The 122,283-nt window shown below is 39.8% G+C and overlaps 4 protein-coding genes, 1 non-coding gene and 3 pseudogenes across 5 annotated transcripts; 4 read left to right on the top strand and 4 right to left on the bottom strand.

The window, feature by feature from the left end:
* Positions 1-3,838: 3,838 nt before the first annotated feature.
* On the top strand, positions 3,839-3,945 carry LOC148294318 (small nucleolar RNA R71). Its single transcript, XR_015836152.1, has one exon. It is a non-coding gene; the product is annotated as a small nucleolar RNA R71 (small nucleolar RNA).
* Positions 3,946-21,784: 17,839 nt separating this feature from the next.
* On the top strand, positions 21,785-26,569 carry LOC110758513 (alcohol acyl transferase 1 allele GSa-like). Its single transcript, XM_021960392.2, has 2 exons — positions 21,785-22,378; positions 25,315-26,569. The coding sequence occupies exons 1-2, from the start codon at positions 21,935-21,937 to the stop codon at positions 26,221-26,223; spliced, it is 1,353 nt and encodes a 450-aa protein (XP_021816084.2). The 5' UTR covers positions 21,785-21,934; the 3' UTR covers positions 26,224-26,569.
* A 29,974-nt stretch (positions 26,570-56,543) lies between these two features.
* On the bottom strand, positions 56,544-57,725 carry LOC148294317 (uncharacterized). The gene is made up of 2 exons (XM_088253700.1): positions 57,600-57,725; positions 56,544-57,233 (listed from the first exon to the last, which is right to left on the bottom strand). Exons 1-2 carry the CDS (start codon positions 57,723-57,725, stop codon positions 56,544-56,546), a joined length of 816 nt encoding a protein of 271 aa, XP_088109826.1.
* A 2,187-nt stretch (positions 57,726-59,912) lies between these two features.
* On the top strand, positions 59,913-90,052 carry LOC148294316 (uncharacterized; annotated as a pseudogene).
* Positions 90,053-90,627: 575 nt separating this feature from the next.
* On the top strand, positions 90,628-93,052 carry LOC148294315 (uncharacterized; annotated as a pseudogene).
* Positions 93,053-94,525: 1,473 nt separating this feature from the next.
* LOC148294314 (uncharacterized) lies at positions 94,526-95,453 on the bottom strand (annotated as a pseudogene).
* A 1,860-nt stretch (positions 95,454-97,313) lies between these two features.
* LOC148294313 (ubiquitin C-terminal hydrolase 13-like) lies at positions 97,314-99,663 on the bottom strand. The gene is made up of 5 exons (XM_088253699.1): positions 99,521-99,663; positions 98,285-98,331; positions 97,869-98,160; positions 97,595-97,761; positions 97,314-97,477 (listed from the first exon to the last, which is right to left on the bottom strand). The coding sequence occupies exons 1-5, from the start codon at positions 99,661-99,663 to the stop codon at positions 97,314-97,316; spliced, it is 813 nt and encodes a 270-aa protein (XP_088109825.1).
* A 3,161-nt stretch (positions 99,664-102,824) lies between these two features.
* On the bottom strand, positions 102,825-106,926 carry LOC110746493 (alcohol acyl transferase 1 allele GSa-like). Its single transcript, XM_088253066.1, has 2 exons — positions 106,442-106,926; positions 102,825-103,930 (listed from the first exon to the last, which is right to left on the bottom strand). Exons 1-2 carry the CDS (start codon positions 106,883-106,885, stop codon positions 103,028-103,030), a joined length of 1,347 nt encoding a protein of 448 aa, XP_088109192.1. The 5' UTR covers positions 106,886-106,926; the 3' UTR covers positions 102,825-103,027.
* Between the last annotated feature and the right edge of the window lie 15,357 nt (positions 106,927-122,283).

The following is a 122,283-nucleotide window of genomic DNA, read 5'->3' as shown; positions in this document are numbered from 1 at the left end:
ACAAGATAGACAGAATTGTGAGGCATCTTTGAACAAGCTTGGCCAATAGAATCCACTTTGCAAAACTTTTAATGCTGTCTTCTTGGCTCCAAAGTGGCCACCACATGCGTTCGAGTGACAGAATGTGAGTATGGACTGAGATTCGGTCTCGGAAACACATCGCCTAATCACGGAGTCCGAACAATACTTCCACAAATATGGGTCATCCCACACATAGGACTTGGTGGTTTTCAGCAATTTGTCCTTTTGACCTCTTGACAAGTCCCTTGGTATATTTCCTGAAGCAAGAAAATTGATAATGTCAGCATACCATGGGTCAGAAATTTGTAATGCAAAAAGTTGCTCATCAGGAAAGGATTCACGAAGAGGAAGAGTGTCTTCTTCGGTATTGGAGTTAGTGATCAATCGGCTAAGGTGGTCAGCTACCACATTCTCCGATCCCTTCTTATCTCTGATTTCTATATCAAACTCTTGGAGCAACAAAACCCATCGTATCAATCTTGGTTTTGCTTCCTTCTTTGCCAAGAGATATTTCAAAGTTGCATGATCAGTAAAAACAATTACTTTAGAGCCTATCAAATACGAACGAAATTTCTCTAATGCAAAAATTACAGCTAAAAGCTCTTTCTCAGTAGTTGAATAGTTCAACTGAGCATCATTAAGGGTACGGCTTGCATAATATATGGCATGCAATCTCTTCTCAACTCTTTGTCCCAATACAGCTCCAACTGCAAAATCAGATGCATCACACATTAATTCAAAAGGTAAATTCCAATTTGGAGGCATAATGATAGGTGCAGTTGTGAGAAGAGTTTTGAGCCTTTGAAAAGCTGCCAAACATTCATCATTAAAATCAAAATTTGCATCTTTGGCAAGCAAGCTACACAATGGTCGAGAGATCTTAGAAAAATCTTTTATGAATCTTCTATAGAACCCGGCATGTCCTAAGAAGGATCGGATCTCTTTCACTGATGTGGGAGGTGGCAAACCGCTTATCACATCTACTTTGGCTCTGTCAACCTCAATGCCTTGACTGGAAATCACATGACCTAAAACAATTCCCTGTTGTACCATGAAATGACACTTTTCCCAATTGAGAATTAAGTTGCATTCCCGGCATCTTTGCAAAACTAAAGACAAGTTGTTAAGGCATGAGTCAAATGAATGACCAAACACACTAAAATCATCCATGAATACTTCAATAAATTTTTCTACCATATCGGAGAAAATACTCATCATGCATCGTTGGAAGGTGGCCGGGGCATTACACAATCCAAATGGCATACGCCGGTAGGCGAAGGTACCATAAGGACATGTGAATGTCGTCTTGTGTTGGTCTTCAGGAGCGATGGCAATTTGGTTGAATCCTGAATAGCCATCCAAGAAGCAGTAGTAACTGTGACCTGCAAGACGTTCAAGCATTTGGTCAATGAATGGTAATGGAAAATGATCTTTTCGGGTGGCGGTATTTAATTTTCTATAATCAATACAAACACGCCATCCCGTTTTGACACGAGAAGGAATAAGTTCATTTTCCTCATTTCTTACAACAGTTATTCCTGACTTTTTAGGAACCACTTGGACCGGGCTTACCCACTTGCTATCGGAAATAGGATAAATTATACCCACATCCAATAGCTTCAGAATTTCTTTTCGGACTACCTCTGTCATGATTGGGTTTAACCTGCGTTGAGCATCTTTTGTGGGTTTGGAATCAATTTCCAATAAAATTCTATGCATGCATCTTGTTGGGCTTATTCCCTTGATGTCCGCAATACTCCAACCAATTGCTCCCTTGTGTTCTCTTAACACTTGCATCAACTTCTGTTCATTTTCCACATTGAGATTGCTAGCAATAATCACGGGCAATGTCTCTGTTTCACCTAAATAAACATACTTCAAGTGGGATGGCAATGGTTTGAGCTCTAACTCGGGTGCCCTGTCAAGAGAAGGAACAAGCTTTTCAGTATTGACTGGCAAAGGTATAAAATTTGGAGTGTACTTACGTGGTATGGCTGAACATGCATCAAGGAATTTCACAGCCTCAAGTAACTCATCGTCAACAATTTCAGCAACTTGAGGATTTTGTATCAACACCTTTTCTAATGAATCTGTACCATGAGTACTATTAAATGTATTTTGCACAATATGACACAATGTATCAATACGAAAACATTCATGTTCATCATTGGGGAGTTTGAAGGCATCATATACTTTGAACTTTATTGTTTCCCCTTGAACTGTCATTGTCAATGTTCCTTGTCGAACATTGATCACAGTATCTGCAGTGGCCATGAAAGGACGGCCAAGAATCAATGGAAGATCCGCACCCGGAATAGGAGCTTCTTCCATTTCTAGCACCAAAAAGTCAGCTGGTAAGATGAGATCATTTACTTTTACAAGTACATCTTCCAAGATTCCTCTTGGATATCTCACTGATCGGTCCGCCAATTGAATGCTGACAGAAGTTGGTTTAAGATCACCTAAGTTAAGGGCTTCAAAAACAAAATAAGGCATCAGATTAATTGAAGCACCTAAATCAAGTAAAGCTTTTTCAAACAATTTGGGAGGGAGCTTCCTTTGCAAAACAGCAGAAGCTTCTTCCGTTAGTGCAACCGTTTCATGATCTTGGAATCTCCTCTTGTTGGTACAAAGGTCCTTCAAAAACTTTGCATAACTCGGAATTTGCTTGATTGCATCCAAGAGGGGAATATTGACTTGCACTTTTCTGAAGGTTTCCAATATTTCCTTGGCTTGTTGAATTTTTTTGGAACTCATAAGCCTGTGAGGAAAAGGAGCACATAAGATTTCTTCATCAGTAGGTTCACGACTTACCTTCTCCTTTCTTGCCCTTCTTGCAAGTTCATGCTTTGGGATCCATTCGGATGAAGAAGCTGCTTGTTTATCTTTCTCTTTGTTGCTTTCATCCTTTTCTTTAGGCTCAGCCACTTGTTCAACCTGCATGTCATCAACATTGTGAATCAAATTTTTAGAACCATCAATTTCACCTATTACCTTACCAGTTCTCAAGGTAACTGCTTGAACATGCTCCCGCCCAGTTGGATTAATCATTGGTTGGCTAGGCATCATACCAGGTTCCCTTTGACTCAAAGCTGTAGCAATTTGTCCCACTTGATTTTCTAGATTGGCAATGGCCTTATCCGTTTTCTGCATGTGGGTGTCATTCCTCTGCATGTAGCTTTTTGTCTCAGTGATGAAACTATCTGTGTTTCTAGCCATGGAAGCAACAAGTTCTTCCAAAGATTTTCCTGTGGATTGTGGGTGAGATGGTGGTTGTGGTGGATTGTAATAGTGCATTTGACCATGAGGTGGGCAAGTATGTTGTTGGCCTTGAGGTGGTTGAGTTGGCCCTTGTTGAACATTCGAATTGTCACTCCACCTGAAATTTGGATGATTTCTCCACCCCGGATTGTATGTTTGTGAGAAAGGATCATTCTTAGGCCACTGATTTCTCTGAAATGAGCCCACTGCATTTGCTTCCTCATGTGCCAAGGGACAATCCTCAGTGTCATGACCAATTGTGGAGCAAAATGCACAAACCTTGGATGATCCCGGTGCCAATTTCTTCACCATGTTGGTTAGGTTTGCAATCTGAGCTTCCATACTAGAAAGGGTACTTACATCATAGGATTCCCCTTTTCTGACTGGTCTTTGCCTTGAATTATATTGGCGAGCATTTGCAGCAACAAGATCAAATATTGCTCGCACTTCTGTTAGAGTCTTGGTCATTATAGTTCCTCCTGCAGCTGCATTCACATTATTTTGGTCCGCTTCAAAAAGTCCTTCATAGAAGTGTTGCATTAGAAGCCAAGCTTGTATGTTATGATGTGGACAAGTGATTAGAAGTTTCTTGAAACGGTCCCAATAATCCTGGAAGCTTTCTCCCGGCCTTTGCAGAATTCCTGTAATCTGACTTCGGAGTTCATTTGTCCTTTGTGCTGGGAAAAAATGTTGCAAGAACTTTGTAGCAAGATCCGTCCATGTTGTGATGGAATTTGGAGGTAGATAGTGAAGCCATTCATTTGCTGTATCCTTCAAACTAAATGAGAAAAGTCTCATTCTTATCTCGTCACTATTCATGCCTTCGATCTTTATTGTGGAACACACTTCCTCGAAGTCTAGGATATGTGCATTAGGATTTTCTCCAAGATTTCCCAAGAACTTAGGCAATATGTGTATCATGCCCGATCTCAACTCAAAGTTTTCCAAAGTGCTTGCGGGATATACTATGCAAGATGGTTGTCCAGTTGTTGGCGGTGAAGAGTATTCTTGCATAGTAAGTTCCGCATTTGCAGCTGCTGCCGCCATTGGGGAAGGTGGAGGTGACTCGACTTTTGGTGAGCTTGGTGATGAAAACGGTGAGAATGACAAAGGCAATGGAGTAGACACAGCTAGTTGGATGTTCCTTTCTCTCAAAGCTTGAGCTTGGATATCTTCTATTGTGCAATCTAATGAAATATCCAAATTCAAAAGGGACATAAGCAGAGTGTTCCTGCAATAAGAAGAAACAAAAAAAAAAAAAAAACTCAAATAAAATGAAACGAGAAACAAAGAAAAATGAAAATAAAATTAAGTACTCTAAATATACTCAAACAAAACATATAAGCAACCGTGCCAGTTCCCCGGCAACGGCGCCAAAAATTGTTGCATTCCTAAAAGGACACAAATTAATGTGCAAACAACCAATTAAAAATACCCGCAAGTGCACGAATCTATCGAAGTATAGATTATGTAAGTACGGGGTCGATCCCACGAAGAACTTGTCGGTTTCCTATAAGTTCTAATTCGAGTACAAAGAGAACACTTAATTAACACACCACAAATGCACAAATGAAAGAGGGAAACTACAAATGAGTAAAGAAGTGTAAAAGAAATGAAACAACACAAGAAAACTAAAGAAAAACACAAACAGCACTTTTTATCACCCTTTTATCACCTATGAACAGTGCTAAAGCGACCGGTCGTGAGGCAAAAGCAACCGGTCATTTTTGGGCAGAGTCGAAACTCAAATTTTGACGTGAAAAGCGACCGGTCGTCAAGTAAAAGCGACCGGTTGTTTTTGGGCAGATTCGTTTTCTCTGTTTTTCAGTTTCGACCTCTGTCCAGTGTTTTGCCTATAACTTTCCAACCGTTTATCCAAATTTTACGTTCTTTATACGGTTGGATTCAGCACAGAAAATGCAAGAACACAACGCTGACTAAAAGTCCAAAACAATTACAGAAAGAAATAAAATTCAGTAACAAAGACACGTAACGTGTCAAACACGCAACTCACACACACATTGGGGAGGGGGGGGGGGGTTTTGATTTGTTTGAAGTGACCTATTTCTATTGCATGAAAGTAAATGGACTTTAAAATTGAATAAGAAAGGCAGAGATGAATTATCAAAGAGTGGAATCAAGATGTAACAAACACTAGGGTTTCGGAATCCACCCTAAACAATTCTACCAATGTTCATGGATACTCAAGTGATGAACTCTAAACGTGTTGTTGAAGATGTTCGCAATCAAGACCAGTACGAGTGGCTCAAGACGCATTGATTCTCTCTAATGTACGTAAAGTGCAGTACGAGTGCTACAATACTTGTGCCTTCCCTATAATCGAATCTAGGTGTGCTTAGTACTTTGATTCAATTACAAGAAAAACCCATTAAGTTCAAAGAGAATATGAACATCACAAGAACCCTAATAGCATGGTGTTTACATTAGGTATTCAAGAAACCAATTCACATGGATGATTCTTACTTTATCCATTTATTGCTTAGGATAACATGAAGATACACATAATCCCAACAATCTCAAGAAGCATGCTTTCAAAGGTGATCAATCAAAGAAGAACATACATCAAGGATAGATTAATTTGGTGAATTGGAATTCATCAACAATATCTAGAAATTCATACACTCAAGCATCAAAACAATAAGGTAATCATGTTTAGGGCTTCAACCTAAGCCCTAGCTATGGAGTTTAGTTCCTCATAATCATTTCAAACACAAATTCGAAATATAACTAGAAAGAGTTTACAGATTTGGAAATGATGAAAGCTTGAAGTCTTCAATGGTGGAAGTCTTCCCTCATTCTTCCTGCGGCTGCACCTCCTTCTCCTTCCTTAGCTTTTAGCTCCCCAATCTGCTCCTCAATTGTGGAATGATGTAATGAATCCCATACCCCCGTTGAAAAACCTCTCCAATATCATATTGCACTTCCCTTTTGCCTCCCTCTCTCCTCCTTTCCAGCTTTGCTTTTAGTATTATATTTCCAAAATCTTCACCCATCATCCTTTGTCTCCTTTGTCATGATGAAGCCTTGACTTCACAAAGATGCCAAATGCTTCAGAATATATCTCTTTTACAAAGGTAATTCCTTGTTACCAAGAGTTATGGTAACAAGAAATTAAGATGACAGAAAGGAGGTGAAAGCTGGCCAAAATCGGATTTCCAGAGCTGTGGTGACATGCTGGATTGGTTGGATAGGCAATACTTGTCCAATGGAGCTCAAATTTGGATATGTTGTAGTTAACATCCATTGAAACAAGTCTCATGAAGATCATGACCTCATCCGAGCACCAGAGCATGTTGATCCCAGGCCAAGAAGTTGACCTACGAAAATGAACAAAAACAAAGTTTATAACCAATAATGCACTTTTAGCTCATTTTCATTCCAACCAAGGTAAAATCTAACAAAACACAAAAAGGAAGTAAAAAGCTATAAAATGTCAAGAACTAACTCAAAATAGTGGGTGAATAACATGAAAAATCATGTGTAAAAATGAACCGAACACTCCTCCTTCCAACCTTTCTGCTATGACTGCACAAACTTCCTATGTGCCTGATCAGGTCTGGATTGCTGATAGTGGGGCTTCACATCACATGGTGTCTGATATTTCCTCATTAAATCAGGTTGCTCCTTGTGAATCTACAGAGCAAGTGATTGTTGGTAATGGAGAAGGTTTGAAAATTAAACATATTGGCACTACTGCCATTGCCTGTGCTTCTACTTCTCTTAAAATGCCATCTGTATTTCATGTTCCACAGTTATCTGCTAACCTCTTGTCTGTGCATCAGCTGTGCAAAGATAATAATTGTGTTATCAGCTTTGATGCTTCTGGTTTTGTGATACAGGATCGAGTCACCAAGACAATCCTTCTAAAAGGTCGGAGTAACAACGGATTGTATCCTATTCCCTGTGATGTACCCTCTCATTGTCTATCCAAGAAAGTGGCTTTGATTGGTCAACATGTTAAGACTTCCATTTGGCATCACAGACTTGGCCATCCAACAAATGAAGTGGTGCAATCAATGCTTAAAGCTTCTGGTTTGCAGTGTGGGAGTGATTCCTCCAATTCAAATCCCTTATGTTCAGCTTGTCTTCAAGGGAAGATGCATCGGCTTCCATTTCCCATTAGACATAGTAGGTCTGAAATTCCTTTTCATACAATTCATAGTGATGTATGGGGACCTTCCCATTACAAATCTGTTGAGGGTTACAGATATTTTGTTTCCTTCCTTGATGAATGTACTGGATATTTGTGGGTTTATCCACTTTTTAATAAATCAGAAGTTTTCTCGAAGTTCCTACAGTTTCATGCTTTGATACAAAATCAATTTAGTGCTGCCATTAAGTGTTTTCAGAGTGACGGAGGTGGTGAGTTTATTAGCAAGGGTTTTACAGATTTCTTGGCTTCCAAAGGAATTGTGCGTCGTTTGTCTTGCCCATATACTCCTCAGTAGAATGGACTAGTAGAGCGGAAGAATAGGCATATTATTGAAACAACCATTACATTGTTAACTGCAGCAGCCTTACCAGTGGCTCCTATCATTGTTTCTTTGCCTTCAACGCCTATTCAAGTTCCTCCATCATCTCTCGCCTCTGATACACAAGTATCTACTTCTCAGTCTCAGGCCATCTCATCTACTCATGGGTCTTTATCTCACATCCAACATCAAGCTTCATTGAATGACACTCCAGCAGCTTCTGTAAGTTCTATAGCTATGTTGAATGACCAACAGTTACAGGTTATGTTTCCTTTTGAGGTCTCAGATGCTTCTTCCTCGTCTGCCAGTACTCAGGACTCATTAGTTTCGTTAGTGCCTATCAATAATCATCCAATGATTACTCGGGCTAAAGATGGTATAGTTCAGACCAAACAGTTTCCTGATTATCAAGGTTATTTTACTTGTCTTTATGCTATTCCTGAATTAGATGAGCCTTCTAGTTTTAAGGTGGCTTCTTTTTCTTCTGGCTGGAGACAAGCAATGAAAGAGGAGATTGATTCTCTTCATATGCAAGGCACATGGCTCTTAGTTCCTAATCCAAGTGATAAAAATATTATTGGAAGTAAGTGGGTCTACAAAATAAAGAGAAATCCAGATGGTACAGTAGGGAGGTATAAGGCCAGACTTGTTGCTCAGGGGTTTAGCCAAGAGCCTGGTTTTGATTTTGGGGAAACCTTTAGTCCAGTTGTTAGACATACAACTGTGAGGTTAGTGTTAAGCATAGCTGCTATGAACCAGTGGAAACTACGACAACTTGATGTCAAGAACGCCTTTCTACATGGCGATCTTGAAGAAGAGGTTTTTATGAAACAACCTCCTGGATTTGAAGATTCTTCTCATCCGAAGTTTGTTTGCAAACTGAAAAAATCTTTGTACGATCTTAAACAAGCTCCAAGGGCTTGGAATGCCAAATTCACAGGTTACCTACCTGCTCTTGGTTTTAAATCTTCACATTCTGATCCAAGTCTGTTTGTGCAGCATACTGGGAATGACATTATCATTTTACTACTGTATGTTGATGACATCATTATAACAGTTTCTAGTGATCAGTTGATTCAAAAAGTGGTTACAGACTTAAGTGAGGTGTTTGAAATGAAAGATATGGGGCAACTCACCTTTTTCTTGGGTCTGTAGATTTCCTATAGTTCCTCTGGTGACATATTCGTGAGTCAAACTAAGTATGCCAAAGATCTACTACATAAAGCCGGCATGAGTTCATGTAGGGCCTGTACAACACCTTGTAAGCCACACACTCAAATGTTACAGACTGGATGGTGAGCCCTTGGCAGATCCTACTATGTTTCGCAATTTAGTAGGTGCTCTACAGTATCTAACATTTACAAGACCTGATCTAGCCTATGCTGTGAATCATGTGTGTCAATATATGAATAATCCTACTGAGGTTCACTATTTTTTGGTGAAGCGCATTCTCAGATATGTACAAGGTACATTGGAGTATGGAATCAGCTTTACAAAAGGTCCTTGGCAGCTTAATGCATGCAGTGATGCAGACTGGGCAGGGGATATCAACACTAGAAGGTCTACAACCGGATGTGTAGTATTCTTGGGTAGTAATCCCATCTCCTGGCAGTCCAAGAAGCAAGGTTCTGTATCTAGGAGTTCAACAGAGGCAGAATACAGGGCCCTAGCAAACACAGCTGCTGACTTGGCATGGATTTGACAAGTTCTCTTGGATTTGAAGATGTTTCTGCCTGATGCTCCTATTATGTACTGTGACAACTTATCAGCTCTGGCTTTAAGTTCAAACCCAGTATACCATTCTCATATTAAGCATTTGGATATTGACTTTCACTTTGTGAGAGAGAAGGTACAAAGAAAGGATCTTATTGTGCAGTATATACCTACTGAAGAACATATAGCAGATGTATTTACAAAGGGGTTACACAGTCCCATTTTCTTACAACACTGTCTTCATCTGAGACTGAGGAGCTCAGCTAGGTAGGGAAAATGTTAACCATGAGTCTGTTAGTTCATCATGTGCAGCTCACGTGCTCTCTGTTAAATCTGTTAGTGAGAGTAGCTGTATTTGTTAAGTCTGTTAGAGTGATATTAGGAGAAAAGCATTGTATTAAAGTGTGTGTTTACCATTCGATGATATCATAATCTGAAATACATAATTACCAGGATATATTCTCTGTTACATTCCCTCTTCCTTATTCTCTTGAAATCCCTAAATCTCATCCCCTTCTTCTTGGTTAAGACACCTTTCCACTTGCTCCTCATTTGAGCTCATAACAGCCTGCGTTTGGAAATGCCGGACGCTTTCACTGAGACTGAATCCAAAAGACACTGTTCGCATTTCTTGCGTGGTCAACGCTCACGGGAAGCACTTCAATGATCTTTGCCTTCCCTCGGGATTCTACGGCAATGCATTTGCTATCCCAACTGTCGTTTCAACGGTGGAACTTCTGTGTGCAAGTCCACTGGGATATGGTGTGGAGTTGGTGAGGAAGTCCAAAGCTCAGATGGATAAAGAGTACATGCAATCACTGGCTGATTTTTTTGTGATTAGAGGACCATTGTGAATTAGGATCAATTCACTCCCCTTATAGACCTTGTTGTTGATGGACTTTAGACAAGACTCAATGATGGATGAGTCTTACACACACACACAGAAAATAACCAAGCACAAATGACACAAGTGTTTATAGAGGCTCAGCAAATTTTGCCTACATCCTCTTGGTGATCCCCTTGAGAAATTTCACTAATGAATATAGGTTACAACTTTGGTTTACAACTGAAAACCCCCTTAGAACACTACCCTCACAATCTGTTTCTCTCTCACCCTTGCTCAACACCTTGATACAATTGAGAACTCTCTCTTCTACTTGACTCACTAGTTCCAGCTACTTTGCATCTATCTCATTATGCTGTCTTGCTTCCTCCTCTCTCAAATACACAACCCCTTGGACTTGAGAAAAGCCTCGTCACATCTTCCCACGTTCTGCCCTTGTTTTACTGAAATAGATCACACCTTGGGCATGCAAAGGGCTAGATAATGACAGCTACAAGTTCAGCTACCCTATAAAGGACCATAGGGTAGGAACACCTTGAAACAAGCCAACATCTTTCCTTGATTTGCTCTCCTTGCTTCCCAGCAACTTGCCATCTTTCATTTAAGTCAGAAGTGACTTAAAATATCCTTGCAAGTGGGTAGAAAACGATAGCACACTAAAGAAACTGTTGAGAAACAGTGCAGATTCGAAACAGCACGTGTTGGGCGACCGGTCGCTAGCTTCTTGCGACCGGTCGCATTTTGGCAGAGTGGAAAATGACCGGTCGCATGAAGCTTGCGACCGGTCGCCAGAAGTTCTTGCTCCAGACTTCAAACCTGCCTGAAAACGACTGGTCGCATGCTTCTTGCAACCAGTCGCTTTTGGGCCGAGTCTCCTGAGACCGGTCGCTTGAAACGGGCGACCGGTCGTTTCCTATTCTGTCTCTGAAGCTTGTATCCTTTATGCGAGCCAATTTTCACAACAATCTCCACCTTGGCAAGCCTAAAACTCATTGTGGACATCATTGCCTTCCAGGACATCTGTAATGTCTTAAGAATCGTCCCGATAACTCTCAAGAACTCCACCTCAATCTTTAGCATGGAACAAGATTGAGCAAGCTCAAACAATGCTTGAACTTTGTTGTTGTGACTGGCTTTGTTAGACAATCTGAAGCGTTCTCATTTGTATGAACCTTCCTTATCTTGATGTCTCCATCGTTCACCCAATCCCTTATCCGGTGGTATCTGGTATCAATGTGTTTGGATCTTCCATGGAACACTTGATTCTTCACTAAATATATAGCACTTTGACTATCACTTTGTATCACCACCAAGTCTTGAGCTATCCCGAATTCCTTTGCCAATCTCTTCAGCCACACCGCTTCCTTTGAAGCTTCCGTTAGCGTCATATACTCCGCTTCTGTAGTAAATAAGGCACTAACTGATTGTAACACCACTCTCCAACTAATCGGTCCTCCACCACAAATGAAGACATATCCTGTGGTGGATCTCCTCTTGTCTAAATCTCCTGTATAATCGGAATCCACATAACCCGACACACATGCCTTTCCTTGTTGTCTTTCAAACAATATCCCAATCCTCTTGGTGCCCTTCAAGTACCTGAGAATCCACTTCGCTGCTGTCCAATGTTGTTTGCTCGGATTCGCCATGTACCTTGACACCACACTTACGGCCTGGGCTAAGTCCGGGCGTGTGCACACCATTGCATACATGAGACACCCTACCAAGCTTGCATATGGAACTTTGCTCATTTCTTCCTTCTCATCATCCATAGAAGGACAATCTTGAGCACTTAATTTAAAATGCTTCGCCAAAGGAGTAGACACCGGCTTGCAATCCATCATATTGAACTTTTCAAGTACTTTGGAAATGTACTTACTTTGTGACAGCCATAGCTTGCCTTCATTTCTGTCTCTCCTTATCTCCATACCTAGGATCTTTTGTGCAGAGCCAAGATCCTTCATGTCAAACTCCTTTCCAAGCAATGTCTTCAATTCCTGAATTTTTGACATGTCTTTACATGCAATTAGCATGTCATCAACATAAAGGAGCAAAAGGATGATATTACCATCCTTGAATGCATGAGTGTATACACAACAATCAGATTCACATTTTCTATACCCAATCTTCATCATGAAATAATCGAAGCACTTGTTCCACTGTCTTGGAGATTGCTTCAGCCCATACAAAGACTTCTTCAACCTACAAACCAAATTTTCCTTGCTTGCTTCAACGAACCCTTGAGGTTGGCTCATGTAGATGTCTTCCTCCAAGTCCCCATGGAGAAAAGCAGTCTTCACATCCATTTGCTCCACCTCCATGTTCTCTTGAGCTACTAAGGAGAGTAGTAACTGTATAGAAGTATGTTTCACCACCGGAGAGAAAATTTCATCATAATCAACTCCCTCCTTTTGCAAGTATCCTTTGGCCACCAATCGAGCTTTGAATATGGTGGCTCCTTTCCCGTGCATGTCTTCTTTCTTCCTAAACACCCATTTGCAGCCAATAACCTTTCGACCTTTGGGTTTAGGAACTAACTCCCAAACTGAGTTTTGGTGTAGAGATTCCATCTCTTGCATCATAGCTTCCATCCAACTTTCCCGTTCCTTGTTCTCAATAGCCTCTTGGAACGTGGTTGGTTCTTCTTCACTAGCATTCAAAGCATAGTGAACTGCATCCTTATCCCATCCAAACCTTTGGGGTGGTTTGATGGTTCTCTTGGGCCTAGACCGAGCTATAGATGATGGCTCCACCTGTTCTTGAGCCTCTTGTTCTTCTTGAGTTTGTTGTTGTTGCTCAGCATCTTCCTCCTCAAGGTCGGACTCCACCTCCTCCTGAACGTCTTCAGTTGGCTGTTCTTGTGAAGTTTCCCTAAACACCTTCTTGAGTGGAACTTCAATGGTTATTTCTCTCCCAACAACATCCTCCTTTGCCTCTGAATTCTTGACTTTGTTCATAGGCATGGTCTTCTCATCAAACACAACATCCCTGCTGAGTATCTTCTTTTGGTTCACTGGATCCCATAGCTTGTAGCCCTTCACACCGCTCTCAAATCCGATGAAAATGCATTCAAGAGACTTTGGCTTCAACTTGGACCTTTCATCACTAGGAATAAGTGCATATGCACTGCATCCAAACACCTTAAGATTTGAATAATCAATTGACTTATTAGACCATACCTCCTCCGCCCAAAATGACTCGGGCAATCCCGCATGAATCCTCATACATCTCTCACGCTCCATGAGAGTTCTATTCATCCTTTCCGCAGCTCCATTTTGTTGGGGCGTCTTTTTCACGGTAAAATGCCTCTTAATGCCTTCATTTTTACAAAACTCAAGGAACTTGCTGTCTTTATATTCACCACCATTGTCACTCCTTAGGATCTTGATCTTTCTTCCGGTTAGGTTCTCTACTTCTGCCTTCCACCCCTTGAACTTGGTGAAGACTTCGGATTTCTCCTTCATGAAATAGACCCACACCTTCCTTGAAAAATCATCCAAGAAAGTCACGAAATAGCGAGCTCCACCCTTTGATTTAACCACCGGTGATGGCCCCCATACATCCGTGTGAATATAGTCTAGCACACCCGTGCTTTCTTCCTCTTTGTTTTGCTGCTTGAAAGCCACCTTTGATTGCTTTCCCATGGTACAATATTTGCAGAACTCAAGCTTGCAACTTTGAACACCCTTCAACAACTTTCTGTTGTGTAGTTCTTGCATGCCCCTCTCACTCATGTGCCCTAACCTCAAATGCCAAAGCTGAGTTTCATCCTCCGAGTCCTTGCTTGTGGATACAGCTGCTCCACCTGTAATTGTTGTACCACATAATCTATATAGGCAATTAGGTTGAACTTCTCCCTTCATAACCACAAGTGAACCTTTTGAGATTATGAGTTTCCCTCCATTGGCTTTAAATGAATAACCATTCTTATCAAGAGTTCCAAGGGAAATGAGATTCTTACGCAACTTTGGAATGTGCCTTACCATTCCAAACGTCCTAACAGCCCCATCATGCATCTTCACCTTGATTGTACCGGTGCCTTTGACTCCACAAATTGAGCCATCCCCCATCATAACTTCGCCACCTTCTTCTTTCTCATACATGTCAAACCACTCCTTGTTTGAGCACTATGGTATGAGCATCGAGCATCCGGAATCCAAAATCCAATCGGAAGAGGAACAACTTGAAGAATTAGCCAATGCATTTATTTTAACATTGCTATTTGCACATAAAAGCTCACCATCACTCTCTGTGACTTCCTCAGCTGTGTTTGCTGCATTCTTCCCTTTGTTCTTCTTCTCCTTCCATATAGGGCAATTCTTTTTCCAATGCTCCTTTGACCCACATTCGAAACAACCGTCTTTCGCCTTGGATTTGGACCTTCCTCTGTTGCCTTTCTTGCCTTCACGCTTCTTTGAACGGCCTCTCTCTCCGGTCTTTGCAACTAGACCTTCACCTTGAGAGTTTTCTCCCGAACGTTGAGCCATCCTATGGTGTGTCATGATGTCTTGCACCACCGGCTCAAAATCCAGAGTAACCTTCCCAAACATAAGAGTGATTCGGAAGTGCTTATAGGACGGAGGTAAGGATGTCAACAACATAAGAGCCTTATCCTCCGTACTATAATTAACTTTCATTCTCTGTAAGTCAGCAACACATCTATTGAAACTACTTAGATGTTCCATTAGATTTCCTCCCTCCTCCATTTTAAGATTTAGGAGTTCTTCCTTGAGGAAGAGTTTGTTGGACAACGACTTCCCTGCAAACATCTCTTCGAGCTTCTCCCATGTTTGTTTCGCCATATCCTTCATCACGTTGATGAGCACCTCATCGGAGAGGTAGTTTTCGATGGCTCCTCTAGCTAACTCGTCAAGTACTCCCAATTCATCATCTGTCATGCTTGTTGGCTTCTTCTCCTTGCCAACTAACACAACATGGAGATTTTGTTGTGTAAGAGCTGACTTCATCCTTCATTGCCAAAGTGTGAAGTTCTCCTTCCCTGTGAAAGGCTTTAACTCCACCTTCATGCTTGTTGCTTGTGGTTGCTTCAACTGCTATGAACTGTCACCACTATCAACTTCGTTGTCACTTGCCATCTTCAACACACTAGCACTCCAAAAGAAGAACTAGCACAGCTGCCAACATAGTTCTGATACCACTTGTTGTGAATTAGGACCAATTCACTCCCCTTTAGACCTTGTTGTTGATGGACTTTGGACAAAACTCAATGATGGATGAGTCTTACACACACACACAGAAAATAACCAAGCACAAATGACACAAGTGTTTATAGAGGTTTAGCAAATTTTGCCTACATCCTCTTGGTGATCCCCTTGAGAAATTTCACTAATGAAGATAGGTTACAACTTTGGTTTACAACTGAAAACCCCCTTAGAACACTACCCTCACAATATGTTTCTCTCTCACCCTTGCTCAACACCTTGATACAATTGAGAACTCTCTCTTCTACTTGACTCACTAGTTCCAGCTACTTTGCATCTATCTCATTATGCTGTCTTGCTTCCTCCTCTCTCAAATACACAACCCCTTGGACTTGAGAAAAGCCTCGTCACATCTTCCCACGTTCTGCCCTTGTTTTACTGAAATAGATCACACCTTGGGCAAGCAAAGGGCTTGACAATGACAGCTACAAGTTCAGCTACCCTATAAAGGACCATAGGGTAGGAACACCTTGAAACAAGCCAACATCTTTCCTTGATTTGCTCTCCTTGCTTCCCAACAACTTGCCACCTTTCATTTAAGTCAGAAGTGACTTAAAATATCCTTGCAAGTGGGTAGAAAACGATAGCACACTAAAGAAACTGTTGAGAAACAGTGCAGATTCGAAACAGCACGTGTTGGGCGACCGGTCGCTAGCTTCTTGCGACCGGTCGCATTTTGGCAGAGTGGAAAACGATCGGTCTCATGAAGCTTGCGACCGGTTGCCAGAAGTTCTTGCTCTAGACTTCGAACCTGCCTGAAAACGACCGGTCGCATGCTTCGTGCCACCGGTCGCTTTTGGGCAGAGTCTCCTGAGACCGGTCACTTGAAACGGGCGACCGGTCACTTCCTGTTCTGTCTCCGAAGCTTGTATCCTTTATGCGAGTCAATTTTCACAACAAGGACGGCCTCCGCTTCCAAAGGGATGGAATGTGTTTATAGTTTCTGATAATGGACATACTGGTTTGGGAGAGTTTGATGTTGGGTGGGGAAAACCATTATTTGCTGGACTTGCGAGAGCGGTCAGTATGATCAGCTTCTATGTCCGAGACAACAACCAAGAAGAGGAATTTGGAACTTTGGTGCCCATATGCTTGCCAAGTACGTGTTTGGAGAGGTTTGAGGAGGAGCTCAAGAAGATGACATTGGAGCATGTCGAGGAGATATCTAAATAAGATGTAAAGGCTTATGTGTCTGAATAATTAAGTCTAGTTATCTTGTGTTGTGTGGGCTATCATTTCTATGGTCGGGTGTGGGTTTGTTTTCCCCTATGCCTCTTTGCATTTGGAGTTAGTTTTTTTATTTTTATTTTAATTTTTTTGTCTCTTCGTAGTTAGGAGAGGTCAGGTTTGTGGTTTGTTTGTACACAAAAATTGTTGAGAAAAACGAGAGTTTGCATCAGGTTATTTAATTAAGTGTTAAAACTTGTAAATTGCTTGAAGCTGTGCTTTGTAAATTTGTATGGATTTGGGGGAGATAGCATTTGGTGTTTTTGCTTGCTGTTTTTGACGCTTACGACATGTTTTTGGTATTGTACAAAGAACTATGCGTGAATAGAAGTCCTTTGACAATTTTACGTTGTGGTCACTAGTAAAAAAAACCCCTTGCGCAACCAAATTTTGCGCGACGAAACACAATTCGTCGCTCAAAGTTACTTTGCGCGACGAAAATTAAACTTTGTCGCTCAAAGTCTTACGCGACTAAATTTTGCGCAACGAAACACAAATCGTCGCACAAAGTCACTTTGCGCGACGAAGTGTGGTTCGTCTCGTAAAGTCTTTAAAAAATAAACAAAATAAAAAATTATTTTTAAAAATCTTTGGATGACTTTGCGCGACGAAACAATAAAATTCGGTGCACAAAGTCTTGCGCGATGAAGTGTGGTTCGTCTCGTAAAGTCTTTAAAAAAATAAAGAAAATAAAAAATTATTTGTAAAAATCTTTCATTACTTTGCGCGATGAAAAAATAAAATTCGGTGCACAAAATCTTGCGCGACGAAGTGTGTTTCGTCTCGCAAAGTCTTTACAAAAATAAATAAAATAATTTTTTTTATAAAAATCTTTGCATGACTTTGCGCGACGAATTTCTAAACTTCGTCTCGCAAAGTCTTTACAAAATAAAAATAAATAAAATAAAAAAATTATTTTGTTAGAAATCATCAAGGAGTGTAGTTGTAAAAAAATTATTTTCTTAGAAATTATATTTTAAATTGACGATCAAATTGGTTCATTGTATTCATATAGGGTCAAGGAGTGTAGCTGTAAAAAATCATCAAAATCGAAATTGAAATAACCGTTAAATCGTGATTTTTCGTTTATAACCGTCGAAAAGTTTTATCCTATTACTTGATCTCTGAATGTTTATTTTTTCCGATTTTTGGCGTATATGATCTCGAAGTATAAACAAACAAGTTTGATGGTTGGATCTTTGAAACTAGTTTCGTAGAATGCGTATGCCATCAAAACAATATATTCACTAACAATTAAGAGTTTATTTATACTTTCATTAAATACAACATAAGATTTTGTGGTATCCACTAGTGTAAATATTTTAAATTGACGATCAAATGGAGTCATTGTATTCATATAGGGTCAAGGAGTGTAGCTGTAAAAAATCATCAAAATCAGAGTTGAAATAACCGTTAAATCATGATTTTTCATTTATAACCGTCGAAAAGTTTTGTCATATTACTTAATCTCTGAATGTTTATTTTTTCCGATTTTTGGCGTATATGATCTCGAAGTGTAAACAAACAAGTTTGACGGTTGGATCATTGAAACTAGTTTCGTAGAATGCATATGCCATCAAAACAATATATTCACTAACAATTAAGAGTTTATTTATACTTTTATTAAATATAACATAAGATTTTGTGGTATCCACTAGTGTAAATATTTTAAATTGACGATCGAATGCAGTCATTGTATTCATATAGGGTCAAGGAGTGTAGCTGTAAAAAAATCATCAAAATCAGAGTTGAAATAACCGTTAAATCTTGATTTTTCGTTTATAACCGTCAAAATGTTTTGTCCCATTACTTGATCTCTAAATTTTTTTTTTCCTGATTTTTGGCGTATATGATCTCGATGTGTAAACAAACAAGTTTGATGGTTGGATCGTTGAAACTAGTTTCATAGAATGTGTATGCCATCAAAACAATATATTCACTAACAATTAAGAGTTTATTTATACTTTCATTAAATATAACATAAGATTTTGTGGTATCCACTAGTGTAAATATTTTCAATTGATGATCGAATGCAGTCATTGTATTCATATAGGGTCAAGGAGTGTAGCTGTAAAATATCATCACAATCAGAGTTGAAATAACCGTTAAATCTTGATTTTTCTTTTATAACCGTCGAAATATTTTGTCCCATTACTTGATCTCTTAATGTTTATTTTTTCTGAATTTTGGCGTATATGATCTTGAATTATAAACAAACAAGTTTGACGGTTGGATCGTTGAGTAGCTTTAAAATTGTTTATTTTGTACGTATAACACTTAAGAAATTGAATAGTATATATATTTATTAGTAGCTTTAAATTTTTTTAAGACTTTGCGCGACCAATATAATAATTCGTCGCGCAAAGTATACTCTAAAAATTTCGGCGGGTACCAAAAATGGGAATTTAAAAAAAAAAAAAATTACGACTTTGCGGGACGAATATATAGTTCGTCGCGCAAAGTTTTGCGGGACCAATATAAAGTTCGTCGCGCAAAGTTTTGCGGGACCAATATATAGTCGTTCGTCGCGCAAAGTATACCCGAAAAATTTGGGCGGGTACCAAAAATGCGAATTTTTTAATTTTGTTTTTCCAACTTTGCGCGACCAATATATAGTAGTTCGTCGCGCAAAGTATACTCTAAAAATTTGGCGGGTACCAAAAATGGGAATTTAAAAAAAAAAATTACGACTTTGCGGGACCAATATATAGTTCGTCGCGCAAAGTATACCCGAAAAATTTGGGCGGGTACCAAAAATGGAAAACGGGAATATTGTGGTCGCGCAAAACTTTGAGCGACCAAAATTTCGTCGCTCAAAACCCTAAAAATTTGGGCGCGCACCAAAAATTGGAATTTTTTTTAAAAAAAATTTTCGAGACTTTGCGCGACCAATATATTGTTTCGTCGCGCAAAGTGATACGGTTTTTAAAACCAAAATAACACCTCCACCATTTTCTCAATGTCTTCTACTCTTACCTCTCCTCTCTCTTTCCTTCTCCCCAAATCCTACCCTTTCTCTCACACTCAGTCCTCTCACTTAATCTCTCATCTCTCTCTTCACTATCTATCACTCTCACTCACTCTCTTATCTCTCTTTTCATCATCTCTCACTCTCACTCACTCTTTCATCTCTCTCTCACTATCTTCTCTATTCTCTCACACTCACTTCTCCCTCTCATTCTCACTCACTCAAAATCTTGCCAAAAGGTATATTCTCTCCAAACTTTAATTTTTTTTTCATTAATATGTGTTTTTGGAGTTAGTTTTGAGTTTATTCTAATTTTTTGTTATTTTGTTGTTATTTGACAATATTTGTTTTTTTTTTTTTGTAGGGAATCGTCGAGACTTTGACGGCTAAAGTTGAGGATTTGGACGCTATCGAAACATATCCTCCTCCACTATCACCACAATAGGCTTGTAGATTTTATTATTGTACTTTGTTAATTTATGTGTACATTTTGAATATTATATATATTGGATAATTTGACCACTATTTTTCATATGTAATTTTATTTTGAATATTTCAATTTAAATTAAAGTAATTAAAAAAAATAAAATCATACAATTAAATTAAATTTAAAAAGTAAAAATTTGAAAAATTAATATAATGAAATTGATATAAGAGAAATAATTTAAAAAAAATGTCAAAAACCTTGGGTGACAAAATATTTCGTCGAGCAAACTATTAAACTAGTTTATTTTAATTAAAATTTTTTAAAAAACAAAAATTGAATATTTCGTCGCGCAAAGATTTGCGCGACATTAGGATTCGTCGCTCAAAGATTTGAGCGACATTAACTTTCGTCGCGCAAAATAATATTATTCGTCGCGCAAAGTAATTAATATTCGTCGCACAAAGTTGATAGTATTCGTCGCGCAAAGTAGTTATAATTCGTCGCGCAAAGTATCTTTGAGCGACGTTAGTATTCGTCGCGCAAAGTTGTTATCGTTCGTCGCGCAAAGTATCTTTGCGAGACAAAAAAAAAATTTCGTCGCGCAAAACCTTTCTTTACGATCTTTGCGCGACAGAACTTGCGCGACCAAAATTTCGTCGCACAAAGTTTGTGCGACGAAATTGTACTTTGTGCAACAAAATTATTTCGTCGCGCAAAGTGTTTTTTGTAGTAGTGGGTAGATGTTCTTACTGAGCTTGTAGTGGTGCTCTATGTTATTTCATTTGGTCTTTGTTCTTTGACTCTCTTGTAGTCTAATGCATGTGCGGCACTCTTTTTCCTACTCAGGGTTTCCCACGTGGTTTTACCTGGAAGGTTTTAATGAGGCTGCGTTGTTCTTGGAATATTGATGGATTTTCTCTTCTTTAAAAAAAAACCAGTTCAAGGTGTTTGGTGAAAATAAAATATCTTAATTATTTAAAAGTAATGGTCTCTTGACAATAGCCTTTAAAAGTAGTCTCCAGGTTGTTTTTCAAAGCTACTTTCACAAGAAGCAGGTAAGAGCTTTTAAGGAATTTTTTTAATTCCCGTAATACCATTATTAATTTGGTGTGGGCCTATCTCAGCCAGTTTAGTGGCCTGGCACAAGCACTCGAGCCCATATAAACTTGGCTGTGAGCTCGAGCCGGAATTGATGATTTTTATAAATGAATGGGTCCGACACGACCCATTTATTAAATGAGCCAACTCTAAATAGACTGGATCAATCCGATTTATTTAAATTAGCCAATTCTAAATAAACTGGATCAATCTGATACGACTCGTTGAACATGTCAATAGTTAATGAACTTGGAAGGACATTTTTCTTCGTGCATGCCAGCGTCACATGTGACTTCTGGACATAACTGGTGGTTCGCCTGAATAGATAATTAAAGGGTTCACACCACAGATGGTCATCTTCAGATAGCGAGCCACAGGGTCAACATCCATGGAATTTGACCTTTCTATTATTTGCTTATCAACGCAGCCAACTTCTCCACCGCACACATATATGCATTATTTCTCATATATTCACCAGAAAAAACACATAAAAATAAAATGATAACGTTCACGCGGATGTTGGATCCAATCCCCTGTAGAAGTCAATACGTTTTAAGGTAATAGGGTCATTGGGGTCCTAAGTACACATAAATACGAATTCGATGACTCATACAATGTGATCATTTTGTCGCAATAATACAGGCCCTCGCAGTGTATGAGATGGGTTCACTGTGCCCTCTACTGTTTCCGGTGAACCGATTCAAGCCAGAACTTATAACACCGGTGAAGCCAACGCCAATTGAAACCAAGCAGCTGTCGGATATAGACGATCAGGACGGCCTTCGGTTTCATTTTCCCGTCATCATGTCTTATAAGAACAATCCTTCAATGAAAGGAAACGACGCCGTTGTGGTGATCAGGGAAGCACTGAGTAGGGCACTAGTGTATTACTACCCTTTGGCTGGTAGACTCAGGGAAGGGCCCAACAGAAAGCTTATAGTGGAATGCAATGGAGAAGGTGTCTTGTTCATAGAGGCTAATGCTGACGTCACGCTTGAGCAACTTGGGGACAGAATTCTACCCCCTTGTCCTGTCTTAGAGGAGTTCCTGTTTAATCCCCCTGGCTCTGATGGTATTCTTGGTTGCCCTTTGCTGTTAGTTCAGGTATCTATATAAATTTTGCTGGTTAATTTCAATTGGTTTTTTTTATTTTTTGTTCTGGCTTTCTATTTCTTTTTTCATTCTTGAACATAAATATATATACACCCACACAACACTAAAAGCAGGTACAGACCTAGGATTTCAAAATGGCGTGGAATAAATTTACCTTATATACAAACCTATAGAAAACTCAACGGTACGATTGAATTTCATTTATACCAAAAAATACACCAAAGAGATGGAGAAGAACCAGAAGGCATGCTAGTTGATTCAACATTGTTTCTCTTAAAAAAAATCTCTACGAGTCTTTGATCTCTTAACATTTCGATGTTGATCCGACATTATAAAGTACAACCTATTGAATGATATACAGAAGATGTATACATATAGACCAACAAAATCCCCAATTGATAATTCATAAGTCTCAATTGTAAATCCCTAATTAATACTTCATGAACCCTAAATCTCCAAAATTTCAGTATCAACAAATTTAAAGAAGAAAATTAAAGAAGATGAAGAATTGAAAATTACCTCCTTTAATTAAGTCTTCAAGAATGACATGGAGGGATGATTTTTGTTTTTTTTTTTCGAAGAAGAGGGCTTGGTTAACTGAGCAAAGAGAGAATGAATCATTTTTGCATAACTGGTCCCGTGTGGGGTTTAGTTTGTATTTTTTATTAGTCAGACGTGGTGTATTGTAGGTTTGTTAATGAGATTTTATTTGTGTGCAGGGTTAGTTTTAATTTTTTATTGTTATGAACTTATTGGTCAGACATGTGGTTTAGGTTTATTATTGAGATTTTAATTGGCTGGGGTGGGGATGTCACGTGGTCTGGGCTGTGGTATTATTTTAGTCTACAAAAAATAAACTCACCTAGGCTACAGCCCAGTTTAGCCAAGGTGTAGGATCGTGCCGACTAAAAGGACTTTCAATAGATTTCATAGAAGCAAAAACAATGAAAGACAAGCCTAATCAAGGAACATCACTATTCTACTGAGACAAGCGTAAAATATTGTAGGTTTCTTGTTTAGGAAATATTGTATGTTTATAGACTACATATATTTTAGGTAAAAGTTTAACATTTTCTTCTTCCGGTTATAAACCATAGTTATTTTATTGTATGTTTGTACTGCCAAGCCATCTTTGTGATGTAGGGATGATAATTGTCCCCGAAAGTTAAGTTTTTGTGGGCCTTTAATGGTCGCGTATGAAGGATATCAATGGAGTAGGGACGTGTTTGGGAAAACTTTGAGTATGGTTTTTGGGGTGGTATTTTAATCCCCAACCCAAATCATACTATATATATATATATATATATCTTATCTATTTTTCATATGAATATATTGTGAAGTGGCTCCAATCTATATACCACGTGTGCTACTAAATTTTATGTTCCACCTTTTATATTATATATTGAATTAATTAATCAATAAAAAAATATAGGTAAAAACAAAACTTTTGTTTTGTCTGTAGCCCAATTAGAATAGTTTTTAACTTTTCTTTTCTCATTAAAGAGTTGCTTTTTCCTGGTACATTTGCAAAGGGGTGGGGCAAGGAACCAATTCCCCAACAAAGTGGTCCCGATATTTGGATATTACGGATATTGAGGATATGGAGGAGTCGTCAGGAAAAGGATTTAAGAGGAGGAGTAGGGACGTGGGTATGAATATTCATTATCTGCTCATCTGGACTTGAATATAAATAGATGATGAATACTTATATTCGTTTCCCTTTTCAGATCCAAACGTACATGACTTGAGTTTGTCTTTCCAACCCTTGAAGGCTGTCATCAATTTTGAGTCAGAACCTTCTCCTTAACAATTTGACACAAGAATGTACCCTCAATTGTCCTACAGAATTCATACTCTGATCATTTTATCTATTTGTAGTACTCTTCCCTCTTAATTTTGTTTTTATGATAATTTATTAGACAAAATGAGAATGAAAACATAAAAATTAATTAAGGTCAACATACATTTACAATATATACAGTTTTTATATATTTATAATCAAATAGAAACTTCATTAGGTAAACTTCAACGGTACAATCAAAGACATCAACAAGACATATAAAATACCAATCCCAACAAACTCAAGTGCTAAGCAAAACTAACGCGAACAAAAGCCACACTAAAACTACTAGTCCACATCACCACAATTAACCATAAATCCAAACAAAGCCCACAAAATCTTAAAACAACCCATGAGCCTATATGAACTCTACCACATCCACCTGAAGAAGCGCTATTGCAGTCATACCCACCACTGCATCCATAACAGATCTGGGGAAAATATAATTTCCAGCGATCTACCTGTGCATAAGAGTGAACGAATAAACGAAAACAACAACCTTGTTAAAGAACAATTGGGTGATTTGCAGTAACCTTCGTCAAAGATGATGTAGAATTAAATTGAGAGAACATGAGCGACATTAGGTAGCAAGTTTTGGGAGCAAGATTTGATTGAGAACATAGACTGAAAGGGCTGATTGGGAACTTCAATCGAACCATGGTTAAGAAGAAACCATCACAAGATGTTTTTTATACAAAACGCTCTAGTGGACTTATTCACTAACCTAAAAGTAAAAGACAAGAAGAGAAGAGGAGGAGGAGGGGCGGCGATGCTTCTTCCTCCTCCCCTCTCTATGGAGTCCTTTAAGACTCACAGAGGGAGAGAGCATATAGGATTTCTTCAGGTATATACAGTTAATACAAGTGTACTACTTTGCCCACAATGAGCAAAGTATATATTTGACAAAAAAAGAAAAAAGAAAAGAGAGCAAGTATATAGAGTTTATATATCTAGCAAACATATGGATTATGCATTTTTATGTAGTTATGTGTTGTGAACCAGAAATACAATTTTTTTTCTTCACATAATGATATATATAGGGAACGTGTAATAATTAATTCAAAAGTACTTGCAATTATTAATGTAGGTAACTCGCCTGACATGTGGAGGCTTCGTTTTTGGATTGCGCATAAACCACACAATGTGTGATGCAGTGGGGTTGGCTCAATTCTTGAACGCAATTGGGGAGATGGCCCAAGGAGCAGATTCACCATCAATCCCTCCAGTGTGGGCACGAGAGCTCCTCAATGCCAGAGATCCACCAACAATTACACGTCCGCATTACGAATATGACCAATTGCTTGATTCACAAGGCTCTTTCATTGCAGCAATAGACCAATCAAACATGGCCCAACGATCCTTCTATTTCAGTCCACAGCAGATCAGAGCCCTCAGGAAACATCTTCCACCCCACCTTTCCACTTGCTCCTCATTTGATCTCATAACAGCCTGCGTCTGGAAATGCCGGACGCTTTCACTGAGACTGAATCCAAAAGACACTGTTCGCATTTCCTGCGCTGTCAACGCTCGCGGGAAGCGCTTCAATGATCTTTGCCTTCCCTCGGGATTCTACGGCAATGCGTTTGCTATCCCAACTGTCGTTTCAACGGTGGAACTTCTGTGTGCAAGTCCACTGGGATATGGTGTGGAGTTGGTGAGGAAGTCCAAAGCTCAGATGGATAAAGAGTACATGCAATCACTGGCTGATTTTTTCGTGATCAGAGGATGGCCTCCGCTTCCAATGGGATGGAATGTGTTTATAGTTTCTGATAATAGACATACTGGTTTGGGAGAGTTTGATGTTGGGTGGGGAAAACCATTATTTGCTGGACTTGCGAGAGCGGTCAGTATGATCAGCTTCTATGTCCGAGACAACAACCAAGAAGAGGAATTTGGAACTTTGGTGCCCATATGCTTGCCAAGTACGTGTTTGGAGAGGTTTGAGGAGGAGCTCAAGAAGATGACATTGGAGCATGTCGAGGAGATATCTAAATAAGATGTAAAGGCTTATGTGTCTGAATAATTAAGTCTAGTTATCTTGTGTTGTGTGGGCTTTCATTTCTATGGTCGGGTGTGGGTTTGTTTTCCCCTATGCCTCTTTGCATTTGGAGTTAGTTTTTTTATTTTTATTTTTATTTTTTTGTCGTCTTTTCGTAGTTAGAGGTCAGGTTTGTGGTTTGTTTGTATACAAAAAATTGTTGAGAAAAACGATTGTCATTATATTATTATATGTTTAATAACGTTTAAATGCTGCAAATTTAACTTCTTTTTCTTGTAAATGTAGGAAAATGTTGTGTTAAATCGCTACAAATAATAAATAAATAAGTGTTAAAATGTGTAAATTGCTTGAAGTTGTGCTTTGTTTTGTATGGATTTGGGGGAGATAGCGTTTGGTGCTTTTGCTTGCTGTTTTTGACGCTCACGACACGTTTTCAGTATTGTACAAAGAACTATGCGTGCATAGAAATCCTTTGACAATTTTACATTGTGGTGGATGTTCTTACTGAGCTTGTAGTGGTGCTCTATGTTATATCGTTTGGTCTATGTTCTTTGACTCGCTTGTAGTCTAATGCATGTGCGGCACTCTTTTTCCTACTCAGGGTTTCCCACGTGGTTTTACCTGGAAGGTTTTAATGAGGCTGCGTTGTTCTTGGAATATTGATGGATTTTCTCTTTTGAAGAAAAAAAAAAACCAATTTAAGGTGTTTGGTGAAAATAAAATATCTTGAATATTTAAAAGTAATGGTCTCCTAACAGTAGCCTTTAAAAGTAGTCTCTGGGTGCAAAGGACCCACTAGTGCAGTGGTTTGGAGTATTTATTCCCTTAGGCAAGGTCCTAGGTTCGAGTCCTAACATTCGTGTAGTGTGTGTAAGTTTAGTATGCTATCGCCCCTCTCAATAGGAAAGGTCCTCAAAATAAAAGTAAAAAAGTAGTCTCTAGGTTGTTTTTCAAAGCTACTTTCACAAGAAGCAAGTAAGAGCTTTTAAGGAATTTTTTCAATTCCCGTAATACCATCATTAATTTTTTAAAATGACATCGTCTACCACCACCACCTCCACTTCATCAGCACCACCTCCACCACCACCACCACCACCACCCATGACCACCACCACTGTCACGTCCACTACCACCTTCATCGCCTACCACTTACCTCTAGTTGATGTTCCTCAAACTCAAGTCCATGACGATTTAGGAGAAACAAAAAGTGTAGTAGATTCGGATGAAGATAATGTTCCCCTCAATCGACGAATCCACAATTTGAGCAATGAAATATTAGTAGCAACGAAGATGATGAAGTTAACTTCAAGCATAAGCAAGAAAGTATTGGTCCTCTTTATTGTGACCTAGATACTACGTACCCGCTTGATGACACTTTACTTGGCGATGTCCCTGCCATGTGCACTTTAGGCTCATGCGAGCTAGGAGGTTGCACTCACTTCATGCGTAGTATTGTTTCAAGAACTTTCAATTGATGGGGCCGACTCTTAAACCATCGACCACGATCTTGTACTACATAAGATCCATCCCCTTTCAAAGTAAACTTACATCCAGTTTTGTGTGTTGTGATCTATATTTTAAATCGCTATATCACGTAAGACGTTGCAATTTATGTCCATAAAGTGTTGTGTAAGACTTGACGCGTAAACTTTTGGGGAATATAAATAGGGAGATTCACTATTATACCCAATATAGGAACCCAAATTATAAAAAAAACCCTATATGAAATGGATTTTAGAAACACATCCAAAGCCCATTTATAGTATAACAAAGAGGCTTTTAACTTCTTAGAAATTACAAAAACTGCCATCAATTTCTTAAAATAAGCCCAACCCCAAAACCTCATAAAAATACCCAAAACACTCAATAGGGCATCAAAGTAATTTAATAATCAAAATTAAATTCAATAGGGCTAGCTATCTTTTTTTGAGTTTTTTTTGGGTTTGTTTATAGAGCTAAGAATGGGTGTATGACTAAATATATTATATAAATTTAATTTTATAATGAAAGAAATGATAATACATAATATAAGCAATCAAAATATACTAATTGTCACTCAATCGCAATTATAATGAAAGAAAATATAATACCTAATGTTCAATTGGTGCAACAACAGAATGCTTTGACCTAATTTTCTGAAATTCACTCAATGGAAAATTTGGAGGTTAGGGCTGGAGGCTTGTTTCAATGGGGATAGCTCGTGAGTTTGGGTGTTTCTTAGTGATTATCTCGACACTTCATTAGGTTTTAATTGTTTTAAACTGAAACGAAAAACACAACAACGTTTGTTTCGCATAAGCTACAACGTGAATGCTATTTATGTATTTCCCTAACTTAGCTTCTGATACTGGTATTGCTGTGCAATAAAAATAATCGATGTCAGATTTGTTGTGAGATAAGTCAATTGTGAAAGAAAGCTGTTTGGTGTTTGATAAACTTTTTGTTAAAAGTGTTGTTGGTACAATAGTCGGTTTATGAGTGTTTTGTAAATTTTCACTACTACAAAAATCGAAATAGACGAAGGGAATCCACCGTCGTCTAGAAGGTTTTCAAACCATCGTGAAATCGACCGTCATCTTTTGTTATATAAAACAACGACGGCTAATAACCGACGTACTTAAAACATTCAACGTCACAACATATTAAAAACCGACGTCTAATTACTATAGATATATCGTAAAATGAAATTTTCGACAACATTAGACGACGGTTTTATTGAAACTCAGACGTCTAAATATTGTTACATGTCCAGAAAAAAATAAAAACCGACGTACAGATAACTATCCACGTCATAATTGAAGGAATTCGACTTGTATAACCATAAATAAACAAACTGCCGTCTAACTTATAAAAGACGACGCTCAAACGAAAGAAGGGACGTTTAAATCATATTATATGTCAATAATTACACAGGCACAGACGTACAGATAATTATCCACGTCCCAAATTAAAAGAATACTTAGAAACCATCGTGGTTAAAATATACTACGTTGAATAAATAAAGAAACCGACGTTTAACTATTAAAAAACGTTGTATATACAAAAGAACAGCTGTTTAAATCATATTACATGTCATTAATCACGGAATAACCGACGTAAAATGTCTTAACCACGTCATACTAGTGGAAAAAATGACGCTTATAAGATTATCCACGTCGGACTATAGAGGAAAACACCTTTTTAAATATATTCAACGTCCATCACTTACGAGAATCATCTTTTAAATTATACAAAGAAGTCCCTTGGACAGTTTTAGACGTCGCTTTTTCCTACAAAGCAGACGTCTAAATAAATTAAAATGACATATTATTACTGATTACCGCCGTAAACAGTCCTATCCACGACTGCTTTTGTGAAATACTGACGTTACAAATAATATTGATGTCATGTACAGGAAAAGAAACGACGTGGATTATATTTGTACAACGGTTTTTGTAAAATAAAGAACGTGGTTAATTATGTACTACGTCATGAGGATTCAATTATATGACATTGTAATTCTCTACCATGGCAGTTATTAATACATATTGACGTGGTTGGTGTTTTAAAAGACGATTGTGTTACCCTCCTTGACGTATGTTTTCTCTTAAACGTCAGATGTTTTAGAATAACCGACGTGCAGAAAATCTGTCACGGCAGTTAATGGAACAGAGATGCCTTTATTTCTTCTTTAGACGACGGTAGATTTTAATTGTGGAAGTATCGTTTTACAAATTCATCGATTGGAGCACTGCAACGTCATGTTATAGTGAAACATACGTCGTGCGTTGTTTTGTAGGCCGTCATTGATGTTTATTACACCCACTTGTGATTTAATTTTAATAAACCGACATGTTTTCATTTTCAGATGTTGATTTTAATTTCTGTATGGTTTTTTGCATTTGCTTTCCACGACGTTTGTAAAAATACGACGTTGGTTTTATTGTAGACGTCTGTTTTTCCAATTTTTTAACTGGACCGTCGTATTTTACACCTTTAATCTAGTATTCTTCTTCCAACAAACTCTGTCACCATCATTCTCACCAACACTTCCCCCATTTTTCGAGCCCCATATATAATTAATATCTTCAACCATATGCAGCACTTCTTCTCCGGTTAATGGCTCAGGAGGCGTGCCATATTTAGGTTTCCCACTAAAAGCTGCACGTTGCCTCCTATATGGATGATTGATTGGTAACCATTTTCTATGCCCAATGTAACAAATTTTGTGGCCATTTTCAACATGTGACTAGGTGTATCATCGTCGCATATTGGACAAGCTTTATATTCTTTAACAACACAATCAGATAAGTTCCCATAGGTAGGAAAATCCTTAATTGTCCACAATAATACACCTCTTGGTGTAAAGTATTCTCCTATGTGTGCATCATACACTCCTCTAATCCCATCCCACAGAGATTTTAAATCATCAATCAAAGGCTCTAAGTAGACGTCTATATCATTTCCGGGCTGTTTAGGACCGGAAATCAATAAGGTCAGCATCATGAACTTCCGCTTCATGCATAGCCATGGTGGGAGATTATATGTAACTAAGATAACTGGCCAACAACTGTATCTGCTACTTTAAGAATTGTGGGGATTGAATCCATCAGATGAGAGAACCAATCTCAAGTTTCTCGGCTCTTTACCAAACTCGGGCCATTTATCATCAACAAGTTTCTAAGACGGGGAATCCGCTGGATGAGACATAATGACCGTCAACTGATTTTCTTGCAGCATGCCAAGTCAAACTCTTAGCTGTCTTATGTGATTGAAACATCATTTTAAACCTTGGAATTGGAGGAAAATACCACACCACCTTTGCTGGCACACCCTCTTTCAAGATTGAATCTTTGCTTTCCTTCCACCTTGAGATACCACAAGTAGGACAATTAGTTGAATCCTCATACTCCTTCCTATACAAAATGCAGTCATTGGGACATGCGTGGATTTTCTCATAACTCATCCCTAAAGCAAATAAAGTCTTTTTTGCCTCGTACATAGAGGAAGGTAGTGTATTTCCTTCTAGAAGCAAATCTCCTTGAAGTATCAATAATTCTGTAAAACAAACATCACTCATCCCATGTTTTGCTTTCAAATTATATAACTTCACAAAAGCCGACAACTTCGTGTACTTACTGCAACCAGGGTACAAGGGTTGATCTCCATCCCCAATCACATTGGCAAACTCATAAGGATCAGATCCAATATCGCCTAAATCATTATCATCCATCCCAAATTCTTCAGAAACAAAACTAAACCTACTTTGGTCATCTTCTTCCACATTTCTACTAGCATTAGTAGTCCATTCCCAAATCTTATAGCTTTGGTCAATTTCATTAAAGTATAAGTGTTCCCTTATAATTCCAACTCCAAACAATCGAATATTCCCACATTTAACACATGGACAACGAATATGAGTTGTATTTCCAAGATTTTCTACAGCAAAATTCAAAAATCCTTCCACCCCTAACTCATATGTCATCGATCTTCTATCCGCATGCATCCATGACTTATCCATCTCACACACTATAAAATCATATATATAATAAAGTGAAAGACGATTTTTACAAAATAATCGACGTGAAATAGAAATTCAGACGACGGAATATCTAGTTACCGTCGTCTTTAAGCTAACCCAACCCAGAAATTGCATTGCTTTATATGAAGAACAAAAAATAAAACAAGAATCAGACGACAGTTTTACAAAATCATCGTCGTGAAATAGAAATTCAGACGACGGCATATCTAGTTACCGTCGTCTTGAAGCTACCCAAACCCAGAAATTTGCATTGCATTATGAAGAACAAAAAATAAAACAAGAATCAGACGACGGTTTTTACAAAATCATCGTTGTGAAATAGATATTCAGACGACGGCATATCTATTTACCGTCGTCTTTAAGCTACCCAAACCTAGAAATTAGCATTGCTTTTTGAAGAACAAAACCTTGGGTTCTGGTAGCATAAAGACAACGGTTAATGGAGAAACAGTTGTCTTTAGGTTACCAAATGCAAACTAAAATTCAGACGACAGGAGTAAATGAACAAACGTCATCGTGGTTTACAAAAAACCTCAGTCTAAATCTCCCATCCCCATTCCTTTTCCAAGAACCCAAATAGAGAGTAATGCAAACAGAGAGTAATTATTACAAGAATGCAAACACCTAAACATAAAAGAACCCAAATTAAGAACCCAACGAAAACATTTATGGATTTAAGAAGCCGTGCAATACCATTAAATAAAGAGATTAGGGTTTGTACTTACGTGGATATTGAGAGAGAGCTGAGAGAGTATAACAAATGCTTGAGAGAGAGCTCGGAGAATATACCCAATGCTTTGAGAGAGAGTGAAAACTTTAAGACAAATTTATGTTGAAGAGAGAGAACGAACTATTTTAGGGTTAAAGGGAAATTCTGAAAATTTTAGATCGCGGTCAAAAATTTCAAAGTACCACGTTTTTCAATGACGACGGTAAATACTTACCGACTGACGTTTAATACTCACTTACGACGACGGTGTACCTACACAACCGATGTTGTAACCTTAAAAATACGATGACAAATAAAGTGAACGTCGTAGTAAATTATTTTTATGTCGCCCCTTAATAAACCGACGTCTTAAATATTAAATAATTAGATGGGTTTTTGGTTTCCTGGGATTCGAACGCGCGTAATTGACCAAAAACCGGCGTCGTTTCAATAAACCCTAAACCCTAAATTTTACAATAATTATTAAAAAAAAATACACAAGTATGAGAAAAATGAACCCAAAATTGCTATGGATTCCTTACAATAATGCCTTCTATAATAGTAGGCTAAAATCTGGATTTCATCATTTTGAATTTATGGCCACCAATGGATCACATAAACCTTAGGGTTATGTTATGAAAAGTATAAGGACTATCGTGCTTTGTCTCTAAATGTGTTTGACTTTTATTATCGCTTGTAATTTTGAAAACTAAAATTACATTTTTCATGCCTTTACGGGCAAGATATTGTCTCAATGAGTGCATAGAATTTGTCGATTTATTTTTCGGATTTGTTTTGAATATATTATGAATATTAGTAATTAAATAAAATAAAAAAATATTTGTAAAATTACATTTTTTAAGCTTTAGGGGAGAGAAAATATTTCAATGACTGCATGGTAGTTGTCAGTTTATTTTTTGGAATTAGTTTTGAATTTATTATGAATATTAGGAATTAAATAAAATATAAAAGTCATATTAAAATGAAATGACAAATGACATAACCGACGTTGCATCCCTTTACAACGACGTTACACAACCCAAAACGACGTCCAAAAGTGTTTTATACGTCGAAACAAACACAAAACGACGTTATTATGTTACCACGTCATCTTGTTTTGAATAACCGACGTGGATTATTACGTTACCACGTCATCTTGTGTTATATAACGGACGTGAAATGTATTTACAACGTGTTTTCTAAAGTTGTTACCACCGTTGTTTACATATTCAACGTCAACTTGTGTAAGATAACCGACTTTGTATGTCTTTAAGACGTCGATATGGTTGTACTAACAGACGTAGTATATCGGTACAAAAATTTTCTGTACAAGATGAAGTAAATATAAACCGTCATGTTTATTTATGTTACATGGAGTTTTTAAGAATTGTCGTCAATGTTATATTTCCCGTTATAATAAGACGACCATTTTATACAAATAGGAGACGTGTAAATTAAGTTTTTTTGAATTACTGTCCTTTGAATTCATTTAAAGACATAAATATCCTAAACTAAAAAAAATTCAAATTTTTTGATGGTTGTTCAATTGATTACATTGTTAATAAATTAAAATAAACCAAAACATTGTTAATGAATTTTTATGTACATCACTTAAACTATAGAAAGGTTGTCTAATTAAAATGCAGTGAATGCTTTAATGAAATAGACGACGGTTTATAAAAGAATGAGACGATGGCAAAAAAGACCGTCGTTATTTTCAAGGCTTAATAAAATGCAAAACAAGTAAAAGCGTCGTGGTATTTCACTCACAACGACGGTTTTTAGAAGCAACAGATATATTATAGTTTTCAGACGTCCGTAAATATATACCTTCCTTGATTTGAAATTGTAATGTTTGATATTTAAAAGAGCGATGTCTATTTAAAATTTAAAAAGCAGAAAAAGAAAATATAAGAGATTTTACCATTTCAGCTTGCTGTTTTTCAGCAGTATTAGCATCAAGCTTTGGATCTTTTTCCCCCAAAACTAGGGGTTTGATATTAGTGGCTCCCGAGCAGCTGGCCTTGTCAGACATTGGATTTTTTGGTTTTTGTTCTTGAGGCTGTAGAGGAATTGGGGCAATTGGTGTTTTGAGCATGTTGGGATCAAAATTAGGAACTAGTTGACGAAATTGTGCCAACATAATTTCCCTCTCTGCTCTGACTGCTTCCAAAATACTTTCCCGAGACCTAGCCTCCATCCTCAATGTCTCTTCTCTAACTGCCTCCATAAGACTTTCCTTCAATTTGTCAGCAAATTTTACTCTTTGCTGTCTCGGCAAATTGAAGAATTGAGTTAAGCCCGTCGTATATTCAAAAGCTGTAAACAGATAAATAGAACATAAATAAAAAACCTTCGCCGTCGTAGTATTTCAATTAAGACGACGGACAGTTGAAAAAACTGACGTAGTACATAATTTCAGACGGCGGCATAAAAGTGCCGTCGTTGTATATGAATTCTAACGTCTAGATGAGATAAAACCATCGTAAATTTTAATGAAGAAGTGAAAAAACTTAATAGAAATATTCAATATTTTCCAGAAATTGTGCACCACAAATTTCAGTGAAATAGAAGAGAGAGGGAGAGTGTGCGTGAGTAAACTTAAAAAAAGATGGCAGTCTCAGGAATTTAAGCCGTCGTATTAATTCAATCTAGACGTCTAATTGATGCAAAAACCGACGTGCTATTATCTTTGAAACGGTGGTAAATAGAAACCGTCGTGGTGTTTAAATTATAACGACGGTTATTTAAACATGCGACGTCTATACCGAAATAAAACACTCTGTTTTTCAAATTTAGAATAGAGTTAGTGAGACTTACGATTAATTTTGTCTTCTCTACAACCTTTGGATCAGGGATGTTTCCCGTTTTATCTTCCCTTGCCTTCTTCCATAGCGGAGATTGATCGATTTCTTTACCGGGCATGGTTTCTTCCAATTGGTCCTCCAAACCAACATACCCTTTTCTAGACAACCTATGGCTGTACTCCAATTTTTCCCTTCTCTGTTTCTACTCAGAATGCACAGCCTCGAAATCTGGGGATAACCTTGAAGCTACAAAGGCATCCCTGAGGGGGTTCTTTTAACATCTCCTTGTCATTTGCGAATGAAAGGATAAACTTCCTAGTTAAGGTATACTTGAAATCCTTCCATTTTTTGGTGGTAGACGACAGCACCATCTTCTTGCACCCTTCCCCAATAATATAAGCCATTTGAACAGCTTCCCAAATTTGCTCCTTCCGATCCTTGGGCAATTGAGTCCATTTCTTGTCCACAAGAGGGACTCTGGTGCGTACCAAAACAAATGTAAGACTGCATCTCAACAGTAGCCTTGCCATGTGGTCTGCCACTTTTATTGAACTCAACAACAGGCTTAATCTTCTGAATTTTCCTCTTCACAACTCGACTCATTGTGTTGATACCGCGAGTCGATTTTGGCTCCTCAACAAATGTGGCTGTGCTCGGGTCTTCCTCGGAGGTTGAAGAAAATCTCATCCTCTTCTCGGGTTTGCTTTGAACTGATTTGGCTTCATCCACTTGAGCCTCCTTGATTTGAGATTTCGAAACTATTTTTAATTAAACTGCAAGAGAAACAACCACGGTTAATTAAACAGATCAACGTAATAATAAATAAAAGACGTCTGACAAAAGAAGACCGTGATATTAAATTTAGGACGACAGTTATAAAACAACACCGTCGTTGTAAACAACAACCCCGACGATACCAAGAAAACACCGACATCAATAGGATGACGGTTTTATCTCGTTCATGACGTATTAATTAATACACCATGTCGGGTATTAAGTCTAAAAATCGACGTGGTATACAATTAAAACGTCAGACACAAAAGACAACCATCGTCTTACTGAGATGTGATGTAGGAAAAAAGCAAGTTCTTTCTCCCATGAGACGACGATTTTATCTTGTTTCCGACGAATTAATTGTCACACCATGACGGTTATTAACTACTATCGTGCAGTTTGCATTAGGTCATATTTAACTACCATCGTGGTGTGACGATTCTAACGTCACAAACAAGAGAGAACTGTCGTCTTCAGGAGTTGTGAGAGTAATGGACCAAAGAATTTAATCAAACCAGTGAAAGATTTTGTCATTTTCACAAGAGAGACCGTTCTTTCAAAACCCTCTTCAAATGAAATTGAAAAAAATGCAAAGAGATTGAGAAAAAACCCTTGACACGGCTTGCTTCACTGCGCATTGTTTCGCGGCCAATCTTGCCGGGCTGTCTGAGCAACGGTCTCGGCCGTCATGACCGAACCGGGTAGTTTCAGTGGAACGTCGTGGGTTTGGCCGAGATAATCTCGATCGGTTAGCCATCGAGGTATGGTTACCTGATCCTGCTGATCTGCATCATAAAGGGGACCTAGGCGCGTTTGCATTGTCGTCTGAATGGCCGAATCGTGTATTTGCAATGATAGTGCAACAGTCGTGCCTTTTTGCTCGCACCGTTGTGGTAACACTTCGGTCATACTGCTTTGGCCGGACGGTTCTTGATCGGCCCAAGTATGGGTTGGGCCGAACTGCTCGGCCACTGGTACCGTAGGACCCCTTCCGAACGCTTTGGCTAGAGCGTGGAGCGGGCTACATACTTTCTTTGCCGGTTGTTTGGTTCGGGACTCCCCCTTGAGGCCTGGGACTGCCCCCAGCCGTTGGTCGGCGGTAAAGAACGCTGGCCGTAGCCTAATGCTGGGGTACGGGAAAAGACGCCAAGGTTGCCGCTTTCGCCGTAAGGCTGAATCCTTTCACGTTCCTGGCTTCTATATCCGGCTCCAGGGAGTGTTGCGGGCGAAGTCACCGGCATTCTCTCCTGGAAAAGCGTTCGTAGCTCTGAAGAAAATCTGTCCATCGTGGCCATGAAAGATGTTTCTATCCTGCAAGCCTGCCTGGACATCAAATCCCCCATTCCTGCTTGTTCCTGTATGGACTCGGCCGTTCGATCCGTCATTACTGGAACGCTGGCCGAGATCCCGACCGTATGTTCGGTCTGGGTAATTGATGAAGTGGACTTAGGAGTCTCAGAAGTCATTTCGACTGCTTTGTTTTTGAGCTTTGCCTGTGCCCTAGTTTCCACCATAAGTTTTTGACAAAAAGTCCCACTGGGCGTGCCAAAAAGTGTCTGCCGCGCAAATTTCACGGCCTGGAGTTCCGGGTAGAGGGGATGTGCGTTAACACGGGATTTCCTGCTTTTGGGTGCGGTGCAGTTGTGCGCGGGCGTGCCAGCACGGTTTACCGTGCGTTTGATGTTTCGATGAGTGTTGGATGGATGAATGGTGCGCCTATTTGATCTGTCTTCCTAGTCAAATGATTGTAGCCGAGAGAGGAACTGGCCTCGGCTGTTAGGTTCACGGCCTGAACTACAAGGCCGTCTAGTGATGGTGTTGGTGGTGGATTTTGGGCGGTGCTCCGGCGCGCTGCTCAGGGAGCGACGGTCGTGTGATATATGGGGTGAGTGAACGAACAACAAGGATGGTGCTCCGGCGCCTTGAAAATCAAGGGCCGTATGATATATTGATGAATGGATTCTGCTTACAATCTAACACTACTCCTAGGAAAGCAAGTAAAGATATTGAAAGTGCATTACAGGAAAAAATAAGTTGCTCCGTGGGAGGCTTGTTTTGGTGTTTGAACCCTTTGAATGTAGCTCGAGTCTTGTATTTATAGGAAGAGTCCCTGGATGAGTAATCGAGGCTGAATTTACGCATAGTGGAGTCTGATTAGCGCAAGTGGGCAGTCCAATCGACATTTGGGATCGTGAAGTATGGTGGTGAGACTCCAGAAATCCCGGTGAATCTCGGCCGCCACTCTCGATTGTGGGCTCTGAACCTCTGGCCGTGGAAACGCATTTATGGCCTGGATAGCTGGTGAACCAACATCTCAAGCTGTCAGAATCCTTGTGAGAATGTCCACGTCTAATCACTCTGATCTTCATCACCAAATCCTGCTTCAGTCACTTCCCACCTTCCCTCATGCATTAAATGCTACTTTGTGGCCAATGGGTTTGCTGCATTAAACAGGCACTACTTCATTAAATGAAGCCTGGGACCCTGCTGTCACGTGATGATTTGCCTTTAATGTCTTTGGCCGCAAATTTGTTCGGCCTCGGCCTCGGCCTACGCTTGAGGCCGAGATGATCATGCCTTGGCATTTCCTTCTTTTATTTTAGGCGAAATACCCTGGCGAAACACTGCGTTTCAGCCTCTGCAAACAAGTGCCAGGGCCGAGAGAAAGGGCTCCTTCGGCCACCTCATGGCCGAGATTTATCCGGCACAAACATTGCCCCCACATCCCTGGATTCTTCGGCCTCGGCATGGGTAGGGGTCGAATGGATTCCAAGGGATGGACCCTTTGCATTCCTTTCCGAAGTGATTGACAACTGGTGCATTAAATGCGCAGGCCAGTCGGCGCATTCCGCGCATTTAATGCCTCAAGCACGTCGCGTAGGCCATCATTGCCCAGGGCGTCGCTTCGCTTTGTCAGAGGAAGTGACGGCCTCTGGGCTTTTGACACGTCGTTGCGCCTGTTGAGCGTGCTGACAGAACGTTACGTCTCTCGAGAGAGACACGCCCTTTCGTTTCGAATTCTAGCGCCAATATAAAAACCCAGACTTCCTTGCTTTCTCTTTACGCTTTCAAAATCTTCAGACGCCCAAGCTTTGTCAAAGACCCATTTCTCTGAACTTCAAAAACCCATCAAACCTTTGCACCTTCAAGTTTACCAGAGAACCCCTCGTGAGCTCGCGATCTTCCCAGAAACTACAGACCTTATTCCCCCTTTCAAAACACTCACTTTAAACTTTCTCCAATGGCCTCCAATACCCCTACCTCTGCCGAAGTTAGGTCCCAAACCTTCCAAACTGAATTCGAGGCTATTTGCCGAGATATTCAGGGTTCGATCCTTCCTGATATCATCGCGCCCTGGGCCGACGACGATGGCGCCCCCACTGATTCCTGCGTTCTCGGCCCCTCCATTAATGGCGGAATGCCAGAGAGGCTCGTGGCCCATCTGAAGAACAACCTGGTGGATCACTCGGCCTTTGACGGGGGAGACTTCCAGGACTGGAACGTCCTCAGGCCGCAGCAACAGTGGCCAACCGTGACCCCAGACTGGGAAAAATGGCTGCCGAGGATGGAGCATTTCTTCGGTCAACAATGGAAGGATCAAGGCATCTACCACTTGATCAAGCTATTTGATCGGCCGCTCGTCATGGATCGGTCGCTCTTGGCCGCGGCCCTGTGCTTCTGGTCGTCGGCCACCAACACCATGAACTTTCGGTTCGGCATGATGACGCCGACCGTTCTAGACATGGCCGCCCTGTTCGGCCTGTCCCCCCTCGGCGTGGAAGTGAACGCCGCCCTCGTTGCTCCCGAGGTGGAAGGTTGCTTTAAGGCTACGTGGCCTACTCTTGCGAGAGTCGCTGGGAGCAAGGCGAAGAATATGCTCAACTACTCTAGCTTCTACAACAACTTCGGCGTAGAAGATAGTGATGAAGACGACGCCGTTGCCCCTCTCGGCGAGGTTGAACACGCCGCGTTCTTGCTATACTGGTTGTGCAAGTTCGTGTTTTGCACCCAGGCGAACAAGGTCACCCTGGAGTTCGCCCACCTGGCCGATTACCTAGCACAGGGCGGTAGGTTAGCGCTCGGCCCGTTCCTACTCGGCCATATATACCGCACGCTTCATGACATCGTCACCGATGGGATGAAGCCGAAGCACGGTGATCCACTGTGGGCCTTCCAGTTCTGGCTGCAGGCCTACTTCCCAGAGCTGAGGGGGGTGGCCGCCCCTCAAGACAACGAGCCGCTGGCCAACGCATTCGCTCGCGCCCCCAAGAAGCATAACGCCACGGCCTTTTGCTACAAATTCTTCTACAGCCTGGCCGAGGGAACCAATACGCAATTCCGAGTCTGCCTTGCTCGGCCGTTCCCTCTGTTCTTGACCCACGACCTCTCCGTCGTTCCTGATGTTGAGACGGAGAACGATCTGAAGGAGATCTGGGGCTCCTTCCTGGTCACACGCGACCTCCATTGCGGCCTGTCCAAAGCCGGGGCCGAGGTGTATCTGCCGAACCTCGTGGCGCGGCAGTTTGGCCTAATCCAGACGGCCCCACTCCTCCCTCTTTCAACGAACCGGCTATCGTCCTGGAGGGCCGACGTCTCCCAGCAGCACGGCGTGACTGAGATCACCTTCCAGCTCCAAAAGGGAATGACCTTCCTGACTCTGACGCCTTGGTCGCGCCGCAATGCGTATGACGAGGATGGAAGGGTCTGGTATGAAGAGTGCATCTCGGCCAGATTTATTCGGCCTGTTGAAGAGGCCGTGAGGGAGGCTTTGACGAATGCAGATTGGGACCCTCTCACTCCCAAGGGCAGCAAAATCAAAAAGGTATCAGCAGGGCCGCCTCGGCCAAGTGCCCCGGCCGTGGTCGCCCCCAGGGTACCTTCCTTGGCCAGATCAACAGCCGTGGCCTCCACCGCGGCCCTATCATCAACCGTGGCCCCAGCTCCCAGGGCGACGCCTGTGGTGGGGGGTCGCAAGACGCTAGCGCATAGGACCGTGCCGGCCTCCCCAACATCTCGACCGTCCACTGCTACTGGTAGGCCTTGCTCCTTTTCCTTTTTATTATTTATTCTTCATTGGTCTCTCTAAACCACTTTTGTCTCTGGTCATCTCACTCTTGTCCCTTTTCCCTGCATACGCAGCCCCAGGTCGCAAGAGGATTCGAGAGACGGCGGGTACCGAGGCCGCGCCGGCCCAGAGTGCCGCGGTCGAGACGGCGGCCGTGCAGCGGCCGAGGAAGAGGACCCTTTTTACCTCCTCGGAGGGCAGAGGTGAAGAGGAGGCTCCCTCCGCGACCGTGAGTGAGGCCCCCCCCGTGATCGTAAGTACCACTCCCTGTCACCCCTTTTTATTATTTTTATATATATTTTTTTTTGTGCATTCTGGTAATCTGGTTCTTTCCTCAGGACGTGGTAATACTCGAGGATGAGGCCACGGTCGAGGTGCCGTCCATGACGGAAACGGCTGCTGCCCTCATGGTGGCCGAGGAAGTGGGAGGGGCAACGGTTGAGGAGGGGGCCGCTGCCGACGAAGGGGCCGAGGCGCAAGATGCTGAGATGGCGCCCGCAGAGGTGCCGTCCGCCAAGGAGACCGCAGAGGGGGCGACCGAAGAGATCGCCGAGGAAATCGCCGAAGAGGCCGCCGAGGGATCTGCCGAAGAGGCTGCTGACGAGGGCGGCGAGGAGGCCAATGAAGAGGCCGCCGAGGAAGTAACCGACGAGGCCGCCGAAGAACCTGCTGTGGACGTGCCAAGTGGGCCTTTGACGTCCGCCCCTCATCACCCAAGCGGCATCTCCTTTTGCTCGGTAAGAATCCACTCAATATACTCGGCTTTCTTGTTTTCTTTTGATCTGTTCTATACTTCTGACCGAGATGTTTGTCTCTAGCCTCCCCAATCGTCGCTGCTGCTGGCCATGGTTGCCGCGACCATGCCGCCTATGCCGTCGTTCCAGGACTCAACGGTCGTGGCCGAGCCAGTGATGACTAGAGCCATGGTCGTGAGTGTGCCGAGCCTCCTGCGGACTACTTCGGCGGTGATGACCGACCTTTCGCTCCCCGTGAGTACTCGACCCCCTTTTTGTTTATTCCTTCACATCCTAGTCAACTATCTCTTACCCTTACTCCCACTGATGTTCAGGAAGCCACCTCCTCCGACGATCTTGATGAGTTATACGCCAGCCTCCATGAGGAAGGGGGAAGCTTGGCCTCGGCTCCTTTGGACGAGGATTCCAAGACCGTCATCGAACGGCTCCGGGAGTTCCTTCTCCTTGACGTTCGGCAGATGACCGCTGCTGGGGCGATTTCGGAGTTTAGGTCCTGCTTGGATACGGCCATGGCGCTCGGTCTGCTCGACTCGGCTCAACTGGATAAACTGCAAGCCCGCCTAGCCGAAGGCGAGGAGATGATCGGCCGGTATGCTGAAGCCGTCACGCGAATGGCCGAGGGGAGCTCGCTCGAACAGGATCTGGAGGTGATTAAAGAACAAGTTCATCCTGCAATGGCTCGATTGAAAGAAAACGACCTCGTCGTCTAACGAGAGAATGAAGAGCTTGCCCAGGTTGAGGCCCAGATTACCGAGCTCCAGGCTCGCTGAGATCTCATCCTCCAATGCCGAGATGGTGCGGTCGCGGTCGGGAGCGAGCTGAAATCCTCGGCCAAGCGAATCCTCAAAGCAGCTACTGAGACGAAGAAGGCCCTGGCCGAGCGGAAGCTGATTCGAGCGAGATGGCAGGCGGACATCAACGGCGGGGACATCGCTTGGAGAAGGATCACCTGCCTGATCTGGGGGATGTTCAGCGAAGGGGTCTAAGCGGGCGAAGAGCGGCCACCTCAACTATTTTTTTTTTCTTTTCTCTTTTTGGGATGTAAATAAATAACCACATACAATTTTAACTCATTTACACATAGTTTTATCTTTTGTTTTATTTCGGCCGTGGCTGGCCGTTTTCTGTTTGTAAGTAATGCCCCCTTCTTTTTTTTCTTTTCTTTTTTTTGTTTAAATACAAGGGCCTTCTTTTCTGAAAAGCTAGATGTATGTTGTTGTTTTTATTTTGACCGCGCCGTTCGCTACCTTGGCTGCCTACCTTCCTCTTTTCTTCTTTTTTACTTTTTTGTCGTAGGTCCTCGGCGCCATCTTCTTTTGAATTTGCGCCGAGTTGTAGGCGTCGAGTTCCGACTGTTCTGAATTCTCTGAACTCCTGGGCCTCATCTGCGAGTGGCCCTTCTTCTCTTGGCCACGCTGCCCGATACTTTGAGAAAATAGAACCCTCTGCTTTGGTATCTTACCAGGGTCATGGCCGTCGACCAAGACATAAGGGGTTATACCTTTGGCCGAAATTTTTGAGATACGGCGTGCCCAGAAAACCTTAGGAAATAAATCATGCGCATTGCTAAGTTCCTTGGACAAATGCGGCCTTGGGTAATCTGGTGCCCGCAACTCTCCCTTTATTAAATCATCTTTCACAACAGGCCGGATGTCTGTAAACCGAAACCCTTGACACGGCCTGCTTCGCGGCGCATTGTTTCGCGGCCAATCTTGCCGGGCTGTCTGAGCAACGGTCTCGGCCGTCATGACCGAACCGGGTAGTTTCAGTGGAACATCGCGGGTTTGGCCGAGATAATCTCGATCGGTTAGCCATCGAGGTATGGTTACCTAATCCTGCTGATCTGCATCATAAAGGGGACCTAGGCGCGTTTGCATTGTCGTCTGAATGGCCGAATCGTGTATTTGCAATGATAGTGCAACAGTCGTGCCTTTTTGCTCGCACCGTTGTGGTAACACTTCGGTCATACTGCTTTGGCCGGACGGTTCTTGATCGGCCCAAGTATGGGTTGGGCCGAACTGCTCGGCCACTGGTACCGTAGGACCCCTTCCGAACGCTTTGGCTAGAGCGTGGAGCGGGCTACATACTTTCTTTGCCGGTTGGTTTGGTTCGGGACTCCCCCTTGAGGCCTGGGACTGCCCCCAGCCGTTGGTCGGCGGTAAAGAACGCTGGCCGTAGCCTAACGCTGGGGTACGGGAAAAGACGCCAAGGTTGCCGCTTTCGCCGTAAGGCTGAATCCTTTCACGTTCCTGGCTTCTATATCCGGCTCCAGGGAGTGTTGCGGGCGAAGTCACCGGCATTCTCTCCTGGAAAAGCGTTCGTAGCTCTGAAGAAAATCTGTCCATCGTGGCCATGAAAGATGTTTCTATCCTGCAAGCCTGCCTGGACATCAAATCCCCCATTCCTGCTTGTTCCTGTATGGACTCGGCCGTTCGATCCGTCATTACTGGAACGCTGGCCGAGATCCCGACCGTATGTTCGGTCTGGGTAATTGATGAAGTGGACTTAGGAGTCTCAGAAGTCATTTCGACTGCTTTGTTTTTTAGCTTTGCCTGTGCCCTAGTTTCCACCATAAGTTTTTGACAAAAAGTCCCACTGGGCGTGCCAAAAAGTGTCTGCCGCGCAAATCTCACGGCTTGGAGTTCCGGGTAGAGGGGATGTGCGTTAACACGGGATTTCCTGCTTTTGGGTGCGGTGCAGTTGTGCGCGGGCGTGCCAGCACGGTTTACCGTGCGTTTGATGTTTCGATGAGTGTTGGATGGATGAATGGTGCGCCTATTTGATCTGTCTTCCTAGTCAAATGATTGTAGCCGAGAGAGGAACTGGCCTCGGCTGTTAGGTTCACGGCCTGAACTACAAGGCCGTCGAGTGATGGTGTTGGTGGTGGATTTTGGGCGGTGCTCCGGCGCGCTGCTCAGGGAGCGACGGTCGTGTGATATATGGGGTGAGTGAACAAACAATAAGGATGGTGCTCCGGCGCCTTGAAAATCAAGGGCCGTATGATATATTGATGAATGGATTCTGCTTACAATCTAACACTACTCCTAGGAAAGCAAGTAAAGATATTGAAAGTGCATTACAGGAAAAAATAAGTTGCTCCGTGGGAGGCTTGTTTTGGTGGTTGAACCCTTTGAATGTAGCTCGAGTCTTGTATTTATAGGAAGAGTCCTTGGATGAGTAATCGAGGCTGAATTTACGCATAGTGGATTCTGATTAGCGCAAGTGGGCAGTCCAATCGACATTTGGGATCGTGAAGTATGGTGGTGAGACTCCAGAAATCCCGGTGAATCTCGGCCGCCGCTCTCGATCGTGGGCTCTGAACCTCTGGCCGTGGAAACGCATTTATGGCCTGGATAGCTGGTGAACCAACATCTCAAGCTGTCAGAATCCTTGTGAGAATGTCCATGTCTAATCACTCTGATCTTCATCACCAAATCCTGACTTCAGTCACTTCCCACCTTCCCTCATGCATTAAATGCTACTTTGTGGTCAATGGGTTTGCTGCATTAAACAGGCACTACTTCATTAAATGAAGCCTGGGACCCTGCTGTCATGTGATGATTTGCCTTTCATGTCTTTGGCCGTAAATTTGTTCGGCCTCGGCGTCGGCCTACGCTTGAGGCCGAGATGATCATGCCTTGGCATTTCCTTCTTTTATTTTAGGCGAAACGCTGCGTTTCAGCCTCTGCAAACAAGTGCCAGGGCCGAGAGAAAGGGCTCCTTCGGCCAGCTCATGGCCGAGATTTATCTGGCACAAACATGTGCTTAGGCACAGGGGTGCCGAAGGCGGCACAAAGCTTGCATGATGCAAGGCAATGTAGCTAGGCACAAGGGTGATGCCGAAGGTGACACAAAGCTTGCGTGTTGCAAGGCAATGTGCCTAGGCATAGGGATGCCGAAGGTGAGCTTAGGCACTAAGGTGCCGAAGGCGGCAGTGCCGAAGGCGGCACAAAGCTTGCATGATGCAAGGCAATGTAGCTAGGCACGAGGGTGCTGAAGGCAAAGGGGATGCCAAAGGTGACACAAAGCTTGCATGGTGCAAGGCAATGTGCCTTGGCACGGGGTTGCCGAAGGTGATCTTAGGCAAAGGGGTGCCGAAGGCGGCACAAAGCTTGTATGATGCAAGGCAATGTAGCTAGGCACGAGGGTGCCAAAGGCAAAGGGATGTCGAAGGTGACACAAAGCTTGCATGTTGCAAGGCAATGTGCCTAGGCACGAGGGTGCCGAAGGTGAGCTTAGGCACTGGGGTGCCGAAGTTGACACAAAGCTCGCATGTTGCAAGGCAATGTGCTTAGGCACGGGGGTACTGAAGGTGAGCTTAGGCACTGAGGTGCCGAAGGCGGCACAAAGCTTGCATGATGCAAGACAATGTAGCTAGGCACGAGGGTGCCGAAGGCAAAGGGGATGCCGAAGGTGACACAAAACTTGCATGTTGCAAGGTAATGTGCCTAGGCACGAGGGTGTCGAAGGTGAGCTTAAGCACTGGGGTGCCGAAGTTGACACAAAGCTCTCATGTTGCAAGGCAATGTGCTTAGGCACGAGGGTGCCGAAGGTGAGCTTTTAGGCAAAGGGATGCCGAAGGCGACATAAAGATTGCATGTTGAAGGTGATGTGGCCGGGCACGAGGGTGCCGAAGGTATAAAACTTGCATGTCTCAAGAGAAGATGGCTAGGAATGATGGGGCCGAAGGCAAAAGGATGCCAGATACACAAAGCTTGTATGTCACAAGGCAATGTGTTTAGGCACGGGGGTGCTGAAGGTGTAGGGGATGCCGAAGGGCACTGAAGAAAGGGAGAACGACAGAAGCCTTTTGTGTCGGTTCCCACAGACGGCGCCAAACTATTGATGCTCTTTTTGTGAGGTCAACTTAGATAGAGGTAGAATAGTGGATGATGGGTGAATGTGAGGACCTTCAGCACGTGTGTGAAGATTTGGGCAAACGATAAATGTACAGAAGACGAGATATACGTGGTTCACCCTTAATGAACGGGCTACGTCCACGAAGAAGAAGTTCTCATTATGATAATGTTTACATTTGTATAAGTGGATTAGACCCAAAGATAAATGGAAGAAGTCCTAGGGCCTAAGGTACAAAGCTAGGAATCCGAAGCCCAGGGGTCAAGTCCTAAGCTTCGGAGACCCAGGACCCGAAGGCCAGACTAGCAGGCGAGTCTTGAAGAGAGAGCCCCCTTTCTAAGGGGAGAGTAGTCTTCTTTTATAGGTGAGGGGGAGTCTCCATCTCTTGTAGTTTTCCGATGTGGGACTCCTGGTTACTCGGTTAGTCATGGTACCAACATACCTCTTTGTGAGGGATCAAGCCACACGTAATTCTTGTATCGACAATCACGATTTCAGATGATATACAATTATTTAAAGTAAAACTACGATTAATTTGAGATTCATCTACAACTTCAAATCCGACACGGCACACACTAAACACATTATAAATTCCTTCCCATATGTGAGTTCATCCCTGCAACCATACCCTATCCAAGGTGTATGTTGCCGAACAACACTTTCCATTGCATGACTTAAACATTCATACCTGTGTAGAGTACTCATGAAACACAAATTCAAGATTCTTAACCCGAAAACGAATCCACATATATATATATATATATATATATATATATATATATATATATATATATATTTAATATGTATGTTATATATATATATATATATATATATATATATATATATAAATACCCACACCTCACACCATTATCATGTACTAGGGGAAAACAATCCAATCCGGGGATCGTTTGACTAGACCACATGGAGGAATCTTCAACAACCATCCGGGGGATTGGGCTAACCAGCATGCACGGTAGAATCCTCAATACTGAAGAAGAGCAATTTGTTAGCTCTGGGGGAGAGGCTTACCGAGAGATGCAGAGAAACTATACCGCCCTAGAAGCCGTTGCCAACCAGGTCTTGGGTATGTTTGTGCCTAATAAATCACGGTCGTAAAAATGACCGAAGGAGTTTCCGCTCGGCCCTAGCACCTATTCATGAACTGGAACGTGGCGTTTTGTCTTCCCAGAGATAAAGGAAAAGCTGCAAAGGCATAATCATCTCGGCCTCGACCGCGACATTATGGGCCGAGGCCGAAGGACGAAAGAGACACGGCCAAAGATATTGGAGTCAAAACACCACGTGGCAGCAGGGTCCCACGCTTCATTTAATGAAGTAGCGCCTCTGACTAGCAAACCCACTAGCCGCAAGAAGGCATTTAATGCACGAGGGAAGAAGGGAAGTGACTAAAGTCAGGATTTGGTGATAAAAATCAAAGTGGTTAGGCGCAAACCTTCTTACAAAAATTCTTACAACTTGAGGTTGGATCACCAACCACCAGACCAGGGCATTAAATGCGTCCCCACAGCCAGAGGTGCAGAACCCACAATCCTGGCGGTCAAGATTTACCAGGATTTATGGGGTCACACCACCATGCTTCACGATCCCAAATGTCGATTGGACTACCCACTTGCTCTGATCAGGCTCCATCATGCAGATTTTCAGCCTCGATTACTCCTCCAGAGCTCTTCCTATAAATACCAAGCTCAAGCTTCATTCAAATGGTTCAAACATCAAACCAAAAGCCTCTCACGGAGCAAATTATATTTTCCTATAATGCACTTTCAATACCTTTACTTGCTTTCCTAAGAGTAGTGATAGATTGTAAGGAAAATCCATTCATCAATATATCATACAACCCTTGATTTTCAAGGCGCCGGAGCACCACCTCTGTTACGCTCTCATTCACCCCATATATCATACGACCGTCACTCTTTGAGCAACGCGCCGGAGCACCGCCCAAAACCCACCATCAACACCACCACTAAACGGCCTTGTGGCTCAGGCTGTGAACCTGACGGCCGAGATCAGTTCCTCTCTCGGCCACAATCGTTTGATTAGAAGTCAGACTCAAAACAGGCGCACCACTTAAACCATTCTATCCAAACCACATCACCATCTCGACGCACGGTAGACCATGCTGGCATGCCAGCGCACAACCGCACTGCATCCAAAAGAAGGACGTCACGTGTTGACGCATATCCCCTCGGCCTGGAGCACCAGGCCCTGAGATTTGCGTCGCCAACACTTTTGGCACGCCCGGTGGGATTCTTGTCAAAAACTCATGGTGGAAACTAGGGCACAGGCAAAACTCAAGAATAAAACAGTCGAAATGACTTCCGAGACACCTGAGCCCACCTCGCCAATAACTATCACCGAGACCAAACATGCGGTCAGAATCTTGGCCAGTCGCACAGCCGAGTCCATACAAGAGCAAGCAGTGCTGGAGGATCTGATGTCTAAGCAAGCCTACAGGATAGAGACATCCTTTATGGCCGCAATGGACAGATTTTCCTCAGAGCTGCGGACACTTTTCCAGTAAAGGATGCTGGCAACCTCGACCGCGACACCTCCCAAAACCGGACAGAGAAGCCAAGAGCGCGAAAGGATCGAACCTTATGGCGAAAGCAGCAGCCTCAGCGCCTCTGGCCGCACCCAAGCGTCAGGCTACGGCCAGCATTCCCAGCAGCCGACGAATAGCTGGGGGCAGTCCCAGCCCACATGGGCAAACCCCGGACCAACCTGCCCAGCAGAAACAGCGTACGGCCCACTCCATGCTTTGGCCGTATCATTAGGGCAAAGCAGCCCCATGCATTCCGCAATCCAGCAACTCGGCCCAATTCATACTTTGGCCGTCCAGACGCAGCCCGGCCCAAGTAACGCGACCGCTGCTCCATCACAACATAACGGTCAGAGCAATCCGACCATTTCACCACCATCGCAGGCGTCGTTATTTCCGTTAGGCTCCCACCTTCAGTATGGTTCGGCCATTCCGACGGTAACACATGCGCACCCTGGACAAACCCATGGCGCTTATCTAGTGCCGCCCGGCTCGGTCGCAATGACCGAGCCCCTTATTCAAGCGGCCCAGCAGATAAGGCCACAGAACGATGTGCAATAGGTCCCGCGGCCGTTTGCGACCCAACAAGAAACGCCTTCCCAAGGGCTTCGGTTCGAAGACGTCCGGCGAATGATCGAGGACGGCCTAGCTCAGAGGCGGCCGGAAGCGCCAAGGTATACAAGGCCGTACCCGCCAGAAATTGACCGAACCCCTCTTCCCCGGAACTATTGGTTGCCAGAATTCGTGCTATTCTCCGGGGATGGGCAGACCTCCTCCATTGAACACATAGGCCGTTTCACGGCCCAGTGTGGAGAGGCCGATTCGGACGCCCAAATGCTCCGTTTATTTGTTCACTCTCTGACCGGCGTGGCGTTCTCATGGTTCATAAACCTTCCACCGAATTCGGTAAGGGATTGGTCTGACATGGAAAGGATATTCCACGAATATTTTTATCAGACCAACCGAGAGACAATGGTCGCCGAGCTGGCAAGGATGAGCCAGGTGTCAGACGAATCACCTCGTGACTACCTGCAACGTTTCAAAACATGCAAGAACTGGTGCCGCACAAACCTACCAGAGAGGGAATTTGTCAAGATGGCTGAAGAAGGATTGGAATTCGAATACCGGAAAAATTCCAGGGAATCGAATTCCGGGACATGCATGACTTGATCAACAAGAAGACGGCTTCAAAAGGGACTTACTATAGGAATCCCATTGTCAGCTACGCCGAAGTAGACGGCTCCGCGGAGGCCGAGAACGACGAAGTAGAGATGAGCTCAGCTGAAGTCAGCTTAGACAAACCATTCGTCTACAAAGGACTTGTCAAAGCCGATAATAGCCGCACAAAAATTCCCGACGCCAAGTTTGCGGCTCGGGAAACGAAGGCCTACACTTTTGATCTGACAAGAGCCGAGGCTATCTTTGACCTGCTATTGGCCGAGAAAAAGGTCAAATTGTCTTTCGGCCATAAAATTCCGAAATCCGACGAGCTCAAAGGAAAGACGTTCTGCAAATACCACAGTTCTTGGTCTCACAACACCAACAACTGCATTGTCCTGCGAGACATCATCCAGAAGTTGATAGACGAAAAGAAACTCCAATTCCCGAAGAAGGCGACCATGCAGGTTGACTCCAAGCCATTCCCTCCACCTGTCGTCAACATGGTCAACGCCCGACTCCGGGCCGAATATAGGGAAATTCGTCGGCCGGCAAAAGGAAAGGAACCGTTGGCCGAGCCAGAGCCGGTACTTTGCGATCAATGCAAGTGTGAGGTTCGGTCAGCCCGGGCTACAAGAGAACAAAAGGAAGGCTGCTGAGCCATCTCAACTAACTGTGAAGAAATTCGGCGGCCAATACGACCGTCGGCCAGCCAGCAGGGCTGTTTTTGACCGATTGGGGGCACAAACCCCCAGTACCTCGGTGGGCCACAAAGACGAGGCCGCCCCTAGGCCAGTAAAGACTTTCAAACCGCCGGTCATACAGGATGACCGTTGGTACCATGCACAACCTGGGGGCAGGGCCGAACCACTGACCAAAACCCAGCTGAGAAGAATGGCGACCGCAGACGGGCCACCATCCGTACCAATCGTCCCCTCTACAGCGACGACGGCCAGCATCAAGCCTCTAAGGACGTGGCGCCCTAGGCAGGACGAGAACCCTCGTGGGACAACGGCCGTTTCGGTTGAGCCGAAGGCCGCGGCCCTGGAGAAAACAGACGAGGGTGTCGTCGACGTCTACCACGGAAGGGACCCCCCTTTTTCGGCCAACGGTTTGTCCTTTCTCATGGAATTCCATAAAGACCACTCAGCCACCGACCTATACAGCATGACCCCTGAGAACCGTGAAATCGTGGAGTTGGCCCTAAAAAACACTAAGGCGGAGGGGCTCCTCATTACCAGCGGATCTGACTCGGCCATTAAGGCCGTATACCAGGCAAACAGGGAAGCCAGAGCGAGAGGAATGCCAGGTTACCAGCCTGACCTAGGAAGATTGGAGGCTAAGGCCCCCTTCAGCAAGGGCGACTTAGAATACCTCCGCCAATATTTTACTGTGACTCCGGCCGACACTATCTTTGGTCTGACGACCGAGGAAGGCCCGGGTAAGCCGTCTGGACGACTACTTAACAGCCAGGGATACGTTGGCTAAGGCTAGATGAGCCCTCGAGGAGAAGGTCGAGGCCTCGGACCCCCCTGAGATCGAAGTGTCCACAGAGGATATCCCTGGGACTGCAAGGCCTATGATCGAGGGCCTCGGTGATCCTTTCTTTGGGCATGAGACCGAAGACGACCCCACGTTAGGAATCTCTGATGAAGAATACGAGGGGATCCTCGGGATGGTTGAGAAAAAAACCTTGCCAAGGACGGCGGTGAGGCCAAAGAGGAAGCTGGTAGGGGAGACCAGTAGGAGCCAAATGAGGTAATACCGTCATCATGAACATGGTCTTGGTGCTACCGTCTGAGTTTTCAGCCCCAGGGGGGCAGACCAACGGCCCGGATAATGACATGGCCGAGGAGCAGCTTGATCAGAGGCCAAAGACAAAGGAAGAGTTGTTGGTCGTGGCTTTTAACGAGGTAATACCCAGAGACGAGCCGAACAAATACCGACATCTCAAGCCGTTGTACATCTCGGCTCATGTGGAGGGTGTGCCCGTGTCCAAAGTCTTCGTTGACTGTGGGGCGACGGTCAACATCCTTCCCTATTCCCTGATGAGGAAGCTGGATAAGTCAAAAGAGGACCTCATCCCCAGCGACATGGTCATAAGCAACTTTGTCGGCGATAAATCTAAGACCATCGGGGTATTGCCGTTGAAAATCACCGTGGCTAACCAGACAAGAGTCGCGGCCTTCTACGTAGTCGAATTCAGTGTGGACTACAATATTTTGCTCGGTCGTGACTGGATCCATCAATCTGGATGCATACCGTCTTCCCTCTTCCAACTGTTGTTCTTTTGGGACGACCAGAAGGTATCCATACACCCGGCCGACAAAAAACCTTTCGAAGCCAACGTCGTGCAAGCGCGGATTTACGACGACGACGTTGGATGGGTTGTCCTCACCGGCCACGATGCAAGCGGCCGACCAACCAGAACAACGGCCCAGAAAGTGCTGGAGTTAGGCGCCGAGAATGTTCGACAGGATTCGGCGCGCGAAGTATTGATTGACCTCACTAGCCTCTAGATGACGGACAAAGCTACTAAAGAAGAAGGTGTAGCGGCCGTGACCGACCTGCTGGAAAGACTGCTGGAACATTGGGCGGAGGAATCCTTACAGCCAAATTCACCGATCAACCTGATCGAATTCCTCCACAAATCATACGATGCGGACGCTTTGACTTTTAATGACTTAGAAACGGCGCCCGTCGAGATGGAAGATGACTACCCTGAGGTCCAGGACCCTTTATTAGAAATAAATGTAGGGTCGGAGGCCGAACCGTGGCCTCTTTTGGTAAGCCAACTTTTGAACCCTGAGTTAGCGGCCGAGATTATCGGTCTGCTCCATGAATATAAAGATTGTTTTGCTTGGGATTACCATGAGATGCCTGGATTGCCAAGAAGTTTGGTTGAGCACGAATTAAAGATCAGGGAAGGGTTTAGGCCTTTCCAACAGTCGTTGAGGTGGTTCTCGACCGAAGTACAACTTAAAGTCAAGGAGGAGATTGAATGGCTCCTTAAAGCCGGCTTCATCCAAACGGCCCGGTACGTAGAGTGGCTGGCTAACATCGTACCAATTTTGAAAAGGACTGGGGCTTTGAGGGTTTGCATCGATTACAGAAATCTGAATCTCGCAACCCCCAAGGACGAGTACCCCATGCCTATGTCAGACCTCCTGGTAGACGGAGCCGCGAAGCACGAGCTCCTGTCTTTCATGGACGGCCATGCTGGTTACAACCAAATTTTCATAGCCGAGGAAGATGTCCACAAGACGGCGTTCATATGTCCAGGCGCAATCGGAACCTATGAGTGGGCGGTCATGCCGTTCGGCCTAAAGAATGCAGGCGCGACATACCAGCGAGCTATGAACCTTATTTTCCACGACCTTATTGGCCAGACCGTCGAAGTCGATATCGACCACGTGGTTGTAAAGTCCCCATCTAAAGCCAACCACGTAGGACATCTCCGACAGGCTTTCAACCGAATACGCGCGCACGGCCTGAAGATGAACCCTAAGAAATGTGCTTTCGGCGTCACTGCCGGGAACTTCCTCGGTTTCTTGGTTCACCAACGAGGAATCGAGGTGGATAAAAATAAAGCTACGGCCATCATGGCAGCACCTCCACCAAGGACCAAGAAGGAACTCCAGTCCTTCCTCGGTAAGGTCAACTTTCTAAGGCGGTTCATATCCAATTTGGCAGGGAAAATCCGGCCGTTGACTCCTCTGCTCAAACTAAAAGACACGGAACGGTTCGTATGGGGGGCAGAACATCAAGCGGTCCTCGACGACTTCAAGAGATACTTATCTCAACCACCGGTCCTTATGCCGCCGAAAAGAGGGAAACCCTTGAGGCTTTACGTTTCGACTTCAGAGGCCTCTATCGGCTGTTTGCTGGCTGAGAACATCGAATCCAAACGAGAACAAGCAGTGCACTATCTGAGCCGCACCCTTAACTTGGCCGAGCTAAACTACTCGCCGATCGAGAAATTGTGCTTGGCACTTTATTTCGCGGCTACCAAGTTGCGCCATTATATGCTTCCTTCGGTCATTCAGATCATCTCCAAGACCGACCTCATCAAATATATGCTAACTCGGCCGATCATACGCGGCCGAATTGGGAAGTGGACGATGGCATTGTCCTAATTCACCTTCCAATATGTGGCTCAGAAGTCGGTCAAGGGTCAGGCATTGGCCGATTTCCTGGCTCACCACCCGGCTCAGGGGCAGGAAGAAGAGTTAGAGGTCGAGATCGGCATGGCCCGCATGGAGAAGAACTACTGGACCATGTGCTTCAACGGCTCCAGTACTGAGGCCAGGTCTGGGGCCGGAGTCGTGATCGAGTCCCCTCAAGGACAAAAGTGGCAATTTGCATTCCAGCTTGATTTCAAATGCACCAATAATCAGGCCGAATACGAGGCGCTCATCATCGACCTCGAAATTCTGAAAGAAATGAAGGCGACCCGTGTCTTGGTCTACGGTGATTCTCAGCTGGTAATTAACCAACTGACCGGGGAATAACAATGCACGAGCGAGAATTTAACTATGTATTATGTAACGGCGCTCAATACGGCCGACGAGTTTTCTAGGATCTCCTTTGTCCACGTACCGCGCACCGAAAACCATGAGGCCAATGAGATGGCCCAGGTAGCGTCAGGCGTGAATATTCCGGACTGTGACCACGATCGTGTGACAAGGATCTAGAGGCGTACCTTGCCGGCTTTGGCCGAACGGGGAATGACAATGCAGGTGTCATCAGCCGAGATCACTGACGAAGTCAACACGACCGAAACCGACTGGCACTACCCCGTAGTGAAGTATCTGCACGACCGCTCCGACAACCATGAGAGGACTACGCGTTTCTGAGCTTGGTGTTACTTAATTTATCAGAACGAGCTGTATCGAAAGGGATCAGACGGGTTATTGCTTCTATGCCCCAGCGCCGAAGATATTAAGGTTATCATGACCGAATCCCACGAAAGGATTTGCGGCGCTCACCAGTCTGGCGTCAAGATGAGATGGTTGGTTCGAAGGCACGGCTATTATTGGCCGACCATTTTAAAGGACTGCATAGAATATGCGAAAGGGTGTATCAAGTGTCAAATATACGGCCCCATACAAAGGGTACGGTAGAAGTCCTCCAACCGGTTACTAAACCGTGGCCGTTCAGAGGATGCGCCGTGGATATCATCGGCAAAATCTATCCGGCAGCGTCCAACCAACACTCATGGATTCTGGTGGCAACCGACTATTTCACTAAATGGGTCGAGGCAGAGTCCTATTGGTCAATTTCTAGCGCACAGGTGGTCAAATTCTTCGAAAATCACATCATCCACAGATTCGGTATACCTGAAACTATCACAGCTGATAACGGCCCAGTTTTCACGTCAGCCGAGACTCGGGAGTACATCGAAAGGATGGGGATCAAATTGATTCACTCAACACCTTACTACCCCCAATGTGAGTACCTTAGTGCATTGGTGAATAATAAATTTTTTTTTTTTTTGAAACTAGCTCTTCACTGAAGATGATGCGATTTTGCAGGCCAAGGAGGTGGCCTTGGCGAGGCGCCATTCAGAGACTGCGAAGGCCACCACTACCGAAGCTCAGGATGCCATCCGAGAGAGGAACGCGCTTCAGCTGAAGGTCGGGAGGCTGGAATAGGAGCTGAAGGAGACGACTCGGTCGCTGGAGGCGGTAGAGGAGACTAGGGCTGAGGCAGGGAGTTGCTCTTTGTGTCCCCTTCGTCTGGAGATGCAGCAAGTCCTCCTAATGCCGAGGCGGGTGGAGGTACCGAGGGTGGGGATGGTGAGGCTGTTCCCTAAACCCTATGGATATTGCCCTGCCATAAGGAAGGGTTACTTTTTGATTGTATGATATCATGTTTTTCCTCCTTCAGTTATGCTTGTTGCTAATTGAATTTGTAAGGATGAGTAGAAATGAACCCTAGGTCAGGCGCGTCATTAAATGGGTGCCGAAAGGCGATAAATACAGAAGAGGTCTGAGTTAAAGCTCGAGACCAAGGTCTAAGAAAACATGAGGTCCTAGGGTCTAGGTATATTTACTTATGGTAGTACTTGAGGTGGTCAGCATTCCATGGGTGGGGCAAAGTTTTGCCATTTTAGTAGCGAAGCTGATAAGTGCCTGGGTGGCAAACCTTGACAATCTCATAAGGACCTTCCCATGTAGGTCCTAGGGTACCTTCGGCTAAGTTATTGGTGGCCAAAGAAACCTTGTGCATGACCCAATCTCCAATCGTGAAAGCACGGGGCTTGACTTGGGAGTCATAGTACTTGGTGGTATGCTGTTTGTAGGCTAAGTTGCGCATGTTTGATTGGTCACGAAGCTCGTCAATTAAGTTGAGGTTTAGGGCCAACTGCTGGTCATTGGCGTCGGCATCGTACGTTGAGGTTCGGTAGGAAGGTTGGCCAATTTCTACAGGAACGACGGCCTCAGTACTGAAGGAAAGGGAAAAAGGTGTCTCGCCTGTAGAGGTACAGAAGGTAGCGCGATAAGACCATAAGACTTCCAGGAGTAGTTTGAGCCAGCATCCCTTAGCCTTGTCAAGTTTTATTTTTAGTGTCTTCTTGATGATTTTGTTCACAACTTCGACTTGGCCATTGGATTGGGGGTCGGCTGGGGACGCGAAACAAAGGTGGATCTTGAGGTTGGAGCAGAATTGCTTGAATTTGGTGTTGTCAAATTGCCTTCCGTTGTCCATGACAATAGCCTGGGGTATGTCGAAGCGGCATACGATGTTCTGCCAGACGAAGGTTTCGATGCGGGCAGCCGTGAAATAGTCGACAGCGACCTATCAATAATGAAGGATGTGTGGGCCTGGTCATCCGGGTGCATGAAGATCTGGTTGTATCCAGAGTAGGTATCCATGAAGCTAAGAAGGGCGTGGCCCGCTGTGGCGTCAACAAGTTGGTCAATTCGAGGTAGAGGGAAGCTATCCTTAGGACAAGCTCGATTGAGGTTGGTGTAGTCGACACACATGCGCTAGTCTTTCCTCGGTTTATGGACCATTACCACGTTTGCCAACCAGGTTGGGTAATCCACCTCCTTGATGAAGCCGATATCATGTAGCTTTTCCACCTCTACTTTCATGGCCTCGTATCGTTCCGAGTCATAGGCGCGATGTTGAGCCGATGGGAGATGAGATTGGGTGATATACCTGGCATATCGTTGTAGGACCAAGCGAAGACCTCGAAGTTGAGGCGGAGGAAGGAGATAAGGGCAGAGCGAAGGGCAGGGAGAAGGGAGGTGCCGATCTGTACCTGTTGATTCGAGAATTCGTCATGTAGGCAGAAAAGTTCGAGGTTCTCCACAGGTTCAGCCTGGGGTTAACGGATTCTTCCCTAGGGTCCTCAGGGTGTTCAGTGGCAACTCAGGGAGGAGGTGGGGCTGTAGTGACCGAAAGGGCTTCACATCGTGGCGGGCGACTGGTGGATTTGACTGCCGAAGCATAGCAGCTTCAGGTGCCTAGTTGGTCCCCCCGCAACATGCCTGTGCCATGAAGAGTGGGGACTTTAGCAGCAGCATGTGTGTGGAGATAAAAACCCACATTTGTGCCAAGGCAGGGCGTCCAAGGATGACGTTGTAGGCCGTAGGACAATTGACAATTAGGAAGGGGGTGGTGACCGTGGCCCGTTAGGGTGCTGAACCAATGGAGATGGGGAGGTGGATGCTTCCGATGGGTTGGACGTTGGAGGGGGTGATGCTTCAGTCCAGAAGGTGGTCAAGGACCTGGAGTTTGTTGAAGGCTTCTATGAACATGACGTTGACGGAGCTACCAGTGACGACCAGGATACGCCCGACATCAAAGTTGGAGATGTCTGCCCGAATGATCAGCAAGTCGTCATAGGGGTAAATAACGCCACACTCTTCCTCCTCATTGAATGTGATGGGGGCCCAGCCTGATCTGGAGGCCTTCGGCAGACGCCCATGTTCAGTGCTGAAGACTTGATGTGCGTAGGAAGAGCGGATGTAATGCTTGATGACATTGTTGGATGTTCCAGCCAGGGTAGGCCCGCCACTAATGGTGGAAATCATGTTGAGTACCTCAATGGTGGGGGTTTGGGGGAGGCGGTAGGTTGTGAACATACCTGTCCAATTTCCCCTCACGAATGAGTCCCTCAATGATGTTGCGTAGAGCGATACAAGATTTTGTATCATGGCTGTTGAATTGGTGAAAACAGAAGAAGACGCCAGTGTTCTGCGTGGGCCTGATGGTAGGTCTTCGGGGAGGGGGTTTGGGTATAATGGGGGCTTCGTTGACTAGGACATCTTCGTAAGTAGTGTTCAGTGTGGTGAACACTTCAAACTTGGGCTTGGGCTTGGGCTCGGAGGGGAGCGATGCACGATCCTTCGTTCTTGAAGGGGTGTTGCCGCCGGATTGATGATGGCTAGAGTGTCTTCTGGGTTTCCCATTGCTGAAGGAATGTTGGTAGCCCTCCTTCCTCTTGGGGTGCTGGGCGCTCTAGTTACCATGTTCGGGAGCATAAGGGTAAGGGTTGGCTGGATTGGGTGCCAATGCAGGTTGGGTATCGCCGAAAGTGCCCCGAGACTGGTTGGCTGGACCATATTTGGAGTTAAAGTATTCGGCCTTTGCATGGATGGCTGCCTGCTTCATTAGTTCGGCATAGGTGTTCCACGGGGTGCTGTGGAGCAGATAGCGGAAGTTGGATTCGCTCGATCGTCCGTCTCCGAACAACGGGATTACTCGTGGCTGAAGCAGGCGGCATACTCCCGCAGAGGTTCTTCTTCACCCTGCTGAAGCATGTACAGGTCGTCTGTAGAATACAATCGATCGGTCTGGATCATGAAATGATCTAGGAAAGTATGCTTCAGGCTGTCGAAGGAGTTGATGGTTCGGGGGTTCAGCCGATAAAACCAGTTCAGAGCGGTACCACTAAGGGTGGAAGGAAAAAGGAGGCACATGCCTTCATCACTGAGACCCTTACACCCTAGGGCAGATTGAAAAGAATGGATGTGGGTTAGGTGGTCCTCCTTGCCTGTGTAAAAGGAGATGCGAAGCGGCTGGACGTCCTTTTCCTGACGATAGTTAAGGATGCGCTCAGTTAAGGGGCCAGGTCAAGACGTCGGACTTTTTCGAAAAGGAGTCGCTTGGCAAGGTCGGCATGAGGGAGAGAGTTGGGGGCCAAAGGCTTGTTGTGTTGGGTGGGTGGAGTTGGATAGTCCTCCCATTCTTCGAAGTCTTCAGAATGGTAGGGCTCCCAGTCCTCATGGTTATAAGGTTCCTAGTCGTCTGAGTCCCCAATCCCCTCTTGGGCTCACGGGTAGTCTTCGGCAGGGGATCGAGGTGAGCCATTCGTGGGTCATCGAGGTCTACAGGAATGGGGATGGGTTTTGGCCGAAGCTCCAAGATACGATCCCTTCAGTCCCTGTAGATCGTGGTTGGGACGTGGAGACAGTCCTTCGGCGGGAAGATGTGGAGGAGTCGTGACTTGGTCGTCTCTGGATGAAGATGGCCTTTGCCTTTGTTAGGCATAGACTGAATTGGGGCGCTATGATGGGAGATGACTGGTTGGTTCAGTTGGGTGTGGTCGACACCCTGGGTGAGGTCCTACTGGATGAATTGGTGGTGAGTGTTCTCCCAATTACGCTTCAAGGCTCGGCAGTTCTGCTTCAATTCAACATTCTTGGTATGAAGGTGTTCGTAATTCTCAGTCATTTTTGTGACACTAGCACATAGGCTCTCCACTTCGGCCTGGAGGTGCACATCGGCTTAAGGATTCTTCCGGGATGAGTCTCCATAAGGGGTATGGTGTTGGGTATCATGGCTAGCTTCACTAGGCATAGCGGAGTGTGAGGGGCTGAAGAGATGACGGGGTCGGATGGGGGATGGAGCCAATGGAGCTGGTAGAGAGGTGGGATTCAGAAGTCGGTTCCCACAGACGGCGCCAAACTGTTGATGCTCTTTTTTGGGAGGGTCAACTTAGGTAGGGAGTATTGGATCTTCAGCAGGGGAGAAGGTGAAGACCATCGGTATTTGGAGAACCTGCAGAAGACAAGGAGGAAGAAGCAGTCGTCAAGCTTTGGACACCAGTGTGGTGCCTGCTAAAGGCTCTCCGATACTGAAGTCAGCTATATGTGGTAATTTTGGCAAAGTAACAGTAAATGTGAGAAAATAGTTATCCCTTCTTATTTGGGCACTGTTCCCTATTTATAGGGAAGTGAAAATGGAAGTTTTGCACAAAGTTTTGATGTGGAACTTTGTGCAAACTGCTATGGAGGTGACACGTGTCATAGCTCTAGGTTCTGTAGCCGAGAGCTTCGGCAAGTGTTTTACGGCTTCGGAAGGGGGCCTTCCTTTCGTAGGTTAAGAAGGGTATGATGTCACTCGTCTCCTAAGGGCTTGCTTGTGTGCTTGTTTAGCGTATTTCCCTTCCTGAGTGTCGGTCGCTTGATGCCGAATACACTTGGTTGATTATGGTATAAACAGTCGGTAAATTAATATAATAATTCTCGGATCAGAGCCTCTACATTTAGAGGCCTCTTGGGCATTTACCCGTATTTTATTTTATGTCAACCGTCCTAATAATCTCACTACTAGAATGAACTTCTTGTGAAGCAGCTGCTGCTCAAGCACTCTTTCCCAAAATTACAAAAAGGCCATATATGTCACTAAACAAAGAATCATGAAAACACCAATAACTGTTTATCAATGAGAAATTCTACAATGTGAATGGTATGATCATTTTCGAGAACAATAATGAAAAATAAAACTGAATGGTATAAACCGTCATATATCAAAACAAACACCACCAAAGATGTTAAATCCGAACTACAGCAGATGATCCAACCTCACACTACTACAAAAATCGAAATAGACGACGGGAATCCACCATCGTCTAGAAGGTTTTCAAACCGTCGTGAAATTGACCGCCATCTTTTGTTATATAAAACAACGACGGCTAATAATCGACGTCGTTAAGACATTCAACGTCACAAACTATTACAAACCGACGTCTAATTACTATATATATATCGTAAAATGAAAACTTCGACAGCATTAGACGACGGTTTTATTGAAACTCATACGTCTAAATGTTGTTACATGTCCATATCAAAACAAAAACCGATGTACAGATAACTATCCACGTCCATAATTGAAGGAATACGACTTGTATAACCTAGAAACCGACGTGGTTAACGTATACTATGATAAACAAACCGTGGTCTAACTTATAAAAGACGTCGCATAAACGAAAGAATGGACGTTTAAAGCATATTACATGTCAATAATTACACAGGCACAGACGTATAGATAATTATCCACGTCCCAAATTCAAGGAATACTTAGAAACCGGCGTGGTTAACTAATAAAAGAAACCGACGTTTAACTAATAAAAGACGACGCAAACACAAAAGAACAGACGTTTAAATAATATTACATGTCAATATTCACAAAGGAAACGCCGTACAGATAGTTATCCACGTCCCTAATTGAAGGAATAAAGATTTGTATAAACTAGAAACCGTTGTGGTTAACATATACTACGTTCACTAAATAAACAACCCGACGTTTAACTACTAAAAAACATCGTATATACAATAGAACAGCAGTTTAAATCATATTACATGTCATTATCTTGGAATAACCGACGTAAAATATATTAACCACGACATACTGGTGGAAAAAACGTCGCTTATAAGATTATCCATGTCGGACTCTAGAGAAAAATGCCTTTTTAAATATATTCCACGTCCATCACTTATGAGAATCGTCGTTTAAATGATACAAAGAAGTCCCTTGGACAATTCTAGACGTCACTTTTTTCTACAAATCAGACGTTCGAATAAATTAAAATGACACAATATTACTAAGTACCGCCGTAAACATTCCTATCCACGACTACTTTTGTTAAATGCTGACGTTACAAATAATATTGATGTCGTGTACAGGAAAAGAAACGACGTGGATTATATTTTGAACGGCGGTTTTTGTAAAATAAAGAATGTGGTTAATTATTCACTACGTCACGAGGATTCAATTATATGACGTTGTAATTCTCTACCACGTCAGTTTCTAATACATATTGACGTGGTTGGTGTTTTAAAAGTCGCTCGTGTTACCCTCATTGACGTATGTTTTCTCTTAGACGTCAGATGTTTTAGAATAATCGATGTGCAGAAAGTTTGTCACGGCAGTTAATGGAACAGAGATGCCTTTATTTTTCTTTAGATGACGGTAGATTTAAATCATGGAAGTATTGTTTAACAAATTCGTCAGTTGGAGTACTGCAACGTTGTGTTAGAGTGAAATATACGTCGTGTGTTGTTTTGTAGGCCATCGTTGATGTTTATTACACCCTCTTATGCTTTAATTTTAATAAACCGACGTCTTTTGCATTTTCTTTCCACGACGTTTGTAAAAATACGACGTTGGTTTTTTGTAGACGTCTGTTTTTCCAATTTTTTAACTGGACCATCATATTTCCCACCTTTAATCCAGTATTTTAAAATTTTGATTTGTTGTGCCCAAAACCTGCATAATGAAAATGTGATCAGAATTAAAATGATATACATAGCTATTAATTAATGTCATACAACTAACTGTATAACCAATATCATACATTACAACAATCAATCAATCCATATATCTTCACACCCATCTCTAATATTCTCACTCCCAAACTCATCGACTAGGTCATCAATTGTGTCAACATTTGGTATCTCTCTAGTAAATGGCTCACACTCAATTCTAATATCACATAGCACATGATCACCAATAACATCATTATATTCTCTATTAAGCATTGATAACACTACCGACCAACCATGATGCATTGGGTCGTCAATGTAAAATACTTGTTCGACTTGAGAAGCCATAACAAATTGGTCATTCCTATGTCCAATTTTACTTAGATCTACAAGGGTAAATCCAAGTTTGTCAACTACAAGGCCCGAAGTGTTATCTATCCAATCACACCTCAAGACTGGGATTCTAAACTTTTGGTAGTCAAGGTCTCAAATTTCTTGAATAACCCCATAAAAACCCATATTGGAGACAATAGGGTTTTTATCCTTGGCACTAGCAACTTGCATAGTATGTGCAAGTAAATAAACTCCACTATTTTGGACAGTTTGCACAACATCTTGTGTCTTGGTGTTAAATTTAACACCATTAATAAGGTAGCTCATATATGATGGCACTGCCATGCTAGGACCAGCTGCTAGCCACCTCAAATTTTCTGATACTTCATTATTCTCTTCTCCATTAAGTTCACTTTGAACCTGCAAATTAATAACATATCTTAATTCAATCTAACATATAGAAAGAAAGAAAATTAAAAGTTCAATATGTCATTCAATAACATATATACCTTAAAGCGTAACCATTGAATGAAAGTGCTATCGTGCTTATCTTGTAGCCACTTTGTTCTCTTTCTAAATTTTGGATAAGTGGTCTTGATGTGGATCATTGTTCCCTACAATTGACACGAAAAAATCAAGCATTACAGTCCCTTGTATATAAGATAAACATAAGGAATAATAATATTTAAAATGACTACATATGAAAAATTAAACTCATACGTATTCGATATAAAGTAGGACTTCCTCCGTATTCTCCAAGACATATAGATGTGCCTGGTTCAACAAGTCCAGATCAACTAAGCTCATTGTGCAACCTGGTAATGGCTTTGAAACTCTCATATTCTGGCTTGAAGGCACTCCAACTGTACTAACATCAGATAAATGCTCGGTACAAAACTCTACAGCTTCTTCAGCTATTTACCGCTCAGCAATGCAACCTTCGGGACGAGTACGATTCTGAATATACCCCTTTAGCACTTTCATATATCTTTCAAAAGGATACATCCATCTAAAATATACTGGCCCACATAGACGAACTTCTCTGACAAGATGTACTACTAGATAAACCATGATATCAAAGAATGAAGGGGGAAAGTACTTCTCAAGCAAACACAAAGTAACTACTACATCTTCTTCCAACTTATCTAGCTTGGAAACATCTACCGTCTTTGCACATATAGCATTGAAGAAGAAGCACAATCGAGTTATTGCATACCCTGCAGGGTTCTCCAAAACGGAACGAATTGCCACAGGGAGCAATTGTTGCATCAATGTATGACAATCATGAGATTTAAGGCCAAGAAGTCTTGAATCTTTTAAAGATACAAGATTTTTTATATTTGAAGAATAACCTTCAGGGACCTTCATACCATAGAAAGAATTGCAAACCGCCGCCTTCTCTGCTCTTGACAAATTCCAAGGCCCTTGAGGCAAGCAAGTACGTCTTTCTCCATACTCGGGTTGCAAATCAGTTTTGACCCCCATGTTCAATAAATCTAACCGAGTAGCAATCTCATCTTTATTTTTTCCAGGGATCTCTAGCAATGCACCAATGATACTATCGCAAACATTCTTCTCAATGTGCATAACATCTAGGGCATGCCTCACAGGGAGGTATTTCCAATACTCAAGATCAAAGAATTTTGATTTCTTCTTCCAACAAACTCTGTCACCATCATTCTCACCAACACTTCCCCAATTTTTCGAGCCCCATATGTAATTAATATCTTCAACCATATGCAGCATTTCTTCTCCAGTTAATGGCTCAGGAGGCGTGCCATATTTAGGTTTCCCATTAAAAGCTACGCGTTGCCTCCTATATGGATGATTGATTGGTAACCATTTTCTATGCCCAATGTAACAAATTTTGTGGCCATTTTTCAACCTGTGAATAGGTGTATCATCGCCGCATATTGGACAAGCTTTATATCCTTTAACGACACAACGAGATAAGTTCCCATAGGCAGGAAAATCGTTAATTGTCCACAGTAATACACCTCTGAGTGTAAAGTATTCTCCTATGTGTGCATCATACACTCCTCTAATCCTATCCCACAGAGATTTTAAATCATCAATCAAAGGCTCTAAGTAGATGTCTATATCATTTCCGGGCTGTTTTGGACTGGAAATCAATAAGGTCAACATCATGAACTTCCGCTTCATGCATAGCCATGGTGGGAGATTAAATGTAACTAAGATAACTGGCCAACAACTGTATCTGCTACTTAAAGAACTGTGGGGATTGAATCCATCAGATGAGAGAGCCAATCTCAAGTTTCTCTGCTCTTTACCAAACTCGAGCCATTTATCATCAACAAGTTTCCAAGACGGGGACTCCGCTGGATGAGACATATGACCATCAACTAATTTTCTTGTAGCATGCCAAGTCAAACTCTTAGTTGTCTTATGTGATTGAAACATCCTTTTAAACCTTGGAATTGGAGGAAAATATCACACCACCTTCTCTGGCACACCCTCTTTCAAGATTGAATCTTTGCTTTCCTTCCACTGTGAGATACCACAAGTAGGACAATTAGTTGAATCTTCATACTCCTTCCTATACAAAATGCAGTCATTGGGACATGCATGGATTTTCTCATAACCCGTCGCTAAAGCAGACAAAGTCATTTTTGACTTGTACATAGAGGAAGGTAGTGTATTTCCTTCTGGAAGCAATTCTCCTTGAAGTATCAATAAATCTGTAAAACAAACATCACTCATCCCATGCCCAAATCTTATAGCTTTGGTCAATTCCATTAAAGTATAAGTGTTCCCTTATAATTCCAACCCCAAACAATCGAATATTCCCACATTTAACACATGGACAACGAATATGAGTTGTATTTCCAAGATTTTCTACAGCAAAATTCAAAAATCCTCCCACCCCTAACTCATATGCCTTCGATCTTCTATCCGCATGCATCCATGACTTATCCATCTCACACACTATAAAATCATATATATAATAAAGTGAAAAGACCAGCAATGAAACACTACTATATTCAAATAGCAAAGAACAAATTGAAAATAAAAAATAAAACTAGAATAAGGCAACGATTTGTACAACATAATCGTCGTGTAATATAAATTCGGACGACATCATCTCTAGTTACAGTCGTCATTAAGCTACCCAAACCCAGAAATTTGTATTGCTTTTTGAAGAACAAAGTTTTGGGTTTTGGTAGCCTAAAGACGACGGTTAATGCAGAAACAGTCGTCTTTAGGTTACCAATTGCAAACTAAAATTCAGATGACGAGAGTAAATGATCAACCGACGTCTAATAAAAATTTAGACGACGGTTTGATCCATCAACCGTCATCGTAGTTAAAAAAAAACCGCAGTCTAAATCTCCCATCCCCATTCCTTTTCCAAGAACCCATGGCCAAACAAATATAAAAGAACCCAATCATGTTTGTACCTGATAAATCACGGCCATGAGCAGGCCGAAGGAGCCCTTTATCTCGGCCCTGGCACTTGTTTGCAGAGGCTGAAACGCAGCGTTTCGCCAGGGCACTTCGCCTTCTTAAAAATATAAGAAGGAAATGCTAAGGCACGATCATCTAGGCCTCAAGCATAGACCGAGGCCGAGGCCGAACAAATTTGCGGCCAAGGCATTAAAGGCAAATCATCACGTGACAGCAGGGTCCCAGGCTTCATTTAATGAAGTAGTGCCTGTTTATTGCAGGAAAACCCATTGGCCACAAAGTAGCATTTAATGCATGAGGGAAGGTGGGAAGTGACTGAAGTCAGGATTTGGTGATGAAGATCAGAGTGATTAGACGTGGACATTCTCACAAAGATTCTGACAGCTTGAGATGTTGGTTCACCAGCTATCCAGGCAATAAATGAATCTCCACGGCCAGAGGTTCAAAACCCACGATTGAGCGCGGCGGCCGAGATTCACCAGGATTTCTGGGGTCTCATCACCATACTTCACGATCCCAAATGTCGATTGGATTGCCCACTTGCGCTAATCAGACTCCACTATGCGTAAATTCAGCCTCGATTACTCATCCAGGGACTCTTCCTATAAATACAAGACTCGAGCTACTTTCAAAGGGTTCAAACACCAAAACAAGCCTCCCATTGAGCAACTTATTTTCTTCTGTAATGCACTTTCAATATCTTTACTTGCTTTCCTAGGAGTAGTGTTAGGTTGTAAGCAGAATCCATTCATCAATATATCATACGACCCTTGAATTTCAAGGCGCCGGAGCACCATCTCTGTTTGTTCGCTCACTCACCCCATATATCACACGACCGTCGCTCCCTGAGCAGCGCGCCGGAGCACCGCCCAAAACCCACCACCAACACCACCACTCAACGGCCTTGTAGTTCAGGCCGTGAACCTAACAGCCGAGACCAGTTCCTCTCTCGGCTACAATCGTTTGACCAAGAAGACAGATCAAACAGGCGCACCATTCACCCATCCAACGCTCACCAAAACATCAACGCACGGTAAACCGTGCTGGCACGCCCGCGCACAACCGCACCGCACCCAAAAGCAGGAAACTGTTGCGTAGATACAGCTGCACCAAAATGGATTCAGCTGCATCCTCAACTTGTGATACTCGCAAGTGCACGAGCCGTTCGGTAGTATAGCGTATGTAAGTGCGAGGTCGATCCCACGAGGATTGGTGATTGAATGATTCAATTCATTTTCCCTACACAAAACAGAAATGAAAAAGAAGGGAAATAAATAAAACAAGGAAGAAAGAAAATAACTAACTCAAGCAGATAAGTTCCCAAGTTCAATTAGATTAACGGATTGATTCTAGCTAATGTATGATTAAGCCATGGTGTGTGGTCATAACCTTGTGTTCCTAATTCCCTAATTTGATCATTTGTTGTCTAACCTAAAATTAAGCATTAGGAACCCATTAAGCATAGAAGAACAATTTAAACAACCAAGCATGTATCTAATCCCTGTTGTCGAATGTCCATACATACTCTTCCTATTCATAGTTCAATTCGAATTAAAGCATGGTGTATACTCTTAATTCAAACCAAGATAGCTAACATGCAAGCCTTAATGGTGATCAATCATTCAAACTAGCATATTAACTTATAAGCATAATGAATAAGAACATGAACCATAATTGAAACTTGGAAACTAATCAAACTTGAGACTAAAGAAAAGAATTTACATAATGAAAAGTAAAGTGGAACTAAGAAAAACTTAAGGAAAATTTCAACACAAAAGATTTCATTACAACAATTGAAAACTAGAAAGAGAAACTAAGAGAATTTGAGGGAGAGAAGGGAAGGGAGCTCTAGAGAAGTGTTTGAGAGCTCCCCCCCTTGGGGTGTGTTTACAAGCTTGGGAAACCTCACTATATATAGGCCTAAGGAAGCTGAAAATCTGAATTAAGTATGGCTAATGCATACAACACTTGTTTTATAAAATCTGAAATGGTTGATGCACTTCACTAATGCATACAACACTTCCATTATAAAATCTGAAATGGTTGATGCACTTCACTAATAAATCCCACCAGCAGCCCTAGCTCATCTTCATGTCACCATGACCAAGCTTCCAACCAGAAATAATAGCTCATCCTGAGGTCAGCATGACCAGCAACTTCAAGGGCTTACGAATTGGGCTTCCCTTAAGCAAATTAAGACTTTAAGCACTCAAACTTGAAGTTCAGAATGTCTTCTTTCCAGCCATATATCATTTGGGCCAATCCAAGGTCGGAGGAGGAAGTTAAGGCCAAAACAAATTGCTAACTCATTTTGCGCGCTGATAAAATCCATCCTGAGCATGGTTCTGTGTTTGCTAGGTAACAGACTCCATATTTATCCAATGGGGCTGAATTTTGGATATGTTATAGTATACACCCATTGGAACAACTTTCATGAAGAATGTGGCCTCATCCGAGCTATGTAGGTTGCTGAAACAAAGCTTGCAATATGACCTACGAAACTGGGCTGGCAGGGGACTGTAGCCAAAATTGAGTTTGTCTTTAAGCTCTTCATCCATTCATCCAAATTAGGCCCTAACATGCATGGATTCCATCATTTACTATCCAAAGCCCTCATTATTACCTAAAACTCAATGAACTGAAAGATAAACACAAAAAGGATTAAAAGCACAAGTTTAACTCAAAAACATAACCAAATCATAAGCTAGAAAGGTACAAAATGATATACAATTATGAACCGATCAAATACCCCCAAACCTAGATTTTGCTAGTCCTCGAGCAAAACAACACAAAACAAAGTTAAAAACAAAACAAGAAGTTAACTAGACCACTTTCGTAGGTAACTCGATTGCATTGAGCGAATGCGACAAGCCTTTAAACCTCTAGGCATCCCTAGTAGGAGGAGTTGTGTCTCCTGAGGGTTTAACAGTTACGATACCCACAAACGTTTTTCTAACTCTACAAAACAAAATGGTTAGAAAACTTATTAGATTTGTTAGTTCTTAAGCAAAACCAAAACAAAAAACAAACATAAAAATAAAAACAAAACACAAAACACAAAAAACAAAAAAAATCAAAATCAAAATAAAAACTCAAAACAATCTTTCCGAACATTTTGTGAAGAGAAATGACTCATGCACATGACTTAAACGTTTTGACAATAAAAGCTCAATTTTAGACATTATTCACAAAGCGGCAAAGTTCAAAACATAATATGCTCAAAGTGTAGTAGTGTGATGGCCAAATGCAACAAATTCCCCAATCTTAGTTTCCACACAATTTCAAAAATCATACCAAGCACAAATGCAACTTCAAATCTCACCAAAGTTGTCCTCTCACAAATGAATCACTCAGAAGAGGGCTACAATGCAACACTCAGTTATAGACATGGGATTAGAGTTAAACCATAAAGGAGTTAACTCAAAATAGGAAGATGAAGAACTTGCATTAATATGATCTCAAGAAGGATGCCAAACACTTAAAAGTAATAAAATGCATGCAATTCAACCACATGACATTTAAGATCAATTTAGGTCTTTAGCATAGGTTGTAATGGGGCCAAGGGTGTAAGGTGAGTAAGAAATGAAGGGTATGGATAAAACAAAGTCCAAGAAACTCAAAATATAAGAGCATAAAACAATTGTTTACAAGACTTCGAATCATCACGATTAGATTTTTTCTTTTACGCGATCAAAACTCTTTATACCTTCATTTACAATGATTCATACTCCTTTCCTTAAACACCAATTTATTTTGAAGGCCCAAAAATGAAACCCAAAAATGAAATTTCATTCAACCACCACTTAATCACAACTTTTCTCTTTTCTTTCACCAATTGAGTGAATTTTTTTTTCTTTTTTTCTTTATGTAATATCCCTTCCCAAACTTAGCATGAAAAACACAACCGGATTAGAGCTCATGAGTTCCTTAGAAAGGTAAATTCTTGTTTTTCGGGCTAAGGCGAGGAAATATAATTGGTAAAATGAAAGAAAAGGTTTACTTGTATGCTCAAAATGGTTAACAATGGAAAATCATGCTTAAGCATGCAAAAGGTTATCTTGAAAGGCACAAACGATCCAAAGAGGGCCTTAATATCACTTCTTAAATGTCATGAAATCAAATTGCATAAGAATGAATGACTTTTAAGTGTTCAACCAAATCAATGAATAATGAGATCAAACAACAACTTTGATGACAAGAAAATAAGAGTATGTGTATAACACTCATGAAATGAAGCACAAGGCTCAAAAGCTCACATTATATGGTTATATAAGTCTAATTTATGCTTGATACAATTCTTTGGGTCATGCAAATCCTTTAATTGGAAAATTATGAAACAAATGGCAAGTGCAAAGAAGGTTTCGAACATACCATGCTAGAACGATGCCAAATTAATTAATTAATGAATTATTTTATATATTTTTTTTTTTATTTTACAAGAAGAATTTACAAGGAACAAAAATAAATAAAATAAATAAATAAATAAATAAAATTCAATTTTCATTTAAGTCATGCAAACATTTATCACAATCTCATCAAATGTGTTCGGAAAGTGACTCAAAACAAAACAAGACTCAAAATATAGAAAAAAAAAGAAAAAAAAAAAGAAAAAAAAAGCAAGAAATATATATATATATATTTTTAATAAGAGAAACTAAATTTACTTGGTAAACTCCAATACCCCCAAACCTAGATATGAACATTGTCCTCAATGTTTAAAAATTAGGAACAAGCAATGTCATAACAAGAAATGAAAGGTACTAAAGTAAATATAAAATCACAAAACACACAAGAATTGAAATAAAATAATTACAAAATAAAAATTACAAACAAAATAAAAAAAATAAAAATAAAAATAAAAATAACGAAACAGTAAAACACTCGAAACAGAAAACAAACAGTCTTACACAAACCAAAACCCAAACGATTGAAAGCCCAACCCAAAAGAAGTTAACAAACTTTGAAACCTAACAACGGTGAAAACCCGAAGCCCACAATGTTATTAATTTATTTTTATTTTTTTATTTATTTTAATTTAATGAAACGTGAATTGGGAGTGCGAAGGCGGGTATTTACGAAACAGAAAAAGTGTGGTCCTTGATGCCTTGGTTCCTGGGAAGTCACGGGGAAAATAGGTGAGGGACGTGTCGGCGTGCAGAGGCCGCTTTCACATCCCCCAAGCTAGAATTATTAGACTCGTAGGAAGGCGCGACGACTTTTTCACTTGAAGGTGGTGAAAGGTGAAAATGCAATTAAAGGGGTTGGGAAACGGGTGCGGCGACATATAGAGATAAGCAGTAAGGGCCGCACAGAACTCATAACCGCAGCGGCTAGGGTTTAGCAGACTAAGTCTATAAAAGGTAAAAAGAAAGGGTAAAAAAACACAAACTCAGAAACACACAAAAGAGAAAAGAAAGAAAGAAGAAAAGAGAGTGAGAAATCAAATGGCCTCTTCCTACCCCTTTTCGTTGGATCTCAACCTAGCTCCACCGACTCAGACACGAGGCCAAGCAGCGGCACCAGTATGGATGCCCTACTTTGCTTCCGCACGGGGGCCTGTGACAGTAACTGACTCAATACTCCTGGACAACGATGTTGCCATTGGAGTGGGCAGAAATCTGGTGACTCCTAAAGATATACGTGTTCTGGGGACAAGAGATGACAACCGGGTCGTGAGCGATGCCCTGGCACTGAGCGTGCAGAGTACGGCAACAGTCGCAAGTTTGGGTCATCGCCTACTTGCGAAGTCCCATGAGGTAGAGGTGCTGAAAGGTCAGTTGGCGGCGGAGCGAAGTATGGTTGAGGAGTGTCAGACTGCTATAAAAAGCTTGAAAAGGGAGAGGTCAAGGATAGTGGAGGTGAATCGACACCAGCTAGAAGTATTGCGGGACGAGAATAGAAACCTATCAAAGATGGTAGAGTTGTACTCTCGCGACATGCGAAAACAGCTGGAAGACCTAGACCGACCGGGTAAACGCAAGCAAGCAGATCGTGAGAGTAGTTACGCTCAAGCTAAGATTGCGATCTTTGGGAGCTCAAGTGGTGAGCCCCAAGAGGCTGTGCATGAAGCCCAGGAAGAGGACAGCCAGAGGGCCAAACTCAAAGCTCCAATGGTCGAGACACCGAGCACTGTGAAGAAATGACTTCTACTGCATTATTGATGTTTTTATTTTAATTTATTTTATTTTTTTGGTTGTTTTTGTCTTTATTTTGTTTTGGAAATAAAAGAGTAAATTTGCAGAAGGAAAAAGAAAACGGAAAAGAAAGCACACTTTCCAAACTTAAATCAAACGAAGACGACAAACGGAAATGGAAGCACAGTTCCCTAACTAAAATAAAATAAAGATGATAGCCGAAAGGGAAAGGCAAAAACACAAAGCTCTAGAAAATGAAAGTAACGGGCAAAACAATAAAACACCAGAAAACACGGAAAAAAGAAAAGTAAAGTGAAAGTAAAGGTGCTCCCCCTTGAAGCGATTAGGTCGAGCATGCCCGGGAAATCCGAAATGGTGTTGGCACCTTCATCAGCATATGTCTATTTAAAGCACGCCTCTACAAGCGGATGATACCCAGCATTTCTTCCTGCAAACTCAAGGAAAAACATCAAAAAAATCCAGAAACAAAAAAATGGCATCCTCATGCACTCACCTTGATGATCTCGACCTTGAGCTGTCCCTTGCACCTCCGAATGCCCAGATAAGGGCTCCTCCAAACCGTGTCTTCCCAAACTCCACATATCATCACGGTACGGCCTCAAACTTTGCTGAGGCAATACCGAACTTTTCTGAGGCACTGCCGAACAGAGCAGTGCTGCTAGGAGGCATGATTAGCAGCAAGCTCACTCCGACAGATCATCTGCATGTGGCACAGAGGTCTGACAAGGCAGCGGTAGAGGAGTCCCACAATTTAACTGTGCTCCACGCGGTCTCCGCTACCAATTTGGGCATGCGCCTACTAGCGAGGACAAGGGAGTGTGCCGCGATGAGCGAGGAAATAGCTTCCTTGAAGGCTATGGTGGCGGACTTGCAGAAGCGGCTCTACTGTGCCAATCAGCACGTGGAAGCACTGCAGAGAAAAAATGAGGACCATGTGGAGCTGCTGCAGATTCTACAAGTGCGAGAAAATAGAGGCAAGCCATGATGATGATGGAGATGAAGAAGATGAAGAAGATGATGATGAAGATGATGATGATGATGTTTTTTTTTTTTTTTTTTTTTTGTTTTGTTTTGTTTTGTTTTGTTTTGTTTTGTTTTTTTTTTTTTTTTATGCAATGTTTGAAATAAAAATGTGTTTTAACACTCAGAAATAAACTAACTAACCATACCACGTAAATAAATAAATAAACTAACATAACAACACAAAAACAGAAACAAAACAAAAACAAAGACTCAACAGAAAAGAAAACAAAGAAAATAAAAAAAAACTTAATTTAAAAACACACAATATACAAGCAACTCACGGATGACCAGTTAAGGGCCTCAGAAAACACAGCCAGGGGATCCGGGAAGGTTGGAGGGGTCACAATGGTCCCGCTTAAAACCCAAACTTCTTAGACACCGAAGGTGTCGCCTAAAGAACTCCTAGACACTGTATTAACGGAAGTGCTCACTGGGGTTACCATAAGTCGGCTCATATGAAAAAAAAAATTTTTTTTTTTTATTTATTTAAAATTTTTAAGATAAGAAACAAAAACAAATTAAGATAAAATGAAACAACAAACCATAAACGAAAATGAACTAAGTACTGTAAACAAATTCAAACAAACAACATAAATTGTTGTACTAAAAGAAACAAACCAAGAAACCAAAGAAAAAAAACAAACAGCACTTTCTATCACCTATTTATCACCATTTGGACAGATTCGTTTCATTGTTTTTCAGCTTCGACCTCTGTTCAGTTTTTAGGCTATAACTTTCCAACCGTAAGTCCAAATTTTACGTTCTTTATATGGTTGGATTCAGCATAGAAAAACAAAGAACTCAGCGCGGACCAAAAGGCAAAAACAACTACGGAAATAAACAGAATTCAAAGAAGAGAAAGGATTGAAATGCTCCCCCTTGAAGCGATTAGGTCGAATGTGATGCACTTGGAGGTCGCGACTTCTCCCATTGCTCCACACTTCCCATTCTTTGAAGTTGCCATCTCTCTCCATTTTTATTGAGCTATTTACATTGCTAAAACAAACACATACAAAAACTTGAAACGGAATTAAAGGATTACGAAATATAAAAAAAAAAAAAATGAAAGGGAAAAATCAACACAAGTCCAATTCCATGCTTCAAAGCAACAAGCACCAATGGGTTGTGTAAGCTGGGACTTAAACCCAGTTCTCTTGCTTGTTGGGCAATTGTCCTTTTCTGTTGGACTACAAACACAACTTGTCCATTAACGTCATTAACTTTAAAACTTGAAATTGTCTAGTTAAGAAAAAAAATAAAGTAGGAAAGCCAAATAGAATCAAACAATGTTACCGATCCCCGGCAACGGCGCCAAAAACTTGTTGCGTAGATACAGCTGCACCAAAATGGATTCAGCTGCATCCTCAACTTGTGATACTCGCAAGTGCACGAGCCGTTCGGTAGTATAGCGTATGTAAGTGCGAGGTCGATCCCACGAGGATTGGTGATTGAATGATTCAATTCATTTTCCCTACACAAAACAGAAATGAAAAAGAAGGGAAATAAATAAAACAAGGAAGAAAGAAAATAACTAACTCAAGCAGATAAGTTCCCAAGTTCAATTAGATTAACGGATTGATTCTAGCTAATGTATGATTAAGCCATGGTGTGTGGTCATAACCTTGTGTTCCTAATTCCCTAATTTGATCATTTGTTGTCTAACCTAAAATTAAGCATTAGGAACCCATTAAGCATAGAAGAACAATTTAAACAACCAAGCATGTATCTAATCCCTGTTGTCGAATGTCCATACATACTCTTCCTATTCATAGTTCAATTCGAATTAAAGCATGGTGTATACTCTTAATTCAAACCAAGATAGCTAACATGCAAGCCTTAATGGTGATCAATCATTCAAACTAGCATATTAACTTATAAGCATAATGAATAAGAACATGAACCATAATTGAAACTTGGAAACTAATCAAACTTGAGACTAAAGAAAAGAATTTACATAATGAAAAGTAAAGTGGAACTAAGAAAAACTTAAGGAAAATTTCAACACAAAAGATTTCATTACAACAATTGAAAACTAGAAAGAGAAACTAAGAGAATTTGAGGGAGAGAAGGGAAGGGAGCTCTAGAGAAGTGTTTGAGAGCTCCCCCCCTTGGGGTGTGTTTACAAGCTTGGGAAACCTCACTATATATAGGCCTAAGGAAGCTGAAAATCTGAATTAAGTATGGCTAATGCATACAACACTTGTTTTATAAAATCTGAAATGGTTGATGCACTTCACTAATGCATACAACACTTCCATTATAAAATCTGAAATGGTTGATGCACTTCACTAATAAATCCCACCAGCAGCCCTAGCTCATCTTCATGTCACCATGACCAAGCTTCCAACCAGAAATAATAGCTCATCCTGAGGTCAGCATGACCAGCAACTTCAAGGGCTTACGAATTGGGCTTCCCTTAAGCAAATTAAGACTTTAAGCACTCAAACTTGAAGTTCAGAATGTCTTCTTTCCAGCCATATATCATTTGGGCCAATCCAAGGTCGGAGGAGGAAGATAAGGCCAAAACAAATTGCTAACTCATTTTGCGCGCTGATAAAATCCATCCTGAGCATGGTTCTGTGTTTGCTAGGTAACAGACTCCATATTTATCCAATGGGGCTGAATTTTGGATATGTTATAGTATACACCCATTGGAACAACTTTCATGAAGAATGTGGCCTCATCCGAGCTATGTAGGTTGCTGAAACAAAGCTTGCAATATGACCTACGAAACTGGGCTGGCAGGGGACTGTAGCCAAAATTGAGTTTGTCTTTAAGCTCTTCATCCATTCATCCAAATTAGGCCCTAACATGCATGGATTCCATCATTTACTATCCAAAGCCCTCATTATTACCTAAAGCTCAATGAACTGAAAGATAAACACAAAAAGGATTAAAAGCACAAGTTTAACTCAAAAACATAACCAAATCATAAGCTAGAAAGGTACAAAATGATATACAATTATGAACCGATCAGAAACCCCGTGTTAACGCACGTCCCCTCGGCCCGGAACTCCAGGCCGTGAGATTTGCGCGGCAGACAAATCAGAGAGTAATTATTACAAGAATGCAAACACCAAAACATAAAAGAACCCAGATATAGCTACCAATTAAGAACCCATAGCTACCAATGAAAATATTTATGGATTTAAGAAGCCGTGCAATATCATTAAATAAAGAGATTAGGGTTTTTGCTTACATGGATATTGAGAGAGAGCTGAGAGAATATAACAAATGCTTGAGAGAGAGCTCGGAGAATATACCCAATGCTTTGAGAGAGAGCGAAAACTTTAAGACGAATTTATGTTGAAGGGAGAGAACGAACTATTTTAGGTTTAAAGGGAAATTATGAAAATTTTAGATCGCGGTCAAAAATTTCAAAGTACCGTGTTTTTCAACGATGACGGTAAATACTTAGTTATAGACGTTTAATACTCACTTACAACATCAGTTTACGTACACAACCAACGTTGTAAACTGAAAATACGTCGACAAATAAAGGGAACGTCATAGTAAATTATTTGTACGTCACCCCTTAATAAACTGACATCTTAAATATTAAATAATTGGGTTTACTCGAATTCAAACGCGCATAATTGACCAAAAACAGCGAGAGAAAACCGGCGTCGTTTCAATAAACCCTACACCCTAAACCCTAAACCCAAAACTTTACAATAATTATAAAAAAAAAATACACAAGTATGAGAAAAAATGAACCAAAAATTGCTACGGACTACTTATAACAATGCCTTCTATAATAGTAGGCTAAAATCTGGATTTCATCATTTTGAATTTATGGCCACCAATGGATCATATAAACCTTAGGATTATGTTATGAAAAGTATAAGGAGTATTGTGCTTTGTCTCTAAATTTTTTTGACTTTTATTATCACTTGTAGTTTTGAAAACTAAAATTACATTTTTCAAGCCTTTATGGGCAAGGTATTGTCTTAATGAGTGCATAGAATTTTTTGGATTTTTTTTAATATATTATGAATATTAGTAATTAAATACAATAAAAAAATATTTGTAAAATTACATTTTTTAAAGCTTTAGGGGAGAGACAATATTTCAATGAGTGCATGGTAGTTGTCAGTTTATTTTTTGGAATTAGTTTTGAATTTATTATGAATATTAGGAATTACGTCCTAAATTATTTTAGACGTCGAAAAGAACACAAAACGATGTTATTACGTTACCACGTCATCTTGTTTTGAATCACCAACGTGGATTATTATGTTACCACGTCATCTTGTTCTATATAACCGATGTGGATTGTATTTACGTGTTTTCTAAAGTTGTTACCGCCGTGGTTTACATATACAACGTCAAATTTTGTAAGATAACCGCCTTTGTATGTCTTTAAGACGTCGATTGGGTTGTACTAACAGATATAGTATATCAGTACAAAAATTTTCCGTATAAGATGAAGTAAATATAAACCGTCGTGTTTATTCCTGTTACATGTCGTTTTTAAGAATTGCCGTCGATGTTATATTTCCTGTTATAATAAGACGAACATTGTATACACATATGAGACATGTAAATCAGAATGAGACGTCGGTTTTTGGGAATTAAATTAAGTTTTTATGAATTACTGTCCCTTGAATTCATTTAAACACATAAATATCCTAAACTAAAAATATTTCAAAAAGTTAATTAATTTTTTTGATGGTTGTTCGATTGATTACAACAAAAATATTTATGTACATTGTTAATATATTAAAATAAACCTAAACATTGTTAATAAATATTTATGTCAATCACTTATCATTCTGTAATTGCTTGTTAACGAATTCTGCCCATTCCAGCCTAACTTCGTCAATATGTTCTTGTTTATACTGAACTCGATCTTTTTTCTTTTCAAATTGCAAAATAAACGAAAAAACCGACATGTTATAAAGATACAAACGACGGTTTTAAAGAAAAAGTTAACGTAGTAAAACAAAGAAATTATATCTTAAATTTTGCCTTCTACCTTCTTCTCAAAAGCTAGGTTGGGATCATGAATTATATCTCTCATGAATCGCATCAGGTAATAGCCACACTCTACACTTGTTGGTTGTTCAAGACTGCCATGTAGAGTTTTCCAAATGGCTGTTTTACGTGATGAATTTTTGTTTACATGAGAGTTAAACATTTTCAATGACCTATTTCAAGAAAACAAAGAGGGTTAATGACAAAACGAAAAATCTAATTAAAAAATAGTAACCTTCGTGGTAAATCAATTAAGATGACGGATGTTTTAAAAAAATGACGTGGTATTTTATTTCAAACAGCGGTATGAAACTACCGTCGTTGTGTAACATTATAACGTCGATAACCAGGAAAAACGTAGTATAACAAAAAATTGAACAGAAAAAATTAAAAGGTTCTTAAATAAAACCCAAACGACGGGGTAGTTCCATTAAGACGACCTTTTCAAGAAAATACTGACGTAATAAATCATTTAAAACGTCGGTAATAAATTACCGTCGTTGTATTTTCATTATAACATCGGTATTATAAAAACCCGTCGTCTAATTCAAATGCAGTAAAGGAAAAAAAATCTTAGATTGGAATAAATCAACTTACGTATTCACTATACTTCTCAGGTCGTCGTCAACAGAGCGGTTTGGCAGTGAATTCATGTAATAGGCAGTCTCCTTAAATGGTCTCACAATTAACAACACCCAATGACCCCTACACATAATGATCCACATAGGTTAAATAGTACAAAGAAAAATATTACAAGGAAAATACTTTAAATAGTTAAGGGGACTAACCCTGGATTATAAGGGACCAACAAAAATTGATCCCCATCTGCTGTTTTCATGTGGTCTGACAGTTGTTTTGTTCGGTAAGATAGAGATCCAGATTGAGCGCTGACTTGTCCAGGGTCGACGAGGCCAACAAGGTTTACCATATTTGCCATTTTTAAATAGTCAAATAGGTACCTAAATATATAAAATTCAATTAAATGAGATTTTAATTTAAAAGAAAGGGAAATGTAAAACAAAATATAGGATTTCTAGAATTACCTCATGTATACTGCAATCACTGTGGCTCCAATCTCAACCATGGAAGCAAACTGTAAAATATCTTCACACAAGATGAAGGTATCATGATCAATGCCAAACACTTCCTCTGGAATGTGAACTTTCACAGTCTCGTTATCAAGCTGCAACTTGGTCTGGACAAATTGGCATAGGGCTAACAGAGGAGGTGGCATGTCTAGCTTTGAGAGATCCTATTACAAGAAATAAATAAAGAAATATAAGTTAGTTTGTATACCAAGTAAAATAAACGACCCTAACTAAACCAAACAAACTGACGTGGTATATAATATAAACAACGGTTTCTAGAACATACTGACGGAGGAAAGGTTATAGACGACGGTAAAGACATAATCGTCGTTGTGTAAATGTTCTAACGTCGCTACACTATAGAAAGGTCGTCTAATTAAAATGCAGTGAATACTTTAATGAAATAGACGACGGTTTATAAAAGAATGAGACGACGGCAAAAAAGATCGTCGTTATTTTCAAGGCATTATAAAATGCAAAACAAGTAAAAGCGTCGGGGTATTTCACTCACAACGACGGTTCTTGGAAGAAACACACGTATTATGGCTTTCAGACGTCGGTAAAGATATACCGTCGTTGGTTTGAAATTGTAATGTACGATATTTAAAAGAGCGACGTCTATTTAAAATTTAAAAAGCAGAAAAAGAAAATATCAAAGATTTTACCGTTTCATCTTGCTGTTTTTCAGCAGTATCAGCATCATACTTTAGATCTTCTCCCCCAAAACTAGGGGTATGACATTAGTGGCTCCATAGCAGCTTGCCTTGTCAGACATTAGATTCTTTGGGCTTTGTTCTTGAGGCGGTAAAGGAATTGGGGTAATTGGGGTTTTGAGCATGTTGGCATTAAAATAAAGAACTAGTTGACGGAATTGTGCCAACATAATTTCCCTCTCTTCTCTGACTGCTTCCAAAACACTTTCCCTTGACCTAGCCTTCATCCTCAATGTCTCTTCTTTGACTGCCTCCATAAGACTTTCCTTCAATTTGTCAGCAAATTTTACTCTCTGCTGTCTCGGCAAATTGAAGAATTGAGTTGAGGAAATGCCAGCTCCAACTCCTCTGACTCTCCCACCATGCTCGGGGGTTCCCAAAACCAGAGTCAAAATATCATTGCTCCTGGAGACAGTCAGAGTGCCCTCGGAGACTTGTTTTGCCAAATCATCCTTAAAGAGAGAGAGAGAGAGAGAGAGAGAGAGAGAGAGAGAGAGAGAGAGCGAGAGAATGTTAGACATTGAACAGAGTGTAAAACAGATAAATAAACCGATGTAATATATCAGTGATAACGACGGTTTTTTAACAAAACGGATGTAGTATTGACTTCACACGTCAGTATTAAAATACCGCCGTTGTGTAACAATTCCAACATCGATGGAAAAAACCCATCGTATATTCAAAAGCTATAACAGATAAATAGAACATAAATCAAAAACCTGTACCGTTGTAGTCTTTCAATTAAGACGACGGACTGTTGAAAAAACTGACGTAGTACATAATTTCAAACGGCGGAATAAAAGTGCCGTCATTGTATACGCATTCTAACGTCTAGATGAGATAAAACCGTCGTAAATTTTAATTAAGAAGTGAAAAAACTTAATAGAAATATGCATTCTTTTCAAGAAATTGTGCACCACAAATTTCAGTGAAATAGACAGAAAGTGGTAGAGTGTGTGCGTGAGTAAACCTAAAAAAAGACGGCCGTCTCAAGAATTTAAGTCATCGTATTAATTCAATCTAGACGTCTAATTCATGAAAAAAACGACGTGCAATTGTCTTTGAAACGGCGGTAAATAGAAACCGTCGTGGTATTTAAGTTATAACGTCGGTTATTTAAACATGTGACGTCTATATGAAAATAAAACACTCTATTTTTCAAATTTAGAACAGAGTTAGTGAGACATATGATTAATTTTGCCTTCTCTGCAACCTTTGGATCAGGGATGTTTCCCGTTTTATCTTCTCTTGCCTTCTTCCATAGCAGAGATCGATCGATTTCTTCACTGGGCATGGTTTCTTCCAATCGGTCCTCCAAACCAACATACCCTTTTCTAGACAACCTATGGTTGTACACGCATTTTTCCCTTCTCTGTTTCTGCCCAGAATGCACAGCCTCAAAATCTGGGGATAACCTTGAAGCTACAAAGGCATCCCATTGCGATTTCTCTATGAACTTATAAAGCTGAGGGGGTTCTTTTAACTTCTCCTTTTCATTTGCGAATGGAAGGATAAACTGCCTAGTTAAGGTATACTTGAAATCCTTCCATTTTTTGGTGGCAGACGACAACACCATCTTCTTGCACCCTTCCCCAATAACATAAGCCATTTGAATAGCTTCCCAAATATGCTCCTTCAGGTCCTTGGGCAATTGAGTCCATTTCTTGTCCACAAGAGGGACTCTGGTGCATGCCAAAACACCAATGTAAGACTGCATCTCAACAACAGCCTTGCCATGTGGTCTGCCCCTTTTATTGAACTCAACCACATACTTAATCTTCTGAATTTTCCTCTTCACAACACGACTCATTGTGTTGATACTGCGAGTCGATTTTGGCTCCTCAACAATATGGCTGTGCTCGGGTCTTCCTCGAAGGTTGAAGAAAATCTCATCCTCTTCGAGGGTGTGCTTTGAACTGATTTGCCTTCATCCATTTGAGCCTTTGAAACTGATTTGGCTTCATCCCTTTGAGCCTTTGACACTTGAGCTTCCTTGCTTCGAGATTTCAAAACCATTTTTAATGAATCTGCAAGAAAAACAACGACGGTTAATTAAACAGATCGACGTAATAATAAATAAAAGACTTCGGAAAAAGGACGGCCGTGATATTAAATTTAGGACGACGATTGTAAAACAACACCGTCGTCGTAAAAAAAATACAATGACGTACCAAGAAAACACCGACGTCTTATTAAACAGTTTGGGTATTAAGACTAAAAACCGACGTGGTTTAAACATTAAAATGTCAAACACAAAAGACAACCGTCGTCTTACTGAGATGTGATACAGGAAAAACGCGAGTTTTTTCTCCCATGAGACGACGGTTTTATCTTGTTTTCGACGTATTACTTGTCACACCATGACGATTATTAACCACCGTCGTGCAGTTTGCATTAGGTCAGATTTAACTACCGTCGTGGTTTGTCGATTCTAACGTCACAAACAAGAGAGAACTGTCGTCTTCAGGTGTCGTGAGAGTAATGGACCAATAAATTTAATCAAACCAGTGAAAGATTTCCTCATTTTGACGGAATCTTGTTTCCATACTCGTTCTTTCAAAACCCTCTTCAAATGAAAGTGAAAAAAAAGAAAAGAGATTGAGAAAAAACCTTTGGCGTGCAAAGAAAGTTTCCTTCCGACGCAACTTTAGTGATTTGGGGACGAAGACGATGATGATGACGATTACGAAGCTGCTTTTGGGAATTGAGAGGGAAACTGAGATATTTTATCGATGAGAGAGAACGTAGAACTTTAGGTTAGGTGACGAAAAAGTTTATATATTTTACCAGAGTTCAATACAACGACGGTTTTATTAAAAACCGCCCTAGTATGTAGTTATAACGACAAACAATAAGTAGAAACCGACGTGGTTATTAAAAAAGCCAAATGACTTTTGGAATTCCGAAACCGACGTGGTTATTTAAATTCTACACGACAAAAGTTTACTTTTGATGACCTGATAGTATATGTTATGACGGCGCTTGTTTATCTAAACCGTCGTTGTATTTCGAAAGTCAACGACCATCCATTTAGGAAACCGACGTGGTTACTTAAATTCAACGAAACTTTGTTTTAGTAGACCGTGGTGGTTAATTAAAAGTCAATGACTTCTTTGGTTTTCCAAAAACGACGTCGTTCTCTAGGCAATACACGACAAAAGTTTACTTTGGTAGAAGTGGTATTACATGTTACCACGTCGTCATTTTATGCATAACTGACGTTGTTGATTTTAAAAGTTGTTGGCCTTAGTTTACGGAAATGACATGGTTATTTATATTTATATGACTCCAATTATTACCCACCGACGTCTATTATTTCAATTTGACGTCGCTACTTGTAATAGAACGGATGTGGATATTGAAGATAATTTGTATAAATATGATTTTTTTCATGCGTTTTTTAACTCTCAGTTTTCAATTAGGGTTCCAACTTCTTCTTGCCCTTGGCTCTATCTCACATCACGATGGTTTGTGTATCTGAAAGACAAATGGTTTATAGTAGACACTTTAGCTTCTTATCCATTTGAAATATGAAGAGTCACTTTAGGGTCTTATACATTTCAGATTTCAAATGGATAGAAGCTAAAGTGTGCACTATAAACCATTTCAACGTCACTTTCATACCTCTTGGGATCTCATTTTAATTTTCATGTGACGACGGTTTTCTATTAAAACCGTCATGATTTTTCTTGGAAGCAATAAAAATAAGAGTTAAGTGGTAGTGTTCTCAGTCCTATATGTTTGATGATTTTCCTTCTGCAAAACCAAGCACTTAATCTCAGTTTCCTTTATTTGTATTTCCTTGTTTCCTTGTTTAGTTGTTTAATTTTGATCTAATTGATTTTTCTTTTCTCTTTAATGAAGGTTTGAAATGTCTTACAGTACTTCAGAAGATATTAAGAAAGATATTAGCAAAGTGTTGGAGCGTAAAAAAAATTAATCTAAAAAAGCAATAAAAATTAAGACGGCGGTTTCCAGAGAAGGCAGATGTATAAATCGAATAAATACGACGGTAATTTGAACTTCAGGACGTGGTAAATAAATATTATATGTCGCTAATTGAACAAACCGACATGGTTATAACTAAATATTATACGTCGTATAAGAAATAGTCGGCAAATTATGACGTGGGAATCTTATTTGGATGTTAATGATGTATGCATTTTGATGCCAAAACGCACACATCATTAACTTTCAAAACATTGTCTTTCTCAAAGTTTGCCGTCATTAGTTCAATTCTGGTTTCTTTTTGGATTTTGTGTATTTAAAATATTGTCTTTCTCACTTTGGTAAGAAAGTATGGGCCCTTTAGAGGTTTGATTATGATCAGGATCCAAAGATCTCAATGGTAAGATTTCATTCCTCTTGGGATCTCATTTTAATTTTCATGTCACGACGGTTTTCTATATAAACCGTCGTGATTTTTCTCAGTTCTTGTCATTTTGGTTATCTACCGTCATAGGCTACCAAAATAAATAAATAAAAACCTTAAAAAGCAATAAAAATTAAGACGGCGGTTTATAGAGAAGACAGACGTATAAATTGAATAAATACGATGGTAATTTTAACGTCAGGACCTGGTAAATAAATATTAGACGTCGCTAATTGAACAAACCGACGTGGTTATTACGTCTTGATATTTTATAAATATGACGTGGATATTCTAATTTAGACGTCGTTATCTACTCTTCTGCTGTCGTTGTTCTCTACTACTCTATACGACAGTAGTGTTATAGGTACCATCGTAGTACACTCCCAAGTAATAAGTCGATAAATATATCTTTCGCGTCATGATACATTGATTTAACACGTCGTTGTTTTGTAATATACCGACGTGGATTCCATAATATTATATGTCACTGACTAAGAACATTTGGTCGTGTTTATGTAGGAGTTAACACGTCAGATTTTTTGTTGAACCGTCATCTTTACTTTCTACGTCGGTGGCTTCATACCTACTGTCGTTGTTTTTCGGTCAGAATTTAACTCTAAAGAAAACCATTTTAATAAGACAACGCTTTTTTATTGGGGTGCGTCATTTTAAAAAAATATTCAAGAGGACCTCCATTTTTTAGGTGTTTAATTTACTTATCCATGACGGTTTTCTGTTACCATCGTCTTTTTAAACACAACGATGGTTTTTTGTTCTACCGTCGTCTTTTTCACTTTTTGTAGTAGTGTCAAGAATGACATAAACGAACAAGATTACTCCACGAAGAACCTGCAATGTAGAAAAAAAACTAAACTAAACTAAACTAAATAGAAAAAATGAGACTACAATTCTAGTATGGTTTCACTACAACCACAAGAACAATTGAGAAACCAAATCAATAGCTCATTAGCTGGATGTTTCTTTTTCTACCAATAACAGCAATTGCTTTTCTTTTTTGTTGTTGTCATATGTGTTCAAAGTCTCTACTCCCAACTGATTTCAAGGAAAACAAACCCAGAATTTGATTCGTCTATCCTCCTAAGAACATTATAATTATAAAGGAATAATTCATCTGTTTCTATTGATTAAATGAGTGTATAGTAGCTCTATATTTGCATAGCTTATTAGAAAATTAGAATAAACAAACTCTACGGAGTGCAGAAAAGTGTAGGATCAAATTTTGATCAAATCAAGAATTGCCCATTAGAACTTATATCAAGAATTCATTATTAGAACCCAAATCAAGAACTACTCATTAAAACCTATATCCAGAATTCATTATTAATTTATTAGAACCCAAATAAAGAATTATCCATTAGAACTCAAATCAAAACTTATCACAGAACCCCCAAATCAATAACCCATGGCTCAAATTATGAAACAACCACACCTAGGAATACCCATACCGATTTCACACAGAAATCTCGCGACGAAGGATCCTCCTCTTCAACTTGGACGTTTGATTCTCTTGCTTCGTGTCTCTTGAGTTTTCTCTTCAACTTGGTTTCTGCTCCAAGTGTGCTTGAGTAGGGCGTCTTTTGGTTTCCAGTGTACATGGGTTTCTAGTGCGTCATTAGAAAAGAAACGGGTTAAAAGATTTGAATCAATCTCAGCCACACGAGATCATTAAAACAGATCCAACGGTTGAGCACCGCATCCCTCAAATAACACTATTTGAGGGATTCCTCAACTATCTATATATAGGGAGCTTTCATTTTAAGACACTATATAGTTTACTAATTTGGAAGATAGGAATACAATTTTACCTAATTAGTATAAAGACCAAAGACCAAAAAGTAACACCTACTTTTACCAAAATAAAATTAAGGCTTAGGGTATACTAGTGATTTACCCCCTGAACTTGTACCTAACTTTTGATTTGCCCCCTATCCCTTTTTTTTTAGAAAATTAAGGATATGAACTTCTTTTTTTCACCAATTTCTCCTCTACCGTCTAAATTCCCAACATTTCATCCAATTTTCAGTTAAACATTTAAAAAAATTATTTTTTTGAAAAAAATTGAAGAAAAAGAGTACCATCCTCCACCCCCATAGACCTTTCCCCCCCACCTCCCGCTTCTGTATTTTTCATCCCTGAACCCAGCCCACCCACCCCCCCTTGTCCTACGGGTTTTCTTCTCCTCCCATTCCCCCATGACCACTACCCTCCACTCCCAAACCCATCCCTCTCTTGGGCTCAAAGTGGCTTTGAGGTGCTTTACCGGAGAATCCCACCTCAAGAAATTGCAGATCGGAGCAACATTTGGAGCTTCTGGGCAGCTACACCTTCTGCGACAAATTACCAGAGAGAGTAGGGTGGCGATGAAAAAGTTATTGAGAATGGGGATGAAAACTTGAACTGCTGCTGTGGCATGAAGTTGAATAAATTCTACCCTCCATGTATTTTAATTAAGCCTTCTTGGGAGGTTTTGGATTACACCCAAAAACAGAGTTTGACTATGGAAGCAGGGGTTGATGCTTAAACTGAAGAAGGTGATCACTCAAAACAAAGCAGATCGGATTTCATAATCAATCAACATGAAGATGAAGAGGCTATTGAAGAAAACAGGGAAGACAATACGATTTTTGATGTTGATGGAGGCTGTTAAAGAAGAGAAGACGAGGCAGAGGAGCATTCTGCTTGTTCTGTATGTGACTATGGCTGCAACGAAATTGTTGCCAATGAAGATGACAAAGTGGACAGGGTTATAGAAGAACAAGAACCCATAGAGAGAGAGAGAGAGAGAGAGAGAGAGAGAGAGAGAGAGAGAGTTTATTTCAATTTTTTTTTTTAACATGCAAATTGACCACTTTGCCCTCATATTTAACGGCAAATTGGATGAAATGTTGAGGATTTAGACTGTAGGGGGAAAATTGGAGGAAAAAAAAGGTTCATATCCTTAATTTTCTATAAAAAAAAAGGATATGGGGCAAATTGAAAGTTAAGTACAAGTTCATGGGGTAAATCACTAGTATACCCTAAACCAAGTGTACATGCCCCATGTGCTTTCAAAGTTGTCTCAAATTACCATCTGTGCTTTGAAACCCTAACCCTCTTCTCCCACTTTCCCCTTCTCACCCAAATTCTAAATAACCCGAATTCTCCAATGTTAATCCATTGAAAAGAAGTGGGGCCCAAACGACGTAACAGAACGTCTTTTATTTTTTATGGAACAAATAATGTGAGACAGCTTTTAAAAGTTCAGGGGGTATTTTGAGGTGTTTCAAAGCACATGTGGTAATCTGAGACAACTTTGAAAGCACAGGGGGCATGTTATAAATAAGCCTAAAAAAAATAAGGTTCAAAAGACTTCCTCAAGTATTTACTTCCAATTTGAAATTCTTGAATATGAACATTGTATTATTGTATTGAGGACACCACCTATATAGTAAATGATAATTTTGTAACATGGTTAAAGCACAAACAGGATCATGACAGAACTGGCTCCACTTTAAAGATCATATTTCGATTTCGCTTTTGATATAGTCAAATTTCAATATTTAGTTTTAAACCAAAACTAACAGCTGTCAAAACGACATCAAAAACCCAAAATTGAACCAAAAACGACATCAACTCAAATTGAATCCTAACCCCTTGGAGCGACCTTTCAACTTCACCTCCAGAAACCACTTCAACTGTTCCACAAAATTCCCCAAAATCTCAAACGATCGTTTGCATCAACGGTGACGACCACCAACGATTGAAGTCGATTCTTCATTTTCTCTTTCGACAGAAAAGGGTAAGGAAATCAACACTCTAATACCTACTGTTCATTCTTCATTCTGCAATGTAGTTTAGGTTTTGGGTTTAGCTTTGGTTTCAAAACCTCTAAAAACCAAAAAAGCACCAGAGAAAGAGAAAGAGACGAAGCTTGCGAGCGGAACTCTATTTTGCATCGCAGAAAACAGAAACTACACGGTTTAGTTTGTAGTTCTTTAGGGTTTAGACTTTCCTGATGTTTCCATTTGGCAATGAGACGGAGTTCGCGAGCGGAACTCTTTTTGGCATCATTCGCAATGAGAGAAGAGAGCATATATCTTTTTTTCTGCATTGTAGAAAACAGAAACTGCAATGTAGTTTCCGTTAATGCAAACTGCATTGCAGTATATTTTATGTTATATTTGGTGTTTTGGATTGCTCCAATTAAATGTCTATTATGTTTGATGGTATGCCCTTTGGATTGCTCCTTTTAAAAGAGGAAGAGCATCAAATATTTCTGTTTTCTACATTGCATTAATGGAAAATGCAATGCAGTTTCCGTTAATGCAATGCAATGAACTACAAACTACATTGCATTAATGGAAACTGCATGGCAATTTCTACTTCTTCCTTGTAGTTTATCTCTACTTGTCCTAATAGTATTTTCATCCCTTCTTATTTCAGACCACAAAAGAATAAAGCTCAAAACCAACGAAAGCCAAGAATCAAAACGATGGGTCAAAAGAGAAAATCAAAGCCAACCTATGATCGGAAAGCAAAGCACCCGGACTATGTCCAGTTTCGGTGCAACATCAATGCTTTCAACAACATCATGATAGACATTAAAGACAATCTCAATGAAAGGCAGAAGAAGCTGCTCAAGAAAACCCCCTTCTGGAACTTGATTGAGCTGTTTTACAACCAGAGAATTGACCTGAATAACATGAGTAAGTCGAACCTCAACTTAGTACAGCTACTCAAGAAGTTTGATCCAGATAAAAAGTCCTTCAAATTCGGCACCAAATCATTCCAGATCACAAGCAAAACAATGACTAAGATTCTAGGACTGCCAAATGGATATCAAACTTGGCAATGATAGATACATTTCTACCTTCATAACAAGGCACTTTGGAGAAAAGTCAAAACCATCAAAAAAACATGGTAGAACAAGAATTACAAAAGACAATTGCCTTGGCAAACCAACCAAAGAAAGAAAAGGCCAAGACAGAGAAAAAGAAGAAAACGAACAGAGGAAAAGCAAAAAAAGATGCTGAAGAAGAAGAAGAAGATGAATAAGGGGAAGACAAAGAGAAAAAGGAGGTTGTTGACAAGGAGGTGGTTAGCCTAATTTTGATTCTGCTCTGCATGACATTCCTCTTTGCCAACTCTTCATCCACTTTGCACTGGAAAATAGTTGAGCACTGTGTGAATCTAGACACACTTTCAAGCTATTCGTGGGCAAGAGCTGTTTCAGCCTACATGAATGAATCCTTGATCACAAAAGCAAAAGCAAAGAGGGGAGGAGAAGCCTCTATAGGAGCTGTTTTGGGTTGCACTATGCTAATATTGGTAAGTAAACAGTGGCTCATGCAATGCATTTTGAGTTTTTGGCAATGTAGTTTCCGTTCATTGCAATGCAAAAACAGAAACTGCAATGCAGTTTTTGTTTTATGCAATGCAGTTTCCAACCTAATTTCTTATATATCTTGTTTTCGAAGTGTGCAGTTTCTACTGTGTGAGAGGACAAACATCATACAACCAATCCTTGGCAAGGAGAAAGAAACTCCTGCCATTCTTAAATGGAGTCTTGTGGAACTCCACACAAGATTCAATCAAATAAAGGACTTAAATGACATCGAGGTATGCAATTTATCGCATGTTCTATTTTAATGTATCTTGAATGTGAATCCATGCTAAATCATTCTCATTGTACAAGGTATTTTCAAAACCCTAAAAAGCGAAAAACTACTAGGGAAGAGGGAGACCCTATTGAGAAGGTAATTAAAATCTGTACACAGTGCATTGCTGTTTCTCTTTTCCAATGCAGGACACAGAAACTGCATTGCAGTTTCCGTTTCCTGCAATGCAGTTTGCATTTTATCCAATGCAGTTTCTAAACCATTCTCATTGTACAGGGTGTTTTGAAAACATAGAAAAAGAGAAAAACAACCAGAGAAGAGGGAGACCCTCTTGACAAGGTAATTAGAATCTCTAAACAGTGAATTATGCATTACAGTTTCTGTTTCCTGCAATGCAATTTCTGTTTTTCCCAATGCAGTTTCTAACTAGTTTCTGTTCAATTTGCAGGAAAAACAAAATGAATATGATGAAGGACAACAAGGAGAAGCAGAGGAAGTAGAAGAACAAGGAAAACCTCATGATGATGATGAAACTCCAAAATTAAAAGAGGTTAGACAAAAGAAACGGTTTGAGATTGCAGTCGGAAAAGAACCTCTTGCAATTCAAGACATCTTGGTGAAGTCCATGACAGACCAAATCAACTACCGCCAACGCCAAGATCCTAGCTTCGTTTGCCCAAAAAGATTACAACTGTGGAAGGATGAAATAAATAAAGACAATGAGAAGAAAATGACGGAATTGTGGGATATATTTATCCAAGCAGAAAAAAGATCAAAGGAGCTAGAAGAGAGGAGTTGGAAAAACACAAAGACAAATTAGATAATGAAGAATGTGACTGCTACATTGACAGTGGAATCTACAATTCAGCTTCAAGAAATACTAAATCTGAAAAGGAGGATTGTAGAATTGGAAGGCAAGGAACCTCACATTGACCAGGAGACGAGTGCAAACAAAATGAAGATTCAAGAAAAATACAAGGAAGAAATTGAAAGAATGTTCTCATACCCATCAATCTTTGAAATAGAGAGGGACCTGCCTGAAGAGAAAGAAGAAGAGAAAGCAGAGGAGAAAGAAGAAGAGAAAGGAGAAGAAGAGAAAGAAGAAGAAAAGGAAGAAGAAGACAAAGAAGACAAAGAAGAAGATAAAGGCTAAAGAACAGAGAAAGAAAGAGGCTTCAAGCATCTTGCTATGAGTACGAAAAAGATAAGCAACCAAAAAAGAAGGAGGCAAAAAAGGGTGATGAAGAAATACCACAATTCAAGCTTATCTCTTCCGAGGAGCCATCAACACAAGAGGATCCTCAAAATCAGATGGAGGTATGCAACTACTGCAGTTCAATCTTCCTTCTTGTTATGTTTTCTGCATTACTGAAACGGAAACTGCGTTGCAGTTTTTGTTTTCTGCATTGCAGTTTCCATTTTATGCAATGCAGTTTCTGATTAATTTCCTTTCAATCTGCAGTCAACACAAGAGGGATCTCAGCCCGATGCCACAAATCCACTCCCTAATTCCCCAAAAGGAACAAACCTTCATGATTCGATACCTATAGGTCTGCAAAAATCAGATGATGAAGATGAAAGGCCAAAAAAGACACAAAAAAGCCGAAAAAGAAAAAACTAGGATGGGGTCAAAGGAAGGTTTGGTAGAAAATTCCAAAAGAGGACAGGGACAAAATTGAAGAATACTACTTAAGTACTCAACTTAGGTAATATCCCTATCCCAAAATAACAATTCTTTCATCTTTTATTTCCAATTAAACTGAAACTAATCTTGAGAATTTCATGTATTCAAATCCGCAGTGATAACTTTTGGGCAGGACTCCGTTCTGAGAAAGTGACAAACCATGATATCAAAGATACTGTATGGGACCTGGAACTGTCACAAAACGTAAGTCTAAACTACTAATTCTATATAACACACACTGCATTGCAGTTTTTATTTGTGCCACCTATATTATCCATTAACAATTCCATTTTTCTCCAATCAATGTGAAACAGGTTATTGAGGCCTATATACAAATAAAGGAAGAGAAAATAAGGCCCATGCAGACAGATAGTCCACAGGACATGTCCACATGGACTTGGGTAAGAATTATTTTCAAAATTCAAAATTGTTAAATAGACACTGCACTGCAGTTTTTGAAAAATATATACTAACAAATTGCCATTCAATGCTTGCAGTCTTACATGCAAACCTTTGTAGAGCCAAGTTGGCATAGGGTCATGTATGAACCCTTGCTTGAAAAACTCGGGAAATGCAATGTGCTTTCTTCTCGATCATTTCAAGCACTGATTTCCACTTTACACTCCTCGCGTTTCACAAACTTGAACGAAAGTGGAGACACTACAATACACTCAGGTCGTTGGGAGCAAGAAAAGAAGAAAGATGCATTGACATTGCTCACCATATTGTAAGTGGAATGAACCTATCTTAATTTCTCAACACAAACACAAACTGCAATGCAGTTTCTGTATTATACCTACTGCCTAATTTCAGACCAAAATTATAATATGCAATACATTGATTACCCTTTCTTTTTTTGTTTTTTTCTTCTTCTTTAAATAGGTTGATATTGTTGAAGGGTGGCTAGAATACATCAAACCTCAAGCACAAGCGTTCTTAGAAACAAGAAAAATACCAAAACTTGTGAAGCAAAAGCAAGAGCCCCCTACACCTGTACTCGAGGACATGTCCCCAAATGAAGAACTCACTCTCAATTGGATTCGACAGAATCCATATCAGTTTCCATTTGATTGGGGTCACACCACCATGCTTCATCTTTGTAAGAATTGTTTCTACTCAACTATTCATTACAGTTTGAAATCATTCAAAACCAAAAACTAATCTCATATTCATTTGCAGGTTGGATTGTGGCATGTTCGTCATGTTCAACATGGATAAAATTGCATAAGGACAGCCCATTCCAAAAAGTGTAGACAAGAATTTCATGAACGAATCTCAAGCACAATATGTCCTCAAACTCCTACACCACAGACACTGTGTCATTAATCGTCTCTAGTGATTTGTCTTTTGTTAACTCAAGGCAATATGTATCTTAATTCTTGTGGATGTTTGTAAATATTTCTAATTATGGGATATGAGAAAAGATGTGTTATACATCTAAACTATCATATAATCTTAGAAAAGGATGCAACAAAAAGAAAAGGAAAGAAGAAACTGCATTCTGGTAAAAAACTGCACTGCAGTTTCTAGTCAAAAACTGCAACAAACGGAAACTGCAGTGCAATTTATCCAAAAAAAAAAAAACTGCTCAAAAAATGTGAAAAGAAACTAAAAGTCAATGCCATGATCAAAGTACTAAAACTAAGTTCAAAACACATTTTAGTAGGTCAGTAGTTGTAACATTCCAACACACTTGCAACAATTATTCTGAAATTAAACTATGACACAAAAAAACTGCAACAAACGGAAACTGAAGTGCAGTTTTTGAAAAAACATTTGCTCAAAAAATGTGACAAGAAACCAAAAGGCAAAGCCATGATCAAAGTACTAAAACTAATATCAAAACACATTTAAGTTCATGAGCAGTTGCAACATTCCCACAGACTTGCAAAAAAATTTCTGAAATCGAATTATGAAACAAGATTCTGGTCAAAAACTGCAACAAACGGAAACTGCAGTGCAATTTATGAAACAAAATCTGCTCAAATGTGAAAACAAGCATTGAATGGCAGTTAAAAATGAATATCCATTGATGAAACAATTGTATAATTTTCATTAACTTAAAAAAAGAATCATAATATCCAATCAGAAGCTGTGTAGCCAATTAAAAGCAACTAAAAACTGCAATGCAGTGTTTGCAAAAACTTACTATACATTCACTAAACCATATCTAACATAAGCAATCGTCAATTGAGAAGCAATGTTCATATCACCACCTTGCAAGTCTTCCTGTTGTGCCCAGCAACACTGCACCGACTGTATTTCAGTGGCCTTGTAACTTCACCAAAAGTTTTGATCCTCTTCGTCAGTGGTCTTCCGACTGGCCTCTTTGAAATTGGCAGAAGAACAACTCCAGTAGCTGAACCATTGCTGCCCAAGCCTTTCCCAATATCTGGAATAGGAAAAATAGGACTCTCATAGGCTTTTCGAAAGAAGTCAGAACTGTAGTAACACTCAACGTAATCATAAACTGAATCTTTCTTTGCCAGAACTGCAGCTACGGCATGCGTACAAAGAAAACCATTTGCCAAAGACATCAAGAACATGTCCTTTGCCCAAGATCAACCATCACAGAATAATCAGCAAATACTTCAAAAACAGTGCAACTAGAATTGTTGCCCCACAGTCTAGTTTCCATCTCCGGACACAAAATTGTTGCCCAAGTTCTACCATCCTCTTCGTCATTGAGAATTCAATACCATTAATTTCTGTCGAATCCCTTCTATCAAAGGTAAGACCGGCAAATCTCGAAATACCCCAACCCAATTATTAAACGACTCGGCTAAACTGTTTGCCATCTCCCCGTAACGTATTCCTTAAAAAAAAAGCGTTGGCATAGTGGTCTCTAGACAAATCAGATATAAATGTCTTCACTTTTGAACTCCCAACAATCACCAACTCATCCATTGCTACTTTAAACTCTTCCTCCATAACAGCATATGCGCATTTACTAAATAGATTGATAACACGGTCTGCGGGCAATTTCCCATAACCTGACTTCGGGTACTTCGATATCAAATTCTGTTTGAGGTGATAGTAGCAGTAAGAATGAGGTCATCCAGGAAACACAGCCCCCATAGCATTTAACAAACCTTGATTGCGATCCGAGAAAAAAGTCACCATTCTCCTCATCAGTAGCAATACAGCAGCCAAATGTTGAAGAAACCAAGTCCAATTCTCCTCTGTCTCATAATCAACAACTCCAAAAGCTAGAGGATAAAACTCTACAAAACAACACCAAAAGCACAAGTATAAGCAACAAATGGAAACTGCAGTGCAGTTTATGAAAACAAATCTGCTCAAATTTGAAAGGAAACCAAAAGGCAAATCCATGATCAATGTACTAAAACTAAGTTCAAAACACATATAAGTCCATGAGCGGGTGTAACATTCCCATAGACTTGCAAATATTATTCTGAAATTGAATTATGAAACACAGTTTCTGGTCAAAAAGTGCAAGAAACGGAAACTGCAGTGTAGTTTATGAACACAAATCTGCTCAAGTGTGGAAAGAAACTAAAGGAAAAGCCATGATCAAAGTACTAAAACTAAGTTCAAAACACATTTAAGTTCATGAGTAGATGCAACATTCCCATAGACTTGCAAAAATTATTCTGAAATCGAATTACAACAAATGGAATTTGCAGTGCAGTTTATGAATGCTCAAATAACAATTGACAACATACAAGCAATATTACACAAAATAGTAAACATAAACTGCAATGCAGAGTACACAAAATACCAGCAATATTACACAAAACAGTAATGCATATTACACAACAATCCAATACAGTACAATAACCATACCTTGATTCCCATTCTTTCTGGAAGCACAAAGAAGCTGCCCCTTGTACTTGCTCTTCAGAAATGTAGCATCAATGCACAACAAGGGTATGCAATATTGAAATCTTGCAATGGAACCGCCAAACGATACAAAAAAAAAATGTCTAAAGCGATTAGTTTCCTTTACAGCGTCCGCATACCACACTAACTCATTGAAGGACTTCGACTCATCACCATGAACGTCCAGTTTAGCTAACTCTTTGCCAAACCATGTGTGGTAGTATGAAATGTCTATACCATAATAATCTTTCAACTCGTGTATAATCTGAACTGGCTTCAGCTCTGGTTTTGCACAAATTCTGTCCACAAAGAGAGAGGACACCACACGAGACCTCATCATCTTACTCTTTGATTCCCGTATCCGACCCGCACATGTATGCACATTATTTAACGTTTGAATTACAAAACAGCCAGTAGCTTCACAACGAGACACATAAACACGCCAAATACAACCCTCCAACTTCTTATTCGAACAAACAACAATCACCCGACTCTTGTCATTGCCAGCATATAAAAAATTAAATCCTACTTCAAGAGCATACTTGTACGATTTCAATCGGAACTCCTCTGCACCACCGTCAAACTTCTGCCCTACATGATGTACACTACAACACAAAAACCCTTCTATGACGTATGATTTGCGTCATAAAAGGCATTTAATGACGCAGATCAGGCGTCGTTACCCGCGTCGTCGAAGGGGAGGGTCATGGAAACTTTTTTAAAACACGACGTCTGTTCCGCGTCATGGAATAGGGTTTCAATGACGCGGATAGCGCGTCATGGAAACGTTTTTAGAACACGACGTCTGTTCTGCATCATGGAATAGGGTTTCAATGACGTTGATAGTGCATCATGGAAAAAATGTTAAAACACGACGTCTACGCTGCGTCATGGAATGGGATTTCAATGACGCGAATGGCGTGTCGTGGAAAATTTTTCAAAACACGATGTTTGTTCCGCGTCATAGAATAGGATTTCAATGACGGGGATATCGTGTCGTGGAAACGTTTCCAAAACATGACGTCAATTCCGTGTCATAGAATGTGATTTCAATGACACAGTTTAGACGTCATTGAAATTCTTTAAATATTTTTTTAAAAAAATAAAATTCTTAATATATATATTCCATCCTTTTCATGCAAGAAGAAATTAATATATAAAAAAAATGAGGAGAAGATCAAGGGGTGCTGGAGAATGAGTGAAGCAAGTATTATTCACCAAATAACCCTTGTCTGACATTTTGAAATTGCCCAATTCAATGAAACTACACCAACCCCAACCCGTATTCAAGGCACTGAACCAGGTATAATTCGCTGCAAGCACACACAAAGGAAAACAAAGGGAGACTAATCAGGATTGAGAAGAAAATTAAAAAGAAAGAGGAAAAAACAAAAGTAAAAGAAGAAATATATATTAGGCCACATGTTTACATTTCAGACTCATATGGTTGCCGTTCAATTGATCTACGATGCGCAGAGTATACTCTGTAAGTAATTGGGAGCCAGGAGATAGCTTTTCTGGATTAGCTAATATTAAGTAAACAGAAACATGAGTATTCTTTACATTGTCATCTCCATTGGGATAGAGGTCTATAGTCCTGCAACCACACCAACAAATTAATTAAAACAGAGGAACTAATTAAACAACAAGTTTAATTAGATTAATAATTAAGAAGGCTTAATTAATATCATCAGAGATACCTACCATTTCTGCCCTCCTGCAGTGAATAGTTCTGATTGCAAGCATTCGGATTTTAACATTGAAAACCTCTCAATCTTCCAACAATGCTTCTTCATAAAAGCCTTGTTGATCCTTGACAGACACTCTGCCTTGGACGCTCTTCTTTCTTTGCAAACGAAGACCTCGGCTCCAAAAACACAAGTATCATCAATGAGATAGCCATTGGAAGCGACAGAAAATGCTTTCAGAGGGATAAATCTATCGAAACCCACTTGGAGCATCGCCCCGTTCAAGCACATCTTGTTCATATTAGCATCTGATAAGCAAGAAAAATCAAGAGATCATGAGCAATGCAAGTGCAACACAAGAAGTCTATATCTGTTGGATGGTTGCATGAGAATTAACTCCAAACAGATAGAAGATGTGTAATGAATATATACCCTGAAGAACCAAGTAGATTACCTTATTCTGATCAAGCAAAAACAATCTAGGATAGGGCGAGAGAGGAGACGGTGGGGAGAGAGGGTTTCATTTATTTCTTAACAATTGGGTGTGGGACTTTACAAAAACAAAAAACAATAATAATCAGACATTTGGGAGTATTGAAGCGGATAAGATGAAAAAAAGAGCGCCAAGTTAAATTTTGGTGAAAAAAAGAGCGCCAGACTTAAAATTTTGTGGGGAAAGAAATTTCAGATCTATGACACGCATAAGACGTCGTTAATAAATATATCTATGACGTAGAATATGCGTCGTCGAAATCTAATTTTATGACGCGTAACATGCGTCATGAAAATCAACGACGCATAATCAGCGTCGTGTTAAAAATTTTCCATGACGTCTCCTAAAATTTTGTGAATTAAAAGTAGCGGGTGAATTAAAATTTTGTGAAAAATTGGGGGGAGAATTCCCAACTCTATGACGCAGAACCTGCGTCGTCTTAATTGTTTCTATGACGCGTCTAACACGCCGTGGATTTTATGACGCATGTCCTGCGTCATTGTATAAGTATTTCATGACGTGTAGAAGACGTCATTAATTTAAGAAAAATCTATGACGCAGGTCCTGCTTCGTTGTATATAGTACATCAATGACGCAGGTCTTGCGTCGTCGTATAAGTACTTCATGACGTGTAGAAGACGCCGTTAAATTCACAGTATTAATGACGTATGATAAGCGTCGTCTAAACGTACTCAAATAATGACACACATTCCGCGTCATTGAAAATGATTTTAATGACGCATCAAACAAATGTCGTGATAACGGTGTCATAAACTCATTTCAACGACGCATTTTAAAAACACGTCATAGTTTATCACATTTAATGACGTGTATTTTTGATGCGTCATTAAATCTGCGTCATAAAAAGACACTTTTTTTGTAGTGGTATGTACGTCTCCCACTCATTCGACAACAAAGGCTTAGCACTTGCTTTCTTCGACTTGCCCAAAAATTCATTTATGTCTTCCACAGTACTAGAACACGGCTACTCACCCCTTTCACATGCTATCAACTCCTTATTTGCACAAAAATCACCACTATACTCACTGCTCCCGCATAAATCCTTAACTAAAATATCCACACTCTTCTCATTTGATATCGACAAATATGTCTTCTTCATGTCTAAATCACTATCCGTTTCTAGTAAACAACTTGAATAACCGGGCAGCGAATACCGTAACGTGAAACTACCCAACTGCAAACCCCTAAACCTTAGACACAAAGTCTTCGAAACATCAACCATGGATGACTTTTCTGAAACTGAAAACATAATGGTTTCCAACTTATATGTGCACTTGGCTATGACACAAACCTCCATTAGTCTTGAAAATGCAAACAAAACAGAAAACAATTCAAATCAGTAAATAATGTAGATGAGCAGTTGTAACATTCCCATACACTTGCAAATATTAGTCTGAAATCAAATTACGAAACAAGAAACTCTAGTCAAAAACTAAAATAAACGGAAACTGCAATGCACTTTATGAGAAAACATATGCTCAAATTTGAATGGAAACCAAAAGGAAAAGCCATGTTCAAAGTACTAAAACTAATATCAAAACACATTTAACTCTATGAGCAGTTGTAACATTGACATACACTTCCAAAGCAGTTTATGAAACTAGAAACTGCAACAAACAGATGCAGTTTATGACAGAAAATCAAAACAAATTCAATTCCATAAGCAGTTGTAACATTGACATACACTTCCAATGCAGTTTATGAAACAAGAAACTGCTTTGCAGTTTCTGCTAAAAAACTGCAACAAACAGATGCAGTTTATGACAGAAAATAAAAAAACTTCTAATAGAAACCAAAAGGAAATCACGATCAAAGTACTAAAACTAAATTCCAAAAACATATAAGTTGACATAAACGAAAACAGTTCTAAAGTACTCATACCTCAACACCTAGGACTACCAAAAATCTCCCCAACCAAGAAGCAACTCAAAATCAAATCTTATCACAAAATGAAGAAGATAGGGTTTAGCGTTGAATGCCACAAGATCGCGCCACAAAATTGAGCTCGAAATACCCGAACTAAGGAGAACAGAAATCACCTAAAACTGAACGTCATTCCGCATGCAAATCGAAAGAAAACGTAGCAGAAAAACGAAGAAAATTGAAGGAAAACCTATCAGAAAATTGAAGCTCCAATGGCAGAACGAGAACTAGAAATCCAAAACCTCGAAGCCGAAGGAAAACAAAAGAGAAAGACCAAATTGCGCATAGTTTAAATAGCCAAGGGTAAAAGCGTCATTTACTTTGTAAGGTTTAAAGATGGGTCAGGCTTTTTAAGAAGAAGGGTAGCATTTTCTTTTCAGTTTTTATTTTTAAGCTAGACCAACGAATCTAGGCCTCCTCTTTGGCCTAATCCAAAATAACAATTCTTTCCTAGGTATTAAAACCCAAACCAAAATACCCAATGTCTCAAATACTAATTAGTAAAGTTAATTATGTCTAATACCTAATTTTTCTATATTAATCATTTTATTAGTCCCTGAACTTAAACCCGATTTGCATTTGAATCTCTCAATTTCCAAAATTGTTCCCGTGATCCTTTAACTTCACTTTCGTTAGAACAAATGGTCCTGCCGTCAATTTTGTCAACTTTTTCTGTTAAATGCAAGGGCAAAATGGTATTTTTATATTAAAACAAAAAAAATGAATAAAAAATCATATCTTTAAAATAACAATATCATTTGACCACTCAATTGAATTATTGAAATTTTAGTACTTTCTTAAAGCACCGTGTTCATTGATTTTGTAGGACCCAATTGGATGTCGAAACGGTTTCCGATTTGTCTAATTTTTTGCAAGGATGATCTATGAATATAGACTTAAAAAATAGATGGTTGGGATCGTTGAAAAGAAAAATGTAGGGGACCCTAAAAGGTATCCCTCAATAGAAGGGGACTGTATGTATATATACAGTGAGCTTCTATTGAGGGATTCCTCAAATAAGTTTATTTAAGAGACACCCTAGGTCCCACAACACATTGCTTTTCAATGATCCGAATGGTCTAATTTTTAGATATTCCCTCAAAGATCATATCTGCAAAAAATCACTTAAATCCGAAACCATTTGACCACTCAATTAAATTATTGTTATTTTAGTCCTTTCTTGAAGCATCGTGTTCATCTATTTTGTTGCTGGCAATTAGATGCCTTAATGATTTTCAATTTTTCTGATTTTTTGCAAGGATGATCTATTTATGAAGACTTGAAAAATAGACGGTTGAGATTGTTGAAAAAAAAACATCATAGGGTACTTTAACGGGTGTCTCTCAATTAAAATTATTTGGGGGATCCCTCAAATAATTTTATTTGAGAGACACCCTTTAGGGTCCTGTACAAAAAAAAAATTCAATAATCCAAACCATCTATTTTTCACATATTCATTCAGAGATCATCCTTGCAAAAAATCATGCAAATTAAAAATCATTAAGGCATCTAATTGAGACCAACAAATCAATGAACACAGTGCTTCAAGAAAGTACTTGAATTTCAATAATTTAATCGAGTGGTCGAATGATATCGGATTCAAGTGATATTTTGTAGAGATGATCTTTGAATGAATATCTACAAAATAGACGGTTTGGATTAGTGAAATACAATGTGGAGTGATCCCTATAAGGGTGTCCCTCAAATAACTTTATTTGAGGGATCCCTCAATGGAAACTTTCTGTGTATATATATATATATATATATATATATATATATATATATATATTGCACACACATAGTTGCCTTCCAGGTAGTAGTTTTTTTCCAAGGTTTTCCAAAGCAATTTTTATGGAGTTTCAATGCACTTAGGTGTGAGTATACTTGTTGTGGAGGTGTGAAATTCTTTTTCCTTTTTCTGTAACCTTTTAGATAGGTATTTTTTTATTTTAAATATGAGTTTAAAGATCCATACCAAAGGTATTATATTAGTTTAATTGCCTAAACTAAAGGCAGTTTACGCATATAATTATTTGGACAAGAGTGACTTTTGGGTTTAATTACTTAGACTAGAAATAACTTATGGATTAAATTACCTAGACTAGAGGTGGTTTATGGGTTTAGTTACCTGCACAAGAGGTGTATGCATAGGTACCTTACCTATTGTTAAGGTATGAAGTTTCCATGAACTCCGATAAAAAAATTTAGGTTGGTATACTTGGGAAAGAGGCATCTTTATGATTTTTGGCATAGTTTTGTGTTATTTGTAGGTGGAGACGTGATGTAAGGGATGTGTCTAGTGTATATTACATTTGTATTCAAAGGGATATGACAAGGGATATGTTCTAAATCTCATATCCAATAAAATTCAAATCAAATCTAATAATTAATGCCCTATAAATTAATAACTTACCAATTTTATAAATTCATAATTTACCTTCTTTATGCATAATTGGAACAACAAAATATTTTTAAAATTTTTTAAAAATTAGATGTAAACATCAATAAATAAAAAAAGGCATGTAGTCAAAGGACTTAAATCAACAACTTCTACGTGGGTTGCACCCAACATCTCTTATTAGAATTGGACTGATGCGAAATATTTTCTATGAAAAAAACAAACAAACTCCAAATACAAAGAGGCATAGAGGAAAACAAACCCACACTCCACCATAGAAATGATAGCCCACACAACACAAGACAACTAGACTTAATCACACACACATAACCCTTACGTCTTATTTAGATACATCCTCGACATGCTCCAATATCATCCTCTTGAGCTCCTGCTCAAACCTTTCCAAACACATTCTTGGCAAGCATATGGGCACCAAAGTTCCAAATTCCTCTTCTTGGTTGTTTTCTCGGACATAGAAGCTGAGCATAAGGACTGCCCTCGCAAGTCCAGCAAATACTGGTCTACCCCACCCAACATCAAACTCTCCCAAACCAGTGTGTCTATTATCAGAAACTACAAACACATTCCACGCCATTGGAGGCGGAGGCCGTCCTCTGATCACGAAAAAATCAGCCAGTGATTGCATGTATTCTTTACCCATCTGAGCTTTGTTCTTCCTCACCAACTCCACACCATATCCCAATGGACTTGCACACACAAGTTCTACCGTTGAAACGACAGTCGGGGCACCCACTGCATTGCCATAGAATCCCAAGGGGAGACATAGATCATCCATGGGCTTCCCGCGGGCATTGATGGCACAGGAAAGGCGAACAGTGTCTTTTGGATTGAGTCTCAGTGAAAGCGTTCGACATTTCCAGATGCAGGCTGTTATGAGCTCAAATGAGGAGCAAGTGGAAAGGTGGGGTGGAAGATGTTTCCTGAGGGCTGTGATCTGCTGTGGACCGAAATAGAAGGATCGTTGGGCCATGTCTGATTGGTCTATAATGAAGGAGCCGTCTGAATCAAGCAATTGCTCATATTCGTAATGCGGAAGTGTAATTGTCGGTGGATCTCTGGCATTGAGGAGCTCTCGTGCCCACACTGGTGGAATTGATGGTGAATCTGCTCCTTTGGCCATCTCCCCAATTACGTTCAAGAATTGGGCCAACCCTATTGCGTCACATATTGTGTGGTTTACGCGCAATCCAAAGATGAAGCCTCCACATGTCAGGCGCGTTACCTACATTAATATTGCAACTACTTTTTGAATTAATTCTTTCTTCATCAAGAATGAATATATCATTATGTGAAGAAACAAAAAAAGGGTTCTTAAGATATAGGGCCTTGCAACTCCTATATCCTAGATATTAACTCATCTATTTTACAAATTTTATTTAACACTCAAATTTAAAATATGTTGCAATATAAGACAGGGGAGATTCTCGAATAAGTATTTTATGTGAAGGATTGGTTACATATTTTTAATCTGGACTGTTGGATAATTTTGCATGTATGTTGCATATTTAATCTACCAATACATCTAATGAATGCAATCCAAAAACCGAACTTAGAAATATGTAACCAATTCTTAACTTAAATACTTATTGGAAACCTATATTGTATGACAAATATGTCCGAGTATTATAAATTAATTACAACATATGCCATGTACTTGCATATTTTATTATAATTTATTTTTAAGTATGTCATTAACTCTCCCTGATTTTTAATTAATACTCCCTATTTCTAGCATATCAATAGCTCCTCATCTCTTTTTATTTGGGCACTCCCTTTAATGTTCGTTTTTAATCCCTAAAATTTCCATCAAGAAAAAATCTCTAAATTATTTAATATACCTACAATTGTTTAATAAAGTTGACTGGAATTTGTTTCCACAATTGTAGGAATTTATACTCTCTGTTTCCATGATAATAGGCTCAATCCAAATATTAATTAATTCAAAGTATATAAGCCTCCCTTTGTTCGTGAATTTTTACCTAATGCACTGCTATAAAATATGTACATTATTTAGATTATAAAAAAAAAAAAAAAAAAAGGGGTATGTCATCTATATATATAAATAAATAAAAGAAAGAGAATGGTGAAACATTCAAAATACCAAAAAATGCCCTTGATTAACGTAATTATTAAGAATTGAAATTATTAATTAAATGAGGATAATATGATCAATATATACTTTTTTTAGATAAAACTGACCCCATAAAACTTATGCAATTGAAACACACCATTATGGCATTGAATAGGAAACAATTTGTTGGAAAGAACGTTAATGCAATCACGGGTATTTTAGGAATTCAAAAAATATAACATTTAACATGTTAAGCTTGATTAGGTAACTTACTTAGGTGAATCCTAGTCATCAGGTTTTACTTATAAAAATTGGGTTTAATTTATAGAAAAATAAAATGATTAGCTGTAGGTAAGAAAAAAATTAATTTGAAGGGAAAAAACCAAATTTACTGTAATTAAAAAAGTATATTCGTTTGCCAACAAGGGTTGGTTGAGTTGGTAAGAATCGTTCTCTTCGCTATCAAGGCTTAGGTTCATGTTCCACTACCGATAATCCATTTGGTGGGTAATCTGTAAAAAACGAAAAAGGGGGCTAAGACTCCCTATGTAAGTCCTCAAAGAGACCTTGGTATGCCCTGACCCTAAGATGGGGTAGCCTCCACTCCCCCTAAACTTTTCTTCATTAAAAAAAAAAATTATATATATATGCGTTTAGCAACACACATAAAAATGTGTAATCCATATGTTTGCTTAATAAAATAACTGTATATACTCGTATTTGTATGTTCATCTTTGCACTCTTCTTTTAATTCTTTTATTTTTCATGCTCATTTTGTTTAATAAATTATCAAAGAACATAATTAAGAGGGAGGAGTTACTAAATAGATAAAATTATTAGAGTATGAATGTTGGAGGACAAAGTCCAAATTGTTAAGTAGAGGTTTCGACTCAAAATTGTTGATAAAGTCGTCAAAGAGTTGGAAAGAGACACTCAAATTAATTCTTCGTCATCTATTTGTATTCTAGCCAAGACGAGCAGATAGTGACTTATATTCACAGCTATACCCATTTAAAAAACATTCCCCATCGTCACCTCTATACCCATAATATTTAAATTGGGCCACCTTCGTTAGGGAACATGTTCTCCGCCCCATCCCATTACAAAAGTACCAATAAAAAAATAATTTTTGAATGAGGAAAAAAAAAAATTAAAAACTATTCTACTAAGGCAACAGACAAAACAAAAGTTTGTTTTTAATCTATATATATATATATTTTACTGATTGTTTAATTCAATATATAATATAATAGCTAGGTGGAACATAAAATTTAGTGACAGTGTGAAATATAACTTGAAGCTACTTAACATATTCATATGAAAAATAAATAACATATATTATGAACTATGCGGGTTCGGGTGACAATTGCCAAAAAAGGAACCTTTTAAACTTTTAACTAAAATAAAAATCGTTTATAAACATAAAATATTTCCAAAAATGAAAAAGAAACAACCTACAAAAAGATTTTAATGACGAAAAAAAGAAAAAGCGAACAAAAAAAGGACAACAAACCAAAACATAAATAAATTATCCATCCTTAATAGAATAGTGATGTTTCTTAATTAGGCCCTTCTATTAGTAGCTACAAGTCCAAGAACGCTATTGCCCTTCTGTTAGTAGCTACAAGTCCAAGAATGAAAAAAGTAATACAAAGCCAATACCTGAAATAACAGCAAAGGGCAACCAAGAATACCATCAGAGCCAGGGGGATTAAACAGGAACTCCTCCAAGTAAGGACAAGGCGGTAAAATTGTGTCCCCAAGTTGCTCAAGCGTGACGTCAGCATTAGCCTCTATGAACAAGACACCTTCTCCATTGCAGTCCACCATCAGCTTTCTGTTAGGCCCTTCCCTGAGCCTACCAGCCAAAGGGTAGTAAAACACTAGTGCCCTACTCAATGCTTCCTTGATCACCATAACGGCGTCGTTTCCTTTCATTGAAGGATTGTTCTTGTAAGTCATTATGACTGAATAATGAAACCGAATGCCAATCTGGTCGTCTATATCTGACAGCAGCTTGGTTTCAAGAGGCGTTGGCTTCCCCGGTGTTATAAGTTCCGGCTCCAACCGGTTCACCGGAAACAGTAGAGGGCACAGTGAACTCATATCATACACTGCGAGGGCCTGTACTACTGCAACAAAATGACTACATAGTATGAGTTGTTATATAGAAAGGAAGTGGAGCCTACAAATGAAGACTTTGGATATGCACAGTCTGCCAAATTCCCTCCCCGCACATTCACGCATGTTGGAAGGAATAAAGGGAAAGTGACAGGAGAGGAAAAAGATAGCAGAGAGAAAAATTAGTGAGCCACATGTATTGTAAACACTAAAGTTGTAGCATTATTATTTTACATAGTGGAAAAGTTACTACTGCTGCTCTCTGAGGACGTAGGCATGGCCGAACCTCCTTAAATATTGTATCTCATTTACTTTATAGTAAATTGAGGTTAGACCCACAAAATTCATTTTAAATCACCTATAAACCCTTCCCTTTATTTTTTTATTTAAAATACCCAATTTTTTCAAATAATACCTGATGACTAGGATCCAACTAAGCAAGTTACCTAATATAACTTAAAATTTGATTTATTGTATTTTTCGGATTCCAAAACTACCCTTATTTATTAGTTAATGTGTTATGGGGAGTGTAACTAATGACACACGTTGAATTTGGAAAGATCTCCAAATGGTTGTAATGGATGTAGAAATTAATTTAGAAACTTATTTCAAATTAAATATTAAATTCAACATTAACGTTCATATTAGTAATCTATAGGTGATTAATGTTTTGGTTTATTTAATATAAAAAATTATGTTGTTTTCCTTTTATGAATTATATGACTAGTAATCTATTTTATTATAGTTTTATGAATAATTGTGTACATTCTAATTATGTTGAAAAATAATTTGATAATCTATTTATTGTTTGTTTTTTGAAAAACATTTTTTTAAATGAACCTATTTTTTCACTAAATAATGTACCTAATTTTTTTTCTAAATAATGTACCTTTTTTCCTCTAAATAAAGCACCTATTACTTGTTTTATGAAAAATTATTTGATCATCTTTTTATTGTTTGTTTTATGAAAACAATTTTTTGTAAATGAACCTATTTTCTCTCTCCAAATAATGTACCTAGTATAATGAAGCTATTTTTTCGCTAAATTTTGTATCTCTTTTTTTTTTTCTCTAAATAATGTACCTATTACTTGTTTAATGAAAAATAATTTGATAATCTATTTATTTTTTGTTTTATGGATTTTTTTTTTAAATGAACATATTTTTTCTCTATTTATTTATTGGATATGTAGATCAGAGATGAAGAATATAGTTGGACCTAAGATTGAGCTTCAATGGAAGCTCCTCTTGCTCTGACATCGAGAAAGCACTAGCGAGAAAGGAGAAAATAAATATGATTTGGTTTTTTGGCAGATCTGGGTAGATCTTATTTTTCTCTCTCAAATCCATAATACAAGGGCAATATAGGTATTTTACACACACACAAATAAACTAAAAAATAGCTATTAAATTGAAAAAATTAACAGCTGTCGATTTTTGGGTTTTTTTTTTTAGGTGTGTTTATAGTTTTCAAATGGTATAAGGTTTCTTTATAAGACTATATCTAAGATTGGGTATATAACTAAATTTGTATTCTTTATTTGGGTTCTAATGATGAATTCTACATATAAGTTCTAATGGGTAGTTCTTGATTTGGGTTCTAATGATGAATTCTTGATATAAGTTCTAATGGGAATTTCTTGATATATTTGATCAAAATTTGATCCTACACTTTTCTGCACTCCGCAGAGTTTTTTTATTCTAATTTTCTAACAACCTATAGAGCTATTAGGGGTGGGCTCGGTCTGGGTTAGTTCGGTTTTGGGCTCAATTCGAACACCGAACCATAGGCCTCGGTTTGGCTATTTTGGAAACCGAAACCAAACCATAATTGATGAAAAATTGATGAAAATCGACCACTTCGGTTAATCGGACTTGGTGGGTTGGTTTGGTTCGGTTTGGGTTTTTTGGCTTTCTTAGAGAGAGAGAGAGAGAGAGAGAGAGAGGAAATAAAAGCGATGGAGAGAGGGAGATATGGACAGAAGAAGAAAAAAAGAGGGAGAGATGGAGAAGAAGAAGAAGAAGAGAGAGAAGAAGGGAAAAAAAAGAGGGAGACAGGGAGAGGGAGTGAAGACAGATGTAAGAAGAAAGAGAAAAAAAAAATAGAGAGAGAGAGAGAGAGAGACTGATGGAGACAAGACAAACGGAGAGATGGAGAGAGAATAAAAAGAAAAGATCACTACTACAAAAATCGAAATAGACGACGGGAATCCACCGTTCATCACTACTAGAAGATTTTCAAACCGTCATGAAATCGACCACCATCTTTTGTTATATAAAACAACGGCGGCTAATAACCGACGTCGTTAAGACATTCAACGTCACAAACTATTACAAACTGACGTCTAATTACTATATATATATATATATCGTAAAATGAAAACTTCGACAACATTAGACGACGGTTTTATTGAAACTCAGACGTCTAAATATTGTTACATGTCCATATCAAAATAACAACCGATGTACAGATAACTATCCACGTCCATAATTGAAGGAATACGATTTGTATAACCTAGAAATCGTCGTGGTTAACGTATACTACGTTACATAAATAAACAAACCATGGTCTAACTTATAAAAGACGTCGCATAAACAAAAGAATGGACGTTTAAAGCGTATTACATGTCAATAATTACATAGGCATAGACGTACAAATAATTATCCACGTCCCAAATTGAAGGAATACTTAGAAACTGACGTGGTTAACATATACTACGTTGAATAAATAAAGAAACCGACATTTAACTAATAAAAGACGACACAAGCACAAAAGAACAGACGTTTAAAGAATATTACATGTCAATATTCACAAAGGAAATGCCGTATAGATAATTATCCACGTCTCTAATTGAAGGAATAAAGATTTGTATAAACTAGAAACCGTCGTGGTTAACATATACTTCGTTAACTAAATAAACAAACCGACGTTTAACGATTAAAAAACGTCGTATATACAATAGAACAGCCGTTTAAATCATATTATATGTCATTAATCATGGAATAACCGACGTAAAATGTATTAACCACGACATACTGGTGGAAAAAACGTCACTTATAAGATTATCCACGTTGGACTCTAGAGAAAAACGCCTTTTTAAATATATATATCACGTCCATCACTTATGAGAATCGTCGTTTAAATTATACAAAGAAGTTCCTTGGACAGTTTTAGACGTCACTTTTATCTACAAAGCATACGTCTAAATAAATTAAAATGGCACAATATTACTGAGTACCGCCGTAAACAGTCCTATCGATGACTACTTTTGTTAAATGCTGACGTTACAAATAATATTAATGTCGTGTACAGGAAATGAAACGATGTGGATTATATTTTGAACGTCAGTTTTTGTAAAATAAAGAATGTGGTTAATTATTCACTACGTCACGAGGATTCAATTATATGACGTTGTAATTCTCTACCACATCGGTTTCAAACTATATATTGACGTGGTTGGTGTTTTAAAAGTCGCTTGTGTTACTCTCCTTGACGTATGTTTTCTCTTAGACGTCAGATGTTTTAGAATAACCGACGTGCAGAAAGTCTGTCACGGTGTTGTGTAGATTTCAGCTGCACCAAAATGGATTAAGCTGCATCCTCAACTTGTGATACTCGCAAGTGCACGAGCCGTTTGGTAGTATAGCATATGTAAGTGCGAGGTCGATCCCACGAGGATTGGTGATTGAATGATCCAATTTAGTTTCCCTACACAAAATAGAAACAAAAACAAAGAACATAAAACAAGGAAGAAAGAAATAAGTAACTCAAGCAAATAAGTTCCCAAGTTCAATTTAGATTAATGGATTGATTCTAGCTAAAGTATGATTAAGCCATGGTGTGTGGTCATAACCTTGTGTTCCTAATTCCCTAATTTGATCATTTGTTGTCTAACCTAAAATTAAGCATTAGGAACCCATTAAGCATAGAAGAACATTTTAAACAACCAAGTATGTATCTAATCCCTGTTGTCGAATGTCCATACATACTCTTCCTATTCATAGTTCAATTCGAATTAAAGCATGGTGTATACTCTTAATTCAAACCAAGATAGCTAACATGCAAGCCTAAATGGTGATCAATCATTCAAACTAGCATATTAACTTATAAGCATAATGAATAAGAACAAAAACCATAATTGAAACTTGGAAACTAATTCAACTTGAAAACTTAAGAAAAGAATTTACATTACAGAGAAAAATAAATTACAACTAAGAAAACATTAAGGAAACTAAGAGAACTTTGAGGAAGAAAGGAAGTACATGTGTTTGAAAGCTTTAGAGAATTAGAAGAAGAGAAAGGAAAAGTGTTTGATATTTAGTACAAAGAAAATTTAATAGAATGATCTTATTACAACAATTGAGAACTACAAAGGGAAACTAAGAGAATTTGAGGGAGAGAAGGGAAGGGAGCTCTAGAGAAGTGTTTGAGAGCTCCCCCCCCTTGGGGTGTGTTTACAAGCTTGGGAAACCTCACTATATATAGGCCTAAGGAAGCTGAAAATCTGAATTAAGTATGGCTAATGCATACAACACTTGTTTTATAAAATCTGAAATGGTTGATGCACTTCACTAATGCATACAACACTTCCATTATAAAATCTGAAATGGTTGATGCACTTCACTAATAAATCCCACCAGCAGCCCTAGCTCATCTTCATGTCACCATGACCAAGCTTCCAACCAGAAATAATAGCTCATCCTGAGGTCAGCATGACCAGCAACTTCAAGGGCTTACGAATTGGGCTTCCCTTAAGCAAATTAAGACTTTAAGCACTCAAACTTGAAGTTCAGAATGTCTTCTTTCCAGCCATATATCATTTGGGCCAATCCAAGGTCGGAGGAGGAAGTTAAGGCCAAAACAAATTGCTAACTCATTTTGCGCGCTGATAAGATCCATCCTGAGCATGGTTCTGTGTTTGCTAGGTAACGGACTCCAGATTTATCCAATGGGGCTGAAGTTTGGATATGTTATAGTACACACCAATTGGAACAACTTTCATGAAGAATGTGGCCTCATTCGAGCTATGTAGGTTGTTGAAACAAAGCTTGCAATATGACCTACGGAACTGGACTGGCAGGGGGCTGTAGCCAAAATGAGTTTGTCTTTAAGCTCTTCATCCATTCATCCAAATTAGGCCTTAACATGCTTGAATTGCATGAATTATGCTCTCTAAAGCCATCATTATTACCTAAAACTCAATGAACTGAAAGATAAACACAAAAAGGATTAAAAGCACAAGTTTAACTCAAAAACATAACCAAATCATAAGCTAGAAGGGTACAAAATGATATACAATTATGAACCGATCAAATACCCCCAAACCTAGATTTTGCTAGTCCTCAAGCAAAACAAAAGGAAAACGAAGAAAAATAAAACAAAATAAGAAGTTAACTAGACCACTTTCGTAGGTAACTCGATTGCATTGAGCGTATGCAACAAGCCTTTAAACCTCTAGGCATCCCTAGTAGGAGGAGTTGTGTCTCCTGAGGGTTTAACAGATACGATACCCACAAACGTTTTACTGACTCTACAAAACAAAGTGGTTAGAAAACTTAATAGATTTGTTAGTCCTTAAGAAAAACAAAAAACAAAAACAAAACAAAAACAAAAACGTTAACCTTCCAACCGAACAGAAATTTTAAACTTCATAGACATGGCTCAACAAGGAACAAAACAAGCACTAAGGAAGTTCCAAACATTATTCAAGTGCTACCACAATCTCACAAAAAATCATGCTCAAGGTGTGTGTGTGAAATAGACATGAAGATACAACTCATGCTTCTCAAACAACGATATGAATTCCTGCAAGAATGAACACAAGTTTGCCAAGCTAAACCAAAATCAATAGGACTTTACTCATGGATGTAATGTAATGGTTAGAAAAGGAATGGATATTGAAATACAAAGTCTAAGGAACAAAGTAGAGCATGTCATATAAACAAGATCATTGACATTTGAAATGTAAGGCACATAAATTGAAAAGCTCACAACACCAGATTTTGCAATTGAATCACTTCACAATTTGATTTTGACATTTACACACTTTGTATAATATTTGGCCCAATTTTGCGGCTCTTTACCCTAGATCACCTTGATTTCTCCTTATATCACCCTAGGGTCGTGACTACATTGGCCACACTTCTTTTCTCTTTTTCTTTTGATTTTTATAGCTCATTTATTGCCTTGAATACATTACAATCTCAAATACAATCATACCCTACATGTCCCCTAGATGATAGGATGTTTAATGGATGATAAGGTGATAGAAAGAAATGGCTAAGTGTTTGGGCACAAAAGGGTTTACAATGGAATATGTATTGTATGGGTTGATGGAGGAAAAAGAAAGAGGCTTAACAAAGATGGCCTAAATCATATCTTAGTTATAACTTAACATTCCAGTGAATCACACAAGCAAAAAAAATGCATACAATTGGGTAAGACATGCAAGAGGTGTATAGTCATGGCTTAGGTGCATAGAAAGCTCAAGAATAATTATGTGAGACTTAGCTAGCAAAAGAATAAGATTCAGACCTAACATAATGCTTATCAAATTCCTGAGAGCCATATTAGAAGTTAGACTCAAGATTTATCATTGGTGTGGGAAGGAAAACTGAAAATGATTCAAAGAAAAGAAACATAAAAGAAAAACGTGAGGTTTCAAATTGCTGTTCTGCTCAATTTCAACATATAATCTGTTTTGACATGTAACTTTCAAACCACTTGGTCAAATTTAACGTTCTTTACGTCGTTGGATTCAGCATGAAAAAATGAAGAACACAACGTGGACCAAACTTTCAAAACAGTAGCAGAAAAAAAAAATTGTAGCAATGAAGAAGCCTACGTTTTCAGACACAAACACAAAAGCTAAAAACTTTCCAGCACCCCCAAACTTAAATAAAGCATTGTCCTCAATGTTAAAGCAAAGTAAAGATGATTGAGAACATGTAAATGATAAGGGGAAAAGTTAAGAAGAAGGTTTAGAAAGAAAAAAAAAATGAATATATAAGCAACTCACGGATGACCAGTTAAGGGCCTCAGAAAACACAGCCAGGGGATCCGGGAAGGTTGGAGGGGTCACAATGGTCCCGCTTAAAACCCAAACTTCTTAGACACCGAAGGTGTCGCCTAAAGAACTCCTAGACACTGTATTGACGGAAGTGCTCACTGGAGTTACCATAAGTCAGCTCATATGAAAAATCTTTTTAAATTTTTAAATTTTTCATTTTTTTAATTTTTTATAAAAAAAGAAACAGAAATTTAAAATAATAACAAGTAAAGAGAAAGGATTGAAATGCTCCCCCTTGAAGCGATTAGGTCGAGCGTGATGCATTTGGAGGTCGCGACTTCTCCCACTACTCCACACTTCCTATCTTTGAAGTTGCCATCTCTCTCCATTTTTATTGAGCTATTTACATTGCTAAAACAAACACACACAAAAACTTGAAACGGAATTAAAGGATTATGAAATATATAAAAAAACTAAAAATGAAAAGGAAAAATCAACACACGTCCAATTCCATGCTTCAAAGCAACAAGCACCAATGGGTTGTGTAAGCTGGGACTTAAACCCAGTTCTCTTGCTTGTTGGGCAATTGTCCTTTTCTGTTGGACTACAAACACAACTTGTCCATTAACGTCATTAACTTTAAAACTTGAAATTGTCCAGTTAAGAAAAAAAAATAAAGTAGGAAAGCCAAATAGAATCAAACAATGTTACCGATCCCCGGCAACGGCGCCAAAAACTTGTTGTGTAGATTTCAGCTGCACCAAAATGGATTAAGCTGCATCCTCAACTTGTGATACTCGCAAGTGCACGAGCCGTTTGGTAGTATAGCATATGTAAGTGCGAGGTCGATCCCACGAGGATTGGTGATTGAATGATCCAATTTAGTTTCCCTACACAAAATAGAAACAAAAACAAAGAACATAAAACAAGGAAGAAAGAAATAAGTAACTCAAGCAAATAAGTTCCCAAGTTCAATTTAGATTAATGGATTGATTCTAGCTAAAGTATGATTAAGCCATGGTGTGTGGTCATAACCTTGTGTTCCTAATTCCCTAATTTGATCATTTGTTGTCTAACCTAAAATTAAGCATTAGGAACCCATTAAGCATAGAAGAACATTTTAAACAACCAAGTATGTATCTAATCCCTGTTGTCGAATGTCCATACATACTCTTCCTATTCATAGTTCAATTCGAATTAAAGCATGGTGTATACTCTTAATTCAAACCAAGATAGCTAACATGCAAGCCTAAATGGTGATCAATCATTCAAACTAGCATATTAACTTATAAGCATAATGAATAAGAACAAAAACCATAATTGAAACTTGGAAACTAATTCAACTTGAAAACTTAAGAAAAGAATTTACATTACAGAGAAAAATAAATTACAACTAAGAAAACATTAAGGAAACTAAGAGAACTTTGAGGAAGAAAGGAAGTACATGTGTTTGAAAGCTTTAGAGAATTAGAAGAAGAGAAAGGAAAAGTGTTTGATATTTAGTACAAAGAAAATTTAATAGAATGATCTTATTACAACAATTGAGAACTACAAAGGGAAACTAAGAGAATTTGAGGGAGAGAAGGGAAGGGAGCTCTAGAGAAGTGTTTGAGAGCTCCCCCCCCTTGGGGTGTGTTTATAAGCTTGGGAAACCTCACTATATATAGGCCTAAGGAAGCTGAAAATCTGAATTAAGTATGGCTAATGCATACAACACTTGTTTTATAAAATCTGAAATGGTTGATGCACTTCACTAATGCATACAACACTTCCATTATAAAATCTGAAATGGTTGATGCACTTCACTAATAAATCCCACCAGCAGCCCTAGCTCATCTTCATGTCACCATGACCAAGCTTCCAACCAGAAATAATAGCTCATCCTGAGGTCAGCATGACCAGCAACTTCAAGGGCTTACGAATTGGGCTTCCCTTAAGCAAATTAAGACTTTAAGCACTCAAACTTGAAGTTCAGAATGTCTTCTTTCCAGCCATATATCATTTGGGCCAATCCAAGGTCGGAGGAGGAAGTTAAGGCCAAAACAAATTGCTAACTCATTTTGCGCGCTGATAAGATCCATCCTGAGCATGGTTCTGTGTTTGCTAGGTAACGGACTCCAGATTTATCCAATGGGGCTGAAGTTTGGATATGTTATAGTACACACCAATTGGAACAACTTTCATGAAGAATGTGGCCTCATTCGAGCTATGTAGGTTGTTGAAACAAAGCTTGCAATATGACCTACGGAACTGGACTGGCAGGGGGCTGTAGCCAAAATGAGTTTGTCTTTAAGCTCTTCATCCATTCATCCAAATTAGGCCTTAACATGCTTGAATTGCATGAATTATGCTCTCTAAAGCCATCATTATTACCTAAAACTCAATGAACTGAAAGATAAACACAAAAAGGATTAAAAGCACAAGTTTAACTCAAAAACATAACCAAATCATAAGCTAGAAGGGTACAAAATGATATACAATTATGAACCGATCACACGGCAGTTAATGGAATGGAGATGCCTTTATTTCTTCTTTAGACGACGATAGATTTAAATCGTGGAAGTATTGTTTAACAAATTCGTCGATTGGAGTACTGCAACGTCGTGTTATAGTGAAATATACGTCGTGCGTTGTTTTGTAGGCCGTCGTTGATGTTTATTACACCTGCTTATGCTTTAATTTTTAATAAACCGACGTGTTTTCATTTTCAAATGTCGATTTTAATTTCTTTACGGTCTTTTGCATTTTCTTTCCACGACGTTTGTAAAAATACGACGTTGGTTTTCCTTGTAGACGTTTGTTTTTCCAGTTTTTTAACTGGACCATCGTATTTCCCACCTTTAATCCAGTATTTTAAATTTTTGATTTGTCATACCCAAAACCTGCATAATGAAAATGTGATCAGAATTAAAATGATATACATAGCTATTAATTAATGTCATACAATTAACTGCATAACTAATGTCATACATTACAACAATCAATCAATCCATATATCTTCACACCCATCTCTAATATTCTCACTCCCAAACTCACCCACTAGGTTATCAAATGTGTCAAGATTTGGTATGCCTCTAGTAAATGGCTTACACTCAATTCTAATATCACCTAGCACATCATCACCAATAACATCATTATATTCTCTATTAAGCATTGATAACACTACCGACCAACCACGATGCATTGGGTCGTCAACATAAAATACTTGTTTGACTTGAGAAGCCATAACAAATTTGGTCGTTCCTATGTCCAATTTTACTCAGATCTACAAGGGTAAATCCAAGTTCGTCGACTACAAGGCCTGAAGTGTTATCTATCCAATCACACCTCAATACTGGGATTCTAAACTTTTAGTAGTCAAGGTCCCAAATTTCTTGAATAACCCCATAAAAACCCATATTAGAGACAATATGGTTTTTATCCTTGGCACTAACAACTTGCATAGTATGTGCAAGTAAATAAACTCCACTATTTTGGACAGTTCGCACATCATCTTGTGCCTTGGTGTTAAATTTAACATCATTAATAAGATAGCTCCTATATGATGGCACTGCCTTGCTTGGACCAGCTGCTAGCCACCTCAAATTTTCTGATACGTCATTATTCTCTTCTCCATTAAGTTCACTTTGAACCTGCAAATTAATAACATATCTTAATTCAATCTAACATATAGAAAGAAAGAAAATTAAAAGTTCAATATGTCATTCAATAACATATATACCTTAAAGCGTAGCCATTGAATGAAAGTGATATTGTGCTTATCTTGTAGCCACTTTGTTCTCTTTCTAAATTTTGGATAAGTGGTCTTGATGTGGATCATATGTTCCCTACAATTGACACAAAAAAATCAAGCATTACGGTCCCTTGTATATAAGATAAACATAAGGAATAATAATATTTCAAATGGCTACATATGAAAAATTAAACTCATACGTACTCGATATAAGGTAGGACTTCCTCCGTATTCTCCAAGACATATAGATGTGCCTGGTTCAAAAAGTCCAGATCAACTAAGCTCACTGTGCAACCTGATAATGGCTTTGGAACTCTCATCTTCTAGCTTGAAGGCACTCCAACTGTACTAACATCAGATAAAAGCTCGGTACAAAACTCTATAGCTTCTTCAGCTATATACCGCTCAGCAATGCAACCTTCGGGACGAGGACGATTCTGAACATACCCCTTAAGCACTTTCATATATCTTTCAAAAGGATACATCCATCTAAAATATACTGGCCCATATAGACAAACTTCTCTGACAAGATGTACTACTAGATGAACCATGATATCAAAGAATGAAGGGGGAAAGTACTTCTCAAGCAAACACAAAGTAACTACTACATCTTCTTCCAATTTATCCAGCTTGGAAACATCTACTGTTTTTGCACATATAACATTGAAGAAGAAGCACAATTGAGTTATTGCATACCTTGCAGGCTTCTCCAAAACAGAACGAATTGCCACATGGAGCAATTGTTGCATCAATGTATGACAATCATGAGATTTAAGGCCAAGAAGTCTTGAATCTTTTAAAGATACAAGATTTTTTATATTTGAAGAATAACCTTCAGGGACCTTCATACCATAGAAAGAATTGCAAACCGCTCTCTTCTCTGCTCTCGACAAATTCCAAGGCCCTCGAGGCAAGCGAGTACGTCTTTCTTCATACTCGGGTTGCAAATCAGTTTTGACCCCCATGTTCAATAAATCTAACCGAGCGGCAATCCCATCTTTATTTTTTCGAGGGATCTCTGGAATGTACCAATGATACTATCGCAAACATTCTTCTCAATGTGCATAACATCTAGGGCAAGCCTCACAGGGAGGTATTTCTAATACTCGAGATCAAAGAATTTTGATTTCTTCTTCCAACAAACTCTGTCACCATCATTCTCACCAACACTTCCCCCATTTTTCGAGCCCCATATGTAATTAATATCTTCAACCATATGCAGCACTTCTTCTCCGGTTAATGGCTCGGGAGGCGTGCCATATTCAGGTTTCCCATTAAAAGCTGCACGTTGCCTCCTATATGGATGATTGATTGGTAACCATTTTCTATGCCAAATGTAACAAATTTTGTGGCCATTTTTCAACCTTTGACTAGGTGTATCATCGTTGCATATTGGACAAGCTTTATATCTTTTAATGACACAACCAAATAAGTTTCCATAGGCAAGAAAATCATTAATTGTCCACAGTAATACACCTATGAGTGTAAAGTATTCTCCTATGTGTGCATCATACACTCCTCTAATCCCATCCTAAATCATCAATCAAAGGCTCTAAGATAAATGGCCAACAACTGTATCTGCTACTTAAAGAACTATGGGTATTGAATCCATCAGATGAGAGAGCCAATCTCAAGTTTCTCGTCCCTTTACCAAACTCGGGCTATTTATCATCAACAAGTTTCCAAGACGGGGAATCCGCTAGATGAGACATATGACCGTCAACTGATTTTCTTGCAGCATGCCAAGTCAAACTCTTAGCTGTCTTATGTGATTGAAACATCATTTTAAACCTTGGAATTAGTGGAAAATACCACACCACCTTCGCTGGCACACCCTCTTTCAAGATTGAATCTTTCCTTTCCTTCCACCTTGAGATACCACAAGTAGGACAATTAGTTGAATCTTCATACTCCTTCCTATACAAAATGCAGTCATTGGGACATGCGTAGATTTTCTCATAACTCATCCCTAAAGCAGACAAAGTCTTTTTTGCCTCGTACATAGAGGAAGGTAGTGTATTTCCTTCTGGAAGCAATTCTCCTTGAAGTATCAATAATTCTGTAAAACAAACATCACTCATCCCATGTTTTGCTTTCAAATTATATAACTTCACCAAAGCCGACAACTTCGCGTACTTACTGCAACCAAGGTACAAGGGTTGATCTCCATCCCCAATCACATTGGCAAACTCATAAGAATTAGATCCAATATACCCTAAATCATTATCATCCATCCCTAATTCTTCATAAACAAAATTGAACCTACTTTGCTCATCTTCTTCCACATTTCTACTAGCATTAGTAGTCCATTCCCAAGGTTCTCCATGCCATGTCCAAATCTTATAGCTTTGGTCAATTCCATTAAAGTATAAGTGTTCCTTTATAATTCCAACCCCAAACAATCGAATATTCCCACATTTAACACATGGACAACGAATATGAGTTGTATTTCCAAGATTTTCTACAGCAAAATTAAAAAATCCTTCCACCCCTAACTCATATGCCTTCGATCTTCTATCCGCATGCATCCATGACTTATCCATCTCACACAATATAAAATCATATATATAATAAAGTGAAAAGACCAGCAATGAAACACTACTATATTCAAATAGCAGAGAACAAATTGAAAATAAAAAATAAAACAAGAATAAGACGACGGTTTTTACAACATAATTGTCGCGTAATATAACTTCAGACGACGGCATCTCTAGTTACCGTCGTTATTAAGCTACCCAAACCCAGAAATTTGTATTGCTTTTTGAAGAACAAAGTTCTGGGTTCTGGTAGCCTAAAGACGACGGTTAATGGAGAAACAATCGTCTTTAGGTTACCAATTGCAAACTAAAATTCAGACGACGGGAGTAAATGAACAACCGACGTATAATAAAAATTTAGACGATGGTTTGATCCATCAACCGTCGTCGTGGTTTAAAAAAAAACCGCAGTCTAAATCTCCCATCCCCATTCCTTTTCCAAAAACCCATGGCCAAACAAACATAAAAGAACCCAAATAGAGAGTAATTATTACAAGAATGCAAACACCAAAACATAAAAGAACCCAAATATAGCTACCAATTAAGAACCCACAGCTACCAACAAAAATATTTATGTATTTAAGAAGCTGTGCAATATCATTAAATAAAGAGATTAGGGTTTGTACTTACATGGATATTGAGAGAGAGCTGAGAGAATATAACAAATGCTTGAGAGAGAGCTCGGAGAATATACCCAATGCTTTGAGAGAGAGCGAAAACTTTAAGATAAATTTATGTTGAAGAGAGAGAACGAACTATTTTAGGGTTAAAGGGAAATTTTGAAAATTTTAGATCACGGTAAAAAATTTAAAAGTACTGCGTTTTTCAACAACGACAGTAAATACTTAGTTATCGACGTTTAATACTCACTTACTACGTCGGTTTACGTACACAACTGACGTTGTAAACTGAAAATACGTCGACAAATAAAGGGAACGACGTAGTAAGTAATTTGTACGTCACCCCTTAATAAACCGACGTCTTAAATATTAAATAATTAGATGGGGTTTGGGTTTCCTGGGATTCGAACGCGCATAATTGACCAAAAACAGCAAGAGAAAACCGGCGTCGTTTCAATAAACCCTAAACCCTAAACCCTAAACCCTAAACCCTAAATTTTACAATAATTATAAATAAATAAAAATACACAAGTATGAGAAAAATGAACCGAAAATTGCTACGGACTCCTTACAACAATGCCTTCTATAATAGCTGGCTAAAATCTGGATTTCATCATTTTGAATTTATGGCCACCAATGGATCATATAAACCTTAGGGTTATGTTATGAAAAATATAAGGAGTATTGTGCTTTGTCTCTAAATTTTTTTTACTTTTATTATCACTTGTAATTTTGAAAACTAAAATTACATTTTTCAAGCATTTACCGGCAAGATATTGTCTCAATGAGTGCATAGAATTTGTCGGTTTATTTTTCAGATTTTTTTAAATATATTATGAATATTAGTAATTAAATACAATAAAAAAAATATTTGTAAAATTACATTTTTTTTTAAAGCTTTAGGAGAGAGACAATATTTCAATGAGTGCATGGTAGTTGTCAGTTTATTTTTTGGAATTAGTTTTGAATTTATTATGAATATTAGGAATTAAATAAAATATAAATGTCATATTAAAATGAAATGACAAATGACATAACCGACGTTGGATCCCTTTACAACGACGTTAAACAATACAAAACGACGTTCTAAATTATTTTAGACGTCGAAAAGAACACAAAACGACGTTATTACATTACCACGTCATCTTGTTTTGAATCACCGACTTGGATTATTACGTTACCACGTCATCTTGTTCTATATAACCGATGTGGATTGTATTTACAACGTGTTTTCTAAAGTTGTTACCACCGTTGTTTACGTATACAACGTCAAATTTTGTAAGATAACCGCCTTTGTATGTCTTTAAGATGTCGATATGGTTGTACTAACAGACATGGTATATCAGTACAAAATTTTTCTGTACAAGATGAAGTAAATATAAACCGTCGTGTTTAATCCTATTACATGTCTTTTTTAAGAATTGTCATCGATGTTATATGTCCCGTTATAATAAGACGACCATTGTATACACATATGAGTCCTG

Source organism: Prunus avium, chromosome 5 (genome assembly GCF_965620075.1).
Source record: "Prunus avium chromosome 5, drPruAviu1.hap1.1, whole genome shotgun sequence".
Taxonomy (NCBI): Eukaryota; Viridiplantae; Streptophyta; class Magnoliopsida; order Rosales; family Rosaceae; genus Prunus; species Prunus avium.
The sequence above is the reverse complement of the archived record's forward strand: the minus strand, read 5'-3'. Positions and strand labels throughout refer to the sequence as shown.

Bases quoted from the DNA above. Each gene is read 5' to 3' on its own strand.
- LOC110758513 (XM_021960392.2), top strand. From the start codon at position 21,935: ATGGGTTCACTGTGCCCTCTACTGTTTCCGGTGAACCGATTCAAGCCA. The intron at 22,379-25,314 runs GTATCTATATAA...TTATTAATGTAG, and splicing joins GCCCTTTGCTGTTAGTTCAG to GTAACTCGCCTGACATGTGG.
- LOC148294313 (XM_088253699.1), bottom strand. From the start codon at position 99,663: ATGGAGGTTTGTGTCATAGCCAAGTGCACATATAAGTTGGAAACCATT. The intron at 98,332-99,520 runs GTATTCGCTGCC...GCCCTATCCTAG, and splicing joins TTGGGTAGTTTCACGTTACG to ATTGTTTTTGCTTGATCAGA. The intron at 98,161-98,284 runs GTATATATTCAT...CTTGCTTATCAG, and splicing joins AATCTACTTGGTTCTTCAGG to ATGCTAATATGAACAAGATG.
- LOC110746493 (XM_088253066.1), bottom strand. From the start codon at position 106,885: ATGAGTTCACTGTGCCCTCTACTGTTTCCGGTGAACCGGTTGGAGCCG. The intron at 103,931-106,441 runs GTATTGGCTTTG...ATATTAATGTAG, and splicing joins GCCCTTTGCTGTTATTTCAG to GTAACGCGCCTGACATGTGG.
- LOC148294317 (XM_088253700.1), bottom strand. From the start codon at position 57,725: ATGACGAATTCTCGAATCAACAGGTACAGATCGGCACCTCCCTTCTCC. The intron at 57,234-57,599 runs GTATATCACCCA...CATTATTGATAG, and splicing joins GTCCTACAACGATATGCCAG to GTCGCTGTCGACTATTTCAC.